The following is a 140000-nucleotide window of genomic DNA, read 5'->3' as shown; positions in this document are numbered from 1 at the left end:
AAGGACACTAATAAGAAAAAGACGTAACGAACTACGAAGCGTAAAGAGAGCGAATGCCACAACCAGAGAAAGAAGAAAAAAACCGAATACAAAAAACAGGAGGGAGGGCTAGACCAGGCCAGGAAAGAGAACTGTCCCTAGAAACAGCGTATAAAACGTGACGTGCGAAAGAGGGGGGAAAATAGTAAATAAGGCAAAGGGAAAAACGACGTCGGCCCCCCGAAGAGGGAAGGAGGCCGTCCAGACGAGAAAAGGGGGCTAGACAAATAATAAATAAAAGGAAATAACTAATAAAAGTACATAGTTAAATAATAAGCAAAATACGTAAATAAATTAAAATTTGAAAAGATTTTTTTTATTTGGGGGGGGGGGGAACGAAACGAATAAAATTAATGAGTAAAGAGGTAGAACTGAAGAAACAAAATACTTAACTGAAGAAATAGATAAATAATAGAGGAACTAAACTGTTCCCAAGGAGCAGCACAGAAGACGTAGCAGGAGAAGGAGAAGATAAAGGAGACTAGATGAAAATAAATAAATGGAAAATAAAAATTAAATAAGATTAATACATAAATAATAACAAAACGTGTTACGGCCCTCTCGGGACGCAACGGGGTCCTTACTCTGATGTTGTTAGAGGAAGATATATGTATCCGTTCCCGAGCCAGTAGTGGCTATCAAGGGATGAGATCCGTGACGCAAGTAACGTAAAGGGAGTAGGGAAAGAAAGCTAAGAACTTAATATTATATAATGTCCATCACCGATTAAATATATAAAAAGCAAAAAGTGCACAAGGGGGGTATTAACACTATACAAGGGGATTAATCCTCAATCGATGTCTTCTACTGAAGACGCTGGTGCCATAACTCTCGGTGCCTTCTTCGTGGCCTCACGACGTGTCCTCTGAGAATGCCGAGCCTACCCGGGCCACAGGTCAGCCAAAACGCAGGTCCACTGGGGGCACCGTCGTGGAGGCCGTCAACCACACGTCCAGCTGGTCTGCTGGCAGGTACTGAACCACCAAGGCTGGTACGGCCACTCCACGAACGATAAAAGGGGTACGCCCTAGACAGGAGTCTCGTGTGACAACACCAGTCACTCTCCTGTCTTCAATACCCCAGTGGATGATCGTCTCCAACAGTCGGTCCCGGGTAAATCCTTTCACTGCCACTCCAATGGCAGGCTAACACACCACAGTGTTCTTCCGGGGGGACGACGTCACAACAGCTGCAGCAAACTTCACAGTATGGAGACTGGCTGCCTCGGGTAGACTGACTCCACTCCCATCACAGTAGTCCCAGGTCGACTCTGTAAGCAGACACGTCATCAACAACTGGGACACTAATACATCTCACTTACGGGCTCGGGCGCAAACACCTGACGTATCCAGTCCATAGATGGCGCTGTCGTCGGAGCACCACCTCACCAGAGGTCAGGAGCGGCTGTGTTGTGAGCTGCACAGGACTGGAAACTGGCCCTTGTGGCCGATATTCGCCGTCCTCATCCGGTGTCGTCGTTCGTTTGGCGGGGGTTTCGGGAGCTGACCCACAGATGGCGTAGTCGTTACTGCTCCTTGCTCGGATGCTGGATCCGGGTTCGTAACAAAACGTAATAAATATTCACTTGAAACAAGACGTGGAACAATAAGTAAATAAATAATTGCAAATAAAGAATCATAATATACTGAATAATTAAATAATAAATATTAGAAAAAAAAACTGTCCAAGAAACAGCACAGAAAACGTAGCGGAGAAAGAGAAAGAAAAGAAGCCAGAGGACAACATACCTCCGAAGAAGGAAGGAAGGGACAGCCGAAAAGGGGGGGGGACATAACTATTTTATTTTTATTTTATTTATATATATATACAAGAAGGTACATTGAAATTGTGAGGATACATAGCATAGTAATTACATTCTTGTAAAGCCAATAGTACGCGCAGCGTTTCGGGCAGGTCCCTAATCTAAGAAAAATTTTAAGTAGGTAAATACTTGCAAAATTTATAAAAATGATAACAGTTACATAGCAAGAAAAAAAATAAAAGATGAGAGAAAAATTGTAGGTATATTAAAGCACATAGGTAGCGCAGATTGATTGCAATGACAGCTTGAATGGTAGTTTAACAAAACTTAGCAGGCACAATACAGCATATGGCTAGCACATAAAAGAAGACAGCAATGAACACAATGATAAAGTTGTTTGGGTTACGTACATAAAGATTGGGAGATTGGGTAACACTAGATCAGTACTAACATTCAGATCCACCTATATAAGGGTCTAGTTCGGCCGCATCTAGAGTATCCCCCAGTACCACTACACACCATAAAGAAAACTAACATGCAGAAACTGCAAGCAGTGCAAAATAAGGCGCTAAGGAGAGCAGCAAAACACCGTCCACCATATGATCAGACAATCCAGGAGCTCCATGAACTCCTGAACATACAGCCACTAAACATCAGACTGCAGCACCAAGCCATCAGGGTGTGGAACACCATCGAAATGTTAGAGGACCCAATGTTAGAAAGATTACTCCAAGATGTGACGCCCCGCTCCCATAGCTGGTGGCCCAAGATGAGACGCCCCGCTCCCACAGCTGGTGGCCCAAGATGAGACGCCCCACTCGCACAGCTGGTGGCCCAAGATGTGACGCCCCGTTCCCACAGCTGGTGGCCCAAGATGAGACGCCCCGCTCCCACAGCTGGTGGCCCAAGATGAGACGCCCCACTCGCACAGCTGGTGGCCCAAGATGTGACGCCCCGCTCCCACAGCTGGTGGCCCAAGATGAGACGCCCCGCTCCCACAACTGGTGGCCCAAGATGAGACGCCCCGCTGGTGGCCCAAGAGCCTCGATTCACTAGATGAAAACCCCGCCCTAAAGTACATAATTCCCAGATGAAATACTGACCAGATATTCTTCCCCCATAAATGAAAAATTGAGTATGTATGTGTGTATGTATGTGTATATGTATGTATGTGTGTGTGTATATGTATATGTATGTATGTGTGTGTATATATATGTATGTATGTATATATATATATATATATATATATATATATATATATATATATATATATATATATATATATATATATATATATATATATATATTTGTCAGTGGGTGCAGTTTATAGAATTCCTAACACTGATGTGTCCGAATTTAACTCAAACCTTAGAAATCTAATACTTGATAACAGACTGAACAAAAACCACCTAATTATCGCAGGGGACTTTAATATTGACCTCTGCGAGCCAGAACACCCTACTGCTGTTAGCTTCCTCAACTGTATGAATTCCTGCTTCCTCATACCCTTAATCACTAGACCTACTAGAATCACTGATAGCACTGCCACGACTCTAGATCACATCTGGACAAACATAACCTCTCCGCTTACTTCCGGTATAATCACCGATAGCACTACAGATCATTACCCCACATTTCTCTTAACTAACATTAGCAAACCACCTCTTGAGTCAAGAGAGATACGTTTTAGACTTCACAATGAAACTGCTATAGACAATTTTATAACTGCTGCTGATAATGTCAACTGGGAGTCCGAGTTAGGTAACATAGTGGACATCAACCTAGCAGTTCAATCTTTTCTTCAAAAAACTCTTAGCCTTTATAATACCCACTGTCCTATGCTTACAAAACAAGTCACAACCAAAAGGCTTAACAATCCCTGGCTTACAAAGGGAATACTTAAATCTATTAATAAAAAACATGACCTTGAGAAGAAGTATAGGTTAGGGATTGTCTCCAAAGAATTCTCAAAGAATTACTCATTATTCCTATCTAAGATAATTAGACGAGCCAAAACTAAATACTACAAAGATAAATTTACCCAAATAAAGAGCAACATTAAACAAACTTGGAGAACAATTTCTCAAATATTGGGATCAAAGAAGTCTTTAAATAACAAACCGACTCTCCTGTCTAATAACGATGGTCAGCTTTCAGCCTCTGATTCTGCTATTGAGTTCAATAGGTTCTTCTCTTCCATTGGTTCATCCCTTGCTAATGATATTCCATCTTCCAGTACTGACATTAAGGACTATCTTACAGGGAACTATCCCCAGTCTCTGTACCTAAAGCCTATTAATTCCACTGACGTCAATGAGATAATCCTTTCCCTTAAAACCAAGTCTGGTGCCCTTGAGGAGATACCAACTTTAATCTACAAAAAAGCCTCCAGATCTTTAGCCCCTGCTATTGCTTTGCTCTTCAACAAGTCACTTGAACTCCAAACCTTTCCAGATATTCTAAAAAAAGCGAGAGTAACGCCTGTCCACAAATGTGGTGATCTCACAGATGTTAACAACTACAGACCTATATCAATCCTGCCAAACTTGTCAAAAAATTTTGAAAAACTAATCTATAAGCAGCTTTACTCATATCTAGCCAAACTCAATATACTTAGCCCTTGCCAATATGGCTTCAGGCCCCAAAAAAGCACTAACGATGCACTTATTAGTATGCTTAACTCGATTCATACAGCTCTTGATAAAAATGAGTTCCCTGTTGGCTTATTTGTGGACCTGCGTAAAGCTTTCGATACTGTCAACCACCAAAACCTTCTTCTTAAATTACATCATTATGGTGTCAGAGGACACTCCCTACAATACCTCAAATCCTACCTTACTGACAGGCTCCAATGTGTTTCTGTGAATAATACAATTTCTCCCACACTACCCATCAACATTGGTGTTCCCCAGGGCAGCATACTTGGCCCTCTCCTCTTTCTCATCTACATTAATGACCTTCCAAATGCCTCCCAACACCTCAAACCAATTCTATTTGCTGACGACACAACCTTTATTTACTCCAGTCCTGATCCCCTTGCTCTAAATGCCACAGTAAATACTGAGCTAAATAAAGTCCATCTGTGGCTAACTGCCAACAAACTCACCCTTAACATTGACAAAACTTTCTATATTCTGTTTGGCAATAAATCCTCTAATCAAATAAACCTCAAAATAAACAATACCCAAATTTGTAACAAATTAGATGGCAAATTCCTTGGCATTCTCATTGACCACAAGCTGAATTTCCAGGGACACATTCTAAACATATCAAAAAAAGTTTCAAAAACTGTGGGCATTCTTTCTAAGATCAGATATTATGTACCACGCCCTGCCCTGGTGACTCTCTATTACTCCCTTATCTATCCATATCTCAACTATGGTATTTGTGCTTGGGGCTCTACTACCCAAAATCACTTACGTCCTCTAATTACTCAACACAAAGCTGCTATTAGGACAATATCCAATTCTGGCCCCAAACATCACTCGGTACCCCTGCTCAAATCTCTGAATATGTTAGACATTAAGTCACTGCACATTCTCTCATGTGTATTATACATATATAAGACGCTAAACTATAATGCCAATCCTGATCTCAAAAGCTTCATAGAAGGTTGTAACAGAACCCATGAGCACCACACCAGAAATAAATACAGTTTTGATATTCCTAGAGTACGACTTAATCAAACTAGAAATGCTCTACAAATCAAGGGGCCCAGAATGTGGAATGACCTTCCCAACCATGTTAAAGACTGTACCTCTCTCAACCAGTTTAAGATAAAAACGAAGCTATACCTAATAAATTCCCTGTAACCTACCTTACCCTTCTATTGTCAACCAATGTCTGTTTTTTGTTTTTTCTTGTTTTTCAAATCAATGCTGTTTGAATGTAATTTTCTGTAATAATTTGTAATTGTATTTGTGCTGCTTTTTCAACAATGTTCCCCCCTCTTTTACCTCTATTTTTATTTGTACTCAACACATTTTGTTCTTTTTACCCATTAGTTTTAAGCTTTAGTCATTAGTGTTTTTTCCTGCCCGAAACACTTTGCGTAATAGTGGCTTTAGGCATTGTATGTACTAGCTCTATCTATAAAGCCAACAAACTTTGTAAAATATCTTTATGTATGTACCTTTATCTAAATAAATATTATTATTATTATTATTATTATTATTATTATTATTATTATTATATATATATATATATATATATATATATACATACATATATATATATATATATATATATATATATATATATATATATATATATATATATATATATATATATATATATATATATATATATATATATATATATATATGTATATATTGTCACGTGGGGGTGGGCGGTCCGGGGCTCTGCTAACACTCGGCTGCTAGGGGCTCAAAGGGCCCAAATACTCAGCCCCTCCGACTCCCTGGATTCAACGGAGTCTCCTTGGTCACACAAGATAGGACCAACAATGCCCACCTCCGCAGGTCTTTGCTTCCACCACAAAGGGGTGCCACTGATTCACCCTGGAAGCCCTTCAGTCAACCACGGGGAAACTGCTGTTAACAGTTCCGGCCTAGACCCGTGGGGGAGTGAAGGAAGACTCAGGCTTACCTATAACCATAACCTCCCTGAGTCTTGCCTGCCAGACAAAAAAAGGTTGCAGGAACTCCTTTCCCGCCTGTCTTCTCTATCTTCCTCTTAGCAAGGTCGCCAGCTGGGTTATTGTATCTGCATCCCAGCAATGCAGTTCAGTGGGTGTATTATATATTATTTGTAGCCAGAAGTGTATGCTCATAGAGAAAATCACAAATGGAGGCACACTCAAACACAGTAATAAAATGTGTGGATTTACTGACGCAAATTACATGAACACACACACACAATCACAAGTAATACATGAATATGGGAATATGGATAATAAGTCTGGAGATCGTCAGCCTCTTCTTCCACGACCTCCAACTCTCCTTCAAATGGGCAGGAAGACCGGAGTCTCATACTCTCACAGGAGGGCCTCTTCACCACGTCGGCACCTCTTCTTCACTGTCCTGCCATCCACACACACTGTCCTCCCTGACAGTCCTGGACACAAGCTGCCTTGCAGCCTACTCTACTATTAAAGTAATAAAGTCTTGCTGCCACATACACGAGTAAATATTGTGGCCTAACTAGCCTACTCATACAAGGGGTAATGGGAGGGAAAAAATGATCTACCTTACACTCCTGGCTCACGACGCCTGTCCCTCGATGGTGTGAGGTTCCCACGCTTCCTTGGGTCGATCCTCGACGATCCAGGGCGTTCCACAGGTCCTCAGGTGTCGTGAAGCCTTCGCGTCGTCGCCGTTCCAATCCCTGAGATTCAGCTGCCCCAATCCTGGTTCATCGATGGGCGCTGAGCTAATCACTATCTTCCCCACACTCGCCTCTCCCACAGGGCGTTGCTCCTTGTCCTAGGCACGGTGTCGTCCTTCCAAGATTCTCAGTGGATGTGACCCCAGTCACAGCTAGCTTGCTCGCCCACCTTCCAGACCTCAACGTCCAGCCAGCGGCGCCGCCCAGCGTCGTCGCCGACTATTTTCCAAGTTTGGGCACTTCTCTGCTCACTGAACTTGGTTCCTCTTTGGCTTCCCAGAAGCGCAGGGTCTCCAATAACTATGTTGGCGGCGATGGTCAGCTCAATCCACTGGACAAGGCTTGCAGAGCCTCCAATTCTTGAGAGCAGACCGAGGCGCGTCCTGTCGCTTCCACGGTCAGTACAACTCTGACGTTGGCGCCGCCCGGGGCACTCGGTGACGTCATGGCGGGCCCTGATTTGTCGCCCGCGACCTACGTCGACCAATCCGCGATCGACTAATGTCCCTTCCAAAAGGTCACATCTGCCGTAGGGGATACTGTTTCATTTTATAACAGGGCGCCAATTTTCCTTTATTTACAACTTATAATATAACCTCCTTCCATAAAATGGCAGCCAGTCTGGTCGCCACATATGTCATTAGACTCCCTGAACCTCAGAGAATCAGTAGGGAGAGCTGATATGACTCTTTAAGCCGGCAAACGAAAGAAATAGGAGAGGGCACCGTAACATACCCCTCCCCTTAAAATAAGAGTCATATCGGAAGAGCAGCACTCAAGAGGGCAATCTATACTCTTGCTCCCTCCGTTCCTGAAGTGTCACTCCTCCAGTTGGTGACGTGGCTCGTACCACCTTGCCAGTCACTTGCCTCATTGTATCTCCACCTCGCATAGTACCGGGTGTGACGGGTGTTCCCTGAACACCTACAAGAAATCCTCTCTCCGTGGCTACGAGTGTACTCCCACGGCTCGTTACCACTGTAAGATTCGGTGCATGCAGCGCCTCCACCGCGTCGTGCACTCCGAGATAGTCTTGCATTTCCATTGCGTCCTACAGGTACTCCATGTTTCCTCCCATGATCTCCTCTTCGCCAATCTTCTCTCTTCTCGGTTCCTCTTCTCCCGTAGGTGCGTTGTCTCCTCACAGTGGCACTTGTAACCTGTACTCCATCCAGCAGCTCCCTCTCTTCCACACTAGGCTTTTGCGATGGCCCAATGCCCCTCTGGTTAGGCTAGCGCCTACCCTGGGTGTACCTATTCCCTGCTTTCTTCGTATTGCCTTTCCTATACCACTCGCTCCTTCGTTCCCGACGAACATCTTCACTCCTCCATGAGATTCTCTTCCCTGCAGACGTCTTCTTCGGTTCGTGGTTGGGCTCATCCACCTCCCTGTGGCTCACCTCACCACGGTGGTTCGCCTTGCACCTACCACTATTCATCTGGCCGGCATAGGGTGCCTTGCGTCGTGGTTCCTCCACTCTGCCCCTCACTGCCGTTCGCTCATCCACTGAGCTTACTTTATTTACGTTTCTGTATGGAGGGAGTGCGGTCTGCAGCCTCTTCACCGCCCCAGGCGTTTGTACAGCTGCTCCTCGCCACTCCTCCACACGCATCATCAGGCTTAGTCGGAGGGCTTCGTCGGGGTTTTCCACAACCTCCGACGACCTCTCTGCACTCTCGCCCTCGTTGTCGTCGTCTCTGGCGACGTTTTCCCTGGCGAAGTCGGCTTCCTCACGACCATCTGGAACGACCGATACCTCACCTGGCAGGGTTGTACCGCTGCTTGCAACATAGGCACTCCTGGCCCAATCGGGTTGTATCCTGCCTCCTCCGAGGTCATTACCCAGCACCATCTGTACATGCTCTAGGGGTAACTTAGGGGCTACAGCTACTATAGCTTTCTCGACTCCGCAGTCGGCAATCAGCTGTACTTCGTGAAGTGGCAACCTGTATTCCTCCCCCACACTGCGTATCCTCACCACTCCCACAGGTGAATCATTAAATTCCTTGGGGAGAATACTCCTGGTCACCATACTTATGTCAGCACCCGTATCTCGAAGCACGGCAACCTCCACTGGGTCTGACTTTCCAAACTTCACGTTGGCCCCGAAAACGAAGGGATGTTCACCCAACTTCATTTCCCAACCATTCACGTTGGGTCCACTATAATATGGGGTGTGAACAAACACTCTCTCCTCTTCCAACATTAATCCTACATTCCTTTGGTGCTCCTCACACTCGCGGGCATAATGTCCTCTCACACCACAGTTGTAGCATCGGCTGCCTCCCCTGGGCGGCCACTCGCTAGTCACTCTGGCGGTACCACTTGCAGACGTTCCCTGGGTCCTCCTTGGACTCCCTGACGTCGCATCCGGGACTGCAGCACTTGCTCCCGAGTTAGGTCCACTGCTCACAGCTTGGGGCTTCCTCCCCGCGTCTCTTGAGCTCTTGAACCACGTTACTTCATCAGGCACACTACTCCTGGGAGAGTCCCCACCCGTCCTCGCTCCTCCTGAACTCCTAAGGTTCCCTCCCGACCTGGGGTAAGGCGAGTGTCTGGGCGGCCCCTCCCTCCTGATATGTAGTGCCTCCTCCAGCATGTCGGCTCGGTCCGCTGCAGCCTTCAGGTCCTTAATACCTGCTTCTCTCAACCTTACTCGCAACTCAGGATGGAGCACTGACATAAACTTCTCCATCACTATCAGTCGTTTGATATCATCCACCGACTCCGCTTCCTCCGCCTTCAACCATCGTAGGAATTTCCGTTCCATATCCCTGGCGGTCTCGGCGTAAGTCTTTCCCGACGCTCTTGTACACTCTCTGAACCGCTTCCGGTACATCTCCGGAGTCAGCCGGAATGAGTGGAGAACCGCATTCTTAATCGCGTCATAACTAGTACACTCCTCTAGGTCCAGCATGTTATAGGCTTCCCGGGCCTCACCAGTCAACCTGCCCTGGACCAGAGCAGCCCAATCATCTTCCGGCCACTCCTTCAGAGTTGCTATCCGTTCAAAGTGTTCGAAGAACGCCTCAGCTTCTTGTGGTTCGAACGTAGGTAAGTCACGTTCCCTTACCTTGAGGTCATCCCGCCGTGCAGGTAGTGAGGGCAGACCACGTTCAACGCGACGCAATTCGACTTCTTTCTTTGCCCTTATCTCCTCCAGTCGCAGTTGTCTCTCTCCTTCTTCCCGCTGCAGCCGAGCTTCTCGCTCCTCTCGCTGCAGCTCAGCCGCACGTTCCTCTCGCTGCAGCTCAGCCGCACGTTCCTCTCGCTGCAGCTCAGCCGCACGTTCCTCTCGCTGCAGCTGCAGCCGCGCTTCTCTCTCCTCTCGTCGCAGCTGGGCTTCCAGTTGCATCTTCATTATTTCCAGTTGCAGGCTCCTCTTACTACAGCTGGACCTTCCACTGCTCCCATGTTCACTGTGAATTCTCTCCACACTGGTAGGCGCTTGGGGAGGCCCTAGTCGGGACGGTTCACCTTGCGATGGCTCTCCTCGGGACGGCTCCTCTTGAGATGGCTCCTCTCCCGTCGCTTCCTCTCGAGCTGTGAGCCGTGCCATGATCTCTATCCTTCGCTCTGCTACCTTAGTCGTCCTCAACCTGATCCCAAAGTGGTTTGCCACTTGTTGGAGCTGGGCCTTGGTACATTCCTCCAAAATTCTCTCGTCCCTTGTGTCAATAAATTTCTTTACTTTGTCCTCCTCCATCTCTATATCATTGAGCATACACGACAGCACAGACAAGTTAGTAGGCACTAATTTCACCGTTTCAGTCCCTTAGCCGGTTGAGTAACAGCACCACCGAATTCACTGGCCACACTGTATTAGTACCCTGGCAACACTTGTCTTGAAATTTGGTCCACACTGTAGCTTGATCCACGCTTCCTGGCGAGGTTCCCAGTTCTTGGCTACCGGGGTTCGAATCCTGGCGAGGTCGCCAGTTCTCTTGTCACGTGGGGGTGGGCGGTCCGGGGCTCTGCTAACACTCGGCTGCTAGGGGCTCAAAGGGCCCAAATACTCAGCCCCTCCGACTCCCTGGATTCACCGGAGTCTCCTTGGTCACACAAGATAGGACCAACAATGCCCACCTCCGCAGGTCTTTGCTTCCACCACAAAGGGGTGCCACTGATTCACCCTGGAAGCCCTTCAGTCAACCACGGGGAAACTGCTGTTAACAGTTCCGGCCTAGACCCGTGGGGGAGTGAAGGAAGACTCAGGCTTACCTATAACCATAACCTCCCTGAGTCTTGCCTGCCAGACAAAAAAAGGTTGCAGGAACTCCTTTCCCGCCTGTCTTCTCTATCTTCCTCTTAGCAAGGTCGCCAGCTGGGTTATTGTATCTGCATCCCAGCAATGCAGTTCAGTGGGTGTATTATATATTATTTGTAGCCAGAAGTGTATGCTCATAGAGAAAATCACAAATGGAGGCACACTCAAACACAGTAATAAAATGCGTGGATTTACTGACGCAAATTACATGAACACACACACACAATCACAAGTAATACATGAATATGGGAATATGGATAATAAGTCTGGAGATCGTCAGCCTCTTCTTCCACGACCTCCAACTCTCCTTCAAATGGGCAGGAAGACCGGAGTCTCATACTCTCACAGGAGGGCCTCTTCACCACGTCGGCACCTCTTCTTCACTGTCCTGCCATCCACACACACTGTCCTCCCTGACAGTCCTGGACACAAGCTGCCTTGCAGCCTACTCTACTATTAAAGTAATAAAGTCTTGCTGCCACATACACGAGTAAATATTGTGGCCTAACTAGCCTACTCATACAAGGGGTAATGGGAGGGAAAAAATGATCTACCTTACACTCCTGGCTCACGACGCCTGTCCCTCGATGGTGTGAGGTTCCCACGCTTCCTTGGGTCGATCCTCGACGATCCAGGGCGTTCCACAGGTCCTCAGGTGTCGTGAAGCCTTCGCGTCGTCGCCGTTCCAATCCCTGAGATTCAGCTGCCCCAATCCTGGTTCATCGATGGGCGCTGAGCTAATCACTATCTTCCCCACACTCGCCTCTCCCACAGGGCGTTGCTCCTTGTCCTAGGCACGGTGTCGTCCTTCCAAGATTCTCAGTGGATGTGACCCCAGTCACAGCTAGCTTGCTCGCCCACCTTCCAGACCTCAACGTCCAGCCAGCGGCGCCGCCCAGCGTCGTCGCCGACTATTTTCCAAGTTTGGGCACTTCTCTGCTCACTGAACTTGGTTCCTCTTTGGCTTCCCAGAAGCGCAGGGTCTCCAATAACTATGTTGGCGGCGATGGTCAGCTCAATCCACTGGACAAGGCTTGCAGAGCCTCCAATTCTTGAGAGCAGACCGAGGCGCGTCCTGTCGCTTCCACGGTCAGTACAACTCTGACGTTGGCGCCGCCCGGGGCACTCGGTGACGTCATGGCGGGCCCTGATTTGTCGCCCGCGACCTACGTCGACCAATCCGCGATCGACTAATGTCCCTTCCAAAAGGTCACATCTGCCGTAGGGGATACTGTTTCATTTTATAACAGGGCGCCAATTTTCCTTTATTTACAACTTATAATATAACCTCCTTCCATAAAATGGCAGCCAGTCTGGTCGCCACATATGTCATTAGACTCCCTGAACCTCAGAGAATCAGTAGGGAGAGCTGATATGACTCTTTAAGCCGGCAAACGAAAGAAATAGGAGAGGGCACCGTAACAATATATATATATATATATATATGTTTATATGCATATGTATATATATATATATATATATATATATATATATATATATATATATATATATATATATATATATATATATATATATATATATATATATATATATATATATATGTATGTATATGTATGTGTATGGGTGAGTATATGTATGTATATATGTGTATGTATGAACAACTCGATAAATAATAATATGTATCTATGAACAACTCGATAAATAATAATAATAAAATAAAGAGCCTTAAACAGAACAACATGTGTGGAAGCATCGGAGTGTGTACATATGAATGCTACACAGTATTCATCTATAGACATCCATATATGGTGAAACACATATGAAGAACCTCTCACACACTCACAGCTCCCTGACATGAGGGAGCAAGCTTAGCTGCCAACACCCACACATCGTGTCAGCAAGGCGGACAGCCCGCCTGCTTTCATACCTTTCACTGTATTTCCCACTTCTATACTTCCCTTCACCTATGCCTCTCCATCCTCTTTACTCAAAAAAAAAAGATACAGAGCAAATTTAAAGCTCAGTGTAGGAAACTACGAAGATGAAATTAGGTACTTTTTGGTTTTGTTTTTAAATGAGGCAAAAGTTTGACAGCTTTTCAATTTATTAGGGAGTGAGTTCCATAGACTAGGCCCCTTAATTTGCATGGAGTGTTTACACAGAATAAGTTTGACTCTGGGGATATTAAAGAGGTATTTATTTCTGGTGTAGTGATAATGGGTCCTATTACATCTATCCAGGGAGAGTTTCAGAGCATGGTTTGCATTTAAGAACAGGGTTTTGTAAATGCAGTTGACACAAGAGAATGAGTGGAGGGAGTTAATATTTAGCAAGTTAAGGGATTTAAACAAGGGAGCTGAGTGTTGTCTGACAGCAGAGTTTGTTATTATTCTGATAGCAGATTTTTGCTGGGTGATGATGCAACCTGTCCTCTTAAAAATAACGTCACTTTTCGCTCGTATGCGCACCTATGCTTAAGGTGGTTTGCAGTGATAGACCCCCATGCACAGATACCATAATTAAGATAGGGATAGATTAATGCATAATATAGTGAGAGAGCAGAGTTAGGAGCATAATATCTTATTTTGGAGAGTATACCAACTGTTTTAGAGACTTTCTTAGTTATGTGTTGAATGTGGCTGCTGAAGTCTCCCCATATCTCTTACCTCCGTGTTGAGTGCTCTAAGGCCCTTACCCTCCTTCGGGTCTTGTCCCATACTTCTTGGGGGGCAGATAGGCGCACTCTCCTTGCCTTACATTCCTCTCTCGTCCTGTTTAAGCTCGATTATGGTTGCCCTGCTTACTCGTCTGCTTCTCCTTCTACTCTTCACCGTCTTGATGCTTTGCACCATACTGGGTTGCGCCTCAGTTCTGGTGCCTTTCGTTTGACTCCCGTCCATAGCTTGTATGTTGACACTGGCTTCCTGTCTCTCCAGGACCGCCGTGATCGCTACTGTCTTCGCTATCTTGCACGGTCCTTACAACATCCTTCCTCTCGCCTCTGTCGTGCTTTAACTTTTACCTCTTTTACGGTTCCTGTTCCTCTTCACCACCTCCCTCTTTCTGTCCGGTTATCTCGCCTACAGGATTCTCTTTCCGTTCGTATTTCTAATGTTTCTCCTCGTGTTGTTCCTTCTTTGCCCCCGTGGAGAGTCCCCCTTCCGCGGTTTTGTACATCCTTGACCCGCATCACTAAAGCTTTTACCTCTCCTACGGTTCTAAAATGCCTTTTCCTTGAGCACTTTTCTTCTCACTCCCGCTCCGTTTCTGTCTTCACCGATGGGTCTAAGTCTGCGGACGGTGTTGGCTACTCTGTTGTTTTTCCTGATCGCACTTATATGTGTCGCTTACCTCCGGAGACTAGCATCTTTACAGCGGAGCTTTATGCTATTCTCTATGCTCTTCGTCTCCTGCTTTCTCGTTGTCAGTTCCTTTGTGGTTGTTGTTGACTCTCGTAGTGCCCTCATGGCTCTCAGGTCCTTTAATCCAGTTCATCCAGTAGTTGTCGAGATCCAGCATTGGCTGTTTCTTGTTCACAGTAAATTTAAGTCGGTTGAGTTTTGTTGGGTTCCCAGCCATATTGGTGTGTCTTTAAATGAGCCTGCGGATGCTGCCGCCAAGGAAGCTGTCCACTCTCGTCCCATCTCTCATAAAGGTATTCCGTATTCCGACTTTTACCCGGTTATCTATTCCTCCATCCTTACCCGTTGGCAGGCTTCTTGGTCGTCTGTTACTGGTAACAAACTACGTACTCTTAAGTGTTGTGTTTCCTTGTGGCCGTCCTCCTACCACCGTAACCGGCGATGGGAAACAGCTCTGGCGAGGTTGCATATTGGCCATACTCGCATAACCCATGGTCACTTGATGGAGCGCCGCCTTGCTCCTTATTGTCCTAGTTACATTGTCCTTCTTACGGTCGTGCATGTCCTTCTTGAATGTCCTGACTTCCAGGACGAGCGTGTGTCTTGCTTTCCGACAGCCCCTCGCGGTCACCTGTCCCTCAATAGAATTCTTGGTGACTCGGATACTTTTGATATCGTTCACCTTATGCGTTTTTGTTCTCTTATTGGGATCCTTGGTGATATTTAGCACCCTCTGATTATTCTGCACATTTGATGGTGCTACATAGCCTTCCCGGTTTGGTGCCTTCTTTTGATAATTACTTACTTTCTGATCAGGGGGAAAATGGCACCAACAGTATGGGGGCTTATTTACTACATAGTAGAAGTACAAGTAAAATAATTTCTGCAGAACATGTAAGTGAGGCGGCTATAAGTAAGACTTAACAAATGTATAACATAGCCGTGGCTAATTCTAAGTACACCAGATCAACTTAAAATGTACACCCATAGTAAAATAAAACGCCTCCCAACACCTCAAACCAATTCTATTTGCCGACGACACAACTTTCATTTACTCCAGTCCTGACCCCCCTTGCTCTAAATGCAACAGTGAATACTGAGCTAAATAAAGTCCATCTTTGGCTAACTGCCAACAAACTCACCCTTAACATTGACAAAACTTTTTATATTGTGTTTGGCAATAAATCCTATAATCAAATAAATCTCAGAATAAACAATACCCAAATTTGTAACAAAATAGATGGCAAATTCCTTGGCATTCTCATTGACCACAAGCTGAATTTCCAGGGACACATTCTAAATATAGAAAAAAAAGTTTCAAAAACTGATGGCATTCTTTCTAAGATCAGATATTATGTACCCCGCCCTGCCCTGGTGACGCTCTATTACTCCCTCATCTACCCATATCTCAACTATGGTATTTGTGCTTGGGGTTCTATTACCCAAAATCATTTACGTTCTCTAATTACTCAACACAAAGCTGCTATTAGGACAATACCCAACTCTGGCCCCAGACATCACTCGGTACCCTTACTCAAATCTCTGAATATGTTAGATATTAAGTCACTGCACATTCTCTCATGTGTATTATACATATATAAAACGCTGAACTGTAATGCCAATCCTGACCTCAAAAGCTTCATTGAAGGTTGTAACAGAACCCATGAGCACCACACCAGAAATAAATACAGTTTTGATATTCCTAGAGTACGACTTAATCAAACTAGAAATGCTCTACAAATCAAGGGACCCAGAATGTGGAATGACCTTCCCAACCATGTTAAAGACTGTACCTCTCTCAACCAGTTTAAGATAAAAACAAAGCACTACCTAACAAATTTCCTGAAACCTACCTTACCCTATATTGCTAACCCATGTCTGTTTTTTTAAACAACGCTGTTTGTCGACCTAATTGTATTTGTGCTGCTTTTTCAGCCATGTTCCCCCTTTTTTATTTTTATTTTTACTTGTTCTCAACACATTTTATACTTTAAACTCAATTAGTATTAAGTTTTAGTCTTTAATGTTTTTCCTGCCCGAAACGCTTTGCATAATAGTGGGTTTAGGCATTGTATGTACTAGCTCTATCTGTAAATCTATCAATTTTTGTAAAAACTCTTGATGTATGTACCTTACCTGAATAAACATTTATTTATTTATTTATATTATATAAAAGAATGCTTATAGCCTAGTAACAAGGTAAATCAAAATCTGCAGAAACCTAATAGCTTATTGTCTAGAACTAGAAGTAAGGCAAATGTATAACATAAGAACACTGCTTTTTCCAAAGAAAAAGCAGTGGATTTTCTGAGGAAAGAAAACGTGTGTAGGGCAGCTGATTCTAACCGCCCAAGCTGCGTGCACAACGAGCCGAGGTTATATAAGCTCTGCCGTGGACTGAATGGGCCTCTGTTCTCGACAAGCAAGCAGCTGCTCACTTGCAAAAAACTGCGCCGCGCCTCAACGGCACATGGACCAGTACTCTATCCTGCATTTCCAGTCCGCTTTAAGCACTAAGGTAAAGTGAGGTTTTCTGTTCAAGTTTAGTCAGGACTGTCCCCAGTGTCGGTGTGTGCCGAGCGCCGTCCCTCGCGGTCCGTGCGTGCCGCCTTAGCTAGTTCCCTAGGGTCTTCGGCCCTGAAGCTTCCTTGCCTAAGGGCTGCCTCGGCGTCAGGGTTGGGCTTAGCCGAGAGCCTTCTCGTCTTCTGCTGTCTCTCTGGCCCAGGCTGGGGACCACTACAGCTTCTATGGCCAGGCACGCTATGGCTTGGTTGCCCTACGCTGCCCCTAGAGGCCCGGTTCCCGTTTTTTTCCTGTTATGTTACAGGTGGCTGGCAGGTCCGACCGGTGTTGCCGGCACGTTTGTTCCCAGACGTTGTGTCTGACCGGTGTTGCTGGCACGAGTGTTCCCAGACGTTTCGTCTGACCGGTGTAGTCCGGCATGTTGTTCCCAGACCTTTTGTCTGACCGGTGTAGCCCTGCATGTTCGTACCCAGACGTTTTCATCCGTCCGGTGTAGCCGCCATGTTGTTCCCACACGTACACGTTCCCTCCCATCCTCCCTACTCCCTTAAGTGTAGGCGCCCTGCCATCGAGCGGTCTGTCCGTTTTGGTGGTCTATTCTTTGTTGTTTATATTATTTATTTAAGATTTTCTAAATTTAACTTATTACGTTGTTCAGCTTTCAGTTATGTCTTGTATTTACTCCGCTATTTATTCCCTGCATTTTCTAGCATTGCTTAAGCCTCATGCTTATACTTGCTGTTTTATTGGACTTGCATTTATGTTTTGTATCCATCACAGCAAGTTATTCCACAGGGAGTCTGCTCCTATTTTGGTGTTTTATAATTGTATATATTATTTAACTGTGGTTTCAGATATAATTTTTTCATTGTTAGTTTTCGGTTTGGTGTGTATGACGCTCAGTTTTTCCTGCAATTTAGCTTTGCTTATGCCTTTTGCCTTTAATCTTTAGTTCATTGGTCTTGCTATTGACTTGTACTCTTCTCTGCAATTTTGTCGCAATTTAAGCATGGGTCCAGCTTCTTGTTTAATTTACTTATCTCTGGCTTTCCTATTTTGTTTTGTTTAAATCTCGCTTACAGTCTTGAGCCACTAAGACACTTTCAGCTAGGTCGTACTAGTTGTTGTGTTACAGGTTGGGACCCCCCCCCCCCTTTTTTTCCTCTGTTCCTCGTCCTATTCTTCCATCCTTGCCAGTTATTCTAATTAAGGTGACTTTTTTAATGTCAACTTTTCCTTTGTTCTTAAGTACTTAAGCCCTTTCCTCAGGCTTGGTCCTGCTTTTTCTGTCAGTTGTTGTTAGGCGACGTTTACACTTGGGAACGTTTGTTCCCAGACGTCTCGTCTGGCCGGTGTTGCCCGGCACGTTTGTTCCCAGACGTCTCGTCTGGCCGGTGTTGCCCGGCACGTTTGTTCCCAGACGTCTCGTCTGGCCGGTGTTGCCCGGCACGTTTGTTCCCAGACGTTTTCGTCTGGCCGGTGTTGCCCGGCACGTTTGTTCCCAGACGTCTCGTCTGGCCGGTGTTGCCCGGCACGTTTGTTCCCAGACGTTTTCGTCTGGCCGGTGTTGCCCGGCACGTTTGTTCCCAGACGTTTTCGTCTGGCCGGTGTTGCCCGGCACGTTTGTTCCCAGACGTCTCGTCTGGCCGGTGTTGCCCGGCACGTTTGTTCCCAGACGTTTTCGTCTGGCCGGTGTAGCCGGCACGTTTGTCCCAAGATGCCTTGTCGGTCCGGTGTGGCAAGGCACGTTTGTTCCCAGACATTTCATCTGACCAGTGTCAGATAATTATATTTATTGCTGTTATTTGGTATTTATTTATGTTCATTTATAAATATATAATTCATAATAATATATAATTCATATATAATTTTGACTGTTAGTTATGATTTGTTCTTTACGCTGCAATTTATTACTGGAACTTATAGCATTGCTTAGCCTTATGCCTATAATATCTAATATTTGGACTCGCAACGGTGATTTGTCTTTCACGACATTTTAGTGAACGGGAGTCTGCTCCTGTTTTGTTGATTTATGTTTATCTACTTCACTTAACTATACGCTATCTATATTGACTATTTAAATTGTTTGTCTTTCAGTCGACGTGTTTTAAGACTTGCAATTCTTCCTACAATTTACCATTGATTGAGTCTTTTGCTTTAACAACACCTCAAACCAAACCAACACCTCAAACCAATTCTATTTGCTGACGACACAACCTTCATTTACTCCAGTCCTGACCCCCTTGCTCTAAATGCCACAGTAAATACTGAGCTAAATAAAGTCCATCTGTGGCTAACTGCCAACAAACTCACCCTTAACATTGACAAAACTTTCTATATTCTGTTTGGCAATAAATCCTCTAATCAAATAAATCTCAAAATAAACAATACCCAAATTTGTAACAAATTAGATGGCAAATTCCTTGGCATTCTCATTGACCACAAGCTGAATTTCCAGGGACACATTCTAAATATATCAAAAAAAGTTTCAAAAACTGTGGGCATTCTTTCTAAGATCAGATATTATGTACCACGCCCTGCCCTGGTTACTCTCTATTACTCCCTTATCTATCCTTATCTCAACTATGGTATTTGTGCTTGGGGCTCTACTACCCAAAATCACTTACGTCCTCTAATTACTCAACACAAAGCTGCTATTAGGACAATATCCAATTCTGGCCCCAGGCATCACTCGGTACCCCTACTCAAATCTCTGAATATGTTAGACATTAAGTCACTGCACATTCTCTCATGTGTATTATACATATATAAAACGCTAAACTATAATGCCAATCCTGATCTCAAAAGCTTCATAGAAGGTTGTAACAGAACCCATGAGCACCACACCAGAAATAAATACAGTTTTGATATTCCTAGAGTACGACTTAATCAAACTAGAAATGCTCTACAAATCAAGGGGCCCAGAATGTGGAATGACCTTCCCAATCATGTTAAAGACTGTACCTCTCTCAACCAGTTTAAGATAAAAACGAAGCTATACCTAATAAATTCCCTGTAACCTACCTTACCCTTCTATTGTCAACCAATGTCTGTTTCTTTAAAGAGCGCTGTTTGTCGACATAATTGTATTTGTGCTGCTTTTTCATCTATGTTTTCATTTCTTGTTTTCATTCTACTCATTATGCTCAATTAGTATTAAGCTTGTCATTTAAGTTTATCATGCCCGAAACGCTTTGCGTAATAGTGGCTTTAGGCATTGTATGTACTAGCTCTACCTATAAGTCAACCAATCTTTGTAAAAATTTATTGTATGTATGTACCTTACCTAAATAAAAATTATTATTATTATTATTATTAAGTTTATATCTTTTATATATTCCCTTATTTACTGTGCTATGTCATAGCATTAATGTTAATCAGTATCATTACAATAACTTCAGTATTATTTTATTATGAGCTTAAGTTGTTATTACGGTTTGGCGTCGCTTTCTTAATGTCAATTAGAGCAACCTACCATGAACACCCAGATCACGGAGGTATTTACTCTACCCTCCTGAGAGTAAGGACAAGACCAGAACATAACGATGCCAACACAGAAGACACTCTTCAACATAACAGGACAATTACACCTGCTTATTCTTTGTATGTAAAGAGGAGCTGCCTCGTACTGGGCCAATAGGCTTTCTGCAGGTACCTTTATTCTTATGTTCTTATCTACTCTGTGGCACTTGCCGCCATATCCGTTATTTACGATATTACTTTGTATTCTTAATATTATTCTTATTACAGTTATTGATCGCTAGTTCCCTGGAGTCAAGTTAGCTTTGCACCTGTTCTACAAGATGTAGCCAAGTTCTCGGTGTACTGCGGCTCTCAGATGCTCATTGCAATCCAAGGCTACACTCACCGGCTACTTAAGGCAGATTCCTTGGCCTCTTCAGCTCTATCGTCTATTTGGAGGCCAACATGAGATGGAGTCTAAGAGTAAGGTTCCCCGCTCATCCTTAGTAATTTGTTGTATTTGGGTCGCACTTTGGACACAAGCATGTTACTTATTGACTTAAGGCATTGTTTTCTACTCCATTTATTGTTTAATATATCGATTTAATATTATAATTTCTGTTGTATGGCATATGTATTGATTATATATTGTTAGGATTTTTGTGTTTAGTATTACTGTCTATATTAGTTGTTTTGAGCTATCCTTGCCGCTTTACTTCTGCCTATTTTCCCACCATTGCTCCTAGCAAAGGCATTTCGTTCCCGCTGGAAGTTTTATCAGAATTGTTAGCTCCGTTTTATCGCTACAGTATAGTTATTATGCATACTCTTATTCCCCCAGAATTCGCCATTGGCAGTTGGAGGCTTAATATTGATTATGTTGGACTGTTCTATTGTTTTATATTATTATATTGGATTATATTTGAAATAAATTATTACTTGCTAGATTCCCCCCCTCCTGGATTATCTTCTGCCTTTGCCCCAGATACGGTAACTGGTTACCCGTCACCCCCCCCCCCTTTTTTCACATGTCCGGGTTTTCCCGCTAAAGTTCTGCCGGTTTGATAGTTACCTTACTTCGCTACAGTCTAGTTTCCTGGAAGATCTTATTCTCTTCCTTTCCCCTTAGTTTGGTCTAGACACTCCTATCCTCTGTGTCAGTGTTCCTTTTCAGAGTTTTCCTCGGGGTATCTTCCTGGCTTTATCAATTAATGACAGTTGCCCAGTTTGGTTCCGGAAAATGTCCCCCCCCCCTCTTACAAACTAATTCCAGCAGTACCCTTAAGGGGTAGGTTCCTTGCCCGTCACGTTCCTACTGCATGCCCGTTTCTGCCCACCCTTACTGCCTTAATACTTCCAGAACCGACTACGGAAGGTGCACAAGGTACACCATTGATGAACGAGAAAATCAGCCACAGTGCGAGTAATCACATTCCTAGTTACAGCGGCCAGCCGCCGCTTGCCCTTTGGGGTTGGGGGTTCCGCGCCGCTGGCCCTCGCTGGATGGGGGGTGCCGCTGGCCCTCGCTGGATGGGGGGTGCTCCGCCGGAACCCCCAAAGTGATAAGCCTGCAGATAGCTAAGAAATATTACCATGAATTGTAATTAGAGTAAATTCAATAATGCAACTTTCAATTACTAACTAAAGATGTAACTGTTAATTGTAATTGATTTAATACTTTATCATTATAATGAATAATCATTATAATTATTCTTTAATACTTTATTTTTATGCATTTGTCACTAATTATTTATTTACCCTAATTAGCTATTTTGATTCATTAAAAACAATTGCTTATCATTATACTATTTGTTATTATCATTATATTATTATTATAATAATAATTTATTATTAATTTATTATGTATTATTAATTTATTATTAATTTATTATTATTTTATTTATTATTAATTTATTATTTACTATTATACAATAAACAAGTCCCCCAATCTGAGCACGTTTTCTTCCAACTGCAGAAAAATTCTATAACACTATTTATAACAGTAAGGACACAAAGAGTAAATATAATGTGATTAAACAACATAACATTTAATGAAGTCTGGCCAAGAGGCCCGAAAGACATAATGGTAAACTCTAGCTGAATTAATATGGAAATTAATCAGGCGTGCAGAAATTTACATAGAGACTGGGAAAAGCCTGACATGAATATGGAGGAGAAAAATAACCCCAGGCCGTGAGGCCGTGCCGCCAAGGAATAAGGAGGTAAGGATTTCCTGACTAAAGGTAGGGCTTACTAGTACCTAGAATGGCTGTAAAGTGTGCAGCAAAAATTACTTCCACAGGCAAAGGAGTAGCTGCAGACAGCGGAACCCTTGGAGACCGGCGCTGCACCTCCACTCCGCAGGCCAGCTGGCCGGGTCCCACACTCCGAAGGGCGAGTGCCCGCTAGCCGCGGGGAGAGCCTCAGGGTGGCAGAGCAACGACTTCTTGTCTGACGTAGGATATAAAAGCATCACTCTTCCACCTGCCGACCGCCATTATCGCCGTTGGGGCAAGCCCGTCAAGAGACAGCTGAGTGGCCCTGCCAATTCTAAAGGAGTGAGGGGCGTAATCAGCTGGAGGCAAGCCTAACGCTGCGAGGGTGGCGCGAAGCATCCTAGAGAAATCTTGCCTGGTTACTGGGGTGCCTGAGTCGTGCTGGAATATGGGCCCTGAGCCCGTGCCCCTGATGCTGAAGTATTTGGATAGGGCACGGACCGGGCAGTATTTGCTGGAGGGGTTCACTCTCAGGGAGAGGGTGGGCGTGCGACCCGTGCTGTGCTTGTATGATCCGAAGACAATATCTAATGCCTTGCAGTATTAGGCAGGCATAATGCTGCAAGGGCGGTGCGGAGCATCCTGGAGAAGTCTTGCCTGGTCACTGGGGCACGGGCTGGGCAGTACTTGCTGGCGGGGCCGCTCGCCAGGCTAGGGTAGGCGTGCGTCCCGTGCTGTGCTTGTAGGATCTGAAGATAATGTCGATTCCAGTTTGGGACTGTGGACAGGATAATTGAACCCCGGCTTAGTAATTATATATCATCCACACAAGCTGAACTGCAGGCCATTCTGGCGTGTTTGGAGGAAGTACGTCATGATGACAAAAATGTTTTTGTATTTGTCGATAGCCGAGGAGCACTGGAGTCCTTAAACAGTCGAAACCCAGTCTTCATGTCTATAGTTGAGGACTGTAAGAGAAGAATAACTGAGATACAGCTGAAAGGTTATAGTGTGAAATTCATGTGGATTCCATCTCATGTTGGAATAGTGCTCAACGAGGTGGTGGATGACTTGGCCAAACGTGCCACATCAAAACCACAAGTTGACATTGAATGTGAATTCACAATGAGACAAATAAGAAGCAAAATCAGAAATATTCAGGCACAGGCGGGAGTGGAGAGGAGAGAGATAATGTATGAGAGTAGTCAAACCATGCAACACTACATGTATGTGAGTCAAAACACCCATTTCACTTATGGTAAAAGGAGAAATGCTTGGGGTGACTCTGTGTACATGCGGCTCAGGCTTGGGTACAAATATTACTGGGAATATGGGATAGATGTTCATGATAATGACACGAGGTGTAAACTATGTGGTATGTTAAGGTCTCACACCCTGGCCCATTATGTTCTTGATTGTCCGTTGATTAATGTATATAGAAACACTGAGATAAGGACTGTTCCTGAACAAATAGCCTGGATGTGTCACAACGGAAAGGTTGATGATATTCTTGAGAGATATAAGAATTTTACACCAAGATTGTAATATTTTGTTGAATTATCTGCATGTCTCTTGCAAATTGTCTATACAGTATACCTAGGTCATAAAAGTATTTGTGTGTACGTCTGATACCATACTACTTGTGAAGGAGGAAATGTATATTTTTACCTCTCAGAATGTTTGGTAATATGTTTATTTGTGATGTGTGTATATGTATATATTAACACGTTGTACTGAATGGGGTGAGAATAGCTTGAGCTACCTCATCCCTTTGTGTGTATTTTACCTCAATAAACTTATTTCAATTTCAATTTCAATTTCAATTTCATGTCGATTCCTGACCATGTAAACGATACCTGGTCCAGTCAGAGCGTGTGTCGACCTTTTGTCGTGTAGATCACCTTCCCCGGGCTGAAAGTAATAAGGCAGTAAGGGTGGGCAGAAGCGGGCATGCAGTGGTAACGTGACAGGCAAGAACTCAGTCGAGAGGGGTAAACCCAAGCTGAATTAATACGGAGGAGACCTAGCCAATAATGGTATTGCAGGAGATAGGCGTAATAGGGAGGGAGGGGGGACCCGGATGAAGGATTTAAAGATTCCTTAATTAAACAATCCTGGAGGAAACCCCAAGAAGAAAACACTGACACGGAGAAAACACTGGCAGGGGAGGAAGGAGAATAAGAGTTTACATGATAACTATACTGTAGCAATGTAAGGGAGCTGACAATTCTAATAAAACTTACAGCAAAAGGATGGGAGCGAAATACCTTTGCTAGGAACAAAGGCAGGATAAGATAGCCAGAAGTAAATCAGCAAGGATAGCTCAAAACAAATATAATAAGTTATAATACAATACACAATAAATCATAATATATAATCAATACATATACCATAGAACGGATATATATATAATATCAAATCGATATATAAATAAACAATAATTGGAATATAAAAAAAACAATTCTTTAAGGCATATCTGTAACATGCTTGTGTCCGAAGCGCGACACAAATACAACAAGTTACTAAGGATGGGAGCGAGGAACATTACCCTTGGTCTCCATCTCATGTTGGCCTCCAAATGGATGATAGAGCTGAATAGAAGCCAAGGTATCTGCCTTAAGTAGCCGTTGAGTGTAACCTTGGATTGTCAATGAGCATCTGAGAGTCGCAGTACACCGAGAACCTCGGCTACATCTTGTAGAACAGGTGCATAGTTAAATCGACGCCAGGGAACTAGTGAGCAGTAACTGTAATAAGAATAATATTAAGAATACAAAGTAATATCGTAAATAACAGATATGACGGCAAAGTGCCACAGAGTAGGAGATGAAATTAGGTCAGGATTGGCATTAGAAATGCCAATCCTGACCTCAAAAGCTTCATAGAAGGTTGTAACAGAACCCATGAGCACTACACCAGAAATAAATACAGTTTTGATATTCGTAGAGTACGACTTAATCAAACTAGAAATGCTCTACAAATCAAGGGACCCAGATTGTGGAATGACCTTCCCAACCATGTTAAAGACTGTACCTCTCTCAACCAGTTTAAGATAAAAGCGAAGCTATACCTAATAAATTCCCTGTAACCTACCTTACCCCTCTATTGTCAACCAATGTCTGTTTTTTTTAAAGAGCGCTGTTTGTCGACAGAATTGTATTTGTGCTGCTTTTTCAGCTATGTTTTCATTCCATGTTTTCATTTTACTCTTTATGCTCAATTAGTATTAAGCTTTAGTCATTTAAGTTTTTCATGCCCGAAACGCTTTGCGTAATAGTGGCTTTAGGCATTGTATGTACTAGCTCTATCTATAAATCTATCACTCTTTGTAAAATCTCTTGTATGTATGTACCTTACCTAAATAAACATTTGATTTGATTTGATTTGATTTGATGTATAATACACATGAGAGAATGTGGAGTGACTTAATGTCTAACATATTCAGAGATTTGAGTAGGGGTACCGAGTGATGTCTGGGGCCAGAGTTAGATATTGTCCTAATAGCAGCTTTGTGTTGAGTAATTAGAGGACGTAAATGATTTTGGGTAGTAGAACCCCAAGCACAAATACCATAGTTGAGATATGGATAGATGAGGGAGTAATAGAGAGTCACCAGGGCAGGGCGGGGTACATAATATCTGATCTTAGAAAGAATGCCAACAGTTTTTGAAACTTTTTTTGATATATTTAGAATGTGTCCCTGGAAATTCAGCTTGTGGTCAATGAGAATGCCAAGGAATTTGCCATCTAATTTGTTACATATTTGGGTATTGTTTATTTTGAGATTTATTTGATTAGAGGATTTATTGCCAAACAGAATATAGAAAGTTTTGTCAATGTTAAGGGCGAGTTTGTTGGCAGTTAGCCAAAGATGGGCTTTATTTAGCTCAGTATTTACTGTGGCATTTAGAGCAAGGGGGTCAGGACTGGAGTAAATGAAGGTTGTGTCGTCAGCAAATAGAATTGGTTTGAGGTGTTGGGAGGCATTTGGAAGGTCATTAATGTAGATGAGAAAGAAGAGAGGGCCAAGTATGCTGCCCTGAGGAACACCAATGTTGATGGGTACGGTGGGAGAAATTGAATTATTCACAGAAACATACTGGAGCCTGTCAGTAAGGTAGGATTTGAGGTATTGCAGGGAGTGTCCTCTGACTCCATAATGATGTAATTTAAGAAGAAGGTTTTGGTGGTTGACAGTGTCAAAAGCCTTACGCAGGTCCACAAATAACCCAACAGGGAACTCATTTTTATCAAGAGCTGTATGAATCGAGTTAAGCATACTAATAAGTGCATCGTTAATGCTTTTTTTGGGTCTGACGCCATATTGGCAAGGGCTAAGTATATTGTGTTTGGCTAGATATGAGTAAAGCTGCTTATAGATTAGTTTTTCAAAATTTGTTGACAAGTTTGGCAGGATTGATATAGGTCTGTAGTTGTTAACATCTGTGGGATCACCACATTTGTGGACAGGCGTTACTCTCGCTTTTTTTTTAGAATATCTGGAAAGGTTTGGAGTTCAAGTGACTTGTTGAAGAGCAATGCAATAGCAGGGGCTAAAGATCTGGAGGTTTTTTTGTAAATTAAAGTTGGTATCTCCTCAAGGGCACTAGACTTGGTTTTAAGGGAAAGGATTATCTCATTGACGTCAGTGGAATTAATAGGCTTTAGGTACAGAGACTGTGGATAGTTACCTGTAAGATAGTCCTTAACGTCAGTACTGGAAGATGGAATATCATTAGCAAGGGATGACCCAATGGAAGAGAAGAACCTATTGAACTCAATAGCAGAATCAGAGGCTGAAAGCTGACCATCGTTATTGGAAAGGAGTGTTGGTTTGTTATTTAAAGTCTTCTTTGATCCCAATATTTGTGAAATTGTTCTCCAAGTTTTTTAATGTTGCTCTTTATTTGGGTAAATTTATCTTCGTAGTATTTAGTTTTGGCTCGTCTAATTATCTTAGATAGCAATAATGAGTAATTCTTTGAGAATTCTTTGGAGACAATTCCTAACCTGTACTTCTTCTCAAGGTCATGTTTTTTATTAATGGATATAAGTATTCCCTTTGTAAGCCAGGGATTGTTAAGCCTTTTGGTTGTGACTTGTTTTGTAAGCATAGGACAGTGGGTGTTATAAAGGCTAAGAGTTTTTTGAAGAAAAGATTGCACTGCTAGGTTGATGTCCCCTATGTTACCTAACTCGGACTTCCAGCTGACATTATCAGCAGCAGTTATAAAATTGTCTATAGCAGTTTCATTGTGCAGCCTAAAACTTAACTCCCTTGACTCTAGAGGTGCTTTGCTAATGTTAGTTAAGAGAAATGTGGGGCAATGGTCTGTAGTGCTATCAGTGATATTTGACTATTTACTATTTTATTGTATTTGCTTTTATTCTTGTGTTTTGCTTTATCGTGTACCTTGTATCGTGATCCCTCTGCATCTCTATGCACACTGATATTGATCCTGATCAAAATCTTCTGTCTCATATCTACTTCTAATTGTTTTAATTCTTTTGTTTACTTGCATTTATTATTGTGTTTTGCTATAATTATTCTCTAATTATAGCAGACTTTGTATTTATGTAAGCATTTATGTAAGCATTTATGTAATCATTTATGTAAGCATTTATGTAAGCATTTATGTAAGCATTTATGTAATCATTTATGTAAGCATTTATGTAAGCATTTATGTAAGCATTTATGTAAGCATTTATGTAAGCATTTATGTAAGCATTTATGTAAGCATTTATGTAAGCATTTATGTAAGCATTTATGTAAGCATTTATGTAAGCATTTATGTAAGCATTTATGTAAGCATTTATGTAAGCATTTATGTAAGCATTTATGTAAGCATTTATGTAAGCATTTATGTAATCATTTATGTAAGCATTTATGTAAGCATTTATGTAAGCATTTATGTAAGCATTTATGTAAGCATTTATGTAAGCATTTATGTAAGCATTTATGTAATCATTTATGTAAGCATTTATGTAAGCATTTATGTAAGCATTTATGTAAGCATTTATGTAAGCATTTATGTAAGCATTTATGTAAGCATTTATGTAATCATTTATGTAAGCATTTATGTAAGCATTTATGTAAGCATTTATGTAAGCATTTATGTAAGCATTTATGTAAGCATTTATGTAAGCATTTATGTAAGCATTTATGTAAGCATTTATGTAATCATTTATGTAAGCATTTATGTAAGCATTTATGTAAGCATTTATGTAAGCATTTATGTAAGCATTTATGTAAGCATTTATGTAAGCATTTATGTAAGCATTTATGTAAGCATTTATGTAATCATTTATGTAAGCATTTATGTAAGCATTTATGTAAGCATTTATGTAAGCATTTATGTAAGCATTTATGTAAGCATAAGTCTTAGTAAAATCTTGCTCATAAATATAATCTTTCCCTGTTATTTTTGTTTTGCTTATAATTTTTAAATTTAATTGTAATTTGATTTATACACCATTTATTGTAATTAATTACTGAGCTCATTTTTTTTCTTTAGTTCATAATAAGCTATATTAAATAATTTATTTTTAAGATTATCTTTACTTTACGATTATTATTTGTCTCTATTTTTTGCTATATATTATTCCTGTCAGTCTACTGTTTTTTTCTTCTCTCTTAACCTAACTACTGTATCCTTCCTGGCTATCTATGGGGATCTTTACTCTACTTCTAATTATTTCTATTTTTTGTGTATCTACGTTTATTGTTGTGTTTTGCTACAATTATTTTCTATTTACAGCAGTTTTAGTATTTAACTGTTCCTGTAATTGCTTATCTTATTGTATCGTGACATTATTGTATCTATATGCTTACTGATATTGATCCTGATCGAAATCTTCTGTCTCATACCCACACAAATCAGCACATTGATCATCATTATTGCAGGTATTACACAGCAAATCTTGCAAAAAATAAACTCCTAAATAGCACCTGCTTATCAGTTTACAACCAAAATGTTAGGTCACTTGGTAAACATTTTGATGATATAAATGCACTACTCACAGCACTAGGTACTAATTTATCATTCATCATTTTAACAGAAACTTGGCTAAGTAAAGACTATACCCAACTTTACAATTTAGCTGGTTTTAAAGCCATTCATAACTGCAGGCCTAATAAAAAAGGAGGTGGTACAGCAATATATTACAAAGATACCTTCATCTGCAATAGTGTCATCAGTGATAGAGACGACTATTGTGAATATACCTTTGCCAAGTTCACCAGTAAATCCCTTAAATCCTCTCTGACTATCGGTGCCATCTATAGATTTCCTAATACCAACATAGCTTCATTCTCAGACAATGTAAGGAATCTTATCATAAATAACAATCTCAACAAAAATCACATCATTCTGGGAGGTGATTTCAATATTGACCTGGGTCTTCAAAACAACCCTCAAGTTGACTATTTCCGTAACAGCATGCACTCCTGTATGCTAATCCCCACAATCACCAAGCCCACCCGAGTCACTCAAACATCTGCCACTACCCTGGATCACTTATGGACTAATATAACAGCTCCCCTTACATCTGGGGTAATTTATGGCAGAACAACTGACCACTATCCTACCTTCCTCATAGCAAACATTGACACAGCACCACCAGAAAGCAAGAAACTCTCATTCAGGCTACACAGTGAATCAGCTTTAGGCAATCTTTCTAATGCACTTCACAATATTAACTGGGAATCTGAATTTAATAATACACAGGATATAAACTCATCAACTAGCCTCTTTCTCTCCAAAACTCTAAGCCTCTACAACACTCACTGTCCCCTCCTTACCAAACAAGTAACTGATAAAAGAAAAAAATAACCCGTGGCTCACAAGTGGCATAATTAAATCAATCAACAAAAAACACGAATATGAAAAGAAATTTAGGTTTGGCCTAGTTACAAAGGAAGTAGTTAAGAGGTACTCATCAGTGCTTACCAGTATCATAAGAAAAGCTAAACTTTCATATTATGAGACTAGATTCAAAGAAGCAAAAGGCAACATGAAAAGCACATGGAATACCATCTCTAATATCCTAGGAACTAAACAACACTCCCACAACCAGATAACACTCTCTAAGGATGGCCTTACATCGTCATCTGACTTAGAAATGGCAAATGCATTTAATAGCTTCTTTTCATCGGTTGGTGCTAACCTTGCCAGTAAAATCCCACAGACTCAGACACATATCAACACATATCTCTCAGGCAGCTATCCAAACTCTCTTCTCCTCTCACCAGTCAGCCCGACAGATGTTGTGTCCATCATACACTCACTAAAAACCAAAGCTGGGAACATCAGTGAAATACCATCCATAATATAAATCAGATATTGTGTTCCTAACTCTGCTCTGCTCTCACTATATTATGCACTAATCTACCCCTATCTTAATTGTGGTATCTGTGCATGGGGGTCTACCACTGCAAACCACCTTAAGCCCATCATCACACAGCAAAAATCTGCTATCAGAATAATAACTAACTCTGCTTTCAGACAGCACTCGGCTCCCTTGTTTAAATCCCTAAACTTGCTAAATATTAACTCCCTCCACACATTCTCTTGTGTCAACTACATTTACAAAACCCTGTTCTTAAATGCAAACCATGCTCTGAAACTCTCCCTGGACAGATGTAATAGGACCCATTATCACCACACCAGAAATAAATATCTCTTTGATATCCCCAGGGTCAAACTTAATCTGTGTAAACACTCTATGCAAATTAAGGGACCTAGTCTATGGAACTCACTCCCTAGTGAATTGAAAAACTGTAAAACTTTTGCCTTATTTAAAAGCAAAACCAAAAAGTACTTAATTTCATCTTCTTAGTTTCCTACACTGAGCTTTAAATTTGCTCTGTACCTAGTGTTACCCAATCTCCTAATTTTTATGTAATTTCAAACAACCTTATCATTGTGTTCATTGCTGTCTTCTTTTATGTGCTAGCCATATGCTGTATTGTGACTACCAATTTTTGTCAACTACCATTCAAGCTGTCATTGCAACCAATCTTAGCTACCTATGTGCTTTAATATACTGTACCTACAATTTTTTTGCCAAGTAACTGTTATCATTTTTTTTATAATTTTGCAAGTATTTACCTACTTAAAATTTTCTTAGATTAAGGACCTGCCCGAAACGCTGCGCGTACTAGTGGCTTTACAAGACTGTAATTACCATATTATGTATCCTCACATTCCCAATGTACCTTGTTGTATATGCATAAATAAATAAATAAATAAATAAATGAATAGGTATTTGTTTCTGGTGTGGTGCCCATGAGTTCTGTTACAACCTTCTAGGAAGGGTTGAAGGTCAGGATTGACATTACAATTCAGAGTTAATTAATAATTTATTTACAATTAATAATTTATGCTCATAATAAAAATAATACAGAAATAACAGTAATGATACGGATTAACATTAAATTAATACTATAATATAGCGCAGTAAATAAGGGAATATATACGTAGTAATTAACGTAGGCCCTGGGCAGCTGCATCCCGGCGCCGCTGCGTTGTCTAGTAACACTAGAGTATGGGTGAAATCTCACGATACTCCCTCCAAGTACCAGGAGCTAAGCTCCATGCCTGTCTCTGGACAGGCATGGAGCGCAGTGAAACCGTGATAAGAGGAATATCCGGCTCGCGTTCTCTTCCTCGCCGCAGCAGGGGGGGGGGGCCTCTGGCTTGACGTGGCTGCGAAAAAAGAAACGTAAGAAGCAGCATAGGGCGCCAAGCGGGGGCAGAGCACAAGAGGAGGAATATGCAGATGAAGGCAAGGACCCAAACCGAATGGTAAATGAGCTTAAATTAAATAGAATAATATTATGTAATAAGAAACATCAATAGCAAATAGGAACATGAAGAGTAAATTAGCCAAGAAGGCCGAGAGGCCAAAGACCGTTATGCTAAATATGCATAAACAATAACAGTAGCAGAACTCCAGTAGAAAACGATAATAAGAAATAAAGCAGAGGGAAGGGAGAAGTAAGGCAACTAAAACCCGGACCGAATAATAAAGAACTTAAATTAGTAATAGTATGATACAATATTAACAACATTCATGATGTTAGGCGAGGGCCGGAAGCCAAAAGAGAATTGATATGAGATCCATATGTCACGAACCCAAGTCCACTGTCAGAGCCCGGAGCAGTGACGACAACGCCATCTGTGAGTCCGCTCCCAGAAACCCCCATGTAACGGGGGGTGGGGGAAATAGCTCTATCTTGTCCATTATTCCACCCCCCAGTTAACTAACGAGGCCGGGGGAAACAGCTCTCTCTAGTCCGTTATCCCGTCCCCAGTTAGCTAACTATTCTAGAGCACTCCCAGAGTTCCTAAGGCAACCTCTCTCTCGTTCAACACCTTGTAACCTAGGTATTTGACTACCTAGGTTCTAAGACTACAAGGCGCCGTCACTTGATCAGTTACCCGAAACTCTAGAGAGAACTCTAGAATACAGAATCATTGCCACAAACGTATAAGAGGAAACGAAAGGAAAGAAATGAATAGTGAAGTAATTAGTGAGGGTTTGGGGTAAGAGGTAGGGAGGTGGGAGGAGCGAGGAGGGTCATTAGTTGAAAGTGAGAGTTTAGAGATGGGTGGAGGGAGAGGTGTAGATAGGTAGAAGTTAAAGAGTAGATAGTAGAAGTAGAAGAGTAGATAGTAGAAGACGAAATGCTGCCACCATCCATTCATGGTCATTACATACAAGACAAGGAATGGAACTTGTCTGTATCACAAAATTCTCAAAATATGTTATCAAGAGATCATTATTAGTATGGTCCCATCTTTATCATGTACTCATTCTAAACCATGAAACCAGTAACTACAGAGGCTTTCTCACCTCAACTCAAAATCTCTAGGGAACAAAGTTAAACACAATTTAAATAATAAATTCATAATTATATTTCCCATGAAGTATCATAATTTAGCAATTCAATTAAAATGTTCCAGTTTAATATGCAAAGTGAGTCATCATCCAAGAATTCGAGAACCCTACAACTTGACTGCCCCTGATCATCACACAACATATGTAAACACGACCAAGTCACCTTAATGTTCACTCACCGAGGACTGAGTCTAAGTTGAATAGAGAGGGGGGGGGGTCTGTAGTTGACAGAGACTCCCGCCCTTGCCGGCCGACAGCCTCCCTGCTAGGGACGTCGTCTCTGCTCTCGTCTGCTCTTCTCTTGATGCTGTTCTGCCTGTCAATGCTCCATGCTGGATAGCTCTCCGAGTTTATATTGGGGAACCTAGTAGCTAACTCCGCCCACAAAGTAGATAGCCTCCGGCACTACCAAGCCACTCCTTAAACGTCGGCATGTTTGAAGGCTACCCGGCTCCAATTATACGCTTAGCGGAAGCAAGGTGAAATTATCATGATCTGACCTCAGGTCACTTGGGGTCATTAACGGTTAGAGGTGTGAGATCTCAGGCAGACAACTGGCGCCTCTCAGATCCTTGTCTGTGACTCGTGTACTCTATATATATTTTAAATAAACTAACCCAAACACTTTTACAGTGTTACATCTCCCCTTCTCCCCGAAATAAAGTTTTTGCAACACTGCTAAAGCAAGCTAGCTGTGTGCAACAACTTTATTAACGAAAAAAAAAATACATCCTAGCTAAACAAATATACATCATCCTACTCTAAAAAATGAAATATATAGACAGACGTCCATTGTCTCTGGCTGGGCGACGTCACTGCTTGGTCTTGTAGATAATCCTGTACCACATTTCTTCAACACAACTGCCTCCGTCGCTTCTCCGTCGTTAACGCACAACAACACTTGGTCAACCCGAAAGCCGTTACTACTTGAACTGCGCACAGGACCGTGGAATTCGGTTGTCCCAGCTGATCTGTAATTGGCCCTACGTCAGTCACCATGAGAGACGTATATTGGGGTTCTTCACAGCTATAGGGACTACAAGTTTCGAGACCTTCATATAGTTGCCAACAGTAGAAATCCCATCCTACTCTTCTTCCTCCCTGTTGCTCCAGCACGCCTCCTTCAGAGAGCTACTTCTGACAGCCACATCAAGTCCGCATGACACAGGAAGAATCACTCAACAGAGCAACATGCTTGTAGGAGGGGCGGCCAGTCAAGGCAAACGATCCTGTCTTGCAATTACGCTCCATGCAATGATGCTGACACCAGCAAGGGACACTAGGTATCATGTCTCACTCAGCTTGTCTTATCTTCTCTTCTTTCTTCTCTCTTCTTTCTTCTCTCTTCTTTCTTCTTTCTTCTTCCTTCTTTCTTCTTTCTTCTTTCTTCTCTCTTCCTCCTCCCATGGGTCTTAGACAAGCGACCTGGGGTCCATTGGGGGTCTGTCCGTCCTGGGGTCCATCCTGGGTAGACCGATGTTGGTGGGACAGACTGGGGTCGTTGTTGCTCCTCTTCCATCTTTACTGGGTCGTCTGGGGTCGTCTGCAGAACGACCTGGGGTCCACTGGGGTCCGTCCGTCCTGGGGTCCACTGGGTAGACCAATGTTGACCGACCGAGAGGACTGCATCTTGGGGTCCCCGGGGTAGTGGTGGTGGTGGTGGAGCCATGACCTCCAGGTAGTGGGGCTGGTCGTGGTGGTGGTGATAAACGCCCCTGAGTGTGGTACACGGCAGCCGTCTCCCTCTTCTGTATATGCGTCGCGCCTCTCCTCTGGCTCCCACCTGTGAATGAACATAAAGGCGACAATACCCGTGTTCCATGCTGTTGTGTGACCCTGTAGTTTGTATAGGGTTCACACAGTCCAATTATAAGCTCTCCTCCTGGCAACAACTACACTTAAATTTTTTAAAATAATCCAATTAACACTGAATGATACTGACTTGGTGGAACATAAGACAGTAACAGAGGAAAGTTAGAGAAGAGAGAATAAGGTCATCACTACTTTTAACTTGTCACACAAAAAAAAAATCAACACTAATAGACAAAACGCTAGCCTAACTTAACTGTACCGTTCCTAATCTTAAGTACATAATTAAACGTTACTCCCACCCTTAACCTACAGCCACCTACGTGACCCAGAGTGTCTCCCTAGCTTCTCCGCCGGTCAACAACTCAAAACTGTTGCCACACCTGTGACCAGACTATCTAACGTCGAGCGTCTCCAACGTGAAGTCTACTGACATACTAAGTCTCCCCCTAGCATGCTGTACAATACCAGTACACCTCGGGTTATTGCGTTCAAATGGAGTAAAACAGTCGATCGCAATAATCTGAGCAGAACCACTACTTAAAAACTACACCTGCCACTCCCCACTGACCTGGAGACCAGCGGTGGCTGGGTGTCCCCGTGGGACATGCGAGGTCACCTGTCACACTCAGCTGACCTGCACTACCAACACCGCTAAGTTCCCAAATCACCAAATCTTATCACTAACATTAAGCACTACACACGCAAGTTCTGGAGAACATTCCATGAACACCACCAAACTCACAAAATCACTAAACACAATACCAGAGAATCACAATCTCCCAACCTGAAAACTCGCTAAATCGCGAAAGTAAACACCTGTCAAGATCTCCCTGATAGCGCCTGAGCGGCAAAAGACACGTGGGACTGAACAATGTTAAAAGAACACCAACTACCTACAACATTGTTCAACACCGCTGCCATCATTGTAACGGGGGGTGGGGGAAATAGCTCTATCTTGTCCATTATTCCACCCCCCAGTTAACTAACGAGGCCGGGGGAAACAGCTCTCTCTAGTCCGTTATCCCGTCCCCAGTTAGCTAACTATTCTAGAGCACTCCCAGAGTTCCTAAGGCAACCTCTCTCTCGTTCAACACCTTGTAACCTAGGTATTTGACTACCTAGGTTCTAAGACTACAAGGCGCCGTCACTTGATCAGTTACCCGAAACTCTAGAGAGAACTCTAGAATACAGAATCATTGCCACAAACGTATAAGAGGAAACGAAAGGAAAGAAATGAATAGTGAAGTAATTAGTGAGGGTTTGGGGTAAGAGGTAGGGAGGTGGGAGGAGCGAGGAGGGTCATTAGTTGAAAGTGAGAGTTTAGAGATGGGTGGAGGGAGAGGTGTAGATAGGTAGAAGTTAAAGAGTAGATAGTAGAAGTAGAAGAGTAGATAGTAGAAGACGAAATGCTGCCACCATCCATTCATGGTCATTACATACAAGACAAGGAATGGAACTTGTCTGTATCACAAAATTCTCAAAATATGTTATCAAGAGATCATTATTAGTATGGTCCCATCTTTATCATGTACTCATTCTAAACCATGAAACCAGTAACTACAGAGGCTTTCTCACCTCAACTCAAAATCTCTAGGGAACAAAGTTAAACACAATTTAAATAATAAATTCATAATTATATTTCCCATGAAGTATCATAATTTAGCAATTCAATTAAAATGTTCCAGTTTAATATGCAAAGTGAGTCATCATCCAAGAATTCGAGAACCCTACAACTTGACTGCCCCTGATCATCACACAACATATGTAAACACGACCAAGTCACCTTAATGTTCACTCACCGAGGACTGAGTCTAAGTTGAATAGAGAGGGGGGGGGGTCTGTAGTTGACAGAGACTCCCGCCCTTGCCGGCCGACAGCCTCCCTGCTAGGGACGTCGTCTCTGCTCTCGTCTGCTCTTCTCTTGATGCTGTTCTGCCTGTCAATGCTCCATGCTGGATAGCTCTCCGAGTTTATATTGGGGAACCTAGTAGCTAACTCCGCCCACAAAGTAGATAGCCTCCGGCACTACCAAGCCACTCCTTAAACGTCGGCATGTTTGAAGGCTACCCGGCTCCAATTATACGCTTAGCGGAAGCAAGGTGAAATTATCATGATCTGACCTCAGGTCACTTGGGGTCATTAACGGTTAGAGGTGTGAGATCTCAGGCAGACAACTGGCGCCTCTCAGATCCTTGTCTGTGACTCGTGTACTCTATATATATTTTAAATAAACTAACCCAAACACTTTTACAGTGTTACACCCACATGGACAACGCCATCTAGTGATGACGGGATATGCCGGCAATAGGCGCTGGATTCCTGTCCTCGGCTCATGAAGTAGCCGCTGCTGACCTCTGGTGAGGTGGCGCTTAGACAGTGAACCCCATCTATGGAGCGAAAAGGTGGACGTTTGTGTCTAAGCCAGTAAGTGATGTTTCCTAGTGGTTCCCATGTAGTGTCCCAGTACTGATGACGTGTCTGCTTTCAGAGTCATAGGGCTGCTGTGAGGTAGGAAGAGTGAGTCTACCCAAGGCAGCCAAGGTCTCTTCACCAGTCTGCTTTGTAGAAGCAGTGAGCCCCCACCGGATGAGCACTGCTGAGTGTTCAATTATCTGCCTGAGGAGTGGCATTGACGGGATTCGCCGTACCCGGGGCTGGCTGGTGGAAGAGACAACCAATTGCGGTGCCGACCGAGGAGAGTAACCAGCGAGTTACACGAGGCTCCTGCCTAGGGCTCGCTACCCTAGTATTCGTCATGAAGTGGCATAACAGCGAGGCTGATTGGTACCTGCCAGCTACAGGCTGGACTGTGGTTGTGGGCCTTCACGACGAGGCACCCAGTAGAATTGTGATTTGAATTGTGGCCAGGGTAGATTCATCGTGGTTTCCTGGTACCTTCAGAGGGTTGTGCCACGGAATAGGAAACCAGACAAGACTGCACGGAGTGAGCATCGCCAAGTGTTCAGCGTCTTCAGAGGGAGACGAAGATATATATTGTGTAGTAATATTTCCCATTTGTGACTTTTAATTTATATATGGTGGTGGGAAAAGAATTATATATAGAGAGAAAGTGATAAACTTGTGTATTTAATGTACCTCTCCTGTTTATTTTACTTGCATTACGAAGCTCACCCCTTCAAAGCCTCTACTAACTTGGGGCTGGATACCCAAACTCTGATACCATCAGAGAAGAACCCAGTTGCGACCCATTAGGGCCGTAACACCATAACACCAAGAAAAGTGACTATAACTAACATCAATAGTAACAAGTAGAGAGTAATTATCTCAGCCAAATCCATTGAAACCAAAGACCATAAGCCAAGTAGGCTTAAAACAATAATATAGTAGCAGCAAACCCAGAATAAACTCAATAATTACAAATAATAGCAGAGGGAGGGGGCCAAGTGAAGCAACCATAAACTCGAACTGAATAGAAAAGAACTTGAATAAATATACAACATAATGTAATAAATAATATATTGCCACCAGTCAACATGAAAAGCAGCCAGGATCGAGCCGTCTGGGATTCGTCCTGAAGTCGTCCTGACGCCAACTGGAGATCATCTTGTAATCATCCTGGATCAGGAAGGCGCCAATAAGGAGGCATCGTGCAGACATCCAGAAGTCGTCTTGTAATCAACACTAAGTCACCTTGCAGGTGATCCCAAACATTCGCTACTACAGGAAGACCTGGACAAACTGGAGGAAAGGTCTAGAAAAAGGCTGCTAAAGTTCAACTCAGAGAAGTGTAAGGTAAAGAAATTAGGCGAAGGGAGCAGGAAGCTGAATACAAGGTACCACCTGGGAGGTGAAATCCTGCAGGAGTCAAATAGAGAGAAAGACCTGCGTGTTGATATCACACCGAACCTGTCCCCATAGGCCCACATCAAAAAGAACCAACAGTGGCATATGCTAAACTGGCCAACAGAAGCCAGCCAGCATAGCAGTCGTTACCATAAAGAATATAACGAGCAGACTGTAATAACTTAGTTGCTGGTAAAGCTACTGCCGAATACAGATGTAGCACAAAGAAATAACACTGCTCTGTAGCCGTAAATATGAGTTAGAATTAACTATATGAATATAGTAAATAACATCAACGGCGCACAGGGAGAACCGCGGCAGAAGTACTATGTCCAACTGTAAGCAAAATAGCTCAAAATAAGACTGGATTAAACTGTCAATTAAGAATAGCCGAAATTAATACATGCAATTGTGTAAAAACCAATACTACAAAATTGCAAAGTTAATACAGCACAAAGCTTAGGCTGGGAAGGCCAAAGCCGCATGATAATTGTGCTAATAATAAAGAAACTGGACGTTAACCGTAATAAGATGAGCAGTATTAATAATACTATATAAAATTTAGCATCACCGGGGACTGTCATTAATTGATAAATCCAAGACATGAAACATTAAATTAGTTAAATAATAAATTTAAAACATCACCGAACAGGTGCAAGCGGGAATTGACAAGAGTAAGGTCAAGCACAACATATAAATCACTGTATAAATAGATAAATAAGAAAACGTCCCACTCTGGGAGGAGGAAGTAGGCAGGGAAACCTTAACCTTAACATTAAACCAACATTAACGTAGCATGTATAACAATCACCAGTGGTCAAAAAGGGGCAAAATAAGGGAGTAACAGTAAGGAGTTAACAACCGTTGCCAAATGTAAACTGCAAAATCCTGCCCGGAACATTAGCAGCTGGAACACTGCAGCTGGAACACTGCAGCTGGAACACCTGCAGCTGGAACACCTGCAGCTGGAACATCTGCAGCTGGAACACCTGCAGCTGGAACACCTGCAGCTGGACACCGGCAACTGGAGCATCAACATCTGCTGAAGATAAATAAATAAAGGCAACTGGCCACCAGGGAAAACTTCAGTGGGAAGTAGAAGTCCAGCTGCAAGACAATTAGAGACCATTAGTACCTGGAGCTAGCGTTAAGGGAACGCCGGGAACGAGCTGAAGCTAAAGCTGAAGTTTTCCCCTGCCAAAAGGGGCTATAGAATATCAGCAGCTAGCACGTCAGCAGCTGGAATAACAACGCTGAAACAGCAACAGCTGTAACATCGACGGCTGGTACAGCGACAGCTAGAACATCAGCAGCTGGCACCTCAGCAGCTGCTGAAGACACAAAATTAGCCACAACGGGCCAAGGGGGAAACTGCAGAGTAAGGAAAGTGCAACTGCAAAACAATTTATGCTCAAAATAAGGCTGGAATATAACTCGTTAGAGAAAACGGGATTAATACATGAAGCTGAAAATAAAAGACAAATACAATAAAACTGAAAAGGAGTAATAATAATAGGCACAACGATAGTCGGAACGTTTCAGCTGGAACCCCGCCCGCTGGAACTTCGGGGGCTGGAACGTCAGCAGCTGGAACGGGAGCAGGAACGTCCATGGCAGGAACCTCGATAGCTGGAACGCAGTAGCATGGACATTCACAGTTGAGACCGCATCAACTGGAATATCAGGAACAACTTCAGCCGGAGCATGGCAGCTGGTCCAACAACCGCTGGAACGTCAGCGACTGGACCGTGTTCCACCTGAACAGCAGCAAGCTGGAACAGCAACAGCTGCACCCGCAGCAGCTGGAACACTGACTGTTGGGAACGACAGCAGCCGGAACATCAACAGCTGCAGCAGCTGGACACCAAAACTGAAGCAATAACGTAGTATGAGACCGGAGGCTCGGACACTATGGCAGACAGCTAGACCAGCTGCGACCACCTCAACCGAGCATCAGACGCTAGAACACAGCGGCAGGGACATCTGAATAACATCGTCGGCTTAACTCATCACAGGAAGAACGTCGGAATAGGGAACACAGCAAACACATCGCAGGAAGAACGTCGACTTGGACATCAACCCCTGAACAAAGGCAGCTAGGACAGCTGGCAAAGCCAGCAGGAGGATCCGGCTACACCAGGAGAACGTCTGGAGAACCCAGCTGCCTAAGGTCACGGTTCCTTCCGGGCTACACCGGGCAGACAAGGCTTCTGGGTAACTAGCAACCGAGTAGGTCGCCGTTCTTCTGGGCTACACCGTACAGACAAGACGTCTGGGTAACTAGCAACCGAGTAGGTCGCCGTTTGTCCGGGCTACACCGGGCAGACAAGGCTTCTGGGTAACTAGCAACCGAGTAGGTCGCCGTTCTTCTGGGCTACACCGTACAGACAAGACGTCTGGGTAACTAGCAACCGAGGAGGTCGCCGTTTGTCCGGGCTACACCGGGCAGACAAGGCTTCTGGGGGACTAGCAACCGAGGAGGTCGCCGTTCTTCCAGGCTACACCAGCCAGACAAACGTCTGGAACATCACATCCAAGGAGGCTGCAGAACTACCGGGCTACACCAGGCAGACGAAGCTTCTGGATAAACCACGGCCGGGAAGCAGCAGCATCATCCAGGCTACACCGGGCAGGCTAGGGGCTGTGGAGACCTAACCCGGCATGCAGCACAGGCTGCGACAGGAGACCTAAGCGGGCCACGACACCGCCGCTCCTCCACAGGGAAGGCGGGGCCCCTGAGGGCCCGCGGGCGCCAAAACCACCCAGCCCGAAGGAGCCCAGGGGGGCCAGGCTCTCTTTGGGCTTTCCACCTCCAAGGCAGGAAGGCCCACAGAGAGCCGGCCGCGCGGGGGGCACCCCCCACACGTGGCGGTACCCTGACCACAAGTGTAAAGGGGGGGGGGGGGGGGGTAGAAATAGCCCAAGCTACTCTATTCCTTTCAGAAGGAAAACTTCTTGTCTCAATAAACATACTTGAACGTGAACACAGGAAAAGGGGGCCCACACCGGGCCCTCAGACCCAGTCGGGGCCCATGGGGCCCGGGCCCCACGGGACGACAGACAGGGCGACGAGCCGCCTCCCTACGCGACGATGAAACCAACAGTGGCATATGCTAGAGTGGCTTAATTCACTTGGCTTAGCGTCCCAGAAAAGGCAAGATAAGCAGGCCAGGCCTGACGACACAAAGCGCACCAGGCACGCCTGGGCACGCCTGGGCTCCCTGGGGCACCCCCAAGGCAGGGGGGGGGGGGGAGCCACAGCGAGCCACTCGTATTGGCGCCACCCCCGCACGTGCCAGGACACTGTCCACAGGCGAAGCGGGCCCACGGGCACCCACCCTGGCCGAATGGACCAGGGGCCCCCAGCCAGGAGGTGCCAGGACCCCGAGGGACAACGGAACGGGCGGCGGGCCGCCCACGTGACTGGGCCGAACAACCGCAGGCAGCCCGGTATAAGCGCTCCACGGGGCACTATGCCCCGAGGGCGATGCCACCCAGGGCTTGTGCGAACAATGGGCCCCCAGGGGCAAGCCCTAGGGACAAAGGTCCAATGAACCCGGCCATGTGGCATCGCCCCCAAAGGCGACGCCCGGCCGCTCGCAGAGAGCCTGACCGGGCACCCACATCTGGGAGGGAGACCAACCAGGGCCCCTTGGGACAAGTCCCAGGGCATTGTGAGCTACTGAAAACCAGGGCGAGGGCGACGCCCCCGCAAGGCCGTCCCACGAGGGCAAAGGAACCGGCCACCCACCGGGGGCGAGCAGGGCCCCTAGGGCATGTGAGCCACTGCATGCCTGGCCATGCCTGGCCACGTGAGGCGACGCCTCTGGCACCAACGGCGCCCCTAGGGACAAGCCTAGGGCAAAGGAGCACAGTAAGCCCGGGCACGTGGGCCTCCCCGCCAACCAGGCGGCATACGCCCCTAAGGCCGGGGCCGCAAGCAACCGAGGGCAAGTGCTCCATGGAGCGCCTTGCCACACGGCCGCCACCACCAGGAAGGCGGGAGCCGAGCACCCACAGGGCAAAGGCAGATCAAGAGCCCAGAGGGCCAAACCTAGCGAGTAGCTCGAAGGCTGGCCACGAAGGGCCTCGCCACTGAACGGAGCGAGGGCCATTCTTGTTTTTTTTTTTGTTTTTTTTTTTTTGAGATATATACAAGAGTTGTTACCTTCTTGTACAGCCACTAGTACGCGTAGCGTTTCGGGCAGGTCCCTGGAATACGATCCCCGCCGCGAAGAATCGTTTTTTCATCCAAGTACTCATTTTACTGTTGCGTTAAACAGAGGCTACAGTTAAGGAATTGCGCCCAGTAAATCCTCCCCGGCCAGGATACGAACCCATGACATAGCGCTCGCGGAACGCCAGGCGAGTGTCTTACCACTACACCACGGAGACTTGTTCTCGCATGCATGCAAAACTGACCACATGGCGTCGCCACAAGGGGACGCCAGGCCACTCGCCGAGAACCGAACCCGGCATGCCACGGCAGGCAGGACGTGGGCAGCACAGTCCGAGGCCCCTAGGGCACGCCTACGGGCATGCAACTGCCAGGCATGGCCACGTGGGCACGGCGCCGCCAAACGGTCCAGCACCTGTGCACGATGCGTGAGCCCGCCCGCCCGTCCACTAGGGCGCGGGCAAACGGGTGCCCCTAGGGCACGCCTGGGAGCAAGCAAAACCGGGACACGGTCTGCTAGGGACACGGCGCAAGACATACACCTGCCAAGGTGCATTGCGGGAGCAGGGGGTGGCCCCCTACACTGAGGGCGCAGCGGGAACTCAGGGCCTTAAGGCTGGCCATAGGGACAGAGGACTCCAAAACCTGGCCACGTGGCACGCCACCAGGCGACGCCGGGCCTCTCAGAGAGGGGCCCCACCGGGCACGGACCTGAAGGGCGCGCCGGCAGACCCCAAGACAGGTGTGACGGGGCTGAGGACCCTAGGGAACTAGCTAGGGCGGGATGCACGGACCGCGAGGGGGACGGCGCTAGGCACACGCCGGATACTGGGGACAGTCCTGACTAAATTTGTAATGGAAACAGCACTGTACCTTAAAGCAAGTTTAGTAGGGCAGGGCGCCCCTGGCGGATCAGTCTGGGAAGTCGATGGGCCCGTGATATCGGACAGGGTGAGATCGGGGACCGAGGTAGCGGGCGTGATGTCCATAGCCTGAGAACGTCCCGTGTACACTGTAAAAGCAGACTGATAAACGCAGGACAGATGACTGGTTCACGTGTCGTTGAAGTGCAGTGCGGTGCGGAGCGAGATGGTGCGTTTCGTGTGAAGCGGTCTGTGGCGGGAACAAGAGTGAGGACAGGACCCCTCTTCCAAAGCTATTTATATGCTACCCAGTACTGACCGCACTGCGCCTGCAGATTGCACTGTGCAATTGTCTCTTTTCCCCCATCAGAAACACCGCTTTCCTGCTCAAAGCAATGGCCATTTCCTCCAAGGAGTGCCAGACCAACCAGGCTGCGGTGGGTATGTGGGCCTGCGGGCCGCTCCAAGCAACAGCCTAGTGGACCAAACTCTCACAAGTCAAGCCTGGCCCCGGGCCGGGTTTGGGGAGTAGAAGAACTCTCAAAACCCCATCAACCTGGTATCAACCCGGTACCATCTCCACAACTACCATTATCCTCACTATCACCCATATTAACATCCCACCATCTACACAACTACCAGCATCCTCACTATCACCCATATTAACACCCCACCATCTTCACTACTACCACCTTCCTCACTATCACCAATATTAACATCCCACCATCCTCACTATCACCCATATTAACATCCCACCATCTACACAACTACCAGCATCCTCACTATCACCCATATTAACATCCCACCATCTACACAACCACCACCATCCTCACTATCACCAATATTAACATCCCACCATCTTCACTACTACCACCATCCTCACTATCACCCATATTAACATCCCACCATCTTCACTACTACCACCATCCTCACTATCACCCATATTAACATACCACCATCTTCACTACTACCACCATCCTCACTATCACCCATATTAACATCCCACCATCTTCACTACTACCACCATCCTCACTATCACCCATATTAACATACCACCATCTTCACAACTACCACCATCCTCACTATCACCCATATTAACATCCCACCATCTACACAACTACCAGCATCCTCACTATCACCCATATTAACATCCCACCATCTACACAACTACCAGCATCCTCACTATCACCCATATTAACATCCCACCATCTTCATAACTACCAGCATCCTCACTATCACCCATATTAACATCCCACCATCTTCACTACTACCACCATCCTCACTATCACCCATATTAACATACCACCATCTTCACTACTACCACCATCCTCACTATCACCCATATTAACATACCACCATCTTCACTACTACCACCATCCTCACTATCACCCATATTAACATACCACCATCTTCACTACTACCACCATCCTCACTATCACCCATATTAACATACCACCATCTTCACTACTACCACCATCCTCACTATCACCCATATTAACATACCACCATCTTCACTACTACCAACACCCTCACTATCACCCATATTAACATACCACCATCTTCACTACTACCAACACCCTCACTATCACCCATATTAACATACCACCATCTTCACTACTACCAACACCCTCACTATCACCCATATTAACATACCACCATCTTCACTACTACCAACACCCTCACTATCACCCATATTAACATACCACCATTTTCACTACTACCACCATCCTCACCAACACCAATTATTACAATTATCATTATTATTATATACCCCCTCGACCTGTGGGATCCTGATGTGTACACACACACACACACACACACACACACACACACACACACACACACACACACACACACACAAATTGCAGGAAAAAGATAATATTCAGAGGTTGAAAATGGGAAATAGACTCACGGAAAATGAAAAAGAAATGTGTGAAACATTAAACGAAAAGTTCCAAAGTGTGTTTGTACAAAATGAAATCTTCTGGGAACCAGATACAATAAGAATTCCAGAGAACATCATATGCACATAGAGGTGTCTAGAGACGAAGTGGAAAAAATGCTCAAGGAGCTAAATAAGAACAAAGCAGTTGGTCCAGATGGAGTTTCACCATGGGTTCTGAGAGAATGTGCACCTGAGCTCAGCATTCCACTTCAACTGATTTTTCAGGCATCCCTGTTTACAGGAGTTGTACCTGATGTGTGGAAAAGGCTAACATAGTTCCAATCTACAAAAGTGGAAGCAGGGAAGACCCCCTTAATTATAGACCAGTATCATTGACAAGTGTAATAGTCAAAATATTGGAAAAAATAATTAAAACTAAATGGGTAGAACACCTGGAGAGAAATGATATAATAGACAGACAGACAGTATGGCTGTGTATCGAATTTACTCAGTTTACTGTGTACTCAGATCCTGTGTATCGAATTTACTCAGATCGAACACCAGAGATATTACAGGAAAGAGATGGTTGGGTTGACTGCATCTATCTGGACCTAAAAAAGGCTTTCGACAGTGTTCCACATAAGAGGTTGTTCTGGAAACTGGAAAATATTGGAGGGGTGACAGGTAAGCTTCTAACATGGATGAAAAGTTTTCTAACTGATAGAAAAATAAGGGCAGTGATCAGAGGCAATGTATCGGACTGGAGAAATGTCACAAGTGGAGTACCACAGGGTTCAGTTCTTGCACCAGTGATGTTTATTGTCTACATAAATGATCTACCAGTTGGTATACAGAATTATATTTGTATACCACCATCGGATGTAGTCAAGGGCAAGGCCTCGGATTCCATAATGCTGGAGTTTAAGTAAGAGGTAGTTGTGATTAACAGTATCAAAGGCTTTTCTTAGGTCAATCACCAGTCTCTGTGGTGTAGTGGTCAGACACTCGCCTGGCCTTCCGCGAGCACTTTGCCATGGGTTCGTATCCTGGCCGGGGAGGATTTACTGGGCGCAAATCCTTAACTGTAGCCTCTGTTTAACTCAACAGTAAAATGAGTACTTAGTTGTAACAACGATTCTTCGCTGCGGGGTTCGTATTCCAGGGACCTGCCCGAAACGCTACGCGTACTAGTGTCTGTACAAGAATGTAACAACTCTTGTATATATCTCAAAAAAAAAAAAAGAGTCCAATCGGAAATTCATTTTTGTCAAGGGCTGAGTAGATTACGTCAAGGAGACTAATGATGGCATCATTGGTGCTCTTTTGGGACCGGAAGTCAAACTGGCAGGGGCTGAGTATGTCGAATTTTACGAGGTAGGAATAGAGCTGTTTGTAAATTATTTGTTCAAATATTTTTGATAGAATGCGTAGGTTTGATATTAGTCTATAACTGTTTATGTCCGCCGGATTGCCTCCTTTATGGACTGGCGTTACTCTTGCTTTTTTAAGGATATCAGGGAAGGTGTGACACTCTATAGATTTGTTGAACAGTAGAGCTATGGCTGGGCAAGGGCATGGGAGGCGCTCTTGTATACAATGGACGGAATTTCACTGGTGTTCCCTGCCTTGGTTTTTAGAGGTGTATGATGGACACAACATCTGCCGGGCTGATTGGTGAAAGGAGAAGAGAGTTTGAAAAGGAGTTTGAAAGGAGAAGAGAGATAGAAAACTATCACCTGAGGACCACATAAAGAATATTGTGCGAGGAGCCTATGCCACGCTTTCTAGCTTCAGAATTGCTTTTAAATACATGGATGGCGATATACTAAAGAAATTGTTCACGACTTTTGTTAGGCCAAAGCTAGAATATGCAGCGGTTGTGTGGTGCCCATATCTTAAGAAGCACATCAACAAACTGGAAAAGGTGCAAAGACATGCTACTAAGTGGCTCCCAGAACTGAAGGGCAAAAGCTACGAGGAGAGGTTAGAGGCATTAAATATGCCAAAACTAGAAGACAGAAGAAAAAGAGGTGATATGATCACTGCATACAAAATAGTAACAGGAATTGATAAAATCGACAGGGAAGATTTCCTGAGACCTGGAACTTTAAAAACAAAAGGTCATAGATTTAAACTAGCTAAACACAGATGCCGAAGAAATATAAGAAAATTCACTTTCGCAAACAGAGTAGTAGACGGTTGGAACAAGTTAGGTGAGAAGGTGGTGGAGGCCAAGACCGCCAGTAGTTAAAAAGCGATACATGACAAAGAGTTCTGGAAAGACGGGACACCACGAGCGTAGCTCTCATCCTGTAACTACACTTAGGTAATTACACACACACGTACGCACGCACAGCATGGAGCCCGTACCGAGTGAAGCACAAGACGAAGCTGGAAAATGTTCAGAGGTATGCCACTACGCCAGTCCCAGAACTAAGAGGCATGAGTTACGAGGAAAGGCTGCGTTACCTGCACCTCACGACACTGGAAGACTGATGAGTAAGGAGAGACATGATCATTACCTACAAAATTCTCACAGGAATTGACAGGGTAGATAAATATAACTATTTAACACGGGTGGAACACGAACAAGGGGAGACAGGTGGAAACTGAGTACCCAAATGAGCCACAGGGACGTAAGAAAGAACTTTTTCAGTGGCAGCTAGAGTAGTTAACAGGTGGAATGCATTAGGCAGTGATGTGGTGGAAGCTGACTTCATACACAGTTTCAAATGTAGATATGATAGAGCCCAATAGGCTCAGGAATCTGTACACTAGTTGATTGACGGTTGAGAGGCGAGACCAAAGAGCCAGAGCTCAACCCTCGCAAGCACAACTTGGTGAGTATACACACACACACACACACTTTTTTATTTTTTTTTATACAAAACAATGAAACACTACTTTATTGAAGTCCAATTAGGCCATCAGGTTAACAGGGACTTATAAGTATTATTTTTAATGTTAAAGAACAATTGGAAGGCGGAGGCGTCGAGTATACATTCATACTTCTCAAATACGTCCGTGCCTATGGTGAAGGGATATATCTCATCCGGGTTTGGATGGACGCTTAACTCATTCTGCAGATACACGTCACCCCCCATGTGTATCCGGAGTGTTTGGGGAGGACGTTTCTCTAGACCGAGTCTCTTTAGGTATAACCTTGAGACGAACGTCTTGTCAGCTCCCGAATCAATGACTATTTTGTTTGTGCAGCGGTCAGGTTGTGATGATGGCGGCATCTTGATCCTAATGCAACATTTATGAAACCTAAACTTATTATTCTGAGACCTTGGAAGGTTCTTGAAATATATATAAGAATTATCCCGTTTAAACTGCTGTATTACATGGTACTCGACCATTAGTGGGAAACTGAAGAAAATCATTGGATATTTGTTTAAGCCGAATAAATTATCAATTTCTGTCGGGAAAATGTCTACTTTGGTAACCAGCTCTATGCGGTGTTCTAGGAGGATTTTAACATTTTCAACAATCCTTATGCTGACGTTTCTGTCTTTGTCAAAGAAGGCGACTTTACTATATTGGCTGGTCGAAACCTTCTTATCCAATCCCAGTTTTCTTGCATCTTTGTCTTTGATCATATTGCCTGAAGCGCCGGTGTCCACAAACATGGTACAAAACTTATAGTTTACCAGAGCCTTGAGGTAATTGTGGCCCTTCAGGGCAATATTCTTCAATCCCTTCAGGGATGGGGGCTCGGTGCATACGGGAGGGTGAAGTAGGAACAGTGTTAGGACCTGTCCATCTGGGCTGACTTCATATCCAGTATTTTCATCGGTGTATTTTGGTCTTTTTCCGGGACTATTGATGGTCTGGCAGTCGTCCGCCTACCTCTTACCGCCACGGTCCATTACTTCTCTGTTCTGTGAGTCCATAACTAGACGGGTGAAGGGAGAGGAGGAAAAGAGGTAAAACTCGACTCTAGTCCTCGCTTATCTTACAGTGAGTCGCGCTTACAGTGCACCAAATTATATCCTACTTACATTATATTTAGTCAAGCTACATTAGCATCTTTTAACTTTCAATTTATCTTTTATATTTGTAAACAAATATACAACTTTATGTATTACCAAATACTCTTTGGTAAATACACAAGCAAAGTATATTTTGTCTTACAAATATTTCAATAGTTGAAAAGAGCCGCTAAATCTTAATATTTTGCGCCGTTTTGGAGAGTAAACACAGTACGAGAAGGTGCAGCCCCGCTGGAGCAGTTCCAACAATGCGCGCCCATATTGGTAAACAAACATTTTTGCCTGTATAAGGCAGCTGCTTATAATAATAATAATAATAATAAATAATAAATGTTTATTTAAGTAAGGTACATACATACAAGAGATTTTACAAAGTTTGTTGGATTAATAGATAGAGCTAGTACATACAATGCCTAAAGCCATTATTACGCAAAGCGTTTCGGGCAGGAAAAACATTAATGACTAAAGCTTAATACTAATGGGTATAAAGAATAAAATGTGTTGAGAACAAATAAAAATAGAGACAAAAGAGGGGGGAACATGGCTGAAAAAGCAGTACAAATACAATTACAAATTATTACAGACAATTACAGACAAAAAGAACACTGTTTCCCAAAAACGGTGGGTTTTCTGAGTGGAAGAAAACGTATGTCTGGAAGCCGACTTTAACCGCCCCAAGCTGCGCGCGCATTGACCCGAGGTTATATAAACTGGGACGGAGACGGCGTGGGCCCCTTTCCCCAAGCCAGCAGCTGCTCTTACATAACTATTCACGACTCACTGCTGCTCAGCGAGTCGTAAACACAGAAGTTTAGCCCGCTCAACTGTTCTCACAGCATGGACCCTACAACAGTTCCTCGCGACAACGACTCGGAGCGACCCGTTAGGGGCGTCCTGCCCTTCTCAACATTTAAGGTAGTTTTTGTGTTTTGTTGGCGCGCGGGACCAGTGTTTGTGTTGGCGCGTCGGACCAGTGTTTGTCTCTTTGTTGGCGCGCGCGCCCTGAAGCACGCCTGTTGGTTCAGCCTTGGTGACCAAATGCAGGTGCAGTGGTCCTAGAGGGGAAGGTGACCCTCGGTGTTATGGGGCACTGGGTTTTCTCCAGTAGGTGGCTGTTATTTGAAGCACACTCGGGAGGAGGCCTGTCCACCCCTACCCTCTCCTTCCCCATCTGCTCAGCCCTGTCCTTAAGCTCTGTCCTTAAGCTTACGGCCTGCCCAATGTAGCCACGAAGGTTGTCATAGCCGCTGCCGTCTTCGCTGTCTGCGCTCGGGGGTTCATGTCCAGCCGACGTTCTTCCTGTGGTGAGTTAAGCTGGCGATGTTATTCAGGTATCTTATTTACATTGGCCATATAAATATGTGGTCTTTCAGGCCGCTGGTTTATCCAGACGTGTTGTCTGCCTGGTGTAGCCCGGAAGTCACAGTGGGCGTCCCCCAGGCCGCTGGTTTATCCAGACGTTTCATCTGCCGGTGTAGCCCGGAACGTTTCCACAGCCACCGACTGTGGAAACTTACAAGTGTTAATCCCGTTTCTCTAACGAATTAGTCCAGCTTTATTTTGAGCATACTTTGTTTTGCAATTTATAATTATTTATGTTATAATTGGTTTATAATTTTATTATTTACACCATTTATTTACGATTATTCATATAATATAATTTATTACATTGTTAGGCTTTCCAACGACGTCGTCCCAGCCGGTGTTGTTCCTGCAGAGGATGGGCCAGCTGGTGGCTCGGCCGTAGCTGTTGCAGTGGGCGCCCTCACAGACTCTGCTAGTTTCAGCAGATGATGTTACAGCTGCTAACGCCCCAGTTCCATGTTAGGCTTCCCGGCAGCCGACGCTTCAGTCATGAAGCTACAGCTGAAGCGTTCCACCCGATGTTGTGCCCATCAATTTATCACTCTTTTCAGTTTTGTAATTCTCGCTTTCCCAGCTTCATGAATTGTTCCCGTTATTTTCTAGGACAGTTATATTCCAGTTTTTAGCCTAAGTTGTCTTGCAGCTGGCCCTCTACTTACCACTAAGGCCTTCCCTGGTGGCCAGTTGCCCTATTTTCCTCCCTTTATCAGATGTTGGTGCTCCAGCAGTCGATGTCCAGCTGCAGGTGCCCAGCTCCGATGTTCCAGCCGCCGATGGCAGGATTTTGCAGTTCAACATTCGGCAACGGTTGTTAAGTTAATCCATTATATTGCACAATTTTGACTATTGGTGTTTGTGTTACACGCTACGTTTAATGCGGGTTCAAGGTCCAGCTACTACCCACGTGCATAATTCTTTAACTTATAAAACCCGGGCTTATTGTACTTGAGTTATTAACTAAGCCAGCTAGGTTGTGCTAGTTGCCGTGTCACAGGCCTCTTGCCTCAGTTTCCCTGGCTTCGTTTTTTCCACTAGCCTACTCACTTTATTCCCACTCAGGATGCTTTGTCTTGTTGCATGCGTCTTTTACTGTGTTTACAGTATGTTTGTTTAACTTTTGCTTTGCCTTAAGTTATTAAGTAAAGTCAGTTACGGGCCCTTGTCTCCTGCTTTAAGTTTCTGGCCCTGCATTTATGTTTAGTTTCCTCTGTAAATTATTACTGTTTACGGGTAGCCTTGCGGCATATTTGTTGTTTCTCCTGGTTACGTTATGTGGTTTATCATTTACGGCCTAAATGTTTACATTTACCCTATCACAGTTTAATTCATTTGATGCCCTCCCAACACCAGCTGCAGGTTTTACTTCCCGGTTGAATTTTATGCTTGTTCGCTCGACTTTAAGTTGTTAGGTAAGGCCAGTTAGGCTGAGCGAGTGGCTACTCGCTGTCTCAGTTATCTCTACCTTAAGCTTTGACGCCCTGGCGTCGTGCGGTACGCCGTTTTGGTGTTTTATAATTTATATTTGTGAACAAGTTTAAAATATATCTTATGATTGCTAGACTTCCAGTTAAGAGTTGTATTGCTTCCGCAATTTATAGCATTGCTTTCGCCTCATGCCTAAAATTTGTTATTGTTGGACTCGCAATTACGATTCGTATTTAATACAAAAAAAAAAAAAAAAAAAAAAAAAAATCCCGCAATTTACACTTTGCTTAAGTTTCACGTTCAATTTGTTATATTAAGGGACTTTCAATTAGGATTTGTATTAATCTATTGCTTTGCCTCTGTGCCATTAAGTTAATTTCAGCTAGGGTACGCTAGTTGCAGTGCATTCGGGTGGGGTACCCCCCCCCCCATTTTTTCCTCCGGTTTTTCGTCCTATTACACTCGTTTCCCCCATTATATATTCTAAATATTGTGCATTATATTTGACCACCCATTCTTCTCCGCTTCGACAGTACATTAAGTTACATTTGGATTGCTACAGAGAAGTTGAGCATGGCCTCGCGCACGGTGTCATGCAATAACTGGCCATCGGCCTTCCTTTCGGCAAGCTCAAGCCAGTGAGTTAGCATGATGTCGGCCAGCATGTTGTTGGCCAGCAGCAGCCAGCACGCTGTTGGCCATCCGGTCGCTAACGTTCTTTGGCCATCCGGCCTTCTGGGCTAATTTAATACTTTTTAATAATTTAATAATTTTAATAATTTAATACGTTAATACTATTATCTTCCCTTATTTGCTGGGCTATATGGTAGTATTATATTATTCTGTATCGTTACTGTCATTCCAGTATTATTTTATTAAAAATATAAATTGTTATTACGGTTTGGCGTTGCTTTCTTGATTTCTTCCATTCTGCGGCACTTGCCGTCATCGGTTATTTACGATATTACATTGTATTCTTACATTGTACGATTATTTATGACATTGTATTCTTAATATTATTCCTTATTACAGTTACTGGATGACGGTTCCCTGCCGTCGATTTCACTTTGCTCCTGTTCTAAAAGATGTAGCCGAAGTTCACGGCGTACAAGCTGCGGCTTGCAGACGCTCATTGACAACACAAGACTACACTCAGCGGCCACTTAAGGCAGACTCCTCGGCTTCTATCCAGCCCTATCACCCGTCTGGAGGCAGAGATGGGATGGAGACCAAGGGTAATGTTCCCCGCTCACATTCTACATCCGCTTAGGACACAAGCATGTTATAGATTTGGCTTTAAGAATTGGTTCTTATTCCATTTTATTGTTTATGTATATATTGCTTAGTTGTATATACCCGTTCTTGGTATATGTTTGGTTTATATTCAAGATTTACAGTGTTTTGTATTATCCCTGTTTATAGCTGCTTTGTGCTTCTTTGCTGTTCTCCCACCTTTGCTCTTAGCAAAGGTACTTCCCTCTTCTGTCTGCTGGAAGATTCTTAGAGTTGTTAGCCCCCTTCATTGCTTCAGTATAATTGTTCGGAAAACTCTTTATTCATCCAGGATTGTTAATTAAGGAATCTCTTAATTCCTGTGCCAGGCTCCCTCCCCCCGTTTTTCGTCTCCGTATTGATTCAGCTAGGGTTTCCCTCTCGTCTGTGCCCTTGCCTGTCACGATAACACTGCACGCCGCTTCTGCCCACCCTTACTGCCTTATATCTTTCAGCCCGGGGGAGGTGATCTACGCGACAAAAAATCGACGCACGCTTCGACTGGACCAGGTATCGCTTACATGGTCAGGAATCAACACTCTTCGGATCCTACAAGCCCAGTGCAGGGCGCACGCATACCCTAGCCCAGCGAGCGCCCCCCGGCAAGTTCTACCCGGCCCGTGCTCAGTGAACAGGCAACACTTCTTCAGGGCGATTAATTCGCGCCGCCCTCGCAGAGATAGGCTCGCCTTCAGCCGACCACGCACTCTTGCCTTTAGAATTGACAGGGCCACTCGGCTCTCTTGACGGGCTAGCCATCGGAGTTAACGGCGGGTCCAGCAACCAGCTGGAACACCCAGCTGACTACGTCCGGGACGTTGTTGCACTGCCATTCTGAGGCCTCCTTGCGACCAGCGGGCCTCGCCCTTCGGGGGGGGGGGGGTCCGGCCAGCTGGCCTGCGGTGGGGGTGCAGCGCCGGTCCCCAAGTGTCCCGCTGTCCGCAGCTAATCCTTTGCCCAGTCTACGTGCTAGTAAGAGTAAGGAACCCCTTCTCCTTAATCCTTCTCCCGCTGGCCCTCGCGGGATTGGGGGTGCTCCGCCGGAACCCCCAAAGTGATAAGCCTGCAGATAGCTAAGAAATATTCCCATGAATTGTAATTAGTCTAATGCAACTTTCATTTACTACCTATGGATGTAGTTATTAATTGTAATTGATCTCTACTTTATCATTAAGGATTATTCATTATAATTATTCCTTAATACTTTATTGTTATGCACTAGTCAATAATTATTTATCATTCATCCTAATTAGCTATTTGATTCATTAAAAATAATTGCTTATCATTATACTATTTGTTATTATTATTATTTATATAATAATAATTTTATCTATTAATTTGTTATTTATTAATTTATATAATAAATTAATTTATATAATAAATTAATTTATTATATATTAATTTTATATATTAATTTATTATTTACCATTATAAAATAAACAAGTCCCCAATCTGAGCACGTTTTCTTCCAACCTCAGAAAACAGCGTTGTTTTAAAAAAAACAGACATGGGTTGACAACAGAGGGGTAAGGTAGGTTACAGGGAATTTATTAGGTAGTGCTTCGTTTTTATCTTAAACTGGTTGAGAGAGGTACAGTCTTTAACATGGTTGGGAAGGTCATTCCACATTCTGGGTCCCTTGATTTGTAGAGCATTTCTAGTTTGATTAAGACGTACTCTTGGAATATCAAAACTGTATTTATTTCAGGTGTGGTGCTCATGGGTTCTGTTACAACCTTCTATGAAGCTTTTGAGGTCAGGATTGGCATTACAGTTCAGCGTTTTATATATATATATATATATATATATATATATATATATATATATATATATATATATATATATATATATATATATATATATATATATATATATATATTACACATGAGAGATTGTGCAGTGACTTAATATCTAACATTCAGAGATTTGAGTAGGGGTACCGAGTGATGTCTGGGGCCAGAGTGAGATATTGTTCTAATAGCAGCTTTGTGTTGAGTAATTAGAGGACGTAAATGATTTTGGGTAGTAGAGCCCCAAGCACAAATACCATAGTTGAGATATGGATAGATAAGGGAGTAATAGAGAGTCACCAGGGCAGGGCGGGGTACATAATATCTGATTTTAGAAAGAATGCCCACAGTTTTTGAAACTTTTTTTGATATATTTAGAATGTGTTTATATTTACCCAACTCATTCATATACAGTATATGAATGAGTTTGCGTGGCTATAAATAGGAGCTGCCTCATATGGGCCAATAGGTCTTCTGCGGTCCCTGAGTTCATATAATCCACACATTGTACACACATTGTTGGGTCGGCCCCCAACCGGCCGGACGAGCGGACACCATGTACCAGCACATGTACGAACGAAAGGGTATGAATGTATAACGTTCTCAGTGAACGAAGTTGTTATCCGAAACTGCAGTCGACGACTTGACCAGCAGTCTATCAGGGTATGATAGTCTATCAGGTTAGATATGACACTCAAGGGATTTGTTGAACAGCAGAGCTATGGGTGGTGCAAGGGCTTGGGAGGCGCTCTTGTATACAATGGATGGGATTTCACTGATGTTCCCAGCTTTGGTTTTTAGTGAGTGTATGATGGACACAACATCTGACGGGCTGACTGGTGAGAGGAGAAGAGAGTTTGGATAGCTGCCTGAGAGATATGTGTTAATATGTGTCTGAGTCTGTGGGATTTTACTGGCAAGGTTAGCAACAACCGATGAAAAGAAGCTATTAAATTCATTCGCCATTTCTAAGTCAGATGACAGTGTAAGGCCATCCTTAGAGAGTGTTATCTGATTGTGGGAGTGTTGTTTAGTTCCTAGGATATTAGAGATGGTTTTCCATGTACTTTTCATGTTGCCTTTTGCTTCTTTGAATCTAGTCTCATAATATGAAAGTTTAGCTTTTCTTATGATACTGGTAAGCACTGATGAGTACCTTTTAACTACTTCCTTTGTAACTATGCCAATCCTAAGTTTCTTTTCATATTCATGTTTTTTGTTGATTGATTTAATTATGCCACTTGTGAGCCACGGGTTATTTTTTGTTTTATCAGTTACTTGTTTGGTAAGGAGGGGACAGTGAGTGTTGTAGAGGCTTAGAGTTTTGGAGAGAAAGAGGTTAGTTGATGAGTTTATATCCTGTGTATTATTAAATTCAGGTTCCCAGTTAATATTGTGAAGTGCATTAGAGAGATTACCTAAAGCTGATTCACTATGTAGCCTGAATGAAAGTTTTTTGGTTTCTGCTGGTGATGTGTCAATGTTTGCTATGAGGAAGGTAGGATAGTGGTCAGTTGTTCTGTCATAAATTACCCCAGATGTAAGGGGAACTGTTATATTAGTCCATAAGTGATCCAGGGTAGTGGCAGATGTTTGAGTGACTCGGTGGGCTTGGTGATTGTGGGGATTAGCATACAGGAGTGCATGCTGTTACGGAAATAGTCAACCTGAGGGTTGTTTTGAAGACCCAGGTCAATATTGAAATCACCTCCCAGAATGATGTGATTTTTGTTGAGTTTGTTATTTATGATAAGATTCCTTACGTTGTCTGAGAATGAAGCTATGTTGGTACTAGGAAATCTATAGATGGCATCGATAGTCAGGGAAGATTTAAGGGATTTACTGGAGTAGATTGTGCACACCCAACGAAGATCTTAGCATTATTGAAATCACTCCAATTCGTGGCCAAGTCCCACTACTAGTCAGAGACTGTAACCCAACCAGGATTGCTTAAAGATTTTGGTAACAGCCCTTGGCCTAGCCCATGGCCCACCAGCATTACCAGTCTCTTGGCTGAGCACCCAGAGAGCTTCAGAGATGACATAGTGGAGGTGAACCTTGATCACCCGGGTAACTGGGAAACCTCTACTGTAGGACTGAGGGAACCTGCAGCAACGTTGTGAAGGAAAGAAGTATGGTTCTTCAGGATGCTGTCACAGCTGAAGGTGACTTGACATGGTTCCAGAGAAAGAAAGCGCCTCCAGTGTCCACTTTCATCGGCTGGTTAGTAAAGATCTTACTGATTTTGTTTGTGGAAATTTACCGCAGAAGTACTGTAGCCCTACAATAAAAAGGGGAAATGATTTTTCCAGGAGATACATCTTCTCTTATCCTTTAATTACTATAGCTCAAGTGCCTCTTCACTCCTTGATGGTGGAAAACTGTAATTATGATGCTGTGCCTGGCATTTATATGTTCTCTCTCTTTTCTCTACCCAAATTATATACAGTGGCACTTCGACATACGATTGCCCCTACTTACGATAATTTCGAGTTAAAATATAAATTTCATCGAAAAATGCGACTCGACATCCGATGGTGTCGTCAACATCTGATATTTGTTGGTACACGTTCGGGTCGGCCGAGCGCGTGGTTCCTGGTCACGCGGTCCGACCTTCCTCAGTTTACTACAGCTACCCGCTTAGTGACAATCACGCCTATAAGAAATTCTGCTTTTGTGGTGATTTTTTGCATTTTGAACATTAAAGTAATTATTATATAATACGCCATGAGTCCCAGGAAAGTCAGTGGTAAGGCTCAACATATGAGATCCCATGTAAGAATGACCATAGAGCAAATACAAGAGATCATTCGTAAATATGAAGATGGTGTGCGGGTAGGTGAACTAGCTAGGCAGTACAACAAATCTCGGTCAACGATATCCACCATACTAGCTAAGAATAAAGACATTATGGGTGCTAAAGTGATGCAACATTACAGACAAATGTTAAAACGAATGGAAAAACAAATGTCTCTTGACATTTGTAGTGAGACAAACAAGCACTGAACCACAACCAGGTCCTAGTGGTATTCAGGCAAAACTTGAGAGTACCCCAGAGAAAACATCACTGCCTGATGTGATAATGGAAGGGGACTCCCCTTGCAAACAGTAACAACTCTCCTCCCCCCCCTCATCACCATCTTCCATACGCCATCAAGAGCCCTCCATAAAGGTATGAGTAACTTTGGTATTGTATTGTAGTTAGAAAAAAACATTGTATTCAGTATAAAATGTATTTTTATGTTAATATTTTGGAGGGTGGGGAACGGATTAATTCAAATCCCTTTATTTCTTATGGGAAAAATCGCTTCGACTTACGATATTTCGACTTACGATACGTCTCTGGGAACGGATTAGCATCGTAAGTCGAGGCCCCATTGTGTGTGTGTGTATGTATGTATGTATGTATGCATGTATGCATGTATGTATGTATGTATGTATGTATGTATGTATGTATGTATGTATGTATGTATGTATGTATGTATGTATGTATGTATGCATGTATGCATGTATGTATGTATGTATGTATGTATGTATGTATGTATGTATGTATGTATGTATGTATGTATGTATGTATATATATGTATGTATATATATGTATATATATATGTGTATATATATGTGTATATATGTGTATATATATATACAGTATATATATATATATATATATATATATATATATATATATATTTATATATAATGTATATATATATATATATATATATATATATATATATATATATATATATATATATATATATATTATAATAATAATAATATGGATTGTATATTATATTTTTTTAATTTTTTGTTTCTCATGTGCACTACAGAGACTGTAGTGCACATGTTCTTACATATTGATCCAAAACTGGTGGTGCCTGGGATTACAATGTGTGTTGTAGATACCCAAGTGCCAGTTAAAGTTCAAGTATGTTTATTGGGACCATAAAATACATCTCAAAAGGATAGAGTAGCCTCGGCTTTTTCTACCCTCCCTAAGTGCCTGTATTCAAACACCAAAACATTGTATCATTAATTTGGAAGGAAATAGCCATGTATATTTGTCTATATTATCCCTCCATTTGTTTTGATGCTACATATAAGGCAACACAAATTGAATAACGGTGTGTTTGATTTTTGGACATTTGGCCCCGTGCCTCTTGACAAGGGCATTCCAAAGGGAAATGTTTCGTGGCTCATTTCTTACCCGGAGCATACCTGTAGAGGGTTTTGGGAGTTTTTCTACTCTCCGAGCCCAGCCTGAGGCCAGAGTAACTGACTGTTAGTATAAAAGGCAGAAAAAGGTCAGTAAAAAAAGGGGGGGGGGATAGTAGAAGAAGCGAACACTCATACGTATTTAGAGTTAAATGACAAGTTTCTCTCTGAATGCTCTGTGTTCCCTTCTTTGAGGCTGTGGGTCCCTATAATTGCACCAGAGGTGGTATTCCCTATATAAAGGTAGAATGTCATGTTTAGATTAAAGAGTGGTGGCATTTTCAGTTAAGAGATAATATACCGTACTGTATTCTGGTAGTGGTCGGCTTAGTCTGGTCACAGCTGAAAGGTGTAAAGTTGTCCCACAGCAGTTTTGGGGGTCATTTCATTCATTTCATTCAGTTCATTTTTTTTTATTATTTTATTTATATATAAAAGAAGGTACATTGGGATTGTGAGGATACATAGTATAGTACAGTAATTACAATCTTGTAAAGCCACTAGTACGCGCAGCATTTTGGGCAGGTCCTTAATCTAAGAAAATTTTTAGTAGGTAAATACTTGCAAAATTTATAAAAAATGATAACAGTTACAAGGCAAAAAAAAAAATAAAAGATGAGAGAAAATTGTAGGTATATTAAAGCACATAGGTAATTCAGATTGATTGCAATGACAGCTTGAATGGTAGTTGACAAAAATTGGTAGACACAATACAGCATATGGCTAGCACATAAAAGAAGACAGCAATGAACACAATGATAAGGTTGTTTGGGTTAAGTACATAAAAATTGGGAGATTGGATACCACTAGATACAGAGCAAATTTAAAGCTCAGTGTAGGAAACTACGAAGATGAAATTAGGTACTTTTTGGTTTTGCTTTTAAATAAGGCAAAAGTTTGACAGCTTTTCAATTCACTAGGGAGTGAGTTCCAAAGACTAGGTCCCTTAATTTGCATAGAGTGTTTACACAGATTAAGTTTGACCCTGGGGATATCAAAGAGATATTTATTTCTCGTGTGGTGATAATGGGCCCTATTACATCTGTCCAGGGAGAGTTTCAGAGCATGGTTTGCATTTAAGAACAGGGTTTTGTAAATGTAGTTGACACTACATTTTCTACTTTCTATGGGCTACAGAAAATAATATGGTGTTTAACGAGGATAAGTTCCAGCTCATGCGCTACGGAAAAATTGAAAATATAAAAACAGAAACCACGTACAAAACTCAGGCAAATCATAACATAGAACAAAAAGGCAATGTAAAGGATCTGGGTGTACTCATGTCGGAAGACCTTACCTTTAAAGAACACAATAAAGTAGCCGTCACAACTGCAAGAAAAATGACAGGTTGGATAACAAGAACTTTCCACACTAGAGATGCTATACCGATGATGATACTTTTCAAAACGCTTCCACTCTCTAGAGTGGAGTACTGCTGCACAATGACAGCCCCTTTCAAAGCTGGAGAAATTGCTGACCTGGAGAGCGTGCAGAGATCCTTTACTGCTAGAATCCACTCAGTAAAACATCTAAATTACTGGGACCGACTAAAGAGCCTAAATCTGTACTCCCTTGAGCGCAGGCGGGAGAGATACATAATAATCTATACATGGAAAATAATTGAGGGGCTGGTCCCAAACCTGCACACAGAAATAACATCACATGAGACCAGAAGACATGGCAGGATGTGCAGAATACCCCCGTTGAAAAGCAGAGGTGCAACAGGTACTCTGAGAGAGAACTCTATCAACATCAGAGGCCCGAGATTGTTCAACACGCTTCCACTACACGTAAGGGGCATAACTGGCCGACCCCTCACAGTGTTCAAGAGAGAACTGGATAAGCACCTCCAAAGGATACCTGATCAACCAGGCTGTGACTCATACGTCAGGCTGCGAGCAGCTGCGTCTAACAGCCTGGTTGATCAGTCCAGCAACCAGGAGGCCTGGTCGACGACCACGCCGCGGGGACACTGAGCCCCGGAAGCACCTCAAGGTAACCTCAAGGTAAGGACACAAGAGAATGTGTGGAGGGAGTTAATATTTAGCAAGTTTAGGGATTTAAACAAGGGAGCTGAGTGTTGTCTGAAAGCAGAGTTAGTTATTATTCTGATAGCAGATTTTTGCTCGGTGGTGATGGACTTAAGGTGGTTTGCAGTGGTAGACTCCTATGCACAGACACCATAATTAAGATAGGGATAGATTAGTGCATAATATAGTGAGAGGAGAGCAGAGTTAGGAACATAATATCTTATTTTAGAGAGTATACACCTGTTTTAGAAACTTTCTTAGTTATGTGTTGAATGTGGGTGCTGAAGTTAAGTCTCTTGTCTAGGAATAGGCCAAGAAACTTGCCATCATTTTTATTACAGATGTTAATGTTGTCTATCTGTAGCTGAATTTCATTTGATGATTTGCTTCCAAATAAGATGTAGTAGGTCTTTTCTATGTTTAATGTTTGTTAGTTGACATCCATAAGTGGACTTTTTTTAATTCATTATTCACAACATTATTTAGTGTATGTGGGTTGGGGTCTGAATAGATAAAGAGTAGTATCATCAAACAATATAGGTTTAAGAATATTAGAGACATTAGGCAGATCATTGATATATATATAAGAAATAGAAGAGGTCCTAAGATGGTGTCCTGTGGCACTCCAACGGTAATTGGTAGATTGGAAGAAGTTGTATCATTGATGGTTACACATTGGTGTCTGTCACTAAGATAGGATCGGATGTAGTCGGGGGCAAGGCCTCGGATTCCTTAATGCTGGAGTAGAGTAAGAGGTAGTTGTGATTAACAGTATCAAAGGCTTTTCTTAGGTCAATGAAGAGTCCAATCGGAAACTCATTTTTGTCAAGGGCTGAGTAGATAACGTCAAGGAGACTAATGATTGCATCGTTGGTGCTCTTTTGGGACCGGAAGCCAAACTGGCAGGGGCTGAGTATGTCGAATTTTACGAGGTAGGAATAGAGCTGTTTGTAAATAATTTTTTCAAATATTTTTGATAGAATGGGTAGATTTGATATTGGTCTATAATTGTTTATGTCCGCCGGATTGCCTCCTTTATGGACTGGCGTTACTCTTGCTTTTTTGAGGATATCAGGGAAGGTGTGACACTATAGATTTGTTGAACAGTAGAGCTACGGGTGGGGCAAGGGCATGGGAGGCGCTCTTGTATACAATGGACGGAATTTCACTGGTGTTCCCTGCCTTGGTTTTTTTTTTTTTTTTTTTTTTTTTTTTTTGAGATATATACAAGAGTTGTTACATTCTTGTACAGCCACTAGTACGCGTAGCGTTTCGGGCAAGTCCTTAATCCTATGGTCCCTGGAATACGATCCCCTGCCGCGAAGAATCGTTTTTTCATCCAAGTACACATTTTACTGTTGCGTTAAACAGAGGCTACAGTTAAGGAATTGCGCCCAGTAAATCCTCCCCGGCCAGGATACGAACCCATGACATAGCGCTCGCGGAACGCCAGGCGAGTGTCTTACCACTACACCACGGAGACGGTTTTTAGAGTGTATGATGGACACAACATCTGCCAGGCTGATTGGTGAAAGGAGAAGAGAGTTTGGATAGCTGCCTGAGAGATATGTGTTAATATGTGTTTGAGTCTGTGGGATTTTACTTGCAAGATTAGCACCAACCGATGAAAAGAAGCTACTGTATTAAATTCATTTGCCATTTCTAAATCAGTTGACGGTGTATTCCCATCCTTATAGAGTTTTATTTGGTTATGTGAGTGTTGTTTAGTTCCTAGGATACTAGAGATTGTTTTCCATGTGCTTTTCATGTTGCCTTTTGCTTCATTGAATCTATTCACATAATATGCAAGTTTTGCCTTTCTTATGATACTTGTAGTAAGCATTGATGAGTACCTTTTAGCTACTTCCTTTGAAACTAGGCCAATCCTAAGTTTCTTTTCATATTCATGTTGCTTGTATATTGAGTTGAGAATGCCACTTGTGAGCCATGGATTGTTTAATCTTTTGTCAGTTACTTGCTTGGTAAGAAGGGGACAATGAAGGTTGTAGAGGCTTAGAGTTTTGGAGAGGAAGAGGTTAGCTAATGAATTTATATCCTGGGTATTATTGAATTCAGAATCCCAGTTAATATTGTGAAGTGCATCTGTAAGATTGCCTAAAGCTGATTCACTGTGTAACCTAAATGAAAGTTCCTTGCTTTTTGGTGGTGTTATATCCATGTTCGCTGTGAGAAAGGTAGGATAGTGGTCAGTTGTTCTGTCGTAGATTATACCAGATACAAGGGGAGCTGTTATGTTTGTCCATATGTGATCCAAGGTAGTGGCTGATGTTTGAGTGACTCGGGTAGGTTTGGTGATTGTGGGGATTAGCATACAGGAGTTCATGCTGTTAAGGAAATAGGCAACTTAAGAGCAATTTTGTTGACCCAGGTCAATATTGAAGTCTCCTCCCAGAATGATGTGGTTTTTGTTGAGATTGTTGTTTATAATAAGATTCCTTAGGTTATCTGAGAAAGAAGCTATGTTAGTATTGGGAAATCTGTAGATGGCTCCAATAGTCAAAGAGGATTTAAGGGATTTAATTGTAAACTGAGCAAAAGTATATTCACAGTAGTCATCTCTATCACTAATGACACTGTTGCAGATAAATGTACAGTATCTTGGTAATATATAGCTGTGCCACCACCTTTTTTATTAGGCCTACAGTTATGAATGGCTTTATAACCAGCTAAGTTGTAGAGTTGGGTATAGTCTTTATTTAGCCAAGTTTCTGTTAAAATAATGAACGATAAGTTAGTACCTAGTGCTGTGAGTAATGCATTTATATTGTCAAAATGTTTACCAAGTGATCTAACATTTTGGTTGTAAACTGATAGACAGGTGCTATTTTGGAGTTTGTTTTTTGCCTGGTGTGCTGTGAAGTTCTTGGAATAATGATGATCAATGTGCTGGTTGGTGTAGATATGAGACAGAAGATTTTGATTAGGATCAATATCAGTGTGCATGGAAATGCAGAGGGATCACGATACAAGATACACGATGTAGAAAAACACAAGAATAGAAGCAAATACAGTGGTACCTTGCATAACTATCGCCCCACAAGGCGAATATTTTGGGTAACGACTGGCCCGATCGGCGAGAAATCGTCCCATATGACGAACGCTCGTTTGTGTAACGTCAACACCACATGGTGGGGTCACGCCGCCACTGTCTACAGTGTTGTATTGGTGTCTCACACGACCAGTATCCGTCTGTATCGCTCCACACACAATTCTGATATTCGTGTTTTTTTTTTTTTGTGGTTTTGTGACTACAATTCTGAACGCACGATGTCGTCCAAGAAGCAGCCTGCGAAAGCAGGAGTTTGCAAGGGGAAGAAAGAGGCAATCACTGTGGAAGTGAAGAAAGAGATCATAGCAAAGCATGAGCGTGGTATTCGTGTGGTTGATCTTGCCAGGGAGTATGGCAGGGCTCCCTCAACAATATCCACCATACTGAAGGGCAAGGATAAATATAAGACGCTTGACATGGCCAAAGGAGTTAGCAAGCTCACCAGCAAACGTCCAAAACTCCTGGAAGATGTGGAACGGCTACTGCTGGTGTGGATGAATGAACAACAATTGCATGGCGATTGTGTCTCTGAAGCTATCGTTTGCGCTAAGGCTAGGATGCTGTATGTGGACCTTGTCGGGAAGATACCAGGTGCGTCGTCTGAAGATGAGGAGGTATTTAGGGCAAGCCGTGGCTGGTTTGAGAACTTTAAGAAAAGGAGTGGTATACACAGTGTTGTGCGACATGGGGAGGCTGCCAGCTCTGATAAAGGTGCTGCTGAGGCTTTTGTGCCAGAGTTCCAGAAATTTGTTGATCAGGAGCAGTTTCTGCCACAACAAGTTTTCAATTGTGACGAGACCGGCCTTTTTTGAAAAAAACTGACGAAGAGGACCTACATCACGCAAGAGGAACAATCATTGCCTGGCCACAAACCGATGAAGGATCGCCTTACTCTCGTGCTCTGTGCCAATGCATGTGGCGATTGCAAGGTCAAGCCGCTGCTCGTCTATCACTCAGAAAATCCACGAGTGTTCAAGGCGTTTAAGGGTCACAAGACACGGCTGAATGTGATGTGGAGGTCGAACAAGAGGTCCTGGGTCACGCAGATCTTCTTTAGTGAGTGGGTAAATGACATTTTCGGCCCCACAGTGAGAAATTATCTCGTCGACAAGCAGTTACCACTCAAGGCCTTGCTTGTGCTCGATAATGCACCTGCGCATCCTTGCCAACTGCAAGATGATCTGTTCCCTGAAAATCAGTTTATCACCATCAAGTTTCTTCCTCCAAACACCACGCCACTCCTCCAACCCATGGATCAGCAGGTCATTGCTAACTTTAAGAAGCTCTATATGAAGGCCTTGTTGGAGAGATGTGTTCATGTGATTGACACCACAGAGCTGACCCTCAGACAATTCTGGAAGGAGCAGTTCAATATCATGGGGGCCTTGCGTTTGATAGATAAGGCCTGGGAAGGGGTGTCACAGAGAACCCTACACTCTGCATGGCGAAACTTGTGGCCTGAGGGTGTCCCTGAGCGAGACTTCGAAGGTTTCGGTCCTGCACCTGCATCTGCATCCGCACCTGTGGATGACCCGGAGGCTCTTTTAGTGGATGATATTGTCGCTCTGGGACACACACTGGGTCTGGAGGTGGATGCTGCTGATGTGCAGGAGTTGGTGGAGGAGCACAGTGATGAACTGACCACCGAGGAACTCCTGGAACTGCAGAAAGAGCTGGTGCAACAGGAGGTACAGGAGCTCTCATCGGGGGAGGAGGAGGTCTGCGAGGATGCTATCCCATCTAGTGAGATCAGGGACGTGCTGGGCATGTTCGAAAAGGTGACAGCATTTGCGGAAAAGCATCACCCTGATAAGGCGGTGACAACACGGTGCGTGAACCTGTTTAATGACAATGTGCTGTCTCGATTTAGGGACATCCTCAAACGAAGACAACAGCAAGTGACACGCGATATGGTCAGTGGACAGGGTGGGAAGAGACGTGAACCACAACCCGGTCCTAGTGGGGTTAAATTCCCAAAGAGAGCGAGCCCGCCTGACCCAGAGGTGGTGTCTCCCTTCTCCCCATAAGCCCTCTCCTCCCTCCCTCCCGATCGGCTCCCTCAAGCCAGCAACGACTCTTCATAAGGTAAAGTGAATATACACATGGAAACAGTCAAACAAACATTTATTTAACTTGTACAGTATAATATTACCAGTGTATAATGTCATATTGTTGTTTTAGGGGGTGGAACGGATTATTTGTATTTACATTGTTTTGGGTGGGGAAAATTGTTTTGCATGACGCCGGTTTCACATGACGACAGCGGCGTTGGAACGGATTAAATTCGTTATGCGAGGTACCACTGTACACATAAAATAGTAACAAATTAGAAGTAAAATAAAGATTTAATAGATAGCCAGGAAGGCCACACAAGTTAGGTAAAAGAAAAAACAAAAAATCAGAGACTGACAATATAAATGTAAAAAAAAAAATAATAAGAAAAATAATAATCATAGAGCAAAATGGTCTTAAAGATAATTAGCTTAGTACTGGTTAATTAAAATCCTATAATTAGTATGAACCTAAGAAAACAAAGTGAGCTCAAATGAATAATTAAAAAAAGACATATAAATCGAAGTAAATCTAGAAATTTACTCTAATATAAGTCTTAAGTGTAAAAATAAATAGGGTGAGAGTATATTCATGTGGATGATTTTACTTTCACTGTCCATCTGATTTTCCAGGATCACATCCTATGCTAAAAATATTATTTGCTATTTTATATTATTTCAGAGTCAGAATGTGATCTTCATTAGGGGCATTATCAGACTGCAAGCTTGTATTCGCCAATACATGACGCAAATAGACTTCTGCGTACTAAGTTTATGGAAGAGCATGTGGCAACACTGGCCAAGATAGCCAAGTTGGCTCAACAGCTCCATCGGGATATACTCACCGACAACATCCACAAAGGAGATGTGGACTTCCATAAGGCCCTCTACAATCAGGTGTGTGCCAGGAAATATCATAACACATACAGGAGTGTAATATTATTTTTTTGTAACTTTACATAAACTGTTTGCTTCAGTGCTATATTTTTGTAAATGTATTTGTTGCTCACCTGTAGGTCTTTCCTGCAGGTAAGCAAGGAAGTGTTGAGGAAGGCAAGGATCCCTTTAGTGTGTTGCAAACTTTGTATACATTTGTATTCTTTATGCTGGCATCCAGAGGCTTTATGCTGGCATCCAGAGGCTTTATGCTGGCATCCAGAGGCTTTATGCTGGCATCCAGAGGCTTTATGCTGGCATCCAGAGGCTTTATGCTGGCATCCAGAGGCTTTATACTGGCAGCTAGAGGCTTTATGCTGGAAGCCACAGGCTTTATGCTGGCAGCCACAGGCTTAATGCTGGCAGCCACAGGCTTTATGCTGGCATCCAGAGGCTTTATGCTGGCATCCAGAGGCTTTATGCTGGCATCCAGAGGCTTTATGCTGGCATCCAGAGGCTTTATGCTGGCATCCAGAGGCTTTATGCTGGCATCCAGAGGCTTTATGCTGGCATCCAGAGGCTTTATACTGGCATCCAGAGGCTTTATGCTGGCATCCAGAGGCTTTATGCTGGCATCCAGAGGCTTTATGCTGGCATCCAGAGGCTTTATACTGGCATCCAGAGGCTTTATGCTGGCATCCAGAGGCTTTATGCTGGCATCCAGAGGCTTTATGCTGGCAGCTAGAGACTTTATGCTGGCAGCTAGAGGCTTCATGCTGGCAGCCACAGGCTTCATGCTGGCAGCCACAGGCTTTATGCTGGCAGCCACAGGCTTTATGCTTGCAGCCACAGGCTTTATGCTGGCAGCCACAGGCTTTATGCTGGCATCCAGAGGCTTTATGCTTGCATCCAGAGGCTTTATGCTGACATCCAGAGGCATTATGCTGGCATCCAGAGGCTTTATGCTGGCATCCAGAGGCTTTATGCTGACATCCAGAGGCTTTATGAGGGCATCCAGAGGCTTTATGTTGGCATCCAGAGGCTTTATGTTAGCATCCAGAGGCTTTATGTTAGCATCCAGAGGCTTTATTCTGGCATCCACATGCTTTATGCTGGCATCCACAGGCTTTATGCTGGCATGCAGAGGCTTTATGCTGGCATCCACAGGCTTTATGCTGGCATTCACATGCTTTATGCTGGCATCCACATGCATTATGCTGGCATCCACATGCTTTATGCTGGCATCCACATGCTTTATGCTGGCATCCACATGCTTTATGCTGGCATCCACAGGCTTTATGCTGGCATCCAAAGGCTTTATGTTGGCAGCCACAGGCTTTATGCTGGCAGCCACAGGCTTTATGCTGGCAGCCACAGGCTTTATGCTGGCAGCCACAGGCTTTATGCTGGCAGCCACAGGCTTAATGCTGGCATCCACAGGCTTTATGCTGGCATATACAGGCTTTATGCTGGAAGCCACATGCTTTATGTTGGCATCCACAGGCTTTATGCTGGCACCCACAGGCTTTATGCTGGAAGCCACAGGCTTTATGCTGGCATCCACAGGCTTTATGCTGGCATCCACAGGCTTTATGCTGGCATCCACAGGCTTTATGCTGGCATCCACAGGCTTTATGCTGGCGTCCACAGGCTTTATGCTGGCATCCACAGGCTTTATGCTGGCATCCACAGGCTTTATGCTGGCATCCATAGGTTTTATGCTGGCATCCACAGGCTTTATGCTGGCATACCTACCTACCTTGAGGCTACCTTGAGGTGCTTCCGGGGCTTAGTGTCCCCGCGGCCCGGTCGTCGACCAGGCCTCCTGGTTGCTGGACTGATCAACCAGGCTGTTAGACGCGGCTGCTCGCAGCCTGACGTATGGGTCACAGCCTGGTTGATCAGGTATCCTTTGGAGGTGCTTATCCAGTTCTCTCTTGAACACTGTGAGGGGTTTGCCAGTTATGCCCCTTATGTGTAGTGGAAGCGTGTTGAACAGTCTCGGGCCTCTGATGTTGATAGAGTTCTCTCTCAGAGTACCTGTTGCACCTCTGCTTTTCAACGGGGGTATTCTGCACATCCTGCCATGTCTTCTGGTCTCATGTGGCATCCACAGGCTTTATGCTGGCATCTACAGGCTTTATGCTGGCATCCACAGGCTTTATGCTGGCATCCATAGGTTTTATGCTGGCATCCACAGGCTTTATGCTGGCATCCACAGGCTTTATGTGGGCATCCACAAGCTTTATGTGGGCATCCACAGGCTTTATGTGGGCATCCACAAGCTTTCTGCTGGCAGCCACAGGTTTTATGCTGGCATCCACAGGCTTTATGCTGGCATCCACAGGTTTTATGCTGGCATCCACAGGCTTTATGCTGGCAGCCACAGGTTTTATGCTGGCATCCACAGGCTTTATGCTGGCATCCACAGGCTTTATGCTGGCATCCACAGGCTTTATGCTGGCAGCCACAAGCTTTATGCTGGCATCCACAGGCTTTATGCTGGCATCCACAGACTTTATGGTGGCAGCCACAGGCTTTATGCTGGCATCCACAGGCTTTATGCTGGCAGCCACAGGCTTTATGCTGGCATCCACTTGCTTTATGCAGGCAGCCACAGGCTTTATGCTGGCATCCACAGGCTTTATGCTGGCATCCACATGTTTTATGCTGGCAGCCACAGGCTTTATGCTGGCATCCACAGGCTTTATGCTGGAATCCACAGGCTTTATGCTGGCATCCACAGGCTTTATGCTGGCATCCACAGGCTTTATGCTGGCAGCCACAGGCTTTATGCTGGCATCCACAGGCTTTATGCTGGCAGCCACAAGCTTTATGCTGGCATCCACAGGCTTTATGCTGGCAGCCACAGGCTTTATGCTGGCATCAACATGCTTTATGCTGGCATCCACTTGCTTTATGCTGGCATCCACAGGCTTTATGCTGGCATCCACAGGCTTTATGCTGGAATCCACAGGCTTTATGCTGACATCCACAGGTTTTATGCTGGCAGCCACAGGCTTTATGCTGGCAGCCACATGCTTTATGCTGGCAGCCACATGCTTTATGCTGGCATCCACAGTCTTTATGCTGGCAGCCACAGACTTTATGGTGGCAGCCACAAGCTTTATGGTGGCAGCCACAGACTTTATGCTGGCATCCACAGGCTTTATGCTGGCAGCCACAGGCTTTATGCAGGCAGCCACAGGCTTTATGCTGGCAGCCACAGGCTTTATGCTGGCATCCACATGCTTTATGCTGGCATCCACAGACTTTATGCTGGCAACCACAGGCTTTATGCTGGCAGCCACAGGCTTTATGCTGGCATCCACAGTGTTACAACTGATATGAGTGGGGCTTCTATGGGGTACTGGTACTATTAAGGGGTATAGGTAGTTAGAAGACAGGAGTATCAAATATGGGAGAGCTAAAAGGCCCGGCCCCCAAAATAAACTATCCACAGTAGTAATAACTTGCTACAAGACCAAATATGTTCGTCTAAGGGTTGATCACTGCGCTCCCACACAGGAAGAAGAGATACTCTGTAATTCATGTACTTATTTATTAACCCGTTAACAACCCCCCATATACACTCACACCAATAACAATAATAATAATAACTTTACCACACTATCTTACGTTAAAAGCCTTGGTCCACGTAGGCAGGATACAAGGTTTACACTAATAACAAGCTAGGGTAAAGTACTTCTGGATAAGCACTGAAGCTGGATGCAGCTTAGGGTAGTGAAACCACGTGGGACCCTAATACAAAACAACACTTAGGGGTACCCAAACACTGGCAAAATACTATCCCCAGGTCTCACCAATCGTTACTACCAGAGTAGGCACACTCACTAATGCCCTGTACTTAGCTTAAGGATACAGGAACTTCAGGTAAGGGAAATAAGTAAGAGGAGAAGGAAGGAGAGTAGGGATACAGCCACAGAGTAGGTCTTAACCTCACGCCACCAGCCAAGAGAAGACCGAGCTAGCCACCAGCTGCCTCCCTCATGTCGTGGTGCCGGGAGGAGCCTAATTGATCGTGCAGCTAAGCACATTAAAGATCTTCCCCTATGCAACGTATTGTTACTTTATGAATGATTAGAAAGTATTAGTAAGCAAAGTTGGTGCCTATGTTATTATTTAATAATCAACCCCCAGCTCAGTCTTTAAATGCTCTTTGAGAAACAATAATAGTCTTACGTCTGGCAGGGAAGATACAAACAATTGACATTCTAGATGCCCAACTGTGCTACCAGGAAGTTTAATAGCTCAATTTTGACCTCTGGTTTCCACTGGAGAACCCAGGGTCGTAACACTCCTCCCCCCTTCAGAGAAAAAAAAATGTGACTACTAGAATAGTAGTCATATTTTTTTGTAAGAGTATACAGAGAACAAAAAGAAAAACATATGACAAAAACAAAAAATCAATCAAAAGCAATTTCTTTGCAAAAAAAAAAAAAATACAAAGGAGTTCTCTGAAAGAAAAAAAAAAACATACACAAAAAAATAAAAGAACAGGGAAGTAAATAAATTGGACACGGAATATTTAATGTCACAGGAGAACCTAAAAAAAATTAACTAAAGCATGACAGTTGGTAAATGGCTTTCTGTGGCTCAGATGAATGTTATTCAGGCAACCGGGACAGAGCGTCGGCTATCACGTTGAGTCTGCCCGGTAGGTGGGTAATGGAAAGATTGAAGTCCTGTAGGTACAACGCCCACCTGAGGATGCGTTTATTCTTACCCTTCATCTGAGTCAGGAAGACCAGTGGGTTATGGTCCGTGTACACTTCCACTATATTACCTGTGAGGTAAACTTCGAACTTTTTACATGTTAACACTAGCGCCAACGCCTCTTTTTCTACCACTGAATAATTGCGTTGCGCCTTGTCGAATTTCACAGAGTAATAATATACTGGGTGTTCCACCTGATCATCCCCAGTTTGCAACAACACTGCACCAGCACCCGAGTCAGACGCGTCAACATGAATTTTAAACGGTCGGTCGAACCTTGGACTAGCAAGCACTGGGGCGGAAGCTAAGATCAATTTCAAATTTTTAAATGCCTCTGCACAGTCTGATGACCACTTAAATTTAACGGCTTTCCGCAACAAGTCTGTGAGAGGAGTGGCAACACTGGAAAAGTTCTGACAAAAACGTCGATAGTACGCACACATACCGATAAATCTTTGAACGTCCTTTTTAGACTTTAGTACTGGATACTCCAGAATGGCATTGATTTTATCTTGCCGAGGTAACACTTTTCCTTGGCCCACTTCATAACCGAGGTACGTCACTGTGCCTTGGCCAAAATGACACTTTTTAGCATTTAAGGTAAGATTTGCCCTTTTCAAGATGGCAAACAACTGGCGTAACCTAGCTATGTGGTCAGCCCAATTACTGTCAAACAGCACGATATCATCTAAATGCGCCCGACAATTTGGCACCTTAGCGAGTAGAGAGTTCATGAGTCTCTGGAACGTGGCAGGGGCATTACGCAAGCCGAACGGTAACACCTGATACTCAAAAACACCCTCGGGTGTCACAAACGCGGTGAGCTGTTTAGCACGTTCAGTGAGTGGGATTTGATAATACCCCCTCGAGAGGTCGAATTTCGAAACGTACTTGGCATTTCCCAACTCGTCAATGCAGTCCTCGAGGAGGGGCAGCGGATAGGCATCCACAATGGTCACCTTGTTGAGCTGCCGATAGTCGGTGCATAATCGCCAGGAGCCGTCTGGTTTGGGGACCAAAAGGCAGGGCGAGCACCAAGAGCCCTGGCTCGGCCGGATGAGGCCGTGCTGGAGCAAGAAGTCGACCTCCTTCCGTACGATGGCCTTCTTTTCTGGACTCATCCGATAGGGTTGAAGGCGAATGGGAGTGTAGTCCGTCAATTCGACATCATGGCAAATGGCATCAGTCTGGGTCGGGACCTCCCCGAACAGACTGGAGAATTCATCAACCAACGACTGCACCTCTTCACGTTGGGCCATCTGCAAATGGGACAGTTCCTCCACAGCATTCACAGAACTAGAATTATTGAAAATGAGATTAGTTGGCTCCCCAGAACAATCATCCCCTCTCTCACTGGAAATGGAAACATTGGTTAGTGCAATGGGCCTGGGGCCCTGGAACTTCTTCAGTCGATTTACATGTATGAGCATTACCTGGTTACGTTTGTCAGAGTGCCTCACTTTGTACGTGAGGTCCCCAGTCTTTTCTGTCACAATGTAGGGGCCTTCGTACTTGTGGGACATAGTGTTCCCTAGTCGAGGCTTTAATACCAGGACAGGGTCGCCAGGCTGAAATATCCGTAACTTAGATTTAGCATCGTTACGTTCTTTCATCTTTTCTTGGGCCTTGCCAAGATACTTTAATGCAGCCGCCTTGCAGTCCTTGAGTCTCTGGTGGTGTTGCGCAAAGAAAGCCGAACCTTCGGATAACGTTACGTTCCCTAACAGATTCTCCTGTAACATTTGCAAGGGTCCACGAACTTTATGGCCAAAGACTAACTCAAAAGGAGAACAGCCCAGTGAACTTTGTAATCCCTCTCTAGCCGCAAACAAAACATACGGTAAATTCTCATCCCAGAAGGTGTGGGAACTCTCGCACGATGTCTTCAACATCTGCTTCAGAGTTAGATGGAAACGTTCAATTACCCCCTGACTCTGTGGATGGTATGGGCTGGAAACCTTATGAGTTATTCCATGTTCCTTACAAAATTGCTCGAAAACATCAGACTTAAAATTAGTACCATTGTCAGTTTGCACGACCCGAGGCAGTCCAAAAGTGGAAAAAAATTGCAACATACGAGCAACAACAGTTTTTGCTCGGATGTTCCTTACAGCAAAAGCCTCTGGGTAACGAGTAGTGATACACATCATCGTGATTAGGTAAATATTACCAGACTTAGTTCTAGGTAATGGTCCAACACAGTCCATTACCACATGAGAAAATGGTTCCTCTGGCACGACAATAGGCCTTAGAGGAGCTTTAGGTGGAGTCTGGTTTGGTTTCCCAACCAGTTGACAAACAATACACGCATTACAAAATTTTGCCACATCGCTTTTCAGCTTGGGCCAGAAAAAATACTTTAAAATTTTGTGATACGTAATATTAATACCTTGATGTCCCCCCATAGGATCATCATGAGCAGCTGCCAAAACTCTTTCTCTATAGCAGGTCGGCAACATAACCTGGTGGACTACCTCCCACTCATTTGACAAGGGAGCCCCCTGTGGTCTCCATTTTCTCATCAAAATCCGATCATTGTAGTAGTACCCAGTTGCTGCGTCTACAATTTCCTCCATAGAGACGGCTGTTTCATGACAATCTGCAAGAGTGGGGTCAGCTTTCTGTAACTCACTCAAGGAGGCATCTAGGCCTTGGTCAGATGCCATTGGCCGAGGCTCAACATTGTTCTCCTCCACCTCTCCACTACTCTCGGTAGACGGCAGTGGCAGGCTCTCCACAATGTCCTCGGCCACGTCATCGAGTCGGGCCATGAATGTGTCCGCGAGGTCCACTTGGTTTTCACCACTCGGAAAACTCCTCGTGACCTCGGGATTTACCACCTTGGCAAGCACAGGGCTGCCCTTACATTTAAGTCCCATAGACCTGGTCACCGCGCACGCAGGGTACACAACATTATCCTCTGCGGCGGGTGGATCCAGGCAAACCTTAGGGGTAGGCAACATAATAGGCAGTCTGGAGTCCCCTACCTTATCCCCTGCTAAATCATTACCAACTATTACATCAACATTAGGGAAAGGTAGGTATGAAGTGACTCCGACTGTACAAACACCCTTGTGGAAATCAGATTCCAGGGTAACCTTATGGAGGGGTACTGCCCGAGTATCACTAGTGACACCCTCGACCAGTACCACCTCTCCAGTGTCGAGAGTGTTGGCACCTTGCAATGCACTCTCTAAAATTAAAGTCTGGATGGCACCGGTGTCTCGGAAGATCACCACGTCCTTCCAGGAAGAACCCTCAGACAAAAGTAGTCTCCCTTTCGATAAGAATGGGGTAAGCAAGTCCAACCACTGTGGGTTGGAGGTCTTACTCCCTAACCCTTCCGAAGGCCTCAAGCCCTGTGTCACAACTAGAGCATTGGGTCTTTTTTCTGGGTACAGTTGCCAACAACGGCTAATATTGTGGTTTGAACGATTACAGTGACCACAAAAACGTCGGGGAGAAGAGACATTACTAACAGAATTACCCTTCGGTTCACCTTTAGGTGCCGTTGGGCTAGACACTTTAACAGGGTTAGTTATGTCTGAAACAGAAGGTGCATTAGGTAAAGGGTTAGAATGAGCTGGTCTGGACTGGCTGTGGGTATAAGGTTTGCTACTCTGTGGGGTATAATTATTTTTATTGGGCCTTTTGCCCGCCAATTGGTAGTTTTCTGCCAACTTGGCCAAATCCCCTATTTTAGAATTTAACTCTATCCTTCCTTTAATGTATTGTGATACGTTCTCTGGCATAACATCTATAAAATGCTCCATTAAAATTAAGTTCCTGAGAGCCTCGTATGTTTCGGCTTTCGCCGAGCGAATCCATCTATCAAATAATCGAATTTGATCATTCACAAATTCAGTGAGCGGTTGGTTGTGAGTAGGCCTAAGGTTACGATAAACTTGGCGGTGAGCTTCAGGAGTAATTTCATATGCCCGCAAAATACATTCCCTGACTTTATCATATTCGAAACACTCGTCGTCAGGCATGTTTATAAAAATATCTTGTGCTTTACCCCTAAGTCTTCCCTGTAGGATTTTCACCCACTCTTCCTTTGGCCAGTTCATGGACGTGGCCACTCTCTGAAAATGGTTGAAAAACCTTTCAGGGTCAGACTCTGAAAATTCAGGCAAATTATGCTTTTTCTCATAATGCCTGGGGTTTGAATCCCCGGCAGGTGGAGTTCCAGTGGCATTCGCTCTAATTCTAGCCTCCTCGGTTTTGAGTTTTTGCTCCTCTAATTTTATTTTTGCTAACTCTAAAGCTAATTCACTTTCCCTATGAGTTGCACTTTCTGCTTGGCTAGGCTGGCATAAAGGTGTATCACTTGCCAATAGTTGTTCATCAATACAATGTTGTAATATTTCATTCACCAAAGTCCACTTTTTATCTGCGACATTTAATTCTAGGCCAAATTCCTGGCCTAACAATACTAAATTAGACTTAAGTTTCTTTATCTCTACCACTGAAGGCTCCCTTGCCAGGTTCTGCATTTCAGAAGACATCACTAATAATTTTAGCTCCCAGCCAAAGAAAAAATTAAAAAATAAAAATTGGAAAAAAACAAAAATTTGCACGGCCCCTAACACAAGGCCACACTAACCTTAATCGTGAAGGGATCCAGCTGGGTGTCCAGTCAGTGCAAGAATGTCCTTTGCTAGATGAGCTGGACCCTAGGCTAGCACACAACCGTTCTGCGGAAATAAAAAATTTTAATTTTGGCACTCAAGAATCTAATTTTTTACACTTATAATGTTCCTCCCGGACTGGCCAACCACTTGTTACAAATGATATGAGTGGGGCTTCTATGGGGTACTGGTACTATTAAGGGGTATAGGTAGTTAGAAGACAGGAGTATCAAATATGGGAGAGCTAAAAGGCCCGGCCCCCAAAATAAACTATCCACAGTAGTAATAACTTGCTACAAGACCAAATATGTTCGTCTAAGGGTTGATCACTGCGCTCCCACCTTGGAAGAAGAGATACTCTGTAATTCATGTACTTATTTATTAACCCGTTAACAACCCCCCATATACACTCACACCAATAACAATAATAATAATAACTTTACCACACTATCTTACGTTAAAAGCCTTGGTCCACGTAGGCAGGATACAAGGTTTACACTAATAACAAGCTAGGGTAAAGTACTACTGGATAAGCACTGAAGCTGGATGCAGCTTAGGGTAGTGAAACCACGTGGGACCCTAATACAAAACAACACTTAGGGGTACCCAAACACTGGCAAAATACTATCCCCAGGTCTCACCAATCGTTACTACCAGAGTAGGCACACTCACTAATGCCCTGTACTTAGCTTAAGGATACAGGAACTTCAGGTAAGGGAAATAAGTAAGAGGAGAAGGAAGGAGAGTAGGGATACAGCCACAGAGTAGGTCTTAACCTCACGCCACCAGCCAAGAGAAGACCGAGCTAGCCACCAGCTGCCTCCCTCATGTCGTGGTGCCGGGAGGAGCCTAATTGATCGTGCAGCTAAGCACATTAAAGATCTTCCCCTATGCAACGTATTGTTACTTTATGAATGATTAGAAAGTATTAGTAAGCAAAGTTGGTGCCTATGTTATTATTTAATAATCAACCCCCAGCTCAGTCTTTAAATGCTCTTTGAGAAACAATAATAGTCTTACGTCTGGCAGGGAAGATACAAACAATTGACATTCTAGATGCCCAACTGTGCTACCAGGAAGTTTAATAGCTCAATTTTGACCTCTGGTTTCCACTGGAGAACCCAGGGTCGTAACACACAGGCTTTATGCTGGCATCCACAGGCTTTATGCTGGCAGCCACAGGCTTTATGCTGGCATTCACTTGCTTTATGCTGGCATCCACAGGCTTTATGCTGGCAGCCACAGGCTTAATGCTGGCATCCACAGGCTTTATGCTGGCAGCCACAGGCTTAATGCTGGCATCCACATGCTTTATGCTGGCAGCCACAGGCTTTATGCAGGCAGCCACAGGCTTTATGCTGGCAGCCACAGGCTTTATGCTGGCAGCCACAGGCTTTATGCTGGCAGCCACAGGCTTTATGCTGGCAGCCACAGGCTTTATGCTGGCAGCCACAGGCTTTATGCTGGCATCCACAGGCTTTATGCTGGTATCCAAATGCTTTATCCTGACATCCACATGCTTTATGCTGGCAGCCACAGGCTTTATGCTGGCATCCACAGGCTTTATGCTGGCATCCACAGGCCCTATGCTGGCATCCACAGGCTTTATGCTGGCATGCAGAGGCTTTATGCTGGGATGCAGAGGCTTTATGCTGGCATCCACATGCTTTATGCTGGCATCCACATGCTTTATGCTGGCATCCACATGCTTTATGCTGGCATCCACTTGCTTTATGCTGGCATCCACAGGCTTTATGCTGGCATCCACAGGCTTTACGCTGGCATCCACCCAAGCGGACAGACCGCTCGACCGCATGTGCCTGCGCTGGAGTAGGTTCAAGTTGAAGTATGTTGATCAACCAGGCTGATCAACCTGATCAACCAGGCTGTGACTCGTGCGTCAGGCTGCGAGCAGCCGCGTCCAACAGCCTGGTTGATCAGTCCGGCAACCAGGAGGCCTGGTTGACGACCGGGCCGCGGGGACGCTAAGCCCCGGAAGCACCTCAAGGTAACCTCAAGGTAAGGTATGTTTATTGAGATAAGCAAGAAATACATCTCAAAGGGATAGAGTAGCTTAGGCTATTTCTACCCCCCTCTACTTCAAGTCCCTCAAGGGGCGCACAAATTCAGTGAGTACAAATAGACAAATAACATTACAAGAATCCCATTTAACATTGCAGGTTTATATAGTAAGTACAGCATATAATTGTTACACTCTTGGGGCAAAATTCTTGTAGCTCCTAAGTATACTGTCTATCATACCATTATCACACATCCAAACAATTTGATGTGGTACACTATTTATTTCCTTATTTCTATAGTTTTCAATAAGTTGACACTCTAATACATAATGTTCTAAGGTGTGGGCGTGCGGCATACTACATAATTTACACTCCTTATCTTTTTCACTGACATCAACACCGTATTGCCAGATATATTTGTATCCTAATCTTAATCTCATGTAAATTGAATCCTTCCAAGTAGACTTTCCTCTACCACAGGTGAAGGACGAATTTGTATTTATTATTGAATAATTCTTAAGTGTGTTACTACTGTCCACCATTGCCATTCTCTTTATCATTTCTTCACCCTCCTGGATCATCTTGATTCTTGTTTTTATTTGTTTCAAGGTTAACTGACATACAACATCAACAAGAGTTTTTTCAGTGGCTCTCTTCGCTATGTCATCAACTACCTCATTCAACAGTATTCCCACATGTGAAGGGATCCACATGAATCTTACTTTATACCCAGTTTTTTCTAGTCTCTTAACATTCTCTCTACACTCTATCACAATATTCTGATATACTGGGCGTCTGCTATTTAAAGACTCTAACGCTCCTCTGCTGTCAATAAAGAAGCAAGCATTTTTACCACATTTGACTACTTCCTGTAATCCTGCTAATACTCCTTGGAGTTCAGCCTGCGTTGAAGAGACATTGTCAGTTAAGCGGCGTCCAATAACAGTATCCACAGTGCCGATGTCAGTGTACTCCCTGATCAAGACTCCACATCCTGCCTTCCCATCCCTAGCTACTGACCCATCACAATATACATGTAGAGTGTTTTCTGTAGGCAGTTTTCTAATTATACAATCGTATGTTGCCCTCAGCTCTCCTATTTCATACATACTTTTTTTCTTATGCAAGGGAGTAATTACTACATCTACATTACAATCCTCCCATGGTGGTGTAAATTTTCTCTTGGGCACAGCAATACACTCTGTAATAACATCATACTTTATAACATTATAACATAATTTATTCATATATACTCTCTTCTTCATCATACACTGTTCACTACTTCCCACCTTTTGAACCGAGAGGATTAATTCATTAGCTCCCCAGGGGCCTCGTAGCCTGGTGGATAGCGCGCAGGACTCGTAATTCTGTGGCGCGGGTTCGATTCCCGCACGAGGCAGAAACAAATGGGCAAAGTTTCTTTCACCCTGAATGCCCCTGTTACCTAGCAGTAAATAGGTACCTGGGAGTTAGTCAGCTGTCACGGGCTGCTTCCTGGGGGTGGAGGCCTGGTCGAGGACCGGGCCGCGGGGACACTAAAGCCCCGAAATCATCTCAAGATAACCTCAAGATAACCTCTCATTAATCTAATGGCAGAGGCTACATTTATCTCTGCAATTCTATCCCCAATACTCTGCAGATTCAACTCCATCCTCATTATCTCAATCATAGCATTTCTTGGGCATCCTAAGATAATTCTCATGGCTTCATTTTGTACCTTCTCCAACTTGCCCATCCTACCTTTACCAAAACAAGAAATGACAGGTGCAGCATAATCAATAAGAGATCTTACAGTACTCAAGTATAACATTCGTAGCACAGGGACTCCCACTCCCTTTCCACAGCACGCCAAGGCCTTCAGAGGTTGTAATCTCTTCCGACATTGACCCAACAGTCTGTTCATCTCAGCTTCCAAACTCTCATGGGTATATCCAACATATATGCCTAAATATTTATATATATTAACTCTCTCTATATTTTTACCGTTTATTTTCAAAACAATGGGGCTCCGACTTCTACATTCAAACTTAGTTTTGTTTTCATTAACGACCAATCCCATATGGTGACACAGGTTTCCGAAATTGTCCAACACTGTTTGAACCTTTGAAATAGCTTTGCCCTGAAACAAAATATCATCGGCATATATGACCGGAGTTACCCCATTTGAGTATCTCTCAGATGATATCTTATTCATTAGTTCATTAAACAGGGTGGGAATCAACACTCCTCCCTGAGGTGTGCCGAGTTCAAAAGACCTCACACCTGACATACAACCTTGATACCACACCTGAGCCTTCCTTTCGTAAAGATAATCCCCTATCCAGCGCAATAATTTCCCTTTAACACCAAGACTAGCTAATTCATATAAAATAACCTCTTTCTTGGCTTTATCAAAAGCTCCTTGTAAATCAATGAAAATTCTGTAATAATCATTTTCATCAGCTAGACATTTAATAATACAATCAGAGGTACTTTTTCCTTTGAGGAACCCGAACAAATTACTAGACAGCTGATCACCTATTATATATAAAAGTCTATTTAAAATGATCCTCTCCATCATTTTACAAAAACACGAGGTTAAAGACACAGGTCTATACTCTCCATTGGCTTTAGGGATAGGGATGATCATAGCTTTTTTCCATTTACTGGGAATACTGCCCTCTTTATAACTAATGTTAAAGAGGTCTAAAAGTGGGCTTTTCGTCATAGTGGCAAGATCATTAAGTATTTCATAAGTTACTCCATCCTCCCCAGGTGCGGTAGATTTCCCAACTTTAATCGCCGTTATTAGTTCTTCTCTGGTAATACCTGTGCAAGTGACATCACCACTGTTACCTGCTATAAGTATAAAATCCTTTCTTAGATCTTTCCAAGAATCTAATGACTCTCTCGTTACAGCGGGTAATGAACTAAGTTTGGCAGCTTCCGCCCATTTATTTACGAGCCCATTTGCAATTCCTTGCGGGTCTGGATGTGCAACAAAATTGTGCTTTTTACCCCTTATTTTATTTACGTCTTGCCAGATTTCTTTCAAGTTTCTGTTACTCCCAACTTTCTCTGCAAATTCCTGCCAATACTTGCTCCTAATTTCCTTTCTCTTCTCCCCACACAGCCTAGCAACTGCCAGTAAAGCATTCTTCCCTTCCTCAGTCCTACCATTCCTATTCCAATTCCTGTGAGCTCTCCTCATTGTTAATGTCCACCCCTTAAGCATCTTGTCATGTGTATAATTTTCTTTTCTGGGGGGATGCCTTTTTATACTAGATGGTTTCCGGTTCAATGTTGCATTAAATACATCTACCTCCTTAATCAAATCTTCATAAAATGCTTCTGCCGAAACTGGCTTATAAGTATCATACCAAGACTTTAATATGGCCAACAAGACCCCTTAATTCTCCCTCATTAAACTTTAACCTTTTCCTCTGAAGGCAGGCATGCTTTTTATCTAGTTTAAGCTGTATTTGTAATGCAAAATGATCACTTAGCATTTCATCCACAGTAAGACAATTCCCCTCTATGCCCTCAGCATTTATCAAACAAGCATAATCTAATCTCCCTCCCCTCAAATGAGTAGGAGAGGGCTCGCCCAGCAGTTGAACATCTTCATGTTCCTGCAAAAACTGGTACCATCTGCAACCATTCCTATTTGCTTTACCCCTTGATCCTAAAGCTGGATGTCTGGCATTAAAATCCCCTACCACAAGTGTATCTTCAGAAAAGAAGGAATCTGGCAAGTATCTTAAATCAAGGGAGCTATCAGAGATGTATAGATTAATGAAATTTAACTCTCGGTCCTTTAATTGTATCCGCAAGCTAATACTTTCAATACCTCTATATCTCTGAGGGATTCCAGTTATCTCGGCAGGTATGGTACTTTTGAAATAACATGAGACCCCCCTAGTTCCTCCATCAGCATATAAGTGAAAACCTCTATAGCCATTTAGCCTCAGAATGGTACCATCCCTATCCCCAGTTTCCTGGAGTGCTACTATGTCAATATTCTCTCTAAGAGTATAATAGTGTACATCCACCGCTCTAGTTTTTATTCCATTAATGTTCCAAGATAATATTCTCAATTTACTTTCATCCATGATTAATAATAAAACTACCTTTGCCCTGTCCGTCACATTCCATGAGATACGAGAGTACCTTAGAAACTTCCTTCCAACACCGTAACATTTTTTCTTTCTCCTCACCTTCACAACTACTACTAACATCGAAGGTAATATTATTCATATCTATTTTCTTTGTTATTTCTGTAACCCGTTTTACTTTAACCGTTCTTTCACCATTTGTCACAACAGGAGGTTGAACACCGCGACTACTACTAGAAAGTGTATTCTCCTGACTATCCTCTATCATCGTTACGTCATGCACATCATTACTTTCTTCTACGCACGTTTCACTTTCCATTTCACGTCTCGTTTTACTTTCAATTACACGTCCTGTTTCACCACCATCTTCACCCCGTCTACCTTCCATAGCCAATTTTTCCAATGCCTCAATCCTCTTATCTAGTTTTTTTTAGATACTCCAAAATTTGATTACCAACCTCAGAGGTGACCATATTGTCCTGAACCTTGTCCTCACAAGGTTTCAGTTTTCCCACTGCATGATGTACTTTCCCTAAGCTCGCCTTTACTTTCTCCGTCTCTTTTTCCCACACATTGATCATAGGGGCTGTCGTTGGCTTCCAACTGTTTCCTCCATGTTCCTCTTGCACAATCTTTCCTTGCTGCGAGGATACATCTATCCTGCTTGTAGGACCCGTCCTAGTCTCTTTCAGATGAGGCTTCATGGGGCATAGAGAGGAACCAGCATTGTGGCTGCCTCGACAGTTGCAACAAAATGGGACGATTTTTTCACTTCTTTCAATCTTGATTCTACACTCTCGTGAGTCGTGTTTTTTCCCACAATACCGACACCTGGGGTCAAACTGGCATTTCCATGCCATATGTATTTCAATGTACAGTATTTTGCAACGCTCCTATAGCCTAGTCCTTGCACAAAAATTTTCTCCGGCGCCTCACCCTTTACCAAGGCAACAACCTGGCTTTGTTTGTCACCACGAACACTGTTCCTCTTTGCCCAGACAACATTATCATTGTTAAGAAGAAGACAGTCAGGATCCAAATAAGTTGGAAACTTGAAAACTATGATCTTTGTGTGCAACATACCTTCTTCTGGAGGAACCATTACTACATTCTCAAAACCAACCGTCGTGAGGCGTTCCACGGCCTGTTCAGTCCCAACTGTTATGTAGGGCCGGTGAAGACCCTCCTTGAAGAGTGGTTCGTATTCCAAACATTGTTTAGCCAGACGTACCGTCCACTCTAGCTTTTGGTGGAAATTCAATTGGCATGTTGTAGGGAACAACAGCCTCTTCCTTCTAGTAAATTGCTTGTCTTGAGTCTTGCTGAGTAGGGTCTCATTCTTTGGTCTCTTTGTAATTTCATCGTCACTCTCACTGTCTCGCTGTCTGTTATTATTTCTCCGTTTCTTTCTGTTCACTACTACTTCAAACGGTCTGTTATCATCTTGTCTGTCCTCCTCACTACCACTTAGGCATACCGCCTCAGCCATTTCTTCGATGCTGTCAATAATCGAGAACAAATTAACAATATTCTGTATCACCACGTGCAAAAACAAAGAGTGTGGGGCAATACTCCACCTCCCACCAATCAGCGGACGCCAAGAGCGCCAACCTTGCGACCGTACACAACCGTGGTCTGGACACAACTGGCTGGAGTAGGACATGACAGGGAAACAGGAGGGAACGTGTACGTGCGGGAACAGGCGGCTACACCGTGAGGACGAGACGCCATGGATCAAACAGGCCGGGCTACCCCGGTCAGGCCAAACGGCTGGGGCGATCATAACTAGGGACACCGGGCAAGCAAACAACTGTGGACGAACAAACCGGGATACACCGGCCAGCCCAAATGACTGGGTACGAACAAGCCGGGATGCACCGGCCAGCCCAGAGGACTGGGTACGAACAGACCGGGCTACACCAGCCAGACTAAACGTCAGTGTACGAACAAGCCGGGCTCCACCGGTCAGACAAAACATCTGTGACGAACAAGCAGGGCTGCGCCAGCCAGACAAACAGCTGAGACGAACAAGCTGGGCTACACCAGCCAGACAAACGTCTGGGACGAACGAGCTGGACTACACCAGCCAGACAAACGTCTTCGACGAACGAGCTGGGCTACACCAGCCAGACAAACGTCTGGGACGAACGAGCTGGACTACACCAGCCAGACAAACGTCTTCGACGAACGAGCTGGGCTACACCAGCCAGACAAACGTCTGGGACGAACGAGCTGGGCTACACCAGCCAGACAAACGTCTTCGACGAACGAGCTGGGCTACACCAGCCAGACAAACGTCTGGGACGAACGAGCTGGGCTACACCAGCCAGACAAACGTCTTCGACGAACGAGCTGGGCTACACCAGCCAGACAAACGTCTGGGACGAACGAGCTGGGCTACACCAGCCAGACAAACGTCTGGGACGAACAAGCTGGGCTACACCAGCCAGACAAACGTTTGAGGGGTGTAGCCCCTATATTGCACTATAGTACAATACAATGCCACTATTACGCAAAGCGTTTCGGGCATAAACGCCTGGGAGGGCACACCTGGGACGAATGCTCCACCGAGCATGCATTAGGGCCGGGCCCCAGGGGTACAGGACCACCGAAACCTGGCCACATGGAGTCGCCGCAGACAACCAGCACACCAGTCCCGACCTTGAGGCGCACCTGCAACCCCAGGCAGGCAAACAGGCGGAAGGCCCAGGGAACTAGCTAAGGCGGTACAAACGGACCGCGAGGGACGGCGCAATCACACGCCAGCACTGGGGATAGTCCTGACTAACTTGAACAGGAAAACTCTCTCACCTTAAGGTTTGCTGAGTAGGGCAGGGGGCCCCTGCCGTACCGGCCTGGGATGTCGAAGGCCCCAAAGGAATAGAGAACGTCAGATCTGGGGCCATAGTAGCGGGGATGGGGTCCCTTTGCTTGAGAAATCTTGTGTACACAGAAAGCAGGCTTGAGATGCAGTATAGAGTATTGGCCCACGTGTCGATGAGGCGCGGCGCTGAGCGTGGAGCCGCTTCGTGAATCGTGGACCGGGTCGAGAAATGGAGTGAGGGAGAGACCTGACTTCCCGCGCTTTTTATGTCACCCAGGCTGGCCGCACCGCGCCTTGCGGAACGCGATGCACAATTGTCTCTTCCTTCCCCATCAGAAACTCCACCGCCTTTCGTTCAAAAGGCAGTGGCCATTTAACTCCATGTAACCTACCTCACCCCCAAATGTCAACCCATGTCTTACTATTTAAAAAAAAAAATGCTGTTTGTTGACCAACTTGCATATTGGCTATTTTCTACCATGTTCCCCCCTTTTTTTTAATTTATTGTTTCATTCAACACAATTTATACTTTAAGCTCAATTACTATTAAGTTTTAGTCTTAGTGTTTTTTCCCCACCTCTCCTTGCCCGAAATTAACGCTATGCGTGCTAGTGGCATTAGGTATTGTATGTACTACCTCTATCTTAAATCTAACAGAATGTTTGTACTGTAACGCTGCAACTATGTATGTACGGTTTCTAAATAAATTATTATTATTATTATTATTATTATTATTATTATTACTATTATTATTATTATTGGCGCAGCACCTTCCGCAAACGCTGCGCACGCAGTATGGGTGACGTATTTAAGGGATTGGAAGAAGAGTCCCCGCTCACGACAAAGAACCGTTCCTGTGCCAGGTAAGTCCACTACGGGCTCACCATAGCCCGTGCTACTTGGAACTTGTTCCGAGTAACTGAATCTATAACAACAGCAACAATAGTGTCCCGTCCCCATTCATGCAGTAGCCACCGTCCACTTCACAACGAAACGCCCACCCCCTTCCCCGAAACGTTGCGCATATTTATTTATTTATTTATTTATTTATTTATTTATTTATTTATGCATATACAAGAATGTACATAAGGAATGTGAGGATACAAATATGGTAATTACAGTCTTGTAAAGCCACTAGCACGCGCAGCGTTTCGGGCAGAGGCTTCGGGCATATTAGAGGCTTTACAAGAATGTAAACACCATGCTATGTACCCTCACAAACCCAATGTACCTTCTTGTATATATCAAAATAAATAAAATAAATAGATAATTAAATGTGTAACAGCATAAGCTCTCCTGAACGGTCCGTCTAATTACCGCAAGCTACACAAGCTTCAAATACAAAATACAAATACAAATGTTTATTCAGGTAAAGTACATACATACAAGGGGTGATACAAATATTAATGAATTTATAGCTAGAGCTAGTACATACAATGCCTAAAGCCACTATTACGCAAAGCGTTTCGGGCAGGAAAAACACTAAGACTAAAACTTAATACTAACTTAGATTAAAGTATAAATTGTGTTGAGAAAAAATAAGAAAAAAATGAAAAAAGGGGCGGGGGGAGAAACATGGCAGATAAAAGCAAAAATACAATTTGGTCAACTAACAGTATTGTTTAAAATAGAAGACATGGGTTGACATTTTAGGGGTGAGGTAGGTTACATTGAGTTAATTAGGTAGTACTTAGTTTTTATCTTAAACTGGTTGAGAGAGGTACAGTCTTTAACATGGTTGGGAAGGTCATTCCACATTCTGGGTCCCTTGATTTGTAGAGCATTTCTAGTTTGATTAAGTCGTACTCTTGGAATATCAAATACGTATTTGTTTCTGGTGTGGTGCTCATGGGATCTGTTACAACCTTCTAGGAAGCTTTTTAAGGTCAGGATTGATATTACAGTTCAGCGTTTTATATATATAAAATACACATGAAAGGATGTGCAGTGACTTAATATCTAACATACTCAGAGATTTGAGTAAGGGTACCGAATGATGTCTGGGGCCAGTTAGATATTGTCCTAATAGCAGCTTTGTGTTGAGTAATTAGAGGACGTAAATGATTTTGGGTAGTAGAACCCCAAGCACAAACACCATGGTTGAGATAAGGATAGATGAGAGAGTAATAGACTGTCATCAGGGCAGGTCGGGGTACATAATATCTGATCTTAGAAAGAATGCCAACAGTTTTTGAAACTTTTTTTTTATATATTTAGAATGTGTCCCTGGAAATTCAGCTTGTGGTCAATGAGAACGCCAAGAAATTTGCCATCTACTTCGTTACAAATTTGGGTATTGTTAATCCTGAGATTTATTTGATTTGAGGATTTATTGTCAAACAAAATATAGAAAGTTTTGTCAATATTGAGGGTGAGTTTGTTGGCAGTTAGCCAGTGATGGACTTTATTTACCTCAGTATTCACTGTGACATTTAAAACACTTCACGTACTGTATTAAGCTTCCTGGCAATACGTTAGTAATGAATAAATATGATATATTTACTCATTATAATGTTAATTGGTGCTGAATGTACAACACGAAAAAACATAATTTTAATCTGAAAAAGTATCTTTTTATAAAGAAATTATACGAAAATAAAGAGCTGGTGACGTCAAATCAAGTCGACGAGCCAAGCGTCGGTTAGGTTCAGTTTGGTTTGGTTTGGTTTGGTTAGGTTAGGTTAGGTTAGGTTAGGTTAGGTTCAGTTTGGTTTGGTTAAGTTAGGTTAGGTTAGGTCAATCTAACCTAACATATCATATTTATTCATTATTAACGTATTGCCAGGAAGCTTTGTGTAGCGTGCGGTAGCTTGCGGTAATTAGGTATTCTACCTAAAGAATGATAAATCCACAGTTCAGTCTATAATAAAATAATACTCGAGTCACATAAATATTTCAGTATTTAAATTGTAAATATTTAAATTTTAATGGGTAAAGAATACTCACTTCAAACTATAGTCTTTTATTCCAGTTGTACACAGGTCAACTTTGTGTGGGCAGCAAAAACTTTGGACAACGGACCTAGAGCACATCGGGTCAGTGACTGTCCAACTGGTACAAGATATTCAGGAGGATGGGATCAAGTTGACAAAACTAGCATGTCTCTGAATCCTGTTCACCCTATAGCAGTACCATCTTTGAATATGGACATGGAAGGCTTATTACTTTTCGTTTATGTACCTGGATATTCATGTTTTTTATCCTAAGTTAAAAATAAAATTCACATAATAACAAGACTATATAGACTGCTTTATAATCTTTGTACAAGTTAAAATATAAATCTGTTATTATCCAGCTTGACGCAAAGAATTATCACAAGTTTTCGGTCCAAACAAAGGAGTGACCTTATCACACTATTAAGTGCAGGGCACTGACTTGTACAGTACTTAATTTAACATAAACACACATATAGGCCAAGGCCTTATGTACTCTGTTTGAAATAATGATAATTTACACAGCACTGAATGTTCTGTGAAGAATATTCAGTTAATATACAGTAAGAACTTTGCTTCACACTAAAAACTGGCATTGTTATTAAAACCAGGTAAGTTATGGCAATGGTCAACATAACCTAAGTTACTTAAACCTGATCTTTCATTGATTCAAAATGCAGGTCACAGTTTAGAGTTCAGCAATTCATATTTCCCTGCATCTGGGCTGTCTGGTTAATTCTATCAACAACTCCTTGTAAGTGGTAAAGTACTGTGCATGGTTTTCTACAGATGCCTGAGAGAATTTGGGTGCAGGGGTAAGCATTATAATTTTGGATTAAATTTATGTCGGGAATTCTAGGGTAGTAGATTCATAAATTTAATTTCTTGTACAAAAGAAATTAAATGCTTGTACAGTACTAAGGAACTTACAGAACAACATTAAACTTACAAGTTACTGTCATTGAACTAATCATACATTAAAACATTATTTTCAAAAGTAATTTCATAGTATAAAAATGGCTAATGCCCTGTACTCAATAAATTATAATGTCTACACAACAACAAAAATATAAAGTTAATGAAGCCATTACAAGTCCAGTTAATAATCCTAAATGTTGTGTCTGAAACTGGGTAGTAATTCATTATATAATCACCATTCAAAATTTTTAGTCATCCAAAGGAACTATTATATTAAGGACTACCATTTCATTTGAAGGGTTAAATGAACATTATATGTTCAGTATACAAGTATAGTCATCATATTTAAAGACTAATCTTTAAAAAGAAGAATAATTTTGGATATTCTACTTTAAGATGTGTCTACAGCGGCTTGTTGTCCTCGTATCCGTTCCAAGTGCTATAAAATTATACTAGCTAAGTGCTTTCTCCTGATAATTATCTTGCCTTATCTACTTCCGAGTTCAGTTATCAACTTAAAATGTAAAACTATAAACCAGGTGGCAACCTGCTGCAAATCTGAGATTCTTATATAATACAGTATAAACACTGTGTTGAGATTTCCATTTTTTTATTTTTTTCATGAAAGAACACATTGAAACACGAGTGTTGGAAAGTGTCCACCGTGGGTGTCAAAATATGATTTAGAAGGAACAGGATCAAGCCTTTCACAAAGGCAATGATAACCTACCTAAAGATTTGTTTTTGCACGATAAACATCTGCTTTCTCCATATTTCTAATGCTTGCTTTCCTTTGGGACATTCTCTTCTGTTATAGCTTTAAGACTTTCCTGGAACACTGTGCATAAATAGGGGTATAAAAACAATTTGTTTAACCATTATACAGCGGCTATAAAGAAATGCTATACAGTAGTACAATACAGTGGAACTTCGAGTGACGAGCGACTCTAGTTACGAGTATTTTGAGTAACGTGCAAACTACTCGTAGAAAATTTGTCTCGACTGACGAGCTTTCGATTGATAACGAGCATTCCCGCTGGTTCTCGGACACCTCCTCCGACAGTGTTGTTGTTTCGCAAGACAAGTTTTCCACATTACGAGCTAGGTGACGGAACGGATTACATTCGTTAATCGAGGCGCCACCTGTACTGTACTTGCAAAAAAAAAAAAAATAATAATAATTTTTCATTATAGTTATTAATTTGTATGCATAATGTAAGAAAAACATGAAAATAAGTGAATCTTTAACGTTTCACTGGATGGAAGTGCTCTACAAGGCTGCGTTTGGTACTTGTCAGCGCCTGGTGCTCAACTATGATGACACTTCCTGCTTTATTCTCCGATGTTTCACTGATTGTTTTATCACTTATTTTTCTTTATTTATATCCAGAGAGCTTTTATATCCATACAGTATTTGCATCATATTTAATTAAAACCCAGACAATAATTGTTTCAATCATTCATGATGATGACCGCATTTGCTAAGTAACATTCATGACAATAACCTAATTTGTGCCATGACATGGTAGCAGAATTCTTTCATGGGTCAACGTAAACACCTTTGCATCCACATAGGCCTATTATATCCATACTGTATTTGCATCCATACACGTAAAACAGACAATAATTTTGTAAATTTCCATATGATGATTACAGCATTAACCTATGAATCAACAATTGACAATAACCGCTGTCCAAGGATTAAAACAAAAATTATTGACTGATCAATTAAAATAATTGCTAAAGGATTTCAAATGATAGATCAATTGACTATTACAAGTGAAGCAGTTACCATTTCTTTGAAATAAGAAACACAAGCAAGCATAATATATGGAGATGAATTTAGCAAACATATGAAAAGAAGTGGAGAGTAAAGGAGAAGACACAGCAAATCAGATAGTAAAGAGCAGAGAAAGATAAGAGAGGTGTAAAGTATTGAGAGAAGGGCAAGATATGGGGATGTGCAGAAGCCGCAGCAGACCCCTGAGAGGTACTGTAGTACCACTGTTGCCAGAGAAAACAACAACTGTGGTGAGGGAGTGATCAATTTTACATTTTAACTGTAGTTTTCATCTGGGTGACCAAGGCCAGCTGGTCAACTTCCTAACATAACTACAATGTTACATACACAACTGGCTATGTCACTATGCTTGTGCCTTTGTCAGCTAAAAGGCATAATACTTAAGTATACAATTCTTTCGATTTCCTAAGCACAGTGCCAATGATAAATACAAATGAGCTCAGAATTCTAGCAGGACTATGCTTGACAGTATATAGTATATAGTTTTACTCTAGCATGCAAGTTTAATACTTGACTTCTGATAGCATTAATATCTATCTCACTGTTGTTACTCATATTACTGCATGGCAAAGTGAAGCATTAGTGCTTTAAAATTAATCTCATAAAAGCAATGATTAAAATTATATTGGAACAGCATGGACAAATGGCTAGTTATGTACTGTACATGCCACTAAGGCATGCATAATACACTTTACTGCAGAGTGCTGAAGAACAAAGGCAAGAAATTAACAATATATCTATAAACTTTATCAGTGTATAACCTAACTTTATCCTAAATTACAAATAACTTTTGCTATCTCTGATCTCTAAGCAGAGACATTTCTCTGGAACTGCAGGGTTCTAGGCCACATTACAATACTAAATCACAGTGAATCTACACCCTTAGTTTTCCACATTGTCTACATTATTTACATTACAGTATTAGCTAATTCTCACACGTGAAGTAGTGGTTCAAACACACGTGTCACTAAACGACAGGATCTCTGCAGCGCTTATTGACAAAAATACCAACCCAGCGGCCTAACATTTTCCAGTAACATTTTATCAACTTCGGATCAACGTTTTCAATGCTGATTCATTGTTACAGTGAAGTTATTTGGCCACATTTGTCCGAGGGGGCAACATCAATACTGATAAATTAAGCAAAAGAAAATCTGCATGTTGATATGATTAGCTGATAGATACAGTATACTGTATTTACCTCCACTGTATATACAAGGCCCGGGAGAAGAGAGGGTCATCAAAACACAACAGCCTCGGCCCAAGGTAGGAAGGAGATCCTCGTGTTGGGTTTTTGCGCACAACAAAAAACACAAATCAAGTTTTAATACTTTGAGCTCATTTTAATTACTGCTTCATAAAAAATATATAATCTTAATTATACTTTTATCTATACTGATTAAGGGGGTACAGGTGGTTTAATGATACCATTCCTCTCCTGGGCCATGTATATAACGTACACAATTATCATAAACGTATTCAGTTTAGATACTCTATTTTATAATTGGCAGCTGTATACAAAGTAAGAATCTGTAGGTAATTGTCTTACTGCTTTAGTGAAAATATCAGTGCACATTACTACTGCACAAACATAGGTTTAACTACAAGGCATCACACATCACCACTCAGCTGATACAGTAGAGCTGGATACAGTAGATAAAGGTTTCTGTAATAAGGCTACACACAATCACAACAATGATAAATTATACAAAAATCAGAATTTTTAAAATGTGATATGAAGCTTTTTAGCCATCAAAGATTATTACAGTAAGCAACTTGATGACCATTCTCAGTGGGCATATATGTGCTTGAAACTATCTTCTAGCAAAGATTACTGTAAACTAAAAGCTGAAGACTTACTATTAGTTCAGAATTATGATATTACTAATTCCTTTAATACTCATACACTTTCTATCTTTTTAAGAGCTTGGAGTAGGTTTCTCAGATGCAATAATACAAGATCTACCACTGCAAGTCACTTGTAACCTGGTACAGGTACAAAGAAAATTGAACATGGAATGACCAGACATTTGAATGCGAATTCAAATGATCAGCCCAAAAGTAAACAAATACGGTAATTAAATTCAGCCCATACTTATGAAATAAAATAAAATGACAACATTTTGGGTACATCCTAGACCCTTAACAAGTCACATTATTGTGACATTCTTTGCTCATAAACAAAGTGATTAAAAGTGCCCCAGGCAGGATAAGTTAACAGAATTCTTAGAAAATTATCTTTCCTAACAGAGGTAGCTCGGAGAATAATGGTGCTTGGAACCATCATTAACGCCAGCAAGAGCACAATTTACTGCTGGTTACCAAAATGTGAACACATGCATTTAAATGGTATTACCCTCAAATATATTATCTCCAACAAAGCACATTAATCTTCAAGTTTGCCTAAAATGTTGCACATGGATGATGATTATTATAATCAGGTTTGATTATAATAATCAAACCTGAATTTACCTGAGGACCACTATCTAGTGACCTAAACAAGGACAGTAAGTTGGTGTCTTGTCAAAGGTCCCCCCCATAAAATTTGTCCTGATGATTTTATCGAGCTGGGCTTTGAGATTCAGCATTGTTTTACGGCTTCGGCGGGTAGGCTGTTTCATGGGTTTATAACCCTATGGGTGAAAAAGCATCTCCTGTTTTCAGTCCAACATTATGACTTATTGAACTTGAAACCATTGCTGCTTGTTTGTGTTACAGCTGACCTGAAAGGTGGTTAGCAATTTATATGACTAGGAAGAGCATCACCTAATACCTTCATGGCCAAGTGGTACCCAATGAAATGCCTGAAGTTCCAGTTGGGTGTCTCTGGGATCCCTCCATATTGTGGGTGCCTGTGGCACATTTTGTATGTTGAGAGTTACATTTTTGTACAAGTCATCTTATTATAGTGATTATACTGTAATTATCTCTATTTGTATTAAAGCCACTAATCATGTGCAACATTTCAGGCAAATATCTAAATCATGTATTTTTATAAGTACAGTACTGTAATGTACCCAGTACAGTAAACTATTATTATTATTATTATTAGTACTGTATTATTATTGTATAGAATAATGTTCTGTGTCTACACCTCAGTTTTAAGAGTATTTTATGTGGTGACAAGAACGTGACTAGAATTTTTTTAACACATCAGTTCATTTCAAATATTTAATGTATTAAGTATTTTTCATCCAAAATAAAACAAATATCATTGTAAACATTGTGCATGGTGATACAGTATAAAGCACATGTTTAACATCCAGCAAACATAACATTATTGGTCAGTCAAAATTGAGCATTTCCTTGTATAAATTTCATTTGCAGATTTTAACACAGGCATCTGGACGACAATTTGAAATAGAGTACAATATTGCATTTACGATATATCCAAAACAATATGGATGACATTAAATAATGTTTCAATTTTGAAATCACATGCATAATATTTCATACACGGTATGTATATCACATTGTAACAGAAGCAGCACAGCACATGTATAAATATCCCAACCCAGCCACATTATTGTGACATTCTCGGCACAACATATATGCCTGTTAGGTAAGGCCACCCAGACAATATGGCTGTATCTTGCATGCTGCTCATCATTACTGGCACAGATATAAACTCTTGTTTTCCTTGAGAAATGTGAGCCATCGATAAAAATGTGAACAAGTCTCACCACCAGTTGACACAACCCACAAGAAATATCTGATATTCATTATAATCACAGGCACATAATACTAACCTCACTTGTAAATATTGCAAGTACTGTACACAGAGAAATCACATTATCGTGATATATCAATTAGAAAATCCACAGGTACTGTACTGTAACTGTACTTGCCATAAATTTTTGCTAAACATAATAAGTACTGTAATTCACATGAAATTACTATACAGTATTATTTATATAACGATTATTTCGATTCTATTATCACCAGCAGTTTACTTAAAATTCTAGTCCTCAGCTGTAGTGAGCACTGAACATTATAAGTAATTTGTTACACTGTATTTCCAACAACTACTGGACACAAAGGAGCAATTTTCCGTACATCCACAAAGTACTTGACATAATGAGGCAATTCTTCACCAATCAGTTGCTCTTTTTATTATTATAATATCCTTAATATCAAATATTACCAATATCGGAATACGTAATTCTAAATAATAAGTGTTAATAATATCATACACATAACCCTTAAACTTTGTAATAAAATAAGAAGTAAGATATACTTTAAACCACAACATCTATGTTACTGGTGTATGCAAGTTGACTAGATAAAACCCATAATGTCATATGAACCACTTCACATTTAACCTGAATATGCGACACTACATACACAAATAAAAGTCATTTGCTATAGTGGCAAACCCTCCACATCTGACAACGTTTCGATGGACCTAGAGTAAATAGACACAATGTGGGCAATATATTTCTGACTGTTAAGTAATATAGTACAGTACTTTATTACTGCATGGGTAACAGCCTCTCCTCCATATCGACCTACTCTGGCTTTGCGCTCTGGAGAGGACACTTCAGCCTCGACATCCCGAGTGTAACTCCATAGTCTCCCGAGCCTGCAGGATGCCTACCTACCTACCTACAGTACTTTAGTTAAATAATAAAAGTCACATGGATATATTCATATATCTATAGTCAACTACAGTATACATTGCATTCAGACATCAGTAACTCATACCAATGATTTACCCCATTTATGATTTTCTGGATAATTTTTCAGCTGCATATTAGTGGCTTTATATAATTTATATTGTATTCCTATATATACATATTATTCCACTATTATACATGTATACATAATACCCCCACTGTATTATACCATTGTATACATAATACTCCACTGTTATGTTTCAAATGTATTTTGTATAAATAAACTTTATAATTATTATTATTTTTGTCATCAAATTAAGTTCACAACTGTTCTCGCATGCATTGCAGAAAGCCTAGCTTCCTCACCAGGTCCAGGGTTCCTCAACCATTTGTGTGTCACCTTACAAAACCTGAATATCTTTCCTCAATCATAGAGGCCGAAGTGAAGTCTCAATTTGAAGTTTTCTTTATATGCAGTATAGTATTACGTTATGTACATAACATGACAAATCTCAAATAAAGAGAATGCAATTATATATGTATAAACTTTTTGCATCATAACTATGATTTGATACAGTAAAAAATAGGATGGGAAGAGTACTCTTTGCCAGAGGAGTACTTTCCAATATATTTGTTCTTCAGCAGTCTTCACATCTAATGGAGCATCATCGTTCTCTTTATACTATGGGATATCATAAATAAAGCTCTTTATAACACTGACATACAGATATGTCAGAGTCAGCAATAGAACATCTTAGGGGGTTAAAAAGATGTAAGTTCCAATTAAGTAAGTAATTATCAAAAGAAGGCACCAAACCGGGAAGGCTATGTAGCACCATCAAATGTGCGGAATAATCAGAGGGCGCTAAATATCACCAAGGATGCCAATACGAGAACAGAAAGGCATAAGGCGAATGATATCAAAAGTATCCGATTCACCAAGATTTCTATCGAGGGACAAGTGACCGTGAGGGACCGTAGGAAAGCAAGACACACGCTCGTCCTGGAAGTCAGGACATTCAACAAGGTATGCACGACGGCAAGAGGGACAATAATGCAATTTGGACAATAAGGAGCAGGGCGGCGCTCCATTAAGTGACCGTGAGTTAAGCGAGTATGGCCAAGACACAACCACGCTAGAGCCGTTTCCCACTGCCGGTTACGGTGGCAGGAGGAAGGCCATGGGGACACACAACGCTTAAGAGTATGCAGTTTGTTACCAACAACAGAAGACCAACAATCCTGCCAACGGGTAAGGATGGAGGAATGAATAACCACATAAAAGTCGGAAAAAAGGAATACCTTTACAGGAAACGGGATAAGAGCGGAGAGCCTCTCTAGCGGCAGCATCCGCACACTCATTTAAAGAAACACCAACATGGCTGGGAACCCAGGAAAACTCTACGGATTTAAATTTACTAGAGATAAGAAACAGCCAATGTTGAATCTCGACGACTACCGGATGGACAGGATTAAAGGACCCGAGAACCATGAGGACAGCACAAGAGTCAATTACAATCACAAAGGAGGATTGACAATGAGAAAACAGAAGACAGAGAGCATAGAGAAGAGCATAAAGTTCCACTGTGAAGATGCTAGTCTCCGAAGGGAGGCGACACATAAGTGCGGTCAAGAAAAACAACCGGGTAGCCCACACTGTCCACAAACTTAAACCCATCGGTGAAGATGGAAACGGAGCACGAGTGTGAAGAAAAGTGCTCAAGAAAAAGGTGTTTCAGAACCATAGGAGGAGTAAAAGCTTTAGTAATGCGGGTCAAGGATATACAAAACTTCGGAAGAGGGGACCCTCCATGAGGGCAAGGAAGGAACAATACGAGGAGAAATATGAGAAAGATGAATGGAAAAAAGAGTCCTGTAAGCGAGATAGCCGGATAGAAAGAGGGAGGTGGTGAAGAGGAACAGGAACTACAGGAGGGGTAAAAGTCAAAGCACGACAGAGGCGAGAGGAAGGATGTTGCAAGGACCACGCCAGATAGCGAAGACAGTAGCGATCACAGCGGTCCTGGAGAGAGAGGAATCCAGTGTCAACATACAAGCTGAGGGCGCTAGTCGACCGAAAGGCACCAGAGCTGAGGCGCAACCCAGCATGGTGCAAAGCATCAAGACGGTGAAGAGTAGAAGAAGCGGACAAGTAAGTAGGGCAACCATAATCGAGTTTAGACAGAACAAGTGAGGAATGTAAAGAGACGAGCGTACGCCTATCCGCTCCCCAAGAAGTATGGGACAAAACCTTAAGGAGGGAAAGGGCCTTAGAGCATTCAGCGCGGAGGTAAGAGATATGGGCTGACCAAGACAAACAAGTGTCAAAGATTACCCCCAAAAGCTTAGCGGAATCCTTGTACACAAGGGGATGTCCATAAAGTGACAAAGAGGGACGAAGAATGACACTTCTGAGTAAAAGTCATAGCACAAGTCTTAGACGCAGAGAACTTTAAGTCATGATCGGTGGCCCAAGACGGTGGGAGATGGCGAAGCATCTCATAATGCATGCCATCGGAGCCTGCCGCCGTAGAACCGCAGAGGGCCAGGGCAGACTGAAGCTTAGAGAGAGAGAAGGGATCGTTATAGGGAAGGCTGAGATGGGTACAGGAATCCAAATGACGAGATTCAAGAAGAGGCTTAAGAAGAAGGAAGGATTGAGGAAGATGAACCAGAGCTAACAAATGAAAAGTGGGAACCCAATTCGGTTGCAACCTGCAACGGATCTGTCACAAGAGTACCACAGAGGTGAAGGACCGGTGAGACATCGGGAACGAATTTACCCGCTATCTTGCGAATACGCTTCCAGATCAGCGGTAGAGGAGTTTCGGACGTGATGGTGGAGACATAAGACATCCAACATGCACGTTTAGCCATACGAATGGTCCTACGGGCGACCGCACTTGCCTTCCGAAACAAAAGAAAAGATTCAGTCGTCTGACGGCGACGGTGTCTCTTCTAGGCTGCACGCTTACAGCGGACAGCCCGAGCACAGTCCACATTCCATCAGGGAACGCACTTCCGCGTTCCCTGAGAGGAAGAGCAAGGAATAGAGTGAAGGGCAGCGTCGCAGACGGTGTCATAAAATAGGAGAAGGGCGTGAGGGAGAGGCAGAATGGAGAGGTCTGAGATAGTAGCACGGAGGGTAAAGAGAGGCCAGTCAGCCTCAGCAAACCACCACCTAGGGAAGGAGAGGGGAGGGTGAAAAGAGAAAAAGGACACAAGGATGGGAAAATGGTCACTGCCATGAAGGTCATTAAGGACCCGCCACTTGAAATCTAAGTAAAGGGAAGACGAGCAAAGAGAAAGATCAAGACAGGAAAGGGCACGAGTCCGAGAGTCTAAATGAGTGGGCTCACCAGAATTCAGAAGAGACAGGGAAGAAGAGAGGATGATCGGATTGAGAAGGCGACCTCGGGTGTTTGTCAGAACATCACCCCAAAGGGTATGTCGACAATTGAAATCACCCAGCAGAAGCACAGGCTCCGGCAATGAGTCCAGGAGGTGTTTAAGATCAGGAAGAGAAAGCGGGACATTTGGGGGAAGATAAATGGAACAAACTGTGTACCATTTACGCACAAAGATATGGGCAGCAGAACATTGGAGACGCGATGGAAAAAGTAAGGGGATGAAAGGAACATCAGAGCGAATAAAGAGAGCAGAAGAGTTATGGGCTCCAGCTATTGCTGGGGAGGGGAGAGAAAGGAATAGCCACGGAAGCGACCAGGACGAGCACCAAGCATCGGCTCCTGGAGACAGACACACAGGGGCGAAAACCGTGAAATCAGAAGTTGGAGTTCAAGGAAATTGGCGTAATATCCACGAAAGTTCCACTGAAGAAGAGACATCAACAAAAGGAGAAAGGATAGCAACAGAGAACAAGGAAGAAACAAAGGTGCAAGAGGAACACAGTACGTTAAAGGTCAGGGTCAGAATCAGGGTCAGCAAAGTCAGGGTTAGGGGGGCATGGGTAAACTTAGCAAAGATGGAGGGAAGGGAGCAGGAGAACAAACCAGAGGCGGATGAGCAGGGTCCGGAGGAGGAGGAGGAGGAGACAACCGAGAGGAGCAGTCAAGGACAGCAGGAGGAGGAGGAGGAGGAGCAGAAAGAGGGGGAACGCACCTCAGCAAGGGCAGCAACTGAGAAGGAAGCGGAGGCCAAAGAAACCTCCATAGCAGGAATAGGGGGCGTGACCACCGAAATGGGAGGGGATGGAGCAAGAGAGTCAGAGACAGTGGGCGAGAAAGAAAGCGAAGCCTTCTTGCCTGCCAGGGAGGAGGAAGGAGTCAGGCTTTCGCTTCTGACTCAAAGAGACAGGTGTCCCAGCAACAATGTACTGGACAACAGATTCAAGCGTCTCAACAGGAGAAGCAGAACGAGAGCAAACACGATGGCCATTGGGAGAGCGATGGACATCAGCTCGCACTGACAGGCGGCACGGAGAGTTAACAGACGAAGGAGAAGGATGGGAAGGAGGATAAGGGGGGGAGACGAGGAAGAAGACACAGGAGACATGACAGACTGGGCAGAAGGAAGAACCCCAGACAGAACCATGAGGGGGGACCCTGCGGGACAGAACTCAAAGGAACAGAGGAGGAAGCGGTGGGCGTGTCTGGGTCTAAGGCCTGGAAATGGTTGTGAGACTGAGGAAGGGTTGAAGGATGAGGAGAGGAAGAGCGCAACATGCCAGCATAAGAAACGTTAGCGTAAGGCAGGAGATGGCGAACTTGGTGCCTCGCCTCAGGAAAAGACAAACATTCCCGGTGCTTCAAGTTGAGGGCGGCTGCCTCAAGCTTGTAATGTATACACGCGGGAAAAGGTAGGGTGGGCCTCACTGCAATTGAGGCATCAAGCCTGGGGAGAAGTGCACTCCGACTTAGAGTGACCTTCGCCCCCACACAAGAAACAGAGAGAGACAGTACTGGAGCATCAGAGGGCACCATGCCCAAACCTCCAGCACTTATTATAGAGCCGAGGAGAGGGAATGTACTCCTGGACAGAGCACCTGGCACCAGCAAGAATGACAAAGGGCAGAAGGGTCCTACCATCAAAGGTAGGACCCTTCCTACCTTTGTACCTACCTAATAGGTAGGTACAAAGCAGTCTCCGTGGTGTAGTGGTAAGACACTCGCCTGGCGTTCCGCGAGCGCTATGTCATGGGTTCGTATCCTGGCCGGGGAGGATTTACTGGGCGCAATTCCTTAACTGTAGCCTCTGTTTAACGCAACAGTAAAATGTGTACTTGGATGAAAAAACGATTCTTCGCGGCAGGGGATCGTATTCCAGGGACCATAGGATTAAGGACTTGCCCGAAACGCTACGCATACTAGTGGCTGTACAAGAATGTAACAACTCTTGTATATATCTCAAAAAAAAAAAAGGTAATCTTTACAACACGAAGGGGCTAACGCCGATGATCTCAAGGGGAATGAGTAAACGTGTCCACCTGGAGGACAGAATAGCCCTGGGCTTCGAGAATATGCTGAATATCTTCGTGGCAGGTCTGTAGATTCCTAACACTGGTCGCAACATGGGGTGGGAGGAGAACAGTGCCAACACTGGCATTCAACCGAGCGTTCTTGGAGACCCGAACAGGGTTCTCGCCAAGGCAGGATAAGGCGGCCAAGCGAGTGCCTGCATCCTGAGGAGGAGCTGCAATGACACGTGTACCGAGACGGGTGGGGTTGAAAGTAACAGAGGCATCTACGGAATCAACAAGGTTCCTATGGAGAGAGAAATCGTCAGGAGGTGAGGAATAAAGAGGGAGGAGATCAATGTATTTGGCCCATGAAGCGGGACCAAACAAGGCTTGGTACGCATCAGTATGGGAAAGGATCGTGTGATCGTGTGATGGACTGCGTTGAGATCTCCGAGAGAGAGAGGGGTTAAAGGGCCCAGTAGTCACAACAAGAGACTGAGCTGTGCAAGGGAACGAGGTGGTCACCACTGGGGGCATGTGGCTCGACCCAACCACAGAGGAGGGAGGGGAGCCGAGGGGAGTAGTCAGGAGGGTCAAAGCCGGAGCAAGGTCAGGGCCCAATGCAGCCGGTGCTACCGAGTCCGGTCTTCCAACACTGTCCGAATCGGGGGCTTAGTCGCCCACCACACGAGCCTGAGGAGATATAAGCGGAACAGAATTAGACATACAACGAGAGGTCAGATTTTCATTCACGAATGTTCCCCCACACCCACCATGGAGCCACAATTAGAGGCAGGACACTCAACAAGAAGCTATCGTCAATCATGCCAGGGCCCCCTAGGGGTGCGTCGTGAGTATACGGCCCACAAACGCCACCTTAAGAACAGTCAGTCCGTCGAGATCGGGTTCAGTGATGAAAGGAGGATTGACAATAAAAGGGTCCCCTCCGGTCTTGGTTCATCCCTTGCAAATGATATTCCATCTTCCAGTACAGACATTAATGACTATCTTTCAGGTAACTATCCACAGTCTCTGTACCTAAAGCCTATTAATTCCACTGACGTCAATGAGATAATCCTTTCCCTTAAAACCAAGTCTGGTGCCCTTGAGGAGATACCAACTTTAATTTACAAAAAAGCCTCCAGATCTTTAGCCCCTGCTATTGCTTTGCTCTTCAACAAGTCACTTGAACTCCAAACCTTCCCAGATATTCTAAAAAAAGCGAGAGTAACGCCTGTCCACAAATGTGGCAATCTCACAGATGTTAACAACTACAGACCTATATCTATCCTGCCGAACTTGTCAAAAATTTTTGAAAAACTAATCTATAAGCAGCTTTACTCATATCTAGCCAAACTCAATATACTTAGCCCTTGCCAATATGGCTTCAGACCCAAAAAAAGCACTAACGATGCACTTATTAGTATGCTTAACTCGATTCATACAGCTCTTGATAAAAATGAGTTCTCTGTTGGGTTGTTTGTGGACCTGCGTAAAGCTTTTGACACTGTCAACCACCAAAACCTTCTTCTTAAATTACATCATTATGGAGTCAGAGGACACTCCCTACAATACCTCAAATCCTACCTTACTGACAGGCTCCAATATGTTTCTGTGAATAATACAATTTCTCCCACCCTACCCATCAACATTGGTGTTCCCCAGGGCAGCATACTTGGCCCTCTCCTCTTTCTCATCTACATTAATGACCATCCAAATGCCTCCCAACACCTCAAACCAGACTATTTGCTGACGACACAACCTTCATTTACTCCAGTCCTGATCCCCTTGCTCTAAATGCCACAGTAAATACTGAGCTAAATAAAGTCCATCTGTGGCTAACTGCCAACAAACTCACCCTTAACATTGACAAAACCTTTTATATTCTGTTTGGCAATAAATCCTCTAATCAAATAAATCTCAAAATAAACAATACCCAAATTTGTAACAAATTAGATGGCAAATTCCTTGGCATTCTCATTGACCACAAGCTTAATTTCCAGGGACACAGTCTAAACATATCAAAAAAAGTTTCAAAAACTGTGGGCATTCTTTTTAAGATCAGATATTATGTACCACGCCCTGCCCTGGTGACTCTCTATTACTCCCTTATCTATCCTTATCTCAACTATGGTATTTGTGCTTGGGGCTCTACTACCCAAAATCACTTACGTCCTCTAATTACTCAACACAAAGCTGCTATTAGGACAATATCCAATTCTGGCCCCAGACATCACTCGGTACCCCTACTTAAATCTCTGAATATGTTAGACATTAAGTCACTGCACATTCTCTCATGTGTATTATACATATATAAAACGCTAAACTATAATGCCAATCCTGATCTCAAAAGCTTCATAGAAGGTTGTATCAGAACCCATGAGCATCACACCAGAAATAAATACAGTTTTGATATTCCTAGAGTACGACCAGGGGCCCAGAATGTGGAATGACCTTCCCAACCATGTTAAAGACTGTACCTCTCTCAACCAGTTTAAGTTAAAAGCGAAGCTATACCTAATAAATTCCCTGTAACCTACCTTACCCTTCTATTGTCAACCAATGTCTGTTTTTTTCTTTAAAGAGCGCTGTTTGTCGACATAATTGTATTTGTGCTGCTTTTTCATCTATGTTTTCATTTCTTGTTTCCATTCTACTCATTATGCTCAATTAGTATTAAGCTTGTCATTTAAGTTTATCATGCCCGAAACGCTTTGCGTAATAGTGGCTTTAGGCATTGTATGTACTAGCTCTACCTATAAGTTAAACAATCCTTGTAAATATTTATTGTATGTATGTACCTTACCTAAATAAAATTGTATTGTAATTGTTGTATTGTATTGACTTCAGGTACTACAGTTCTACGGGTGCAATATTCCTCCTCAAGCACCCGGGCATCAAAATAGAAGAAGTCCAAAAGAATAATCAAAACAGGCAAAAGGTCGGCAGGAAATGACAATTAGAAAGGAGAAGAGGGGGAGAAAAACGAAACATATGGAAATGGAAAAGTGATCCAGCAAAATCAGAGAAGACAGCAGCAGGAGCATAAGGCTACAAAAGGACAGAGGACTGTCCCATGGAGCATCACACTCCGACAGCCGACCACCAAGCCCCCTCACAGTGCTAACAGGCCGAATAGGGAGGGGAAAGTTCGAATTAGTAATTTCTAAATATATAAATAATATATTCAGGTTCCCCCAAGGTCGAACTACTGACCCTCCCTAGGATGCAATTCCACAACAGTTGCCTAACTCTTGGGTTTCTATTTATTGCTAGGTGAACAGTCCATTAGATGAAAGGAAATGTGCCCAACCATTTCTGTCCTAACCAGGAATCGAATCCAGGATCCACGTTTTGTAACTTGACATGTAAGTGCTTGGTGAGTCCTGGCCTTGGCCACCTTGGTGTGCCACACGTACAGGCAGCTCTCTGTTTTCATGACAGTTACATTCCTGTAAAATACTGTAGTGTGAAGCAAAAATTGCAGAAATCAGAGTTGAAGTTATTATTAGACTGAACCTTATCTGGAAATAGGTGTACTGAGAAGCCAGATGAAATGGGAAAAGTTTGTTTCAGCAAAAAGATCAGAGAGATACACGATGCAGAAAAAAGATACATAAAGAAAGATGCACGATACAAAAAAAGATACACACGATTCGGTCACACTGGAAAATAAAGGATGTCTTTTGGTGGAGAAAGCCTGTGTATTCACTGGACTAGAATTCCGTGCAAACGTTTTAATAACAAACCAATAAAATATTTAAAAAACATATTTTAAAAAACATGCAAGTGATTTTGTTATCAAAATGGCTAAAATATGTTTTAATATAAAACAGCAGAAAGGCAAAAACTTCAGATGCAATTTAATTCTGCTTGCAGCAGAAGGGATCAGGAACATATAGCCAAATGAGTACAAGTCCAGTGTGTATTTTACGGGAGAGATAGGGTTATCGGAATTTATCTGGATTTACCTGAATGCAACTACTCCTAGTTGCCTCTCCACGGACACAAAACTTGTGGCTTGTGAAAGGTCCCTTCATTAAACACCAAGACTATAACACTTTTGTTTAAAATTCAGCTGGAAAAAATTTCCAGGAACAATGGGGGGACTTTTGACGAGCCGACACCGTCCTGTCTCCATCGAGGCCACTTGAAGTGGTGGCCTTCAGGTAAATTTAGGTAATTATTCCCGAGGAGTGTTTCCAGCTGTATTTTGAACTGTAGCTCTGTCTTGATAGTTACGGCTTTGATGGGTAGGCAATTCTATCTTGTAACTTAATATTCATTGCAAGTTCTGTTATGTTTGAGCTGTGCCCAAAATGCTATGCATATTAGTGTCTAGAAGAATGTACAGATTCATCCCCCAAACGTTTTTATAAAATTACCCATTGTACTTGTTAATGAATAAATTGAAATAAAAAAAAATTTATCAACATATTTGAAGTATGGAAACCAAACAATTGTTAAATTATATTCATAATTTTTGTCTCATATACGGTGTGCTATGTAATTTTAATTAAACATTTCTCCAACCATGTAATTGAGGAATTGCTTAAAATATAATTCATGACATACATGAGATCAATGTTAGAATATGCTGCAGTTGTTAGGTGTCCATACCTTCAAAAATATTTCATATTGACAAAGTAAAATATTATCAAAAGAAGGCACCAAGCCGGGGAGACTATGTAGCACGATCAAAGGTGCCGCACATTCAAAAATTGCTCAGTATTGACAAGCAAGATTTTGAAAGAACAAAGTCTAATTTTGTTGATACCTGTAAATCCCGGGATGCGAGAGTAATCTCACCTGAATGCCTGTGCTAAACTCAATAACATGGAGAGTTGTAAGATTCCCCTTCACCCTTGGGGTATATGACAAACCGAGATGCACATTACTTGCCCAAGGTCTCACCTCTGTGTGGCCAACCTACATAAGTAGGCCTCCTAAGATTTGGAGACCATTAAGGTATTTGTGTATTTATGAGTGCAACACAATTGTGACATGTTCATAAATTTTATATACGGTGTGTATGTAATTACCTAATGTAATTACCTAAGTGTAGTTACAGGATGAGAGCTACGCTCATAGAATCCTGTCTTTCCAATCTGTCAAATAATGCTTTGAAACTCCTGACAGTTTTGGCCTCCACCACCTTCTCGTTTTACTTGTTCCAATTGTCTACCACTCTGTTTGCAAAAGAAAACTTTCTAATCTTTCTTTGACACCTTTGTTTTCTTAGCTTGAATCTATGTCCTCTTGTTTGTGATGTTGCTGGTTTCAGGAATTCCTCTTTTTTTTAAATTTGGTCAGTTCTTGTTAGTATTTTGTAAGTGGTGATCATATCACCTCTTTTTCTTCTATCTTCTAGTTTTGGCATGTTTAACGCCTCTAGTCTTTCTTCATAACTTTTATTTTTCAGTTCCGCAAGCCATTTTGTTGCATGCCGCTGCACCTTTTCCAGTTTCTTTATGTGCTTCTTGAAATTCCAGCACCATACAACTGTTGCATATTCTAATTTTGGTTTCACAAATGTCATGAACAGTTTCTTTAGTATTTCACCATCCATAAACTTAAAAGCAAGTCTGAAGTTGGAAAGTGACGCTACGCTCCTCTCACAATGTTCACGTGTTCCTCTGGCGACAGCTTACTATCCCAAACCACCCATAAGTCTCATTCTTTATTAGAGTTATGCAATTCCTTTCCACATAATTTGTAAATTGTGTGTGGTCTATTTTCTCTGATTCTACATTCCATAATATGGCATTTGTTCATATTGAATTCTATTTGTCACTTGACGCTCCAAGCACTTATTTTATCTAGATTGATATGACGGGCATTACAATCGTCTGTGTCTCCTGTCTTCCCCAGTATCTTAGCATCATCCGCAAACATGTTCATATAATTCTGTATTCTTTCTAGTAGATCATTTATGTAGACGATGAACATTACTGGTGCAAGAACTGAACCCTGCGGTACTCCGCTAGTAACAAGCCTCCAGTCAGATACATTGTCTCTGATTAGCGCCCTCATGTCTGTCAGAACATTTTTCATCCATGTCAGAAGTCTCCCTGTCACCCCTCCAGCATGTTCTAGTTTCCAGAACATCCTCTTGTGCAGGACTCTGTCAAAGGCCCTTTTTAGGTCCAGATAGACACAGCCAACCCAACCCCCTCTTTCCTGTAGTATCTCTGTAGCTCTATCATAAACACTAAGTAGATTTGTTACACAGGATCTTCCTGCTCCAACACCATACTCTCTGCCCATTATTATGTCATTATTCTTTGGGCGTACTCTCGAGTTCATTTGGCTTGAACTAATTGTTCTAGTGTTTTGACTACCATGCTTGTTAATGATATGGATCTATAATTTAGAGGTTCCTCTCGACTACTAATATTATAGTTTGGTACTATGTTTGTCTTTGTCCCTATACCTGCCAAGATTCCTGCGCTTAAGGATGTCTGGAATATTATTTGGAGTAGAATGCTCAACTCAGTTGCACATTTTTACCCAAGGTAAAACTCCATCATGTCCAACTGCTTTATTTCTTCCTAGCCCCTCGATTAATTTTTCAACTTCATCTTGGGAAACCTCTTTGTATTCTATGGTGTGCTCAGGAATTGCCATTGGGTCCGGCTCTCTCAAATCCTCATTTTGTACAAATACACTTTGGAACTGTGTATACATACATGCATACATATATACATGCATACATAACATACATACACACATACATACATACATTCAAGGTGAGTACAACTAAATGAATACTTATATACATACATATACATACATACATATATAAAATACACATACACACAAGATTGTGTGAAAAAGGAGAAGATAATGTGGAAAAGGCTCATTAGAACATCTAGAGGGAAAGATCTTTGTATCACCCCCAGCATGGGTTCAGGGATGGTAAATCATGCATCACAGACTTAATAGAGTTCTATGACCAGGAGACAAAAATTAGCCAAGAAAGAGAAGGGTGGACAGATTGCATTTTCTTAGACTGTCAGAAAGCCTTTGACACAGTACCTCATAAAAGGCTGTTACAGAAGTTGGAGAAACAGGCAAGAGTAAAAAGTAAGGTGCTCCAGTGGATAACAAGAAACAGCGAGTAACGGTGAAGGGGAGAGACATCAGAGTGGCGAAATGTCACCAGCGGAGTCCCACAGGGCTCTGTACTTGGACCCATCCTGTTTCTAATATATGTAAACGATCTTCTAGAGGGTATAGATTTATTCCTCTCAATGTTTGCTGATGATGCAAAAATTACGAGAAGAATCAAGACAGATGAAGATAGACAGAGACTACAGGATGACCTGGACAAACTGAAAAATCTATTTATCCATATATCTGTTCATCTATCTATCTACCCTTCCATCTATCTATCCATCCATCTACACATCTATTTATCTATCTATCCATCTACCTACCCATCAATCTGTCCATCTATCCATCCATCGACTCATCTATCCATCCATCTACCCATCCATCTACCCATCTATCTACCCATCTATCTATCCATCCAACCATCTAATTGTCTTTCTATCCATCCATCTACTCATATATCTATCCATCCATCTACCCATCTATCTATCCATCCATCTACTCATATATCTATCCATCCATCTACCCATCTATATATATATCCATCCATCCATCTAATTGTCTTTCTATCCATCCATCTACTCATCTATTTATCCATCCATCTACCCATCTATGTATCCATCCATCTACCCATCTATGTATCCATCCATCTACCCATCTATGTATCCATCCATCTACCCATCTATTTATCCATCCATCTACCCATCTATGTATCCATCCATCTACCCATCTATGTATCCATCCATCTACTCATCTATCCACATATTCACCCATCTATCTACGTCCTCCCCACTCCCCTTCCCCGACCCCTCACCCTTTCACACTTTCTCCTGATAGTTCCATTCCGTTCCCTCCTATCCCTGGCCCCTCTCCTCTTCCATCATGTTGCCTCCATCCTCCATCCCCCCCCTCCCCTCCACCAGCTTAACTCCTCTCCCTTTCATCATATATAATATCACAGATCAATGAAGCTACTTTGTGTGTTCAAGGAAATATGTTTTCTGATGACCAAAAGTATTCGGTCATCTCCTCCAATATTTCACACTTGACCAGAATTGAATCCATGAGAATCTCCGTGGACAGTCTCCGTGGTGTAGTGGTAAGACACTCGCCTGGCGTTCCGCGAGCGCTATGTCATGGGTTCGTATCCTGGCCGGGGAGGATTTACTGGGCGCAATTCCTTAACTGTAGCCTCTGTTTAACGCAACAGTAAAATGTGTACTTGGATGAAAAAACGATTCTTCGCGGCGGGGATCGTATTCCTGGGACCTGCCCGAAACGCTACGCGTACTAGTGGCTGTACAAGAATGTAACAACTCTTGTATATATCTCAAAAAAAAAAAAAAAAAAAAAAATCAGATGCAGGTGTGAATAGTTAACACTAATTCTTAAATCGTTAAACTTTGGCCTACCCAGACAGCCTATATCCATCCCATACCCAAGACCATCTCCCCCACAAATTTGGGAGACAGACACATTTTCTCCTATAGTATAGAAATATATATATACAGGTACAGAATATATAAAATTTGTGAACATGTTAGAATTTTGTTATATATGCATCAATATACAAATACCTTAATGGTTCTCTTAAACTGTTAGGAGGTCTTCTTAATTGATAAGTACATTCTGTGTGTGTGTGTTTACTATTTGTATTTACTATCTGTGCCTGCAGAATCGAGCTGTTAGTTCTTGGATCCAGGCTTTCTAGCCATTGGTTGTCTAATGTATCAACTCCTGACCTGTTTTTCTTCTATCATATCTACTACATATTCACCGCTCATGCACACACACACACACACATCCCCAGGAAGGTTACCTTGCGTTGATATCGGGAATCAACGTTTCCGCAGCCCGGTCTCTGATCAGGCATCCTGGTTAACGATCTGGTCAACCAGGCTGGTGGATGCGGCTACTCGCAGCCTGACGTATGAATCACAGCCTGGTTGATCAGCTGCAACCCATAGCAGCTGTCTAATGCCCAGGCACCTATTTACTGCTAGGTGAACAGATGCATCAAGTGAAAGAAATTGCCCATTTGTTTGTGCCTCGACTGGGAATCGAACCTGGGGGCCCTTAGGATTACAACCCCAGAGCTTTGTCCAATTGTTTGTGAGGACCTCTCTCTATGTGTGTGTGTGTGTGTGTGTGTGTGTGTGTGTGTGTGTGTGTGTGTGTGTGTGTGTGTGTGTGTGTGTGTGTGTGTGTGTGTGTGTGGGTGGGGTGTGTGTGTGGGTGGGGTGTGTGTGTGGGTGGGGTGTGTGTGTGGGTGGGGTGTGTGTGTGTGTGTGTGTGTGTGGGTGGGTGGGGTGTGTGTAATTACCTAAGTGTAGTTACAGGATGAGAACTACGTTCGTGGTGTCCCGCCTTCCTAGAACCCCTTGTCAGTGTGTGTGTGTGTGTGTACCTCTTCGGTATATTTATGTATCTTTGGCCTTTGCACTGATAAACATGAAATATTTCTTAAAATAACAATGGCATATGTGTATACCACAAAAAGAACCATACTGGCCTTATGCACGTACAGTACTGCATTTGATCAAATTAAACGTAATGTAGGGATGCTTGCATTAATCTTAAATGACACAGCCACGTAATTATGATTGGTTAATCTCATTAAACCCAATAAGACTACTTTATGATAGGACCCAGCAGAGGCCCATCATCAGTTCTATGACATTGATGTGGTTATTGAACAAATAATAAACGATACCTTCATTACATGAGTAATAGATGAGAGGCATGCCAAACCAAACTATTGCCTAGGTGAAGTATGTCCTCTCTAAAACACACTACACAATAATGCAAGCACGGGATTTCACTCCTCCATATGTTGTATTAATCGCATGTCCATTCTTCGGCAGCCGGGGCAACCGTCTCCTAGGTGATGCATTTTTGCTGGGAGTAGAGGGTGAGGAGGTGGGTGCCGAACAGGTTAGGGTATCAGTGGAGTTGTTGTTGGACGTCCTGCTGGGGCTGCTGGGTCGGTTCATCAGGCGGTGAAGGAGGATGCGGTAGGTAGCCAGGGCTGGCGAGCGGGCACCCAGGATTGCCCCATCCTCTAGGGCATCTCGTGATATTCCCCACTTTTCAAGTGTTGAAACAGCCTCTGCCTGCAACCATTATTAGAATATTAAATGAAAACTAATTAAGGCTTTATTGCTGAAGCATCATTTAGCTTACTACTGCCCTGCCATACAAATATGAATTCGCTATACCTTTTTCCAGAATTTTACCTGAGGGTCACCATCTCCAGTGGCCTCTTAATTAAATATTTGAAGAAAAATGCATAAAAAACCAGCGTTGAATGTAATGAAACGCCATTTTCTGGGTGAGTCCCCGGAGGCTCCCCGGAGCTATCCAGCCTGAATGGATATGTATAATTTTCTGGCATCAGTCAAGGTGCTTGGAGTTCTTACCTACCAGGGACCACGAGCTAGAACCTGGCCCCCTCAGAGAGGCACGAGGAGCAATGGCCTATAGAAACCCCCTTGTAATTGGGAGCATTCTATGTCTGCCATCGACCAGGACAGGCACCCAGAAAGGTAGGCGCCCCAAAACAAACCCCTATTCTGGTGAAAATATTGCTACCGAAAGCTGAACGAGTGGACAGAACTCCCCAAACAAAAGTAGCAAACTAGCATGACGTCACCGCGCCGCCGTCTGCGCAACCTCCCCCCCCCAGGTGGGGGATGGGGGAGCCCTAGACTCTCCACGCCGGCGATCCAACCGGCAGTTTTTAGGCTGGATGTGAAAATACGCGAAAAACACCGCCGACCGGAGGGAGTCTCCGGGACTCCGGAGACATCGGAGCTTCCCGCGGGGCTTTCCAGGGCCCTTAGCTTGGTGTACACGCCAAGGGAAGAACAGGCAGGGTACTGCGAACCGGCGCCCAAATCTACCGAACAAACTGCTAAAAGCTGAACCCTCGGGACGTGTACACTCACGGGGGCCAAGCCGGAGACTCCACCAAAACAGGAGAAAAAACACAAACCCTGCTCAAGCGAAGTAAAGAACAGGGAGACCCTCCCACCAGGCAGAAAACAAAAACAAAAGATAAACCCCGCAAGAGGACAGTGTACCCAGGCGGAACACAGCCGGCCACTATGAATGTAGAAGACTTGCAGTACCCCGTGCCCCTACCAGTGACTAAAACTCCCTCCTACCTCGAGACAAACCAGGGCAACAACCCCAGTTGACCCCAAGGGCGGCCCAGTACCAAGCAGTAAAAGACACAGCGGAGGAAGATCCCAAGGTCACTTGTGGAAGATGGCCCCCAGCCCCCAAGGGTAGTACTCACAGGGTATCTAGGGAAGGAAACCCTAGGCGCATGCAGCCCGAGTGTGGGGGAAGATGACTCCTGGCTCACACACTACCTGTAGAGACAGCCCACACCACAAGACAGACTGAAACAAAAGTGGAGCCTGAGGCACGCGACTGGCCAGTAAACCCATCAGCCAAGAACTGCCGGTTGGATCGCCGGCGTGGAGGGTCTGGGGCTCCCCTTTCCCCCTGCCAGGGAGGGGGGGGGGGGAGTTGCGCAGACGGCGGCGCGGTGACGTGATGACGTCATGCTAGTTTCCTACTTTTGTTTGGGGAGTTGTGTCCACTCGTTGAGCCTACCTTTCTGGGTGCCTGTCCAGGTAGATCGCAGACACAGTTTCCTACACTGAGCTTTAAATTTGCTCTGTACCTAGTGTAACCCAATCTCCTAATTTTTATGTAATATCAAACAACCTTATCATTGTGTTCATTGCTGTCTTCTTTTATGTGCTAGCCATATGCTGTATTGTGACTACCAATTTGTTGTCAACTACCATTTTAAGCTGTCATTGCAATCAATCATAGCTACCTATGTGCTTTAATATACTGTACCTATAATTTTCTCTCATCTTCCTTTTTTTCATTCCATGTAATCTGTTATCATTTTTTTGTCTATAAATTTTGCAAGTATTTACCTCCTTAAAATTTTCTTAGATTAAGGACCTGCCCGAAACGCTGCGCGTGCTAGTGGCTTTACAAGACTGTAATTACCATAATTGTATCCTCACATTCCTTATGTACATTCTTGTATATGCATAAATAAAATAAAATAAAATAAAATAAGAATGCTTCCAACCACAGGGGGGTTTCTATAGTATTAAGTATTAAGTTTTAGTCTTAGTGTTTTTCCTGCCCGAAACGCTATGCGTAATAGTGGCTTTAGGCATTGTATGTACTAGCTCTAGCTATTAATCCATCAACTTTTGTATTTCACCTTGTATGTATGTACTTTACCTGAATAAATATTTGTATTTTTTGTATTTTGTATTTATAGGCCATTGCTCCTCGTGCCTCTCTGAGGGGGCCAGGTTCTGGCTCGTGGTCCCTGGTAGGCAAGTACTCCATGCACCTTGACCGATACCAGAAAGTTATTCAGCCTGGATAGCTCCTGGGAGCTGACGGGGCTCTCCCCAGAAATCCTTGAGTAAATACTGCCAGGAGAGACAAACCCAGCACTGAATGTAATGATACACCACGTATGGGATGAGCCATGGTGGCTCCTGGAAGCTATCCTCCTGAGATTGCTTCATGCTAAAAGGTCACATCAGTTGGGGATAGTTCTGTTTAGCCTACCAGAGACAAGAGCTAGAACCTGACCCCATCACAGAGGTGCAGAGAGCAGGTGATACTCCACCACCTCACCTGAAGAAGCCTCCTGGAAGTCAACACAGCTTCATAAGCAACTGGAAGGTTCACAGAAAACAAACCCCTGAAAACCGCCAAAACAATTACCGCAACAATGAGTCACATGGTACAACTGAGTCACTCAAACAAGCTAAAAACTCATTAATACTGATTACTACCACTAGGTGGCCCAGCCCCGGTTCCCAGCCAGCTCCCCAAATCAGTTATGTTCCTGATGTTGGTGTCATCACACCAGCTTGAAGTGCTTATGGTCATGTTAACTTGTGGGTGAGCCCAAAAGCTTCAGGCTCAGTACTGGGCATCCTTGGACTTGCATGTCCTGTGGGGGGGGGGGACCATTTGCTTATTATATTGTTTCCCATTTTAGTGTAGCATCATGTTACAGGTCCCGGTAGTACAGTCTATCTATCTTTCTCGACGCACAATTGAGAATTCCGGGTTCAAATCCCGGGCGGGACAGAAATGGTTGGGCACATTTCCTCTCACCTAGCAGTGAGTAAGTACTCAGGAGTTAGTCAGCGTGTTGTAGGGTTGCATCCTGGGTGGGGTCAGTAATTCGGCCTTGGGGGGGGGGACCTTGATAAAAGCCAAAACGTGTATGAATACACTCTGGCTTCCTGTCCCCAAACACAATGAACTATGAATTATGTGTGTGTGTGATTCCAGTTTGTTGTGTAGGCTTGATGCCTAAACATCTCTCAAAGCCACTGGAAGGAGGCGGTATTGACAATCCACTCCGTGGAAATGGGAGATGGAACAGACCATTCGCAAGAGCATTGGACCATGGTCAAAAGTGAACTGCATGGAGAACAAAAAGATAGCAAAAGTGCTACACACAATGTACAGTTCCACAGGGTAATGGACCGAAGTGTGTCCTCCCAGTTCAGACAATGAACCATTGGGCACAGTCCAAATGGAGCCGGAGCACAGAGCCTAGTGGAATCCAAATCTTCCTCTGGGCATGCCACACAGCTGCACACTCCCACTCTGTACTGTGCAACTAACGACCCTGAGCGACTTCCCAAGTGCTGGTCACAAAGACCCAACACAAAACTGAAGCTTCCATAACGCTGTTATTTTTATTTGTTATTTATTTTTATTTATTTATATATACAAGAGTTCTTACATTCTTGTACAGCCACTAGTACGCATAGTTTTTCGGGCAAAGTTGACTGAGGGAGGAGGAAGGCACCAAGGAAAAAGAATGCTGAAAATCCCGAGGAGGAAGCCAGGCGATGCAGCAGCCGACAAAGGGTAATTAAGGTTTGAACCCAACAGCCGCGGCAGTGGCAAAAAGGGCAAACCCAGATAAACCAGAAGATCCACGAAAGCCACACCCTGCTCAGTGGAACACCCATGCATGCAAAGTTCAGGCTCCCGCACAACAGCTCCAGCAACCGATACTCGAGTAGTTGTGAGGGAGATGAACCGGAGAAAAAGCCTCAAAAGGGCTGTACCGGCACCATGGAAACCAGTAGAATAACGTAGCTTACAAACCTCTCAACTTCAATAGCAGAGGCTGCAGTATCTGGACTGTAGAAATAAGTCCATCATTTCGACTGATTTCATCGATTTGCATGTAGCACAAATGCTTCTTGGTCAGGAAATGGAATGACAGACAGGAAGCTTGTAGGTCCAAATGGAGGCAAGAAAGTCTACATGGGATATAGAACTTGGCACATATCCAAAGAAAGGATGCCTTATCCACCTCCCATTCCATCCCTGTTGAGATGAAAACAGGAGATGCCATCTGCAAGTAAGTCTGAGAGAGTGGACGACACTCCCATGTTATGATGGGAGACAACAAAGTGGAATCCTTTCAACTTAGACTGTACACTGCTGAAGAACTGCCCAGGTGCAATTGGCTCTCCAATTGCACCTGGAGCCTCAAGGGGGATGAGGTGTGCCAGAGAACCATTCAAAACACCACCAACTCTTGTACATTGAATTACATAGTGACCTAAGGGTCACTATCACTCTATTGGCCTCGACAAGGACAGGAAGCCAGTGGTTTCTCTAACGTCCCCCATTTTTCCTGGTGACTTTATCCAGCTGGATTTTGAACAGCAACAATGTTTTGACAGTTATAGCACACCCCAGTTATAGGAGGCCTGGTCGACGACCGGGCCGTGGGGACGCTAAGCCCCCGGAAGCACCTCAAGGTAACCACCCCACTGCCAGACATCAGTGACTTTAACTAGCATTATGAAGGTTGGTAACAAAGCTTTACTGCAAGCCCAAAGTGTCTGTAACCAAAAATTAGAAAGCAAAATCAGAAAGTACAAACAATTAACCGGTTAATTGGGTTACCTAAATGACTCCTAGATTACCTCTACATCAGCTGAATCCTGAGCAGATAGGGTAGGTGCCAAGACATATAGCGGCAGTGGCGTGGGTTGGGAGGGGGCTGTTGCTAGCCAGGTGTGAGCAGCAATAGTGTCAGTACCAGGCCTCTCACTTGGCTCTTGCACCAGGAGGCGAGCAATGAGGTCTGTAGCTGCAGGGGAGACATGATCCGGCGTGATAAACGCTCCGGCCAAAATGTGCCGCTTCAACCCAGCTACCGTGTTTGCCTGAAGATAAAGATCTATATTAACATATATGAATAGCAATGAACAGGCTCCTGTGCTGATGTAAACACATCTAATGCACTGGGAATATTTTACCAAATAACAATGCAGGAAGGAAATTCATTGACATCTGCTTCAACAGTCTGATGCTAAATGTAATAATAATGTTATCACGTCAAATATAAACTTGAAAATGTAAAATGATTGATATTCCCAAGACATTTTTTGTGTCTACGAGGCTGTGGTTAGATAAACAAGGGTCATATAGTGGAAGGTATATTGAATATTTACCTGAGTTTACCTGAATTTTACCTGAGGGCCAAAAATACTAGTGGCCTCGATGAGGACAGGAAGCCGGCAGTTTGTCAACAGTCCCCCCCATTTGCCCTGATGAACTTTTCCAATTGAATTTTAAAACCCAGCAGAGTTTTGGCCGTTACGGCTTCAGCGGGTAGGCGGTTCCACGGGTTTACAACCCTATGGGGTGAAAAAGCCTCTCCTGTTTTCTGTCCTACATAGTGGCTTGTTGAGCTTGAACCCGTTGCTCCTCGTTCGTGTTACATCTGACCTTTTGAAGAAATTGACCAGATCGACATCCTCCAAATTGTTCAGTGGTGAACAATCTGGCGTTACATCAAAGGTTTCGATGAGGTCCGCCCTGTCATGCCTGGTTTGCATGGCATGACAATAATGTCTATACTCATCACGTCATGCTAATATGGCGTGATATATAGACCTTTATACAGTAAATGCCTTATACAATATTTACATTTGTTAATTACCCAATCATTATTTTAGTATACTGTACAGTGTATTATCTTCAAAAATTCATTAAGAAGCTGTATCGATACAGTTCTTAAATTCATTAGCTTAAGTTATGCCAGAAATGTTGTGCATATTTAGAGGCTTTATAAAATAATAATAATAATGAACAAATCCACGAGGGCCTTGATGAGGGTTCAAACCTATGTGCTGAGTGTTCCCAGATGTGCCTTAGTCAACTGTACCACGACATGACCAAAAGAATAGCAAACTGGAGTGGTCCTGCCCTCACGAGGATCCTGAGGCTTCTACTAAAGCCTAACCGGGAGTTTCTCACATTTCCCCTCATGCACTCGGTCTCTGTCAACCAAATAGTTCTATCTCTGCCTCTATTTCAATACATACAGATATCACACTAACGTGATATATCAAATGAACAAATAAATTAATTTGTTCATTTGATATATCATATTATTGTGATTTTTGCGTGCATTGAAATAATAATAATAATAATGTGTTCTCGCAGACATAATAACAGAGGATAAAAACCAACACTTATGTAATCTGTGAAATTTATGTAAAGATTTACACCAAGTCTTTCGTACTCTTCTGAGTTCTTTGTCAAAGTCTGATTATGTGGTTAGGATGAGACTTACATCTCAACGACTTTACACCTCAACTGATTAGTCGTTGAGATGTAAGTCTTATCCTAGCCACATCCTGCACTCAGACCTTGACAAAGCACTCAGAAGAGTGCGAAAGACTGGGTGTAAATCTTGACATAAGTGTGGGTTTTTATTAAATAATAGCAATAATAATAATACATAATACAGTACATAATATTCTATTTATACAAGTGTACATACATATGATACATGAACAAAGAAAGATACATAGGTAAGATAAGTACAATGCATAAAGCCGCTAGTACGCAGTGTTTCAGACAGAACTCAAGACAAAACAGTTAGGTTGTTTACAGAGGTTTAAGTGTCAGATGAGGTAGACACAATTCTAAACATGAAGTAAGCAACATATAAATTGTTCAGAAATGTACCAAATGATACAGAGCTTTAAGGGACTTAAGCAGAGGGGCTGTGTGTTGTCTGAAGACAGAGTTTGTTATAGTTCTGATAGCAGATTTTTGCTGAGTGATGATAGGCTTGAGGTAATTTGCAATGGTTGAACCCCATGCATTATAATTTTCCTTGATAGATGTAATAAAACCCATGAGCACCACACCAGAATAAATATCTCTTTGATATCCCCAGAGTCGGACTAAATCTGTGCAAACACTCCATGCAAATAAAAGGACCCAGTCTATGGAACTCACTCCCTGATGAATTAAAAAATTGTCCAACCCATGCCCTGTTCAAAAGTAAAACCAAAAAGTACCTAATTTCATCCTCATAGTTTCCTACCTTGTGCTACAAACTCACACTGTATCTTGTACTACCCTCTTCCCCAATATTAGTACTTAGGACATATATCTTCGCCAGTGTAATCACCTCAGTCAACTTACATTGTAGTTATTTGTCGATATAAAAACCTTGCTACAATGTACCTTTTCATCTAACCTGATATGTTAGATTAAGGACCTGCCCGAAATGATATGCGTGTTAGTGGCTTCGCAAGAATATAAAAATGCCAATCTTATGTAATCTCACAACCCATTGTATCTTTTTATAAATTTATTATTATTATTATTGTGTGGAGAGGTAATGTCATAGTGTCCCAATTGATATGTTTGTCCTGCACACCGCCCCCCATCCAGCGGGCAGCGGTGGATAGGTTACAATCACTTAGTTACTACCTACAGTTAGCAAACTGGGGATATTTGACAAACATTTTTGGTAGCAGATCACTTTGAATGAAACATTTACACATCTATTTACTTATTTATTTATTTATTTATGTACAAGAAGGAACATTGTGTTGTGAGAGGACATCACATTGCTGTTCTTACATTCATTCTAATCCACTAACATGCATAGCGTTTCGGGCAGGTCCTTAACCTGATACATTAAGGAACTGCCTAACCCATCTTCGAACACATGTAACCCATCTTAGGTGACACATAACCCATCTTGGGTGACATATAACCCATCTTAGGTGACACATAACCCATCTTGGGTGACACATAACCCACCTTGGGTGACACATAACCCACCTTGGGTGACACATAACCCACCTTGGGTGACACATAACCCACCTTGGGTGACACATTACCCACCTTGGGTGACACATAACCCACCTTGGGTGACACATAACCCACCTTGGGTGACACATAACCCACCTTGGGTGACACATTACCCACCTTGGGTGATACATTACCCACCTTGAAAGGCATGTCAGCAGTTAAGATGAAGTAGAGCAGGACTCCCAAGGCCCAAATATCGACCGCTGGCCCCACATACGACTCGTCCTGAGGAATTGAACATTATGTCACTAGGAGATCATTCAAAGCGGGCAAAGCGTGCCTCATTAACAGTATCAACGTCGAACCAACGTCGAACCAACGTCGAACCAACGTCGAATCAACGTCGAACCAACGTCGAACCAACGTCGAATCAACGTCGAACCAACGTCGAACCAACGTCGAACCAACGTCGAATCAACGTCGAATCAACGTCGAACCAACGTCGAATCAACGTCGAACCAACGTCGAACCAACGTCGAACCAACGTTGAATCAACGTCGAACCAATATTACTCATAGATGTTGTGCCTATTGGGTTCATTACAGATATAAAATGGTGCCTAAAGTTTGAACAAAATGCTTCATATCAACCGGTAAAAGCCTGTGCCATTGTTCATTGAGAAATTAATGTTGAAAGACGGTTATAGAATAATGAATGATGCTTAAAGAGCACGCGTTAACGTGATGTATTAATGAGAATATTATTGACACATTTACGGGCTATTCATGCCCGTGCCACCTCTCGGGTGGCTTAATCTTCATCAATCACTAGTACAGGTACAAACCAACTCGGCCACCGTTGAGCATAATGAACATGAACATTGTATAATAATGAGTAGTACAATTATACTGTAATATATGTAACATCTTTATTAAAATACTTATTATAATGGGGAGAAAATTGTATACTGTAAATTGGGTTAATTAAACAACAATATGTTGAGTGGAGTTAAGCCCATGTTTCTGGTATGTGACGGGGGGGGGGGGGGTGTCTGGTGCTTGTGTGACTACTGTGGGGGCTGTTTGTTGCTTGTGTGACTACTGTGGGGGCTGTCTGTTGCTTGTGTGACAGTACTGTGGGGCTGTCTGTTGCTTGTGTGACTACTGTGGGGGCTGTCTGCTGCTTGTGTGACTATTGTGGGGCTGTCTGAAGCTTGTGTGACTACTGTGGGGGCTGTCTGTTGCTTGTGTGACAGTACTGTGGGGGGCTGTCTGTTGCTTGTGTGACAGTACTGTGGGGGGCTGTCTGTTGCTTGTGTGACTATTGTGGGGGCTGTCTGTAGCGTGTGTGACTACTGTGGAGGCTGTCTGTTGCTTGTGTGACAGTACTGTGGGGGGCTGTCTGTTGCTTGTGTGACAGTACTGTGGGGGGCTGTCTGTTGCTTGTGTGACTACTGTGGGGGCTGTCTGTTGCTTGTGTGACAGTACTGTGGGGGCTGTCTGTTGCTTGTGTGACAGTACTGTGGGGGGCTGTCTGTTGCTTGTGTGACTATTGTGGGGCTGTCTATAGCTTGTGTGAGAGTACTGTGGGGGCTGTCTGTAGCTTGTGTGACTACTGTGAGGGCTGTCTGTAGCTTGTGTGACTACTGTGAGGGCTGCCTGTTGCTTGTGTGACAGTACTGTGGGGGGCTGTCTGTTGCTTGTGTGACAGTACTGTGGGGGGCTGTCTGTTGCTTGTGTGACTATTGTGGGGCTGTCTATAGCTTGTGTGACAGTACTGTGGGGGCTGTCTGTTGCTTGTGTGACAGTACTGTGGGGGCTGTCTGTTGCTTGTGTGACAGTACTGTGGGGGGCTGTCTGTTGCTTGTGTGACAGTACTGTGGGGGGCTGTCTGTTGCTTGTGTGACTATTGTGGGGCTGTCTATAGCTTGTGTGACAGTACTGTGGGGGCTGTCTGTTCCTTGTGTGACAGTACTGTGGGGGCTGTCTGTTGCTTGTGTGACAGTACTGTGGGGGGCTGTCTGTTGCTTGTGTGACTATTGTGGGGCTGTCTATAGCTTGAGTGACAGTACTGTGGGGGCTGTCTGTAGCTTGTGTGACTACGGTGGGGGCTGTCTGTTGCTTGTGTGACTACTGTGGGGGCTGTCTGTAGCTTGTGTGACAGTACTGTGGGGGCTGTCTGTTGCTTGTGTGACAGTACTGTGGGGGCTGTCTGTTGCTTGTGTGACTACAGTGGGGCCTGTCTGTAGCTTGTGTGACAGTACTGTGGGGGCTGTCTGTTGCTTGAGTGACAGTACTGTGGGGGCTGTCTGTAGCTTGTGTGACAGTACTGTGGGGGCTGTCTGTTGCTTGAGTGACAGTACTGTGGGGGCTGTCTGTTGCTTGTGTGACTACTGTGGGGGCTGTCTGTTGCTTGAGTGACAGTACTGTGGGGGCTGTCTGTAGCTTGTGTGACAGTACTGTGGGGGCTGTCTGGTGCTTGAGTGACAGTACTGTGGGGGCTGTCTGTTGCTTGTGTGACTACTGTGGGGGCTGTCTGTTGCTTGTGTGACTACTGTGGGGGGCTGTCTGTTGCTTGTGTGACTACTGTGGGGGCTGTCTGTAACTTGTGTGACAGTACTGTGGGGGCTGTCTGTTGCTTGTGTGACTACTGTGGGGGCTGTCTGTAGCTTGTGTGACAGTACTGTGGGGGCTGTCTGTTGCTTGAGTGACAGTACTGTGGTGGCTGTCTGTTGCTTGAGTGACAGTACTGTGGGGGCTGTCTGTTGCTTGAGTGACTACGGTGGGGGCTGTCTGTTGCTTGAGTGACAGTACTGTGGGGGCTGTCTGTTGCTTGAGTGACAGTACTGTGGGGGCTGTCTGTAGCTTGTGTGACAGTACTGTGGGGGCTGTCTGTTGCTTGAGTGACAGTACTGTGGGGGCTGTCTGTTGCTTGAGTGACAGTACTGTGGGGGCTGTCTGTTGCTTGAGTGACTACGGTGGGGGCTGTCTGTTGCTTGAGTGACAGTACTGTGGGGGCTGTCTGTTGCTTGAGTGACAGTACTGTGGGGGCTGTCTGTAGCTTGTGTGACAGTACTGTGGGGGCTGTCTGTTGCTTGAGTGACAGTACTGTGGGGGCTGTCTGTTGCTTGTGTGACTACTGTGGGGGCTGTCTGTTGCTTGTGTGACTACGGTGGGGGCTGTCTGTTGCTTGAGTGACAGTACTGTGGGGGCTGTCTGTTGCTTGAGTGACAGTACTGTGGGGGCTGTCTGTAGCTTGTGTGACAGTACTGTGGGGGCTGTCTGTTGCTTGAGTGACAGTACTGTGGGGGCTGTCTGTTGCTTGTGTGACTACTGTGGAGGCTGTCTGTAGCTTGTGTCACTACTGTGGGGGCTGTCTGTAGCTTGTGTGACAGTACTGTGGGGGCTGTCTGTTGCTTGAGTGACAGTACTGTGGGGGCTGTCTGTTGCTTGAGTGACAGTACTGTGGGGGCTGTCTGTTGCTTGAGTGACAGTACTGTGGGGGCTGTCTGTTGCTTGTGTGACTACTGTGGGGGCTGTTTGTTGCTTGTGTGACTACTGTGGGGGCTGTCTGAAGCTTGTGTGACAGTACTGTGGGGGCTGTCTGTTGCTTGAGTGACAGTACTGTGGGGGCTCTCTGTTCCTTGTGTGATTACGGTGGGGGCTGTCTGTTGCTTGTGTGACAGTACTGTGGGGCTGTCTGGTGCTTGAGTGACAGTACTGTGGGGGCTGTCTGTTACTTGTGTGACTACTGTGGGGGCTGTCTGTTGCTTGTGTGACTACGGTGGGGGCTGTCTGTTGCTTGAGTGACAGTACTGTGGGGGCTGTCTGTAGCTTGTGTGACAGTACTGTGGGGGCTGTCTGCTGCTTGAGTGACAGTTCGGTGGGGGGCTGTCTGTTGCTTGTGTGACAGTACTGTGGGGGCTGTCTGTTGCTTGAGTGACAGCCCCGGGGGTGGGCTGTCTGTTGCTTGTGTGACTACTGTGGGGGCTGTCTGTAGCTTGTGTGACAGTACTGGGGGGCTGTCTGTTGCTTGAGTGACAGTACTGTGGGGGGATGTCTGTTGCTTGTGTGACAGTACTGTGGGGGGGCTGTCTGTTGCTTGTGTGACAGTACTGTGGGGGCTGTCTGTTGCTTGTGTGACAGTACTGTGGGGGGCTGTCTGGTGCTTGTGTGACAGTACTGTGGGGGGCTGTCTGTTGCTTGTGTGACAGTACTGTGGGGGGCTGTCTGGTGCTTGTGTGACAGTACTGTGGGGGGGCTGTCTGTTGCTTGTGTGACAGTACTGTGGGGGCTGTCTGGTGCTTGTGTGACAGTACTGTGGGGGGCTGTCTGTTGCTTGTGTGACAGTACTGTGGGGGGCTGTCTGGTGCTTGTGTGACAGTACTGTGGGGGGGGGCTGTCTGTTGCTTGTGTGACAGTACTGTGGAGGCTGTCTGTTGCTTGTGTGACAGTACTGTGGGGGGCTGTCTGTTGCTTGTGTGACAGTACTGTGGGGGCTGTCTAGTGCTTGTGTGACAGTACTGTGGGGGGGCTGACTGTTGCTTGTGTGACAGTACTGTGGGGGCTGTCTGTTGCTTGTGTGAGAGTACTGTGGGGGCTGTCTGTTGCTTGGATGACAGTACTGTGGGGGCTGTCTGTTGCTTGTGTGACTACTGTGGGGGCTGTCTGTTGCTTGTGTGACTACTGTGGGGGCTGTCTGTAGCTTGTGTGACAGTACTGTGGGGGCTGTCTGTTGCTTGAGTGACAGTACTGTGGGGGCTCTCTGTTGGTTGTGTGACTACGATGGACTCTGTCTGTTGCTTGTGTGACAGTGCTGTGGGGCTGTCTGGTGCTTGAGTGACAGTACTGTGGGGGCTGTCTGTTGCTTGTGTGACTACGGTGGGGGCTGTCTGTTGCTTGAGTGACAGTACTGTGGGGGCTGTCTGAAGCTTGTGTGACAGTAATTTGGGGGCTGTCTGCTGCTTGAGTGACAGTACGGTGGGGGGCTGTCTGTTGCTTGTGTGACAGTACTGTGGGGGCTGTCTGTTGCTTGAGTGACAGCCCCGGGGGTTGGCTGTCTGTTGCTTGTGTGACTACTGTGGGGGCTGTCTGTAGCTTGTGTGACAGTACTGTGGGGGCTGTCTGTTGCTTGATTGACAGTACTGTGGGGGGATGTCTGTTGCTTGTGTGACAGTACTGTGGGGGGGGCTGTCTGTTGCTTGTGTGACAGTACTGTGGGGGCTGTCTGTTGCTTGTGTGAAAGTACTGTGGGGGGCTGTCTGGTGCTTGTGTGACAGTACTGTGGGGGCTGTCTGTTGCTTGTGTGACAGTAGTGTGGGGGGCTGTCTGGTGCTTGTGTGACAGTACTGTGGGGGGGGCTGTCTGTTGCTTGTGTGACAGTACTGTGGGGGCTGTCTGTTGCTTGTGTGACAGTACTGTGGGGGGCTGTCTGTTGCTTGTGTGACAGTACTGTGGGGGCTGTCTAGTGCTTGTGTGACAGTACTGTGGGGGGCTGTCTGTTGCTTGTGTGACAGTACTGTGGGGGCTGTCTGTTGCTTGTGTGACAGTACTGTGGGGGCTGTCTGTTGCTTGTGTGACAGTACTGTGGGGGCTGTCTGTTGCTTGTGTGACAGTACTGTGGGGGGCTGTCTGTTGCTTGTGTGACAGTACTGTGGGGGGCTGTCTGTTGCTTGTGTGACTATTGTGGGGCTGTCTATAGCTTGTGTGACAGTACTGTGGGGGCTGTCTGTTCCTTGTGTGACAGTACTGTGGGGGCTGTCTGTTGCTTGTGTGACAGTACTGTGGGGGGCTGTCTGTTGCTTGTGTGACTATTGTGGGGCTGTCTATAGCTTGAGTGACAGTACTGTGGGGGCTGTCTGTAGCTTGTGTGACTACGGTGGGGGCTGTCTGTTGCTTGTGTGACTACTGTGGGGGCTGTCTGTAGCTTGTGTGACAGTACTGTGGGGGCTGTCTGTTGCTTGTGTGACAGTACTGTGGGGGCTGTCTGTTGCTTGTGTGACTACTGTGGGGCCTGTCTGTAGCTTGTGTGACAGTACTGTGGGGGCTGTCTGTTGCTTGAGTGACAGTACTGTGGGGGCTGTCTGTAGCTTGTGTGACAGTACTGTGGGGGCTGTCTGTTGCTTGAGTGACAGTACTGTGGGGGCTGTCTGTTGCTTGTGTGACTACTGTGGGGGCTGTCTGTTGCTTGAGTGACAGTACTGTGGGGGCTGTCTGTAGCTTGTGTGACAGTACTGTGGGGGCTGTCTGGTGCTTGAGTGACAGTACTGTGGGGGCTGTCTGTTGCTTGTGTGACTACTGTGGGGGCTGTCTGTTGCTTGTGTGACTACTGTGGGGGGCTGTCTGTTGCTTGTGTGACTACTGTGGGGGCTGTCTGTAGCTTGTGTGACAGTACTGTGGGGGCTGTCTGTTGCTTGTGTGACTACTGTGGGGGCTGTCTGTAGCTTGTGTGACAGTACTGTGGGGGCTGTCTGTTGCTTGAGTGACAGTACTGTGGTGGCTGTCTGTTGCTTGAGTGACAGTACTGTGGGGGCTGTCTGTTGCTTGTGTGACTACGGTGGGGGCTGTCTGTTGCTTGAGTGACAGTACTGTGGGGGCTGTCTGTAGCTTGTGTGACAGTACTGTGGGGGCTGTCTGTTGCTTGAGTGACAGTACTGTGGGGGCTGTCTGTTGCTTGAGTGACAGTACTGTGGGGGCTGTCTGTAGCTTGTGTGACAGTACTGTGGGGGCTGTCTGTTGCTTGAGTGACAGTACTGTGGGGGCTGTCTGTTGCTTGTGTGACTACTGTGGGGGCTGTCTGTTGCTTGTGTGACTACGGTGGGGGCTGTCTGTTGCTTGAGTGACAGTACTGTGGGGGCTGTCTGTAGCTTGAGTGACAGTACTGTGGGGGCTGTCTGTAGCTTGAGTGACAGTACTGTGGGGGCTGTCTGTTGCTTGAGTGACAGTACTGTGGGGGCTGTCTGTTGCTTGAGTGACAGTACTGTGGGGGCTGTCTGTTGCTTGTGTGACTACTGTGGGGGCTGTTTGTTGCTTGTGTGACTACTGTGGGGGCTGTCTGAAGCTTGTGTGACAGTACTGTGGGGGCTGTCTGTTGCTTGAGTGACAGTACTGTGGGGGCTCTCTGTTCCTTGTGTGATTACGGTGGGGGCTGTCTGTTGCTTGTGTGACAGTACTGTGGGGCTGTCTGTTGCTTGAGTGACAGTACTGTGGGGGCTGTCTGTTACTTGTGTGACTACTGTGGGGGCTGTCTGTTGCTTGTGTGACTACGGTGGGGGCTGTCTGTTGCTTGAGTGACAGTACTGTGGGGGCTGTCTGTAGCTTGTGTGACAGTACTGTGGGGGCTGTCTGCTGCTTGAGTGACAGTTCGGTGGGGGGCTGTCTGTTGCTTGTGTGACAGTACTGTGGGGGCTGTCTGTTGCTTGAGTGACAGCCCCGGGGGTGGGCTGTCTGTTGCTTGTGTGACTACTGTGGGGGCTGTCTGTAGCTTGTGTGACAGTACTGGGGGGCTGTCTGTTGCTTGAGTGACAGTACCTGTGGGGGGCTGTCTGTTGCTTGTGTGACAGTACTGTGGGGGGGCTGTCCTGTGCTTGTGTGACAGTACTGTGGGGGCTGTCTGTTGCTTGAGTGACAGTACTGTGGGGGGCTGTCTGGTGCTTGTGTGACAGTACTGTGGGGGGCTGTCTGTTGCTTGTGTGACAGTACTGTGGGGGGCTGTCTGGTGCTTGTGTGACAGTACTGTGGGGGGGCTGTCTGTTGCTTGTGTGACAGTACTGTGGGGGCTGTCTGGTGCTTGTGTGACAGTACTGTGGGGGGCTGTCTGTTGCTTGTGTGACAGTACTGTGGGGGGCTGTCTGGTGCTTGTGTGACAGTACTGTGGGGGGGGGCTGTCTGTTGCTTGTGTGACAGTACTGTGGAGGCTGTCTGTTGCTTGTGTGACAGTACTGTGGGGGGCTGTCTGTTGCTTGTGTGACAGTACTGTGGGGGCTGTCTAGTGCTTGTGTGACAGTACTGTGGGGGGGCTGTCTGTTGCTTGTGTGACAGTACTGTGGGGGCTGTCTGTTGCTTGTGTGAGAGTACTGTGGGGGCTGTCTGTTGCTTGGATGACAGTACTGTGGGGGCTGTCTGTTGCTTGTGTGACTACTGTGGGGGCTGTCTGTTGCTTGTGTGACTACTGTGGGGGCTGTCTGTAGCTTGTGTGACAGTACTGTGGGGGCTGTCTGTTGCTTGAGTGACAGTACTGTGGGGGCTCTCTGTTGGTTGTGTGACTACGATGGACTCTGTCTGTTGCTTGTGTGACAGTGCTGTGGGGCTGTCTGGTGCTTGAGTGACAGTACTGTGGGGGCTGTCTGTTGCTTGTGTGACTACGGTGGGGGCTGTCTGTTGCTTGAGTGACAGTACTGTGGGGGCTGTCTGAAGCTTGTGTGACAGTAATTTGGGGCTGTCTGCTGCTTGAGTGACAGTACGGTGGGGGCTTGTCCTGTTGCTTGTGTGACAGTACTGTGGGGGCTGTCTGTTGCTTGAGTGACAGCCCCGGGGGTTGGCTGTCTGTTGCTTGTGTGACTACTGTGGGGGCTGTCTGTAGCTTGTGTGACAGTACTGTGGGGCTGTCTGTTGCTTGATTGACAGTAACTGTTGGGGGGATGTCTGTTGCTTGTGTGACAGTACTGTGGGGGGGGGCTGTCTGTTGCTTGTGTGACAGTACTGTGGGGGCTGTCTGTTGCTTGTGTGAAAGTACTGTGGGGGGCTGTCTGGTGCTTGTGTGACAGTACTGTGGGGGCTGTCTGTTGCTTGTGTGACAGTAGTGTGGGGGGCTGTCTGGTGCTTGTGTGACAGTACTGTGGGGGGGGGCTGTCTGTTGCTTGTGTGACAGTACTGTGGGGGCTGTCTGTTGCTTGTGTGACAGTACTGTGGGGGGCTGTCTGTTGCTTGTGTGACAGTACTGTGGGGGCTGTCTAGTGCTTGTGTGACAGTACTGTGGGGGGCTGTCTGTTGCTTGTGTGACAGTACTGTGTGGGGGCTGTCTGTTGCTTGTGTGACAGTACTGTGGGGGCTGTCTGTTGCTTGTGTGACAGTACTGTGGGGGCTGTCTGTTGCTTGTGTGACAGTACTGTGGGGGGGCTGTCTGTTGCTTGTGTGACAGTACTGTGGGGGGCTGTCTGTTGCTTGTGTGACTATTGTGGGGCTGTCTATAGCTTGTGTGACAGTACTGTGGGGGCTGTCTGTTCCTTGTGTGACAGTACTGTGGGGGCTGTCTGTTGCTTGTGTGACAGTACTGTGGGGGGCTGTCTGTTGCTTGTGTGGACTATTGTGGGGCTGTCTATAGCTTGAGTGACAGTACTGTGGGGGCTGTCTGTAGCTTGTGTGACTACGGTGGGGGCTGTCTGTTGCTTGTGTGACTACTGTGGGGGCTGTCTGTAGCTTGTGTGACAGTACTGTGGGGGCTGTCTGTTGCTTGTGTGACAGTACTGTGGGGGCTGTCTGTTGCTTGTGTGACTACTGTGGGGCCTGTCTGTAGCTTGTGTGACAGTACTGTGGGGGCTGTCTGTTGCTTGAGTGACAGTACTGTGGGGGCTGTCTGTAGCTTGTGTGACAGTACTGTGGGGGCTGTCTGTTGCTTGAGTGACAGTACTGTGGGGGCTGTCTGTTGCTTGTGTGACTACTGTGGGGGCTGTCTGTTGCTTGAGTGACAGTACTGTGGGGGCTGTCTGTAGCTTGTGTGACAGTACTGTGGGGGGCTGTCTGGTGCTTGAGTGACAGTACTGTGGGGGCTGTCCTGTTGCTTGTGTGACTACTGTGGGGCTGTCTGTTGCTTGTGTGACTACTGTGGGGGGCTGTCTGTTGCTTGTGTGACTACTGTGGGGGCTGTCTGTAGCTTGTGTGACAGTACTGTGGGGGCTGTCTGTTGCTGTGTGTGACTACTGTGGGGGCTGTCTGTAGCTTGTGTGACAGTACTGTGGGGGCTGTCTGTTGCTTGAAGTGACAGTACTGTGGTGGCTGTCTGTTGCTTGAGTGACAGTACTGTGGGGGCTGTCTGTTGCTTGTTGTGACTACGGTGGGGGCTGTCTGTTGCTTGAGTGACAGTACTGTGGGGGCTGTCTGTAGCTTGTGTGACAGTACTGTGGGGGCTGTCTGTTTGCTTGAGTGACAGTACTGTGGGGGCTGTCTGTTTGCTTGAGTGACAGTACTGTGGGGCGCTGTCTGTAGCTTGTGTGTGACAGTACTGTGGGGGCTGTCTGTTTGCTTGAGTGACAGTACTGTGGGGGCTGTCTGTTGCTTGTGTGACTACTGTGGGGGCTGTCTGTTGCTTGTGGTGACTACGGTGGGGGCTGTCTGTTGCTTGAGTGACAGTACTGTGGGGGCTGTCTGTAGCTTGAGTGACAGTACTGTGGGGGCTGTCTGTAGCTTGTGTGACAGTACTGTGGGGGCTGTCTGTTGCTTGAGTGACAGAACTGTGGGGGCTGTCTGTTGCTTGTGTGACTACTGTGGAGGCTGTCTGTAGCTTGTGTCACTACTGTGGGGGCTGTCTGTAGCTTGTGTGACAGTACTGTGGGGGCTGTCTGTTGCTTGAGTGACAGTACTGTGGGGGCTGTCTGTTGCTTGAGTGACAGTACTGTGGGGGCTGTCTGTTGCTTGAGTGACAGTACTGTGGGGGCTGTCTGTTGCTTGTGTCGACTACTGTGGAGGCTGTCTGTTGCTTGTGTGACTACTGTGGGGGCTGTCTGAAGCTTGAGTGACAGTACTGTGGGGGCTGTCTGTTGCTTGAGTGTGTACTGTGGGGGCTGTCTTGCTTGTGTGACTACTGGGGGCTGTCTGTGCTTGTGTGACAGTACTGTGGGGCTGTCTGTTGCTTGAGTGACAGTACTGTGGGGGCTGTCTGTTGCTTGTGTGATTACTGTGGGGGCTGTCTGTTGCTTGTGTGACAGTACGGGGGCTGTCTGTTGCTTGAGTGACAGTACTGTGGGGGCTGTCTGTACTTGTGTGACTACTGTGGGGGCTGTCTGTTGCTTGTGTGACTACGGTGGGGGCTGTCTGTTGCTTGTGTGACAGTACTGTGGGGGGCTGTCTGTGCTTGGTGACAGTACTGTGGGGGCTGTCTGTGCTTGTGTGACACTGTGGGGGGCTGTCTGTTGCTTGTGTGACAGTACTGTGGGGGCTGTCTGTTGCTTGAGTGACAGCCCCGGGGGTGGGGTCTGTTGCTTGTGTGACTACTGTGGGGGCTGTCTGTAGCTTGTGTGACAGTACTGGGGGCTGTCTGTTGCTTGAGTGACAGTACTGTGGGGGGATGTCTGTTGCTTGTGTGACAGTACTGTGGGGGGGCTGTCTGTTGCTTGTGTGTGACAGTACTGTGGGGGCTGTCTGTTGCTTGGTGTGACAGTACTGTGGGGGGCTGTCTGGTGCTTGTGTGACAGTACTGTGGGGGGCTGTCTGTTGCTTGTGTGACAGTACTGTGGGGGGGCTGTCTGGTGCTTGTGTGACAGTACTGTGGTGGGGGCTCTCTGTTGCTTGTGTGACAGTACTGTGGGGGCTGTCTGTTGCTTGTGTGACAGTACTTGTGGGGGCTGTCTGTTGCTTGTGTGACAGTACTGTGGGGGGCTGTCTGGTGCTTGTGTGACAGTACTGTGGGGGGGGCTGTCTGTTGCTTGTGTGACAGTACTGTGGGAGGCTGTCTGTTGCTTGTGTGACAGTACTGTGGGGGGCTGTCTGTTGCTTGTGTGACAGTACTGTGGGGGGCTGTCTAGTGCTTGTGTGACAGTACTGTGGGGGGCTGTCTGTTGCTGTTGTGACATAGTACTGTGGGGGCTGTCTGTTGCTTGTGTGAGAGTACTGTGGGGGCTGTCTGGTTGCTTGGATGACAGTACTGTGGGGGCTGTCTGTTGCTTGTGTGACTACTGTGGGGCTGTCTGTTGCTTGTGTGACTACTGTGGGGGGCTGTCTGTAGCTTGTGTGACAGTACTGTGGGGGCTGTCTGTTGCTGAGTGACAGTACTGTGGCGGGCTCTCTGTTGGTTGGTGACTACGATGGACTCTGTCTGTTGCTTGTGTGGACAGTCTGCTGTGGGGCTGTCTGGTGCTTGAGGTGACATTATCTGTGGGGGCTGTCTGTTGCTTGTGTGACTACGGTGGGGGCTGTCTGATGCTGAGTGACCAGTACTGTGGGGCTGTCTGAAGCTTGTGTGACCAGTAATTTGGGGGCTGTCTGCTGCTTGAGTGACAGTACGGTGGGGGGCTGTCTGTAGCTTGTGTGACAGTACTGTTGGGGGCTGTCTGTTGCTTGAGTGACAGCCCCGGGGGTTGGCTGTCTGTTGCTGTGTGACTACTGTGGGGGCCTGTCTGTAGCTTGTGTGACAGTACTGTGGGGGCTGTCTGTTGCTTGATTGACAGTACTGTGGGGGATGTCTGTGCTTGTGTGACAGTACTGTGGGGGGGGCTGTCTGTTTGCTTGTGTGACAGTACTGTGGGTGGCTGTCTGTGCTTTGTGTGAAAGTACTGTGGGGGGCCTGTCTGGTGCTTGTGTGACAGTACTGTGGGGGCTGTCTGTTGCTTGTGTGACAGTAGTGTGGGGGCTTGTCTGGTGCTTGTGTGACAGTACTGTGGGGGGGGCTGTTTCTGTTGCTGTGTGACAGTACTGTTGGGGGCTGTCTGTTGCTTGTGTGACAGTACTGTGGGGGGCTGGTCTGTCCTGCTTGCTGTGACAGTACTGTGGGGCTGTCTAGTGCTTGTGTGACAGTACTGTGGGGGCTGTCTGTTGCTTGTGTGACAGTACTGTGGGGCTGTCTGTTGCTTGTGTGACAGTACTGTGGGGGCTGTTCGTGCTTGTGTGTGACAGTACTGTGGGGGCTGTCTGTTGCTTGCTGTGACAGTACTGTGGGGGCTGTCTGTTGCTTGTGTGACAGTACTTGTGGGGGGCTGTCTGTGCTTGTGTGACTATTGTGGGGCTGTCTATAGCTTGTGTGACCAGTACTGTGGGGGCTGTCTGTTTCCTTGTGTGACAGTACTGTTGGGGGCTGTCTGTTGCTTGTGTGACAGTACTGTTGGGGGGCTGTCTGTTGCTTGGTGACGTATTGTGGGGGCTGTCTATAGCCTTGAGTGACAGTACTGTGGGGGCTGTCTGTAGCTTGTGTGACTACGGTGGGGGCTGTCTGTTGCTTGTGTGATACTGTGGGGGCTGTCTGTAAGCTTGTGCTGACAGTTACTGTGGGGGCTGTCGGTTGCTTGTGTGACAGTACTGTGGGGGCTGTCTGTTGCTTGTGTGACTACTGTGGGGCCTGTCTGTAGCTTGTGTGACAGTACTGTGGGGGCTGTCTGTGCTTGAGTGACAGTACTGTGGGGCTGTCTGTAGCTTGTGTGACAGTACTGTGGGGGCTGTCTGTTGCTTGAGTGACAGTACTGTGGGGGCTGTCTGTTGCTTGTGTGACTACTGTGGGGGCTGTCTGTTGCTTGAGTGACAGTACTGTGGGGGCTGTCTGTAGCTTGTGTGACAGTACTGTGGGGGCTGTCTGGTGCTTGAGTGACAGTACTGTGGGGCTGTCTGTTGCTTGTGTGACTACTGTGGGGGCTGTCTGTTGCTTGAGTGACTACTGTGGGGGCTGTCTGTTGCTTGTGTGACTACTGTGGGGGCTGTCTGTAGCTTGTGTGACAGTACTGTGGGGGCTGTCTGTTGCTGTGTGACTACTGTGGGGGCTGTCTGTAGCTTGTGTGACAGTACTGTGGGGGCTGTCTGTTGCTTGAGTGACAGTACTGTGGTGGCTGTCTGTTGCTTGAGTGACAGTACTGTGGGGGCTGTCTGTGCTTGTGTGACGTACGGTGGGAGCTGTCTGTTGCTTGAGTGACAGTACTGTGGGGGCTGTCTGTAGCTTGTGTGACAGTACTGTGGGGGCTGTCTGTTGCTTGAGTGACAGTACTGTGGGGGCTGTCTGTTGCTTGAGTGACAGTACTGTGGGGGCTGTCTGTAGCTTGTGTGACAGTACTGTGGGGGCTGTCTGTTGCTTGAGTGACAGTACTGTGGGGGCTGTCTGTTGCTTGTGTGACTACTGTGGGGGCTGTCTGTTGCTTGTGTGACTACGGTGGGGGCTGTCTGTGCTTGAGTGACAGTACTGTGGGGCTGTCTGTAGCTTGAGTGACAGTACTGTGGGGCTGCTGTGTAGCTTGTGTGACAGTACTGTGGGGGCTGTCTGTTGCTTGAGTGACAGTACTGTGGGGGCTGTCTGTTGCTTGTGTGACTACTGTGGGGCTGTCTGTGCTTGTGTACTACTGTGGGGGCTGTCTGTGCTTGTGTGACAGTACTGTGGGGGCTGTCTGTTGCTTGAGTGACAGTACTGTGGGGGCTGTCTGTTGCTTGTGTGACAGTACTGTGGGGGCTGTCTGTTGCTTGTGTGACAGTACTGTGGGGGCTGTCTGTTGCTTGAGTGACAGTACTGTGGGGGCTGTCTGTTGCTTGTGTGACTACTGTGGGGGCTGTCTGTTGCTTGTGTGACTACTGTGGGGCTGTCTGGCTTGTGTGACAGTACTGTGGGGGCTGTCTGTTGCTTGAGTGACAGTACTGTGGGGGCTGTCTGTTCTTGTGATTACGGTGGGGGCTGTCTGTTGCTTGTGTGACAGTACTGTGGGGCTGTCTGTGCTTGAGTGACAGTACTGTGGGGGCTGTCTGTTGCTTGTGTGACTACTGTGGGGGCTGTCTGTTGCTTGTGTGACTACGGTGGGGGCTGTCTGTTGCTTGAGTGACAGTACTGTGGGGGCTGTCTGTGCTTGTGTGACAGTACTGTGGGGGCTGTCTGTTGCTTGTGTGACAGTACTGGGGGCTGTCTGTTGCTTGTGTGACAGTACTGTGGGGGCTGTCTGTTGCTTGAGTGACAGTACTGGGGGGGCTGTCTGTTGCTTGTGTGACAGTACTGTGGGGGCTGTCTGTGCTTGTGTGACAGTACTGTGGGGGCTGTCTGTTGCTTGTGTGACAGTACTGTGGGGGCTGTCTGTGCTTGTGTGACAGTACTGTGGGGGGCTGTCTGTGCTTGTGTGACAGTACTGTGGGGGCTGTCTGTTGCTTGTGTGACAGTACTGTGGGGGCTGTCTGTGCTTGTGTGACAGTACTGTGGGGGGCTGTCTGTTGCTTGTGTGACAGTACTGTGGGGGGCTGTCTGTTGCTTGTGTGACAGTACTGTGGGGGCTGTCTGTTGCTTGTGTGACAGTACTGTGGGGGCTGTCTGTGCTTGTGTGACAGTACTGTGGGGGCTGTCTGTTGCTTGTGTGACAGTACTGTGGGGGCTGTCTGTGCTTGTGTGACAGTACTGGGGGGCTGTCTGCTTGTGTGACAGTACTGTGGGGCTGTCTGTTGCTTGTGTGACAGTACTGTGGGGGCTGTCTGTTGCTTGTGTGACAGTACTGTGGGGCTGTCTGTGCTTGTGTGACAGTACTGGGGGGCTGTCTGTTGCTTGTGTGACAGTACTGTGGGGGCTGTCTGTTGCTTGTGTGACAGTACTGTGGGGGCTGTCTGTTGCTTGGTGACAGTACTGTGGGGGCTGTCTGTTGCTTGTGTGACTACTGTGGGGCTGTCTGTTGCTTGTGTGACAGTACTGTGGGGGCTGTCTGTTGCTTGTGTGACAGTACTGTGGGGGCTGTCTGTTGCTTGAGTGACAGTACTGTGGGGGCTGTCTGTTGTTGTGTGACTACGTGGGGGCTGTCTGTTGCTTGTGTGACAGTGTGGGGGGCTGTCTGTGCTTGAGTGACAGTACTGTGGGGGCTGTCTGTTGCTTGTGTGACTACTGTGGGGGCTGTCTGTTGCTTGAGTGACAGTACTGTGGGGGCTGTCTGTGCTTGTGTGACAGTACTGTGGGGGCTGTCTGTGCTTGTGTGACAGTACTGGGGGGCTGTCTGTTGCTTGTGTGACAGTACTGTGGGGGCTGTCTGTTGCTTGTGTGACAGTACTGGGGGGCTGTCTGTTGCTTGTGTGACAGTACTGTGGGGGCTGTCTGTGCTTGTGTGACAGTACTGTGGGGGCTGTCTGTTGCTTGTGACAGTACTGTGGGGGCTGTCTGTTGCTTGTGTGACAGTACTGTGGGGGGGCTGTCTGTTGCTTGTGTGACAGTACTGTGGGGGCTGTCTGTTGCTTGTGTGACAGTACTGTGGGGGGCTGTCTGTTGCTTGTGTGACAGTACTGTGGGGGCTGTCTGTTGCTTGTGTGACAGTACTGTGGGGGCTGTCTGTTGCTTGTGTGACAGTACTGTGGGGGCTGTCTGTTGCTTGTGTGACAGTACTGTGGGGGCTGTCTGTTGCTTGTGTGACAGTACTGTGGGGGCTGTCTGTTGCTTGTGTGACAGTACTGTGGGGGCTGTCTGTTGCTTGTGTGACAGTACTGTGGGGGCTGTCTGTGCTTGTGTGACAGTACTGTGGGGGCTGTCTGTTGCTTGTGTGACAGTACTGTGGGGCTGTCTGTTGCTTGTGTGACAGTACTGTGGGGGCTGTCTGTTGCTTGTGTGACAGTACTGTGGGGCTGTCTGTTGCTTGTGTGACAGTACTGTGGGGGCTGTCTGTTGCTTTGTGACAGTACTGTGGGGGCTGTCTGTGCTTGTGTGACAGTACTGTGGGGGCTGTCTGTGCTTGTGTGACAGTACTGTGGGGGCTGTCTGTTGCTTGTGTGACAGTACTGTGGGGGCTGTCTGTTGCTTGTGTGACAGTACTGTGGGGGCTGTCTGTTGCTTGTGTGACAGTACTGTGGGGGCTGTCTGTTGCTTGTGTGACAGTACTGTGGGGGCTGTCTGTTGCTTGTGTGACAGTACTGTGGGGGCTGTCTGTTGCTTGTGGTGACAGTACTGTGGGGCTGTCTGTGCTTGTGTGACAGTACTGTGGGGGCTGTTGTTGTGTGACAGTACTGTGGGGGCTGTCTGTTGCTTGTGTGACAGTACTGTGGGGGCTGTCTGTTGCTTGTGTGACAGTACTGTGGGGGCTGTCTGTTGCTTGTGTGACAGTACTGTGGGGGCTGTCTGTTGCTTGAGTGACAGTACTGTGGGGGCTGTCTGTTGCTTGTGTGACAGTACTGTGGGGGCTGTCTTGCTTGTGTGACAGTACTGTGGGGGCTGTCTGTTGCTTGTGTGACAGTACTGTGGGGCTGTCTGTTGCTTGAGTGACAGTACTGTGGGGGCTGTCTGTTGCTTGTGACAGTACTGTGGGGGCTGTCTGTTGCTTGAGTGACAGTACTGTGGGGGCTGTCTGTTGCTTGTGTGACAGTACTGTGGGGGCTGTCTGTGTTGCTTGTGACAGTACTGTGGGGGCTGTCTGTTGCTTGAGTGACAGTACTGTGGGGGCTGTCTGTTGCTTGTGTGACAGTACTGTGGGGGCTGTCTGTTGCTTGTGACAGTACTGTGGGGCTGTCTGTTGCTTGTGTGACAGTACTGTGGGGGCTGTCTGTTGCTTGTGTGACAGTACTGTGGGCTGTCTGTTGCTTGAGTGACAGTACTGTGGGGGCTGTCTGTTGCTTGTGACAGTACTGTGGGGGCTGTCTGTTGCTTGTGTGACAGTACGGGGGCTGTCTGTTGCTTGTGACAGTACGTGGGGGCTGTCTGTAGCTTGTGTGACAGTACTGTGGGGCTGTCTGTTGCTTGAGTGACAGTACTGTGGGGGCTGTCTGTGCTTGTGTGACTACTGTGGGGCTGTCTGTTGCTTGTGTGACTACTGTGGGGGCTGTCTGTTGCTTGAGTGACAGTACTGTGGGGGCTGTCTGTGCTTGTGTGACAGTACTGTGGGGGCTGTCTGTTGCTTGTGTGACAGTACTGGGGGGCTGTCTGTTGCTTGTGTGACAGTACTGTGGGGGCTGTCTGTTGCTTGTGTGACAGTACTGGGGGCTGTCTGTTGCTTTGTGACTACTGGGGGGCTGTCTGTGCTTGTGTGACAGTACTGTGGGGGCTGTCTGTTGCTTGAGTGACAGTACTGTGGGGCTGTCTGTTGCTTGTGTGACAGTACTGTGGGGGCTGTCTGTTGCTTGTGTGACAGTACTGTGGGGGCTGTCGTGCTTGTGTGACAGTACTGTGGGGGCTGTCTGTTGCTTGTGTGACAGTACTGTGGGGGCTGTCTGTTGCTTGTGTGACAGTACTGTGGGGGCTGTCTGTTGCTTGAGTGACAGTACTGGGGGCTGTCTGTTGCTTGTGTGACAGTACTGTGGGGGCTGTCTGTTGCTTGTGTGACTACTGTGGGGGGCTGTCTGTTGCTTGTGTGACAGTACTGTGGGGGCTGTCTGTTGCTTGTGTGACAGTACTGTGGGGGCTGTCTGTGCTTGTGTGAGTATGTGGGGGGGCTGTCTGTTGCTTGTGTGACAGTACTGTGGGGGCTGTCTGTTGCTTGTGTGACAGTACTGTGGGGCTGTCTGTTGCTTGTGTGACAGTACTGTGGGGGCTGTCTGTTGCTTGTGTGACAGTACTGTGGGGGCTGTCTGTTGCTTGTGTGACAGTACTGTGGGGGCTGTCTGTTGCTTGTGTGACAGTACTGTGGGGGCTGTCTGTTGCTTGAGTGACAGTACTGTGGGGGCTGTCTGTTGCTTGTGTGACAGTACTGTGGGGGCTGTCTGTTGTGTGACAGTACTGTGGGGGGGCTGTCTGTTGCTTGTGTGACAGTACTGTGGGGGCTGTCTGTTGCTTGTGTGACAGTACTGTGGGGGCTGTCTGTTGCTTGTGACAGTACTGTGGGGGCTGTCTGCTTGTGTGACAGTACTGTGGGGGCTGTCTGTTGCTTGTGTGACAGTACTGTGGGGGCTGTCTGTGCTTGTGTGACAGTACTGTGGGGGCTGTCTGTTGCTTGTGTGACAGTACTGTGGGGGCTGTCTGTTGCTTGTTGTGACAGTACTGTGGGGGGCTGTCTGTTGCTTGTGTGACAGTACTGTGGGGGCTGTCTGTTGCTTGTGTGACAGTACTGTGGGGGCTGTCTGTGCTTGTGTGACAGTACTGTGGGGGCTGTCTGTTGCTTGTGTGACTACTGTGGGGGCTGTCTGTTGCTTGTGTGAGTACTGTGGGGGCTGTTGCTTGTGTGACTACTGTGGGGGCTGTCTGTGCTTGTGTGACAGTACTGTGGGGGCTGTCTGTTGCTTGAGTGACAGTACTGGGGGGCTGTCTGTTGCTTGTGTGACAGTACTGTGGGGCTGTCTGTTGCTTGTGTGACAGTACGTGGGGGCTGTCTGTTGCTTGTGACAGTACTGTGGGGGCTGTCTGTTGCTTGTGTGACAGTACTGTGGGGGCTGTCTGCTTGTGTGACAGTACTGTGGGGGCTGTCTGTTGCTTGTGTGACAGTA

At 44.7% G+C, this 140000-nt stretch overlaps 3 long non-coding RNA genes across 3 annotated transcripts; 2 read left to right on the top strand and 1 right to left on the bottom strand.

Moving 5' to 3' along the window:
• The first annotated feature begins 50978 nt into the window (after window positions 1–50978).
• On the top strand, window positions 50979–55893 carry LOC138365791 (uncharacterized). Its single transcript, XR_011228999.1, has 2 exons — window positions 50979–51292; window positions 54200–55893. It is a non-coding gene; the product is annotated as an uncharacterized lncRNA (long non-coding RNA).
• A 1934-nt stretch (window positions 55894–57827) lies between these two features.
• Window positions 57828–90014, top strand: LOC138365790 (uncharacterized). The gene is made up of 3 exons (XR_011228998.1): window positions 57828–58452; window positions 68278–68492; window positions 89750–90014. It is a non-coding gene; the product is annotated as an uncharacterized lncRNA (long non-coding RNA).
• Window positions 90015–106017: 16003 nt separating this feature from the next.
• LOC138365789 (uncharacterized) lies at window positions 106018–114022 on the bottom strand. The gene is made up of 2 exons (XR_011228997.1): window positions 113879–114022; window positions 106018–112691 (listed from the first exon to the last, which is right to left on the bottom strand). It is a non-coding gene; the product is annotated as an uncharacterized lncRNA (long non-coding RNA).
• Window positions 114023–140000: the final 25978 nt, after the last annotated feature.

This window comes from Procambarus clarkii, chromosome 18, assembly GCF_040958095.1.
Source record: "Procambarus clarkii isolate CNS0578487 chromosome 18, FALCON_Pclarkii_2.0, whole genome shotgun sequence".
NCBI classification, from domain to species: Eukaryota; Metazoa; Arthropoda; class Malacostraca; order Decapoda; family Cambaridae; genus Procambarus; species Procambarus clarkii.
This window is presented reverse-complemented; position numbering and strand designations above follow the sequence as displayed.